Source organism: Coffea eugenioides, unplaced genomic scaffold (genome assembly GCF_003713205.1).
Source record: "Coffea eugenioides isolate CCC68of unplaced genomic scaffold, Ceug_1.0 ScVebR1_3493;HRSCAF=4715, whole genome shotgun sequence".
Classification (NCBI taxonomy): Eukaryota; Viridiplantae; Streptophyta; class Magnoliopsida; order Gentianales; family Rubiaceae; genus Coffea; species Coffea eugenioides.
The window spans coordinates 1-109,715 of NW_020864076.1; the positions used below are offsets into that span (position 1 = coordinate 1).

The window sequence follows — 109,715 nt, forward strand, 5'->3', positions numbered from 1 at the left end:
ACCACCTCGTGGCCGTCCAGATCATCAACAACAGCTTAATCCTAACCGTCCATTGTTTAACAAACACCTATAAATATCCCCAACTCCCCTCCAACTATTCCCGCCCTCGTCGGTTTCGTTCTTCATTAAGAATCATCGAACGCAGTTCTCTGCATCGGTTTTCTCGATTTTGAAGGTTGTGAAATTAGTTAAATTGAGTTGGAGATTAATATTGGAATTGTTGATTGACGTAGATTCTGTGATTTATTCATGATTGCTTTAGGTGGTAGCTCTGGTATTTTCCTTCCTGTGAATGTTTCGAAAATCACCTTGTTGTAGAATTGGCCGAATGGGGGAGAGAAAAGCTCTGTTGGATGGATTTGAATGCGGTCTGAAATTTGGGAGTTCTTCTCTAATCCCCTCTTGGTCTTGGGTTGTTCTCATCTTTGCTTGATAAAATCACCGCTTTTATTTTATGGAGTCACTGTTGATGTCTTGATCTTAGGGGATCTTGGATTCAAGGGTTTTGGTCATGATCGTTATCCTGTTCTTCTGGTTTACAAAATCTTGGGAGAGTTTTTCTTTCCCTACTTGCGGTTTTGTGCTGTTTTCCTGAGCAATGATTGGGATTTTTTTTTTTTGGATAATAATGATTCAAAAACCATAGGAGTTATCTAACGTACATGACTTTTGTTTGGCATTCCAGTTTATCGGACAACATCACATTATCGTATTGTTGTTGATGCTTAGAGATTGGCCTTGCTTTTAGAATCCGAGGAGAGAAAATATGTTTTGATTGAATGTGCTCTAAAATCGGGAAATTTGCCACCTTTTAGGGAGTTATTATTAACTGGCTCTACATGTTGTCTTGATTGTAGGGGAGCTTGGAGTTTTGGTCATTGTCGTTACCCTGCTATATTGGTTTATCAGATTTCGTAAAGTGTGCTCTTTCCCTGCCTTTTTTTTTATTAATTTTTTAGAGCTGTTTTTCCAGAGGACTGATTGGGGACATTCTGGATATGATGATTGATTTGCTCTGCATCTACCTCGTTAGGATTGAAGGATTGAACAACTCAAGTTGTATGTTTCAAAGGAACTATTTAATTTCCTTAACATGACTTTGGTTGCTGGAATCTGGGTCCAGATGACTCAGAGGTTTGATGACAACTTACGTCTCTTGTCCAAGATCAAAGGCTTTTTGCATTGTTAACGAAGGGAGTACGCACTATTTCTTCCTTTTTGCTTGAGCCAACTTAGTGGTTTTGACACCTGTAAATATCTTATGCCCCCGCCGGCCCACCCGCCTGGTCCTTTATGTTAGCATCTTGGAATTGAGACCTGTATCTTCTAATGCATCCAAAGGCTTTTCTTCTTCTTCTTTTTTTTGAGTAACTTTTTTGCTCATGCATTTCTTGTTTTTGGCTAACAATACTTTGTTTAAAGTTGTACTGATTATTGGTCTTGTTCCAGGGATTCCCCTTCATCCCAACCTCTTTAGTTCTGTTTGCTCTAAGAGGTAACAGGCATCATCAATTATATGCTCTGTGTTGTTCAAATAGGGAGTGTGGATTCGATTGTTTTCATCATTGTGCATTACATGATTTTGGAGATTTTCTCTTGTTATACACGTGATGGTTAGGGTATCTTTTGGCAGCTTCTAAATGGTTGTTTGGGTTATATTCCTCAGCTGTGTAGTGGGCCCTGTTTGGAAGGAGTTCTGTTTCTCTGCCTGTATACTTGAAGGTCGTCTCTTTAGGCAGGTGTGGAATTTCAAGTTTTGCAACATTGGGTTTGTCATCATTTTTTATGTTTTCCTCATATATGACACTTTATTATCGGAAGATTTTTGACATCAGCTAACTTTATTGTTATGTTATCTCTATAAAATGATAGAGTTGGAGGCACAACTATCAGCATTTAAACAGTATGCGAAGGAGAGCTGTCCAAGGGATGTGACAGTTTAAAGTGTTTGAAAGTAGTTCTGAACATTTCTATGCTGATTACTGTTTATAACTATCTATATTTGAAAGCCAACAGTTTCAGGATCATTTGACTCCGTATACTTGTGGATTTTTGGCAATTTTGAGCTGTTGTAGTGGTATCTCAGGGCTTCCTTCTTCCAATCAAAGCTTATCTACCTTGTCTTAGACGAGTCCTCTTCCACCTTGAGCTAATTGCACCTAATTGTTGCTGAACTTCGTGGTTTTGGGAATATTTTAAATGTCCATCTCTAATCTGTTCTGTAGTGGCCTGGATTCAAGATTGATCGTTAAGTACTGTAGCTGTGAATTATCTTCAACATGATTCTTGAGCCAAAAAATTGAGCTGTTCTTCTCTTTGAGTACTTGGTGTGGCAGGTTTTCTTGACCAACAGTGGACAGTTTTTGGTTAGTTATAAACCCTTTCTGTCCCCTACTTTGATGAAGAAGTTTGCGTGGCTAAAATGTCTGAAAAAAGTTCTCAACACCCTTATGCTTATTACTTCAATTTGAAAATTGACAGTTTTTGGATTATAGGTAATGAATATATATTTCTATTTTAGGGTCTTGGTTTTGGGTCATGCTGTTTCTTGTTGACATTTTAGGCTTCCTAAACTACATCCCTGCAGGAGATCCTTGAAGGAGTTTTTCTCTTTCCCTACTTCAAGTTAGGTTTTTTTCCAATTCTAATGATTAGTTTATGGTTAGCTAAGTCTGTTTATCCATCTTCATTTTAGGAAGGAGCTTGGAATTTTAGAACTTACTGGGTTAAAGTGATTGAAAGGTGTTCTCTGCTTCTTTGGAGCATTACATTTTTTTTGGAAATTAGCATGAATCAGATTATCTGTAAGGACTTTTTGTGTTTATTTTACGATCTTGGGTTTGTGTCTTCCTGTTTTCATTGAGATTCTTGCTTCCTTCTTCTGAGGCTAACACTATTTACATTGTTTTGAAGATACTCTTTTCTGCCTCAGACTAATTGATCCTCTGTGCATGATCAATTATCGGTTTTCTATTGATGTTTGATGTCTTCTCTCTATTGTTGGAACCGCAAGATGGGTGTTGTGCTTGAAGACCTCCTAGGCTTTTTTATCTGCTTCTTGATTATTTGGCGAATTCATTCTGCTGTTTGGTGTGGCATTAAAATTTACCTATCTGCTTGATGTTGCAAGAGAAAATGGGAATTCTGGTCTGTCCCTACTTTCCTTCTGAGCTTTTCTTGATGAGATAGTGGATAGTGTATCAGGATGACATGCCATCTTCATTTTGGAAGGAGCTTGGATTTGGTGAGCTCGGTGATGTCATTAAAATAATTGAAAGGAGGTCTCTGCTTCCCTATGTGTATTACTTTGTTTGAAGATTAACAGTTTTGGGATTTTCTGTAACAACTATATATCTACATCTTTTGATCTTGGGTTTCAGCCATGCTGTTGTCATTTAGATCTTGGGGCTTTCTTTTGTCAAAGGCTATTTACATCGTTGAAGGTCAAACTAATTGTTCGTTTGTTTTTAATCAGTTATTGGTTTTGGGGATGTGATTGACGCCTATGTTTCCTCTACTGTAGCAGCTTGCATTCAAGTGACATCCCAGGCTCTTTTACCTGCTTTTGATTTTTTTGTTGATTTCATTCTTTCATTGGAGCTGGTTTCTTGAATAATTATTTTTAATTATTTGGGGTGGCAGTGAATTCCACTGTGCTTTAATGTGGATAGAATTGCAAGTCCTCTGTTGTGGTCTACATGCTTTTGCAGGAGAACCGGAGTTTTTTTGCTTTCCATACTTTTCTTGCTAGGTTTCTCTGAACAATAATGGATAGTTTCTGGTTAAATTTTGAGAGGCTCCAGTCATCATCATTTTAGGCATTGAAGCAAGTCAGTGTGCAGTTATAAAGTGATTGAAAGGAGTACGTGTATTACTTTGTCTTGGGCTATCTGTATCGCATTTTCATATTTGTTGTAGGAGTTTCAATTGGTTTGAGCTGTTGTAGTGACATCCTCGGTCTCCTTCAGATTAAAGGCTATCCACATTGGTTTGAAAGGAATTCTATTCTGCCTAAACTAATTGCTTATTAGTGCTTGACAATTGACCATTTTTGGGCTGTGGTAGCATCTGTGTCTTGTTTGTATTCTAGGAGCTCAGGTTCAAGATTGGCCTCATGGTAAAATCTCTGGCTGTTTTATCTGCTTTTGAAGCTGGTACTGGTCGGATAGTTTCATGAATAATGTTCATTCCTGGTTATGTGGTGTGGTTATGAAATAATTGTTTGTTCTGATGCAATTACTAATTGTTTGTTTCCTGGTCTATGAATTGGAATTCATTGGTCGAGGACTAGCTATTTTAGTTTCTATGGTGTATTTATAGCAGCAGGTCCTGTTTTTGTTGCTGCAGAGAATACACTGACTGGACACTACTTGCTTTGCCAACACCTTTGATATACGCAGTCTTAATGTTCATAACATATGCTTCTGAATCTGTTGGACCCTGTAGATTGCCAGGTTGATTGATGAACTGTCAATTCTACTCTTTCAAGCACTTGTTACAATTCTTGTTCTGCAACTTTCATAGTAGTTTTCAAAATTTTCAAATGGTCTTCTGGAGGGGGTTTCCCTTGGGTTTGCAGGTATGGGAACTTGTTTTGGCTTTTTGCAAATCTTGCGAGCAGTACTATTGAGGTCCGTCTAATGCCCTGTTTCTCTTTCTTTGCACCACATATCTTCAGAATTGTGGGTTCAGCTATAAGAAAATGGTGGTCATCTATTATAATTGTGGAACTTCTAAGAGGTTGTTGTGTTAGTATTTGATAATCTACACTTCTGTTGGTGGTCTATCATGTCATGTTGCTTTGCACACGTTTGTGGTTCTTCTCCTGCTTGTTTGGCTGAATATGCATATTTAAAAGAGCTTTTAAAGTTGAAGAAGTGAAGGTTTCCTCTTACTGAGGTTATTTTTACTGTTCTCTTTTTCCACTTTCAAATTTTCTGCTTGCTCACTATTTGGAGACACTGATTCAAAGGCCATTTCATTTAATTTTTCCTTCCTTTTCTGGAAGCTATATGGGCTATATGTTGCTTAATATTTTCGTGAACTTTATCTTCAGATGTCTGAACCTGTTCTATACCATGTAGCTCTTTATGTTTGCATCCCCTTGTTCACTTCACGGTTAGTAAAGGTTTTTGAGAGTTTCATGCGGCAATGCTAAATTCATTTCTATGGTCATTCAGATGCTATTTGAGCGCTACAGTTTTCAATACATATGCATCTGGTTTTTCCATATGCATAGGTAGAGTGAGTGCTAGCTGCTTTGTCTCCGGGGACATCTGGACAAATGTCACAGAAAGGAAAATACATATAGCAGAAAGTGACTGTGTCAAATTTGTTCAAGAAAATAGAAAAGATTCATAAAGCTTTCAAATTTGTTCAAATAATGAGTGAAAGATTCATAAAGATTCATAAAGGGTGTTTGTGCTAAGGTAGCACTATTGGTCTGCTGGTTGATCTGCTTATTCTGTAACACTCTTAGCCAGAATTCTGTGCATCGACAGCCTTTGGTTTAGTTACTGGTTTCCAACACCTCAATACAGCTTTTGGTTTCGTTACAAAATTTTGGGGGAGTTTTTCTTTCTCTTCTTCTGGTTTTGTGCTGTTTTCCTGAAGAATGATTGGGTGTTCTTTTTTTTTTTTTGTTTGGATGATAATGATTGAAAAACCATAGATGTTATCTAACATACATGACTTTGTTTGGTATTCCAGTTTATCGGGCAATTTTGGCATCATATTACTGTATTGTTGTTGTTGCTTAGAGATTGGCCTTGTTTTTAGAATGGCGGAATTCTGGCCTCCCAAGGAGAGATGTTTCTTTGATGGATGTGCTCTAGAATTGGGAGTTTTTTTTTTCTCTCTCATACTCTCCACGTTGTTCTAATTTTTGCTTGAAAAATTTGCCGCCTTGTAGGGAGTCATTATTAACTGGCTCTGCATGTTGCCTTTGATTGTAGGGGAGCTTTGGAGTTTTGGTCATTGTCGTTACCCTGATTGGTTCATGAGATTTCATACAAGTTTGCTCTTTCCCTACTTTTTATTATTTTTTTAAATTGTTTTTCCTGAGGACTGGTTCAAACCTTCTGGATATGATGATTGATTTGCTCTGTGTCTACCTCGTTAGTATTGTAGGATTGAACAACTCGTGTGTTTCACAGGAACTATTTAACTTCCTTAACATGACTGTGGTTGCTGGAATGTTGGTCTAGATGATTCGGAAATTTGGTGACAACTTTACGTCTCCTGCCCAAGATCAAAGGCTTTTTGCATTGTTAATGAAGGGAGTTCACATTATCTCTTCCTTTGTGCTTGAGCCAACTTAGTGGGTTTGCACCTGTAAATGTCTCTGCGTCCTCTTTGTGCTATGAGCTTGGAATTGAGACGTGCATCTTCTAATGCATCTAAAGGCTTTTCTATCTCTCTCTCTTTTTTTTTTTTAAAGAAACCCTTTTTTCCCGTGTATTTCTTTCTTGTGTTCTGATAATACTCTGTTTAAAGTTGTACTGATTATTGGTCTCGTTCCAAGAGTTCCCCTTCATCCCAAACTCTTTAGTTCTGTTTGCTCTGAGGAGGTAACTGGCGTCATCAGGTCTTGTTCAAATAGAGTGTGTGAATTCGATTGTTTTCGTCCTGTTGTTACCTGTGCATTTACATTCTGGAGAGCTTCTTTTGTCATATGCATCATGATGGTTAGCGTGGCTTCTGAATGGTTATATGTCCTCCTCTTCATGTTAGGAGCTTAGGTTGAAGAACTCATCTGTGTAGTGGGCATTGTTTGGAAGAGGTTCTAATTCTCCATCTTTATTACTTGGAGGTTGTCTTTTTAGGCAGCTGTGGAATTTCAAGATTTGCAATGTTTGGTATGTAATCATTTTTTATGGTTTTCTCATAGATGACAATTTGTTATTCAAAGATTTGAGATCAGTTAACTCTATTTATATGTTGTTTCTATAGAATGATAGCGTTGGGGGTACAACTATCAGCATTTAAACAATATGTGAAGGAGAGCTATCCAAGGGATGTGACAGTTTAAAGTGTTTGAAAGTTGTTCTTTATGTCTCCACGCTGATCACTGTGCATAACTGTTTGAAAACCAACAGGTTCTGTGTCATTTGACTTTGTATATTTGTGGTTTTTTGACAATTTCAGGCTGTTGTAGTGATACCTAAGGAATTCCTTCTTCCAATCAAAGCTATCTACCTTGTTTTGAAGCAGCCTTCTTCCCCTGAGGTAATTGCTGCGTGTACACACACACACACACACCCACACCCACACACACACACCCACACCCACACCCACACACATATATATAATGAAAACTCTAAAAACTTGCAGTCTAACGGGAGCTAACCTTTCCATCAAGTGGACAATTAAATCTCCCTTTGTTTATGCACAAATCATTTGGGCCTTGGTTTCTATTATACAATAATGACTATGTACTACATGCTCGGGATCTTTTTCGCAAATAATAATATGTACTCTGGACCATTTTCCCAAATGAGTTTTGGCTCACTAATTCTCCAACTTGCCTGTTTTTTATTTGTTAGTATATTTTTTGGCTTAATCAATATAACATACAATGCGCCAAAGGAATTCAGTCAAAACTTTCGTCGTTGTCACGTGCCTCGCACATGTATTGTGGATAAATTTGTTCTCTCCAGATGCTCCGTTGGAATGGTTCGGGTCATTGGGTCGATCAGAGAGCCTTGAATTCCTTTCCTTTCTCAGCTCTTACAGCTGCATTGTTTTGAACCTACGAGGAGAACGCTCCCCAGAATGATGATTAGCTGGTTTATCATGGTTGTCTCTTCCAATGCAGGTTGAATTCCGAGACAAATTGGCGGTTTACACAGCCTCGGAGGTATTGTTCCATTTTTCCTCCTTTCCTAGGATTTTCTGATCTGCTTTCTTCTCTGCCTTCTTGCTTCATCTTTGTCTTGCAGGTTTTGTTTGCTTTCGGTGTTTTCTCTTTCTTTTCTTCTCCTCTGTCTGGCTTTCTTGCGAACTCATATCTGTGTAAATATATATTTCAATGGATTTCATTTGGTACCTCCGGATCGAAGCATACTATCTCAACTAAGATGTCTGGGCATTTTCTGGGCAAGCATAAAACTCACACTGCACATTGCGCGGTGTTCACCTCCTAGTTACCTTCTAAATGCGGTTTACCAACTACCAAGAGATAACACTGTCCATCTTCAAAACATTGTTTATTTTCTGGTTATGGTGTGATTATGAAACAATGGCCTAGAGGTGATCCTTGACAAATTAAGTTCTATTTTATTTAGAAATCCTTGACAGATTTACTTCTCAAAACCTTGTTTATCTTCTGGTTATGGTATGATTTTGAAACAATGGCTAGAGATGATCCTTGACAGATTTATTTAGAAATCCTTGACAGATTTACTTCTCAATGCGTACAACTTTTGGAAGCCTCTGTGAGCAATTTTTTTTTATTTAATTGGTTGGTATTATATGAGTGTTACTTTAGCTTGGTTGAATCTTTCAGAGAATCATAGATTTTATATCTTCTTATTACCTTCTAAATACGGTTTACCAACCACCAACTACGGTTGTTCATGGTTCACCCTGAACCCTATGTTGAACTTTGACCGTTGTTGGACTTCTGGAGCAGCTAAATATCACGAGAGATGTGGTACATAACCAGGTCTTGATTACCTTTAAAACTTCCTCCTTCCCAGACTTAAGTTTCCATTCCATACGCTGCTGCTTCATAACTTCGATTATTAAGCAAAACTTCGGAAAGTTCTCCTTTTATGGACCTACGGTTTTATAGGTATGTGAAAAGGATGGTAAAAACATGATAGTTGGAAATGTATGTTCATCATTAAGTGCAATTGTAGTCTTTCAAGGCATTTTTGAAGTTTTTAATTCAATATGAATGGTAATCTTTGGGACCCCCACCTCCGACGTGGTCTTGTATAGTTTGATTGCTCAATTTGTTGAATCAATGGATTGGTTGCATGCCTAATGGAATTGAACAAGTGGCAGAAGGTTTGGCATGGGGGTTTTCGTAGAAGTTGCAGAAGTTGGCCTATTGAATTTGAGGAGAGGGCTGTCTTTGTTGATATTTAAGGAAAGAATATTCTTCTTATCTTTAATTCATACTCAAATGATTCCCAAAATGTTTAGATTGCACTTTTTTTTTAAGAAGAGTCAAGCACCCGTTGGGTTGGGTTGTACCTCAACATTGTTTATAATTATATTTATATAAATATATTAATATTATATAATAATATATTTATATTATATATGTATATTTATAAATGTATATTATATGTGCATATAATTATAACATATATGTGTATATAATATTAATAAATTGTACCACTATAATTATATTTATTATTATAAATGTAATAATAAATAATAATTATTATATTTAATATATAATATACATTTTAATTATATAAAATATTAGTATAATTAATATTTATATATTATATAATTATATTACAAAATTTGTATAATTGTATTTAATTATATATATAATATTTAAATTAATTAGTTACAAACTTATAATAATGTTATTGTTAGTTATATGTATTATACAATGTATATATTAATCTATGTAATATAATTGATATTATTAATTATATTAATAATTATACATATTTGTTAATAGAAATTATTAATTAGTTATACTAAATTTACTAATACATTTATACTAATATATTTAATTAGTGAAAATTTCTTATATATCATTTACAAAGAGCCAACGAATCAAACATCAACTATAATAATGATATACATTCTTGGTACTGAACCAAACAAATGTATTGGAATGATTGACACCATTCCAAATCCAAGATAAATGATTCCAAATCCGAATCCGAGTTCAACATGTGAACCAAAGGCCACCTCAATTCCCGACTATATTGGGAGGTTTTGGTTAATTACCAAATTTGACTCCTAAATGAAATATAAAAGTCCAAAAATAGATAGGAATCTTCTTTCCTTCAAATCTCGTCTCCTCTTCCACTTTGCATCTTTACTGGACATTCTCCTCTCTCTTTCTCACCATTCCTGTGTAAAAACACACTTTCTTACTCCTCACTTTTTTTCTCCTCCCAAAACCAAATTTTGCTAATTTTTATGGTTTAATAAACGTACAAGGAAGTTCTTTAAAAACCTAAGTATTAGCAAAATTTCCATTTAGAAACAGCAGTTAGTGATGATGAGATTTATGGGTGGTTTTGGTAGCAAAAGATACCTAGAACCAAAGAAGATGATGAAGTTTGTAGTTTAAATTGAAATCTTGAGGCTAAATACAATAATTGTAAGAGCTCCAAGGTAGCAATTAATTCTGATTTTATCTTGTGTTCGCCAGCAGTGGTGGTTCAAGGAAATAGAAAGAAAATATTTTATCCTGATACCTAAACCTAAAAAGTTTTTACCAAGCAATATACATTGGAATGATGGCATATGGCCATACCCATACTAATTATTTATATATGATACCAATTCCAATTACAATTCCTGGTACTGAACCAAACAAATGTATTGGAATGGTGTCAATGATTCCAAATCCGAATCTGATTTCAACATGAGAACCAAAGGCCACCTCAATTCCTGACTATATTGGGAGGTTTTGGTTAATTACCAAATTTGACTCCTAAATGAAATATAAAAGTCCAAAAATAGATAGGAATCTTCTTTCCTTCAAATCTCGTCTCTTCTCGTACTTCTACCTCCACCACTTTGCATCTTTACTGGACATTCTCCTCTCTCTCTCCCTCACCATTCCTGTGTAAAAACACACCTTCTTACTCCTCACTTATCTTCTCCTCCCAAAACCAAATTTTGCTAATTTTTATGGTTTAATAAACGTACAATGAAGTTTCACTTATCTTCTCCTCCCAAAAGCAAATTTTGCTAATTTTTATGGTTTAATAAACGTACAAGGAAGTTCTTTAAAAACCCAAGTATTAGCAAAATTTCCATTTAGAAACAGCAGCTAGTGATGATGAGATTTATGGGTGGTTTTGGCAGCAAAAGATACCCGGAACCAAAGAAGATGATGAAGTTTGTAGTTTAAATTTAGATCTATCTTAGATTGGAAAGGTTTGGAAATCTTGAGGCTAAATACAATAATTGTAAGAGCTCCAAGGTAGCAATTAATTGTGATTTTATCTTGCGTTCGCCAGCAATGGTGGTTCAAGGAAGAGCTACTGTCAATTGACTGCCAAAGTTGGTGGTATGTGTAGCGATGAAGAAATAGAAAGAAAATATTTTATCCTGATACCTAAACCTAAAAAGTTTTTACCAAGCAATATACATTGGAATGATGGCATAGGGCCATACCCATACTAATTATTTATATATGATACCAATTCCAATTACAATTCCGGTTCACGAACCAAGCGCCCCCTTAGATTTTTTTTCAAAGATAAGGGTTTGTTTGGAAGGCAAGCTTTTTGCCTAATTTTTTTTTATTAGGTTTTTAACAACTTTAGCTGTAACAGTCTTAAAAAACTCTTCAAAATTTTTAAAATATATCTCAAAATATCCAAAAAACAAACAAAATTTTTTTCCCTACTTGCTTTCGATCTTCATCTTCCTTCCCCCCAATAGAACTCATCTCTACCTTCGTTACTGGCGCTGGCACCTCCTTTTTTTCCCCTCTCCTCCTCCTCCTTCCTCTTCTCCTACTTCAATTTGGTCGCGTGGCTAATCTCGCTACTAGAGGGAGGTAGGGGGAGGGAGAGAGGGGTCGGGAGAAGGAAAGAGGGAGGAATAGGAGAAAAGAGAGGTAGGAGGAGAAGGGAGGGAGGGAGGAGAAAGAGAAGGGAGAGGGAAGGTGAGAGGGAAAAAAAAGGGTGAGATGGTGGCGGCTGTCTGTGGTGGTGTGGCCGGCGACGGGCTGTAGCGAGGGAGGAAGAAGAAGAAAGGGAAAGAAAAAGAGAAAAAAGAAAAAGAAAAATTTTCTCCGAACTTCTAATTGACAAAAGTTTTTCTATAATTTTTCTAGTAAGTTATAGTAAATTTTATATAAACATCCAAAAAACGCATCATCCAACACTGGCCCCTTAATTAGAGAAAGTGTATAAATATAATGAAGGGTAATAATTGTTAATGTATGTATGTTTATATATATATATATGTATGTATGTATATGTATGGTAGATTAGACGAAATTTTGGTGTGTTAACAAATGTTCCATGGATATTCAATAGACAAACCCTTTTAAGAATATGAAGGCTAATTGATAATTTTAGACTCTCGCATTGGATGGGTATAGGTAAGAATCAAACACACTTTCCACGCTTGTAAGCAATTAACTAGCAGGGAATTTTTGCCATTTTTTTGGAAAACCATTCGTTTTGTTTTTGGAACTAACTGTTTTGTAATTAAAAGTTGTAGGTCAAACAAAAACAATAAATGAAAGAAAAAGAATTATAGGAAAACAAAATGAAGAAAGCCAAAATATGAAGGGCCAGGCCCAAAAAATCCAAGAAACACCACCAAAATTTAGTACCACCAACGCAACAATACAGGAATAAACTTCCCAAAAACCATTGTGGGCGATTCCCCGAGACCCCCATATTGAAATACCTTGACAAGATTTCACCAGCTTCGTACAACATACATCCAAAAAATGGTATTCCTATTAGATGCATGAGCTTGCATTTGATTATTTTCATCAATAAGTTGTCACCTCCTTTCTTGAGAAGAACAAGCCAGAAGGGCCACCGTCAGGCAATAATGCAAGCTTTACAGAACCTTCAGCACCTTCTGCAGCAGTAGAAAATCCTGTATTGCAGGTTATATCTGTTTTGCAGTAGCCTGGACAAACGCAATTGATGCAGATAGTTGGGTATTTCTTGGCCAGAATCCTTGTGTACGCATTAATTGCTGCTTTGGAGACTTTATATGCTGTGAAAGTTGCAGGCCAACATTTAGCTTCTGCAGTGCCATCCTTGAAGTCCTTGAGAAATTCAGTTACCACCTTATCCACTCTCTCTTCTGTCAGGCTTTCGCCGTCGCTTAGCACCTCTATAGCCCATTGGTGGGATAATAACTAAAAACAATGTGGAGAACAATCAAGTCATGACTCTTGCTCTGAAATGGGAAGTATGTTTCAAGCGTTGAGTTCATGAAGAGAAAAGGATATGCTGAACTACAGAAGTACTTGATTCGCACCAAACGCTAGCTTGAGTACAAGATTCAACAATTAGGTTGATCACTAATTAATTTCACCAATAATTAACTTAAGCCAGTATATATGGATACTTTCTGACTTAAACACTTGCATGGTCTTGTCTAGCTTGAATTCAGATGGACGAAACGGGCAGAAAAAATGAACTGGTACCTTGAAATGGATAACAATTCAACAAAATATGACCTTATCAGGATTTAATTTTGATTAAGTCCTTCTCTTTAACCTTTTTAGTGTAGATATTAAAGCCAAACAAACGAGATATTTCGGGTTGCAAAAGCTTTTCCTAGGAAAGTTACCTCCAGCCTTCCCATGAGAGAGGATACATTTACAATTCTAGGCGAAGAAGATAACTGCAAGAGCGGAATGAATGCTTCAATCATCTGTTTTACACCATAGTAGTTAGTTTGCAGACTCCCTTCAGCCAAATCATATGTCTGAATGAGTTTTGCATCTGCTTTTATCTCAGGTACTTCCTGCATCAGTAAGACTGAAATCTTAGGACCAAGCACACTATATGTTGGACAGCGACTAAAAGCAGAATTTATGCAATGCATCAGCAGCAACATAGTATTTCAAGTCATTCTAGGAGCAAAAAACAAATTTAGTCAGCAAGTGGATGTGGATATCCTCAAAAGTTTTTAATCAACAGAAGAAAACTTTACATATAGTCAGTTATAAGGTGGTTTTCATGGCCAAATTAACAACTTCAAATCAATATTTTCCCCAACCCTTTATACTAATCTTCCATGCAAGTAAGGCTGGAACAAAGCCTTATCTCTTAATGTACTTTTTTGGCCAAACTGGTTATAGCAGAAGACAAGAGACAAGGTTGACTGATGTCTAACCCATGCAAGTTAGACAAACTATAGAGAATGGAGATACAATTTTGATTTTGGACCAGCAGGTTTAGCATATGAAGCAACCATGCATATGTCAAGCTCTGGTGCAGATTACTCAGACGGGAAAATTTATTGAAATAACATCAGCAAAATGCCTTGATGACACTTAATATTTGCTTATGAACTTGCTCTCCACGGAAAGCTCATTGCTATTGATAGCCAATACAAGATAGCGAGTAGATCATTCTGTGTAGTATATATACAATTTAAAAATCGATCCTATCAGGATTGCAGCAAGCAGACAAATTGCTAGTTACAGAAAAGACTTACTTGACCTGCAACTTTTAGATCATCCGCCATAATTATCTCTTTAATAATGGAAACATCTCCTTCAACCATTAGTCCTGCAGCTCCTGCATTGTTAACCTGCATGAAGTTCCAAAATTTCTAGTTTCACTTCTACATGAACTCGAAAATGCTATTAAAATGAGGTTGAAGTTTCAATTTTGAATGCTGTGCAACTATCTGCAAGTTGAAGTACCACGGGAGTTTCCCTTGGCCAGTGCTAAACAGGTAATGCAGAACAGACCCCATTAGCAAAAACTTAAAACTGAGGTACTTATCCAAGTTGCGCCTAACAAGATTGCTAACAATTATGCATTTGGCAGATGGTTCAAATTATAGGATATCTACTCTGGTGTGGTCGACTCATTTCAACCCTTCAAATGTAGAATACTCGATTAAGGACTCCTTGAGTAGATCTTTCTTTGTTTAAGAAGAACCATTTGACGATTAAAAATATATAATGATCCCAATAAGGACAACTTCCTTGGGATGCAAAGAATTACAAGCATCTGAGATCTTGCTTATAAATGAAATAGCTACATACCAAACCAAGAAGGAACATGAATGCATTGCCAAAAGTTTTCAATTCTAGGATTGTATTATCCCTTACTATATGGTCTCGGCAATAGTTGGGCAATACGACGTTCGAAAAGGAATTCAGGATTTCCATCAACTTCCACAGAAACAAAAGAATTTTCTTTTCCTGCTAAATATACATGGAGTGTAAATGATAGGAATAACATCTGTCTGCGGTCAAATTTGAGATCAGATTATGATTAGTACTGGACTCCTAAGAGTGCAAGAAGCCCTTTTCTTGTCTTCATATTATTTCGCGCTAACAAACAAATAAACCGAAATGAAGATGACATAAAGGATAGTTAGAAAACCACGTAGAAGGGAAGAGAAATTCAGAAACGGGTCAGCAGATGTTACCAAGATATCTAGTTTTCCAAAGTGGGATTCGATGAAATCTACAAGGGAAGCAATACTAGCTGGTTCCACAACATCAAGCTGATGGAAGACAACATTTTCAGAGAGGCCAGAATCCTTGAGCTTCTCAAAAGCTTCATTGCCTTTCTTTACATCCCTGGCAGTTAACACAACTAGGATTCCTTGAGATGCCAACTGTTTGCATATTTCAAATCCTATTCCTTTGTTTCCCCCTGTAACCACGGCACACCTGCAACAGAGTACTATAACAGTCTAACAGGAGTACCAGAAATACGAGGAGAAACAATATTGTATATAACTGTTGCAGGTTTCAGAAACAATCCGTGCAGCAGTGTTTTGATCAGACAATTAAAAGTGAAAGAGTCAAGCGAAAACGATTCGACAACCTGTTTTGTGCATGGCTGGTGATTGCTTCTGCCATCCTTGATCCAAGGAGAGATGCACTAAATCTTAATTGGTATGCTTGGAGGACTAAAACAAGCTTGGGAGTCCTTTAATAGACGCACATAGTATTGGCCTGTATTTATAGTAGTACCAGGTCATATTCGTAGTTAGTCGAAGGAACGAGGAAGGGAGCATCCGCCGTCCCCGTGACTACAAAAGTCTATTTAAAAAAACAAAACTTGGTGATTAATATTCTACAATTCCAGAAATAGCATTTTGGACTTTAAAAGTTATTGCATGGATAATCATTTGTACTTCTACTATGACTTTTTATCGTGTTGGGGCAGCAAGGTTTTGGAATTCTACGATTGCCCATCTCAGATGCACCATACAATATAAATACTAAAACAAAAAATAAATCAATGTTAAGACAATAATATGCAAAAGTACAATAAATTTTAACACTTATTCAAAATTGTAGTCTACAAACAATCTTGTCCATCTAATTTCAAATAAAAATCTAAGACTTTCTTTAAATTGTGAATACATATTTTTTAATCATATTTTTATTTCACATTTACCACATCGTTTTATATATATATATAGACACATATATATTAATTAATAAAAACTCTAAAAACTTGCGATCTAAGCGGTAGCTAACCTTTCCATCAAGTTGACTTTACACTCCATACTGTTAATGTAGAGGGAGGACCCGTCTGCAATTACGGTCAAATTTGGTGTACGATAAAACAAATCAATATGGACTCTTCATTGGTTCTTTTGCAACAGCCATTTGAGCTGCCGTTTATTTCAGTATTGGCCCATATTTCCCATGCCTGATCTGCGACATTTTTAACAATTAATTGAGCCCTATTTCCCATGCACGTTCTGCCAGGTTTCTAGCAATTAATTGATTATCTTTTTCCCCTTTGTAAATAGCCTTTCTATTAATTGCAAAATTGATGCTGCATTTAATGCTCTTTGGACAACTAAATGAAATCTGCCTTTGCATTCAATGCTCAACTTTTTAGGTCGACTGCTACATAGCACGAGCGATAGCGAAAGCCAAGCCGTGTAAAGGCGAGCAGTGCTTGCTCGCAGCAATAGCAAACTTGCAGCCTACTGAAAGCTTTTTTCTGCTTCGTTCAGGGACTGCAATGGGTGTTACAAGTTCTGACAGAAGAAGAACGGAGAACGGATTGAACAGGACAGGACAACCGGGAAAACTAACCAAAGCATAGATATTGATTTGAACAAAGGAACTTAAGAGAGATCAATCATTAACCAAAAAAAGGAAAGAAAGGAAAAAAGAAAGAAAGAAAGAAAGAAAAGAGGGTTCTGCCCAGAAAGATTTACAGAAGTAAATTAAGATCTAATGGTGCCATAGAATGGTCTAACGGGTAGAAAAATGACAACACAAAGTCATTTAATGGCTATCAAAACAGTCAACAAAGGTAACAGGAAATAAATGACCTAGGGAATTGCACATACATCCCTCAACAGCAGCTCGGAACTACGCCTCACAGCTGTTTTCTTATCCAGTTGTTAGTACATTGTCTATACCAATCACTGAATGCCACTTGGCACTCATTGCTGAAAGAAATTTAGATTGTTTTTGGATTGCATTTTCATGATTTTTCATGAAAAAAATACTGTAGCGATTTGATATATGTGAGGAAAAAAGGTAATAGAGAAATGTGATTACGGAAAACGACGTAATTTTTCGACGAAAAATCGCAATCCAAACAAGGCCTTATATTTCTATGTAGTTGTTAAAAATGGCTTAATTAAATCCATGCCTATTCGTTGCAATTGAATAAATAGTTCAAGAACTAAAATAAAGTAACTTCAGAGATAGTTTCGTCTCAAAAAACTTGTTGCCTCTGAAGAGTAATCAATGGCAGAATCCCCCATGAATATCCAGAAAAGGTACTGAAATTGCTATTTACCATTTTGCACATCATGTCCTTTAGGAAGAACCTAGCTAGCCAGTACCCAACCATCTCACGGAGTGATATACTGAATATTTTCAGTTTTGACAGGTATGCAGTTGTGACAGGGGCAAACAAAGGAATAGGATTTGAGATATGCAGGCAGTTAGCTTCTCAAGGAATCACTGTGGTGTTGACTGCCAGAGATGAGAAGCGGGGACTTGATGCCTTTCACAAACTTAAAGCGACTGATGGTCTTTCTGGTGATCTTCTCTTTCAGCAGCTTGACGTTGCTGATCCATCTAGTGTTGCTGCCATTGCTGAATTCGTCAAGACTCAGCTTGGAAGGCTTGATATCTTGGTATGATCAGAAATTCCATTTCTTGACAGTATTATCAGTTCATTTTCAACAGAATTTCTCTACAATCATGTTGAGTAACTTCAGTATGGTTGAAGTTTATTCACAGTTTTGATAATTTCTTGCTCTTTTGATGATCATGGAATAGTTAGGCATATATTTAGCTACTGTCTGGAAACAGTTTCCTCTTCTTTTACATACTATGGAACTATTAGGACCCTGCAATAGTCTACAAAATACAAGTTTGTTTTTAGCTCATACATGTCTACATCTTTCTTGTTTCAGGTGAATAATGCTGGGGTTGGGGGATCCATTGTTGATAGTGAAGCTCTAAAGGCTAGTGTAAGTTTTCTGTGCACCTTGATTAATTTAGCTCAGATCCAGTTTGGAATTTGCTTCCAAGTAGCAATGGACAGAGAACAACCCTAGAGCTTTGGGAAAAAGCATAAAAATCTGTTATTGAGCTGGCTTTTAATAACCTTTTTTCCCCCAGATATTCCAACACATCAAATAGCTAAAATGGTTAAGCATCTCTAATATGTTGCGAGCTTGATATATTCAGTTTAGTTGGAGGGTTATGTGGATTGGGATATATTCATCCTCGTTTATGAACATTGATCAATGCAGACAGTGGGGCCTGACTTTGACTGGAAGAAGATAATCACGGAGACATATGAGTTATCAGCAGAATGCTTGCAAATAAACTACTATGGTGCAAAAAGAATGATTGAAGCCTTCCTTCCACTTCTCCAACTATCTCCATCACCAAGAATTGTAAATGTATCTTCATCCATGGGGAGGTTAATGGTACTTTACTATACAATACCTTAATTCTTTAAGTGCATGGTTTTCCATTATGGAGGTGAGTGTCATTCAGCTTGATAAAACTATATTGTCACCGATCACAATTATTGATAAGCTAAGCTGGAAATTTCTTGAACTGCTTGATTGACACAATTCAGCTCCAATATTTGAGTTATCTTTATGACCTTTTAGTAGTTGGATTTGGCTAGAGAGTCTCTAAATTTAGTGAACTTTGTTTTTCACTGGTTTGTCTTTTTCTGAAACCGAAGCAAATAGTTTACTAACAGAGTTTGATAAAGCTATTCCCGAGAGTTTCAGTTATACTAACAAATATATTGCTGGCAGTGTACTGTTGATTGCCATCATCAGGATTCAGCAATGATTCCCTGATATAACCTCTGAAAAACCATTAAGATTTGAATGTCCCAGCCTCTCCAACTAATGGTTTCAAGCCTCTCCATAGAATCTTTCCATTTGGTGAAGTGTCTATAAAAATTAATTGCCAAAACAGCTTGCCTTCAGCCTGTATAGTATCAAATATGACTATTGGTTTGGCTTTACTGGTAATTTGCAACTCATGTAAACAATTAACTCTCATTTGTAACCATGTTTCAGAACGTACCTAATGAATGGGCTAAAGGAATCTTCAGGGATGTTGATAACCTCACAGAAGAGAGGGTGGATGAGGTACTAAATGAATATCTCAAAGACTTCAAAGAGGGCTTGCTTGAAGCCAATGACTGGCCTATAGCGTACACCCTAGCTAAAGCGAGCATGAATGCTTACACAAGAATTGTTGCTGGAAAGTTTCCTAGGTTCAAGGTGAATTGTGTCTGTCCCGGCTATGTGAAAACAGATATAACCTTCAATTGTGGCATATTGACGGTAGAAGAAGGTGCTGAATCTCCAGTGATGCTAGCTTTACTGCCCGATGATGGTCCTTCTGGCGTGTTCTTTTTCCGCAAGGGATTGTCATCTTTTGAATGAAAATGATCATTCATGGATACTGAAACAGATAACTGCAGCATCTGAAGGCAATCTAATATAGTTTCTTATTAAATGGTTATCACGTAGTATATTGTAATACATTTTGTTGATTTCAAATTCAGTACTCCGCTTTCCTGTTTCTCCTATCTCGTAACCACTTTTTTAAAAGCAAAGGACTGAACGTGCTACAGCTAGGAAGCATTGCTTAAAATACTTAAATTGGTGCAAGCAAGAAATAGGACAATGCAGCAGTTTTTTTTTTTTTTTTTTTTCAACTTCTGCTGGAGTCAAGTTTTCATCACAACGAGCTTAAGGAAGAAAGGACCGAACCAAGAGATTCTCAAAAATTTTAAATTCAAGAGCCCAACATAAGTCATGGTTACAATGTCACTTCCTTTCCAGGGATGTCAGTTAGTCATTGTTTCCATTCCACATTCAGCTGTTCTTGTTTTCTTCCTAGTCTTGATAAGGTAAGCATATGCTGGCATATCAAATGGGGCATTTGGCAAGATTAGTTGACCAGGATATGTAAAAGGGTATACCAGCTGATCTAATCATTTTTCAAATGTTGCCTATTTTTTTTTTTTTTTAACATTTAAAACGTCACGTGATATATTTGTATACGAAGAGAACAGATTCACAAATGAACCGAGCCCAATGGACGGCAGATGAAAAGATGCTCTGAGTACACTGATAAGCTTACCGTTCCTGAACCCACTAAAATGCCGTATTTTCATGCATGCCGGGGGCAAGTCCAAATTCCGCACTTGCCATTCCTTGGAAATTCATCTCAGAAGCAACCAATTGTATCCGGAAAGGTACTCGAAAACAAAAACATAAAGTTGTGCCTATAAACAGCATTAATACTTTATGACCTAAAGTATTGCAGTTGTGACAGGAGCAAACAGAACAGAGGGATTGGATTGGAGACATGCAGCAGGCAGTTAGGTTCTCAGGGGATCACTGTGGTGTTGAGTTGACTGATGGAGACGAGAAGAGGGGCACTTGAGTTGATGCTCTTCACAGGCTCTGCGGTGGTTCAGGAAGTCTTTCTGGTGATCTGCTCTTTCCATCAGCTTGAGATTGAGATGTGGGGGATTCATCAACACTCAGCTTGGAAGGCTTGATTAATATCTTGGTATACTGTGATCAGAAATCTATATACTACCTGATGTCGAATTTTACTTTTGAATGTAAACAGGTAGGAAATTGCGGGAAATTTTTTAGTTCATTTTCTTATGTTTCTTGCAAGATTTTAAACTTTTAATTTGCTTCCTTTGAAGTGTGAAGTACTAGTATTAGATATTGGAACCTTTTTCCTATTCTTTGAGAGAGCGTGCGATAATTACTAAACATATAGTAACAAATAGCGTGCGAAGATGTTCGTTCAGAAGAGTTGTTTGTTGTTGTTGGTCAAAAATTAAATTGCAAAAGATGTTTGTTTTATCATACCTTCTGTTTGCGACTTCATGTATGATATGCAGGTCCGTTTGTATAATCAAAGTTCATTTCTCTGGATATATAAACATACTGCTAATTAAATGGCTTAATAAATAGGGCAAGTTGAGTGATTCCAACTCATCTTTAGCCTGAATTACTACTGGAGTATTTCAATTTGCCGGAAGAACAAGATGATATTATGCTGCATATTATCTGGATGGCCATCGAAACTTTTGAAGTCGAGTTTTGACTATTGAACTATTAACAGTCTGATTTTGGCCATTGAGTTATTTAACGTTTAGATTTCAGGCCATGCCGTTAGTTTTCATCATTGAACATGACAAATCTGAGTGCTCGTGCAATTCACGAGACAAAAGAAAAGAGGCATAATTAATGATTCAATCTGACAGAATGATCTGAAATCTAAACTTTAGAAAATTTAGTGGTCAAAATCAGATTTTTAATAGTTCAGTGATCAAAACTCGACGATTCCAAAAATTTAGTGGCCATCTGTATAATTTGCTCTATTATACTGCAGAGTCAAATCAATATACATTGAGGGTTTGGCCTTTTTTTAGCTCTGCACCACCAACTCACGAATCCCGCCGACCGATGAATTCTTGCAATTGTAGCCGGAGACAATGACGGCACTCACTATAAATATAAACATTACTATAACACAGCATTTTCTAGGTCTTGATCTGATTGAAAGCTGAAAAAGGGATTTGTAGAGGAAAAAAAAGTGAGGAAAACTGATGGTTTAGGAGGAGAGTGGACAAGATTTACGGTCAAATTAACTAAAGAATTGGTAAGCTTGTTTGTAAAAAATGTTTAGGTTTGGCACTGGAAAAGTAGACACTATAACACGGTAAAAACTTATGGTCAAATTCTTCATTCTTATTGCCAAACTTCACCACACCACCGTATGCTGCACTTATTTCTAGGTACTATTTGGGAGACCTGTGAGAACAGAAATACAAGTATACAACTGTAGCTAAAATGCACCAACCTATGCCGTTGAGACCACTATTAATCGCTAGCACCATTTATTTAATACCACATATTCACAAGGTATGGGAGCGGATGGTCCCTGTAGCATTTATCCTTTTTATAATAATGTTTCAAGGATTCAACTTGTCATTTTTGTAATGGATAATTGCAGAAACCTCTCTTGAAGTTTTTAATAGTTGCACTCACCTCCCTTGAGAAGAAGGAACGAACATACGTTCAGAAATTTGAAATTCTAAAACATATAAAGTATACAACTAACTCAAAAAACTTTCCTCCACTAATATGCATAGAAACTTTTCAAAAATCAATAACAATATTTGTTTTGCGATTAGTTTGCTAGTTAAAAGTGAAGTAGTGGTGCCAAAAGAATGGCTTCATCAAGCCACTGAGAAAAATCATGGAATTCACCAAAGTGGCAAAATCAGAACAACCAAATGCCATAGTCAACACGCTACTTATCATCAATCTAAGAATTACTTTGATGCCTATTGCTATTGTACCTTTGTTTCTACTTTTTTCCTCCTTCCGTTTCATGAATGATTAAAATGAAGTGAACTCAACAAAAGCCATTAGAATTTTTTCTCTTATGGAACCTTATTTGGAGGTTTCTTTCCCCTGCATTTTTCTTACTTCTGCTTCTCTTCTATGCAAATAATATATGATTTGGATTGTCTTCTCAAGTGCTGTCATTTACAAAATGGCGCTATGTTGGAGTATCGATTGTCACCATTTTGTGGCGAACACTTGTAGTGCATAATCAGAGACGAAAAAAATCATTAATTTTGTTTAATTAGTTGTCATGAACTTGTTTATTGTCCTAATATTTTTTGCCTCATATTGAGATACTAACAACCTTAAATTCTTAGAATATAGAAATAAATTCACCTCATTTTATGTTAGTTATAGGCTCCAAATTTATGTTAGGGGAAGTTAGTGCTTTTTTCAAAATCTTAAAGGAGATGAGTGCAATTATCAGAAACCTCAAGGGAGGTTTCTACAATTATCCCTCTTTGTAATGTTTTTTGAGAATCCAACTTATTAAGAATAGTATTTTAATTGTGACGTTTATATTTCTCTTTTCAATTTTACCTTCATAAATTCAAAATTTGGATTTGAACATTAATATGCATATGATTAAAGGGATGGATTATATTAGAAGACGAGACTATATTAAAAGAAGATATTAAAATGTATTTGGACTTTCTTGATAAATGTTTCAAAATGAAAAGTATGACACTTTCAATAGGATGAGATAATAATTATGGTTTTGCTTTACATATATGCCCTTATTCCTTTTATTTCAGGGGACAAGTAGCGAAATGTACCCGAAATTTTGTACGGATATTTTTTAAATAAATGCTAATTATTTGCTTTCCATGTCTGCCCTAGTTCAGTATTTTTTTTTTATTTTAGGGGCAAGTAGTGAAACGTACATGAAATTTTGAACGGACATTTTTGAAAAGCTATTCCCTTAGTGAAACGTACACGAAATTTTGATGCTATACCACCAAACCTCTCAATCATTTCCCATAAAGAAAAGGGAAAATCACGAAAACTCCCACTAAGATTTGTGATGTTTTTCACTTTACCTTCTAACATTATTATTTTTTTGGCACTTTATCTCCTTGACTGGTAGTCAAAGCATTAAAGTAGTAACGACTGACGATTAAAAGCTAAATGACAATTGTATTCTTGGTAAAATAATGAATGAACAAAATTGCCTATGAATTCGGGTCAAGTAATATTTTTTTCTCAAAAATACCCTTCCCAAAAGAAAAAGGCCGACTCTTGCTAGTGTGTTTGCAAAGAAAAAATAAGAAAATTTGTACAACATTTTCAATTTGTACAACTTCATATTGGTCACCCCTTGTTGCAGATCTTGTTTCTCAACTTGCAAAATAGCATTTTCAATTCGTACAACTTCATATTTTTGCTTCAATCCTTCATGTTTCGCTTCCAATTTTTCATATTCCCTTTAACTACTTTAGTTTCTCTTTTTTCTCCACAATTCTTGATTATAATATAGCACAAAATTCTCTTCCATTGTCACAAAATTTGGGATCTACCCATTTAAAATAATCATATGCTTGATGATTCTAAAACAAAATAAAAAATATTTTTTCTAGAAGTTAAAAAGGTATTAATTTATCGTAAAAATCATATCTTATAATTTGAGCATCCAAAAAATCTCGTTTTGAGATTTTTCAGTATCCATGATCATCTTAAAGGTGGTAATTTTTGACAGGTATGCAGTTGTGACCATGGTTCAAAGTCGTGGTCGCGGTCACGGTCGCGGCCTGGAACGTTCCACATCGGTTTCGGCATATCGGTCGCGGTCTCGGTGAGACGCAAAATTTAAAGTATTTAATATTCTAAAAATTATTAATAATATAAAAAAGTATGCTAAACAAAAATAATAAAAAATAGCAAAAGAAATGGCCAAGTCAATCCGTCACGGTGTAACTCGGCCGATTTCTAGTCTTGACTCGGGATAACTCGGAGTGACTCGGTGTGACTCGGCCGAGTCAATCCGTCGCGGTGACGTCTCGGCCGATTTCTCGGCGAGTCAAGTATCTTGGTATCGTTTCGTCACGGTATCGTATCGGTAGGGCCGAGTCGTCACCGTCTCGGCCGAGACTTCGAACCATGGTTGTGACAGAGGCAAACAAAGGAATAGGATTTGAGATATGCAGGCAGTTAGCTTCTCAAGGAATCACTGTGGTGTTGAATGCCAGAGATGAGAGGCGGGGACTTGATTCTTTTCACAAACTCAAAGGGACTGACGCTCTTTCTAGTGATCTTCTCTTTCATCAGCTTGACGTTGCAGAACCATCTAGCGTTGCTTCCATTGCTGAATTCGTCAAGGCTCGGTTTGGAAGGCTTGACATCTTGGTATCATCAGAAATCCCATTTCTATACAGTATCATCAGTTCATTTTCAACAGAGTTTCTCTGTAATTATGTTGAGTAACTTCAGTTTAACTGAAGTTTCCAGTTTGATAATTTCTTGCTCTTTTGATGACCATTGAATAGTTAGGCATATATTTAGCTACTGTGTGGAAACAGTTTCCTCTTCTTTTAAATGCTATGGAACTATTAGAATCCTGTAATAGTTTACAAAATACAAGTTTGTTTTAAGCTCATACATGTCTACATCTTTCTTGTTTCAGGTGAATAATGTTGGGGTTGGGGGATCCATTGTTGATAGTGAAGCTTTTAAAAAGGCTGTAGTAAGTTTTCTGTGTAAATTAAAATTAGCTAAGATCGAGTTTGCAATTGGCTTCAAAATAGCATTTTTTTTTAAAAAAATTATTAGAACTTTGGAAAAAAGCATAAAAGATCCTCACTGGGCTAGCTTTTGACAACTTTTTTGATATTCCCTCACATCAAGCTAGAATGGTTAAGCATCTCTATTTAAGTTTGTTGTGAGCTTTCGGTTACTGCTACTATCTCCTGCTACCTTCCTTGAGGGTTATGGAGAAATTTCTAAAATTATTATGATTTTTAAAAAAATTCTACAAAAGGGGTATTTTGTGTACTGGTTTCTGTTTTTGGGGTGATCGCATTTATCAAATGCGAGCTCCTTGAGCTCGCATTTGGTAAATGCGAATTGCCTTAAATTGTGTAACAGCAAAAGTAAAACAAAAAAAAAAAAAAAAATAGGTAACCTCGCATTTCAGAAATGCGAGGTACATGACCTCGCATTTCACAAATGCGAGGTACATATAACTCGCATTTGTGAAATGCGAGGTCATGTACCTCGCATTAAACGACAAAACCTCCTTGTCCAGTGGGCGCTGCAAGCTGCAATTTTACAGTTATGATTATTGCTAGTGATCAAGTATGCACTATGTACCTATGTTGTTTGCTTTCCAATAACAGGATTCTAGATTTTGCCTAAAAATTATTCTTTTTGCTTCAGTTGTAATGCCATTCTGTCTTGCTTTATGAATTCATTGAAAATTGTAAATGAATTCTTGATTTACAATTTGCAATGCAAATTTCTACAAATTTTACTGCTTAAGGCTCTAAATTCATCACAACAGGAAAAAAAAAATCCCATAATATTGACATCAATAGTTGATAATAATTTGGGGGAATAAATCAACACCAATCTAGCAAGCTTTTTGGTTGGACTTTATGTTGCATCCGATAAATACGAATTCCTAGAAAATTGCATAAAAATTGTAATAATTTTTAAATTACTTTTTAAATTTGTTTATTTGTTAAATTCATTCTTAATAATTTACCATAAACTCTTTGTTCTTAAAAAATATATGTAGCTGATGTTGTAAAGTGTAATAATCTAGTACGTCAACAATTTTTGCAAAGTGTATTAATCTAGTAATTCAATAATTTAAGTATCTATAAACTAATTGAGAATTCGTAGTTACTCAACAACTTATATTAAAAGTAACATATTATATACCGCATAAAAAAGAAAAGTTAGCAATTATTATTTATAGTGAAATAAAAAATAAGAATGAACAAGAATAGTATTTTATTATTTTGTTATTGATACTAGTAATAATTGATTAATCAATTTCTCTAATTTGCTATCATGTAGTGGAAAAGTTAAATTTCTTAAATGACATTTATAATACATTTATAAACTTGTACATAAATAAATGTATTTATGTATTGATAAAAAAACTGTAAATGTATAAATGTATTATATTATATATAATACGTAATATAAATTTATTTATAAATGTATAAATTATAAATGAATATTATAAAAATTTATAAATTATAATTTATAAATATATATTAATATTATGTATAAATGTATAATTAATATTATTTGTAATTTATAATTTTTATTGTTTAAATATTTATATACATTTATGCATTTATAGCAGCAAAACTTAACTAATGAGAGGGATTTATTCATATTCCATTTTATTTTAATAGTGAAAACGCCTTTTTACGCGAAAATCGACACTTTTATGTGAAGATTCTGGGTTATTCAACATTTCACTTATTAAAATTGCTAAGCATACTCTTAATTTCGATACCTTTTTACGCGAATGTATGGGTCTGTAGATGTCAACCCCCGGTTACTCGGTATGTGAATCATTGGAGTAGAAGATTAATATATATATTTTTTCTCTGTCTCTTTTTTTTTTTGAAATGATTTCTTTTCCCTCTAACATCATTAAAGGAAGAATTTGGCCTTGTTTTGACTATATCAATCACTTACTTATAAAATGAAGTGAAAATGAGAAATATCATTAACCTTGCAAATTTGTAAGCATAATTTTTCTTATTTAACCGAATATACTTTCTAAGCATAATAATTCTTGCCAAACAAAATAAGGACTAAACCTTCCAAAATACATATAGCATTCTATCCAATGGAACAGTTTGAGCACTTAAAATGTGAACATTTTGGCCATTAATATTGGAAAATATATTTAGGAAAATTTTGACAGAGTTCCCCATAAAAATGGACAAAACTCCCTGCCAACAACCTCAAGACAATATTTCCAAATAAAAGTTTAAGCCATAGACAATCAAATTCATGCATTTCAAGACACAATAACCACAAAATGTATGTAATCCCCCCCCCCACACTTAAAATCTACAATGTCCTCATTGTAGAGGAAGGTACAAGAAAACAAAACTTCCCACTTGGTAAGTGGTGATGCAGTTTCAACCCCTTAATCCTCACGACCATCCAAACATCAAGGGTACTAATTATCTTATAGGTAGAACAAGAAACTCCAATAAGAAAACAACAAAGGTTGAACCGAACACAATAAAAGAAAAATAAAGCAATAAAAGATGGAATCCTCGGAAGGTCTTCATGACTGCGCAGAACGAGGGTCTACTGCCTCCTCAGCTCCCTGAGATGTACCACTAGGCCCCTCCTCTTGATGAGGGGTAGGAGTAGGTGAGCGGTGAATCTGGAAATGATCCTCCATTGCTCGAAGGCGACGATCCTGCCTGTCTAGTCGCTCAGTCATCATCCGCTCGGTCTGGTCAATGCGCTCCATCACACGTGTCTCCATGCAGCAGATGGCATTGAGGATCTCTTGCAACTTGGATCGCGGCGGAGGCGGTGGTCGTGGAGTGGGAGGAGGAAGGGTCTGCTGTGCCTCCGTCTCTTGAGCTTGCTCTTGTTGTTCAGTGTGAGGTGGAGGCTGAGTGGAGGTCGAAGCTTCTCTTGTGTCCCGAACTAGAGCAGCTCCAAAATCCGTAGGAATGCCTAAAGCCTTGAGTATAGAGGCATTGACCTCTTCAGCAGACCGAGTCACCACTGCTCGTTCGGTTCCAAGAGGAACCTTGAGCTTCTCAAAAATGAGGGAGAGGAGCCGGGGGAACCCGAAACATGTATGACCGGCCCCCATGCGAGCTGTGGTCCTCATGTAACTGATAATGATGCTGGGCAGAGGAATTCCAGTCATATGATTACCTATACCATGCATCATTTTATCGAGGAAGTATAGGTCACTGTTGCGGAGCTCCCGTTTTCCACTCCGTTTTGGTACCACATTGAAGGCAAAAAGATAGAAAATCAGGTGGTACCTATGCTCGAAGGAATCGGCATATACGGTGAGCTTTTTCGAACTTCCTCGCTCACGGTATTGACCCTTAAGACGTGCCAAAGCTTCTCCCACTTGCCATGGGTCACGAGCCTTGAACTCCTTAGTCAATTTGATATCTTCTCCTGAGTCTTTGAGTTTGGCCCACGTGGCAACTTTGTCTCGAGTGAGAGCCACTCGTTTGCCTCGGACCCAGGATTGGATCAGATTGCCACTATGGCTATGTTTGTCTTCCACATTGGCATAAAACTCTCGGATCAGGTTAGGATAGTAATGCTTGGGCAACTTCAGTATGTCCTCCCAACCAAGTCGCTTGAAGGCCGTGGAGATCTTGTAATGGTCATCCACCTCCGGCGCCAAGTGCTTCTCAACTATTATTTCTTTGTCTAAACCGGCTTCGTACCACTGCTGATTCTCAATTGATGTGAAACGTGTGGTATCGTAGTTCGGAGGTGGTTCGTCACGACTGGTAGATGCCGTCTTACGCCTAGAACGAGGTGGGGACTGAGGAGAAGGAGATTCGTCTTCAGGCGACTCCTCTTGTAAAGAGGGTGTATGTTCCTCACTCGATGAAGGTGTAGGAGTGCGAATCACTGCCCTTCGTGTGCGAGCCATGATGCCTGGATTACAAACAAGATTCAACACAAATTAGAAGCAATACAAAACATAACAAACACAATTGTCTTAATGAGTTAAGAAAATTTCGGCAGAGTTTCCCCTTGAAAAAGGGCTAAACTTCCTGCCAGCTGCACCCAAAAACAAGCACAGAACCTGGTTAAATAATTTTAGATACAGTGGTGGGCATGTATAATATGAATTTCTATCCCCATTGTTAACACATGGTTTGAACAATCCACTTTTCGATTTTGTGAATCCCATCTTTCAATTAGAAGGTCATTTAAAAGTTCAATCTCATGTTGTCAATGTTAAGCTTTCAAGTAGTTGACATATAGAAGTAAAATGACCCAAATTAAGAGTTCATGTGCATAAAGCTAAAAATTAAGAAATGTCAGCTGCACAATAATACCAAATCCACGAAGCTTAATGATAATTTCAGGTGCCTTTGAGGCTCAAATAACTCATCTTCACCTAGTTTATTATTCTAAGCAACTGATAAAACTTTTAGAGACCAGTCGGTTCAACATTGCAAATTTAATATTGTCAATATCCAATAATTATGGTTGCAGAAAACCACGTATCTTCTGATATTGGGAGAAAACCTGAGTAACTAGTGCATCCTATACAAGTAAAATTCAGGAGCCAAATGAGGAATGCTCTTTGCGAGAAACAAAAGTTTGTGACACGCCACATTATATATACTGTTTACGACTCTTTGAATTATTGCAGCACCAAGCTTAATGAGTAGTTAAACGTGATTTCCTCCGGTGTATCAAAAAATTTGTCTAGATGAGTAGTTAAACAAGACATTTATACAATTAGTAGAAAAGCATAACTCGGATCCTTTTTGATAAAGATGCGAGTAAATAAAAATTGCATAATGTAGCACAATTCTAAATAAAAATTACAACAATTATACAATTACCAAAATATTGACAAAAATTGAAAAATAATGAAAACTGGTACGTGCCTTAAATTGCAAATAAAGTTGCAAATTGTTACCTCAACTGGTTGGAATGATGGAGGAAGATGATAAAAATGGAAAAATTGAAAAATCAGCGACCCAAATTAGTCCCCAAATTGAAGAAATGGATTTGGGCCCTAATTTTTCGTTGAAGATCAAAACACCACAAATTTCTGTTTTTGATTGTAGAAAACTCAGGGTTTAAGCGCAAAAGAGGTTGAAAGATGTTTTATGATGAAAAAACAGATGATAATTGGTCGAAATGGAAGATTGGTGAGGGTGGGGAAGGGTTTCGTTAGGAGGAATGCGAGAAAACTGGAAAAAATGACGAACCGAGGCCGCGGGTGACTGTATAATGCTAAGGATCCGAGCTCGGATCTAACTGTGTTTGTTAGATCCGAGGGCGGATTCACAATTTTCAGTATCATGATTTCGAGGGTCCGAGCACGGATCCGTGTTGATCGTCCCTCGGATCCGAGATGTCTCGGATCACCGCTCCCGGTAGTTCAGACGAGCCCTCGTATCCATCATAGTTTTTTGGATCCGAGGGCGGATTCACAATTTTTGGATTTTGAGTTCGAAGATCCGAGGTCGGATGTGTTTTATCACCCCGCGGATCCGAAAGGGCTCGGATCATCGCTCACGGTAGTTCAGACGAGCCCTCGGATCTATCATAGTTTTTTAGATCCGAGGTCGGATTCACAATGCAAGGGTTTTTTGTTCGACGATCCGAGGTCGGATGTGTTTTATCACCCGTCGGATCCTAAAGGGCTCGGATCATCGCTCACGGTAGTTCAGACGAGCCCTCGGATCTATCTGAGTTTTGTTGGATCCGAGGTCGGATTTGTAAAGTGAAAGCCATGGGTTCGAATGATCCGAGCGCGGATCCTTTCTGGGTTTTTTGGATCCGAGCTCGGATCGTTTCGACCCTGCATCATTTACAGAAACTGCAATTTCCACCAAACTTTTTCTCCAATTTTCACCAAATTCGGAAATACACATTTGACAACCTGTTCATCAAATCTAACCCCCCACGCAAGTGTAATATACCAAAAACACAATATCCAACCAATCAAAACACATCAAACATGTCCACATTTCAAATCAAGGCGTGAGGTTCTTTGATCTTTTTTACACATTTACACCAAAATGACACCTTTAGGTCTCGTATGCACATTGAATGAGTCCATGTGCAATTATAAACATGTTTTCACCGAAACTCACTGGAACATTCATGTGGTGGCCATTTTATATGCTCCATGAATATATATATATTCATATATATATATATATATATATATATGTATATATATGTTTATATATATACATCTACTATCTTTTGAAAAAAATTGGACAGAATCTCCCCTTAAAAGTGGACTAAACTCCCTGCCAGCAAATCCAAAGTCATGAACATTTAATCTAAGCAATATTTCCGACAACTTGTCCAAATACAAAACATAAAACTACTCCAAGTCCCACACATTTTTCTCCCCTACACTTAGAATAATATTCATAACAGGAGCAACCAATTACAGTTTTGAACATCAATGATGTCCAAGTTTTCCATGCGTGCCACATCCTCTGGGTTTGTGTGCTCTTTGTGTGCGACGTGGCTGGGCTGGCATCACTATATCGACTTGCGTAATTTGTGACTCAAGTCTTTGATCAAGTGCTTGGGTACTTTGGCCTGCATCTGTACCTCCCACATGTTGTTCACCACTGCCATGGAGCTCGTCTGTATTGGGCGTAAACGCCTCCATAAGTACTGGGGACCTAGAATGACCAAAAGGTCCGGTAGAGGTGCCCTGGTGCTCAGTAGCCTGTGACCTTCCATCAAGTCCGGTTTGGACGGTGGGTTCTGGTGATCGAAATCTACGACGGCGTCCACCGCCATGCTGACCTCCGTGAACATTCCTAGGAGCTCTTTCAACGCGATTGGGGTCGGTTGGCTGTGGAATTTGCTGTGGCACTCGTGAAGGGCGAAATGCAAGTCGGGATGACTCCCCTACAGTTTCCAATGTCATGGATGCAAAGTCCTTCATTGCATTAAAATAATTCGCGTGCTGTTCGTCACTCTGCGTTAGAGAGGTCTCTGCCATGTAATACACCTGAGTCATAGCATCCATCTGGAGTGCAAATATGTGGATGAATAAGGAATAATAGAGTTAAATCTATATCGACAACTCCCACATGTTGTATTTAACTAGTTGTAAGGAAAACTGACCAGATATTGTGTTCTGGCGCTATCACCCTGAAAGCCCTCCGGTAAAATGAGCTGCCTAGTAGGATTTGAAACATATACCACTGTTCGCTCGCGATACCACTGACGATACTCATCGGATGGATATGTGGGATCTTCAGCTACAACACCATCTTCCACATGTGAATGACGATCAGTCCACACCTCAACATATGCTCGATGTGCAGTTAACCAGTCTTGGTTCCCCTTGCCACGACGATCAAGAGAATGCAGTTCCTGTTGATTTTCGGTCAATCTTAGATCAGGCACGGGCTGATGATATCCGAACTGTCTCATAACTCGATTGGAAAGATGTGGCTCGACAACTTCCCAACATATGAGATACGTGACAGATGTCCAAATGCGGCGTCCTGCAGTACAATAGGGAGGCAGAGAAGCGAGAATATCGTCCGAGTATGGCTGCCATATGAACTGCAAGGCCAATAATTATTCAATGACATAACCTTCAACCAGCATATGACCCTAATTTTAATGGAAAAAAGTGCTGTGCCATATAACGGCAAAGGACCCAATCGTAAAAGCATCAAATGATGTTACTGTACCTCTCGGGCCCGTAAGCCCGTCAACTGATCTCGGAATATAGATACAACATGTCTTGCAACTCTATGCACATCAAATTGAACATTCCACCTGCAGGGAACAAATTAGAGTCGTTGTGTCTTAAAGGCGAAAATTTTGATTTTTATTAGTATTATATACATATATTTGATATACATACCGAGCTCCATATGGACCAGGATAGTGCTCTAACGGATGCACTCGATCAGGGCGAACTGTTGGTATACGTTCCCACGCCCATAGCTGTATTTAAATTGTATTTGAATATATTAATTGACCATGTAAACTCCTCTATAGTTAAATCTAGACACTTTGAACGAGACAAATGTACCTGAAGCAACATCAATGGTCCCGCAATGGACGATCTATAGGGAGATGTGGCGCTACACAATGATCGATACAAAGTTGCTAATATCGCACTACCCCAGCTATATTGCCCAACAGTTTCCAAATCTCGTAGTAATGGCATATACAACAACGGGACTTTATTATCAGATTTATCTGATAATAAATGACCGCCTAATAGCAGAAGCAGGTATATGCGGGCCCGCTGTCTACAGTGGACATCCGAAGCATCGGGTGGCAACCCTGCATCTAATACTCTAGATAAACACCCCAATTTCAGCCGTCGCCCATCAAAATCTGACATCAAGGGAGAAAAACCAAGCAACTCCTCACATAAATTCACCCACTCCTGAACACTATGAGTTGTATCTATCCCTATAACTGGAGGACCATCTATGGGTAGACCCCACAGAACCTCAACATCCTGTAAGGTAACTGTAGTCTCTCCAACGGGGAGATGAAAGGTATGAGTCTCGGGCCGCCATCGCTCCACTAAACTAGTGATCAAAGCATGATCGAGCATCATATATCCACAGTCAAGCACCCCTTCAAAGCCAGCCAATCGAATATAATGCCGAACAGTCTCTGGGATAGGTGTATGATCCCAAAAATGCCTATCACATCGTCTGACATCAAGCTGATCACCTAGAATGTGCCCGTCAAATATAGAACGTGCCCGGTGTGCAGTGCCAGCTGAGATGATATCATACACAAATGGGCCTGGATGCAGGACTGCCCCCGTAGAAATGTCGGCCATACCTCTGACAACAATAGTTGCAAATACATTATGTAACATATAAGCCTACACACATTTGAATAGAAGAATAAGAGTTTCTTCAACTAATGCAACACTTTAAATACAGAGCTGCTAAAAATAAGGTCAAAATTATGACCCGTTTGAAACATTGATCAACAACATGTATCTCATAAATCATATTAATTTCATAATCCCAAAAATTACAGATATCATAGTACACTGGTTCATATCCCTAAAACGGATGACATCAAGCTCTAAAATTTGGACAATTTCTTCTATTATGGCCCGATTGATGACAATTTGTACATCTTCTTGGCTCCTCTGGGTCTCTCTCATCCATCTCATTCCGAATTCTTCTAGCTCGTACCCTTCCAGCCCGACGTGCAACATATTTACTACTATCTGCCCGCAGCTCCCAATCTGGTTGGAACCAAGTATCCGGATGTGGCAAAGGGCTAAACTTTCCTGAATACTGCACCGCCCACCGCCTATTTGTAAATTGGGGATCTACAAGTGCACCAGGATTATCACCTCGGTGCCTGCACACGGCCATCACGTGCGAACAGGGAAGTCTGTAGCACTGCCACTTACCACAAGAGCATGTTTTATCAAAATACTTTACCGTTTGTGTATTACCCCCTTTACCATCCACACGTCTACCAGTCACAATTTTGTACACCCCCGATGAGCCATCGAACTCAACAACCCTGTGGGTTCCCGCTTTCAGGTCCGAATTCTTAAACCGCCGCCATATCTTTGGAGGAAATGGATAACGGCAATGTCTAGCATCCTCTCTTCTTGTTTTAAACAACTCTGACAAGGGTTTATTTTACGTATTTTTAGTGTGTTTTATTAGTTAATTTTGGTTTGATTATTTAGTTTTATAACTAAAATAACTAAGGTTTTGGTAAAAAACTACATTTTATGTTAAAGTGGCTAAATATTGCATTTTATGGATTTTTATGGGAAAAACTTCATATTTTGTAGGTTTAATGATTCAATCATCAAATGAAGTGCATTGAGAAGATATTTGGATGATTGAAGATGGATTAAAGTGAGGAAAATAAAATATGAAGTGTAAAAGGAAGAAATGCAATTTGAGGACAAAAATCAAGAAAAGTCAGCTTTGACAACTCAGACATATTTTCGTATTTTGACTATATCAGGAGCTACAATGATCGGATCAAGGTGATCTTGGTACCATTTTGAAGCTAAGAGATATATCTACATTTGGTATGAAGACATCAAAGTCCAATTCATCCGTTTTCATAGTCCAAAAGTTGAAATACCGAAATTCAACTCAGCTGTCCAAAGTGGAAAACAGAGTTCCGACCAGTGTTTAGTATTTTGATCATATCTCAGTCTACAAAGCTCCGATTTGGATGATTCTTGAAGCATTGGAAAGCTAACTCAAAGATCTACAACTTTGGTGTTTTGCACAAAAGCCAGTTCGGCCTGCATCATGGAGAAAATGGCAGTTGAAGTAAGGACAAAGTGAAAACGCGAGTGCACAAAACGCGAGTTGTAGACGCGTTTTGTAAAGGCGCGTTTTCTGGCCGAAATTCTGCAATTTGCTCAGTCAATTCTCTTGTGTTCATACCACTTTCCAGCTATAAGTTGCAAGAGAATTCGGTGCACATGCTTCAGAAGACAAAAGGGCAGACAAGGTGGCTTATTTTCAAGTCAAAAACATTTGTTATTGACTATCCTAACAAAGTTGAGATTTGGGAATCAAAATGTGGAATTTGACTTGGAAAAATGGAGCTCTTAAGCAGTTTATATGCAGAGACATTTTGGGTGGTCTGAGAAGGGGGAAATATACGGGAGAAGCTTGGAGTCTGCAGAAATGTAGTTTTTCCATTCTCTTATTGTTAGATTAGTGTAGTATAGTTTAGCTAGTAGTTCATCCTTCTTGTATATTGCTAGCTAGGCAGAAGATGAAGAAGGAGGAAGATGGAAAGAGCTCATGTGACAAGGGTTATTTTTCCTCCAACTCTTTATCTTTTGTATTTGATTCCAAATTTAGTTAATATCAAGTTCTGGATTTTATGTTAAATATGTGTATCTAAAGTTTAAGCCTTGGGTTTGGTTGAACTTTCTATAATTGTTAGTATTTATTATTTGGTTATTTGTTTGCTATGATTTGAGCAAGTTATTTAGCACTTTGGCTCTTTAAATCATGATTAATCTGGTACCATTAATTCTGATTATCTAAGGTGTTATTTCTGCAATGAAAATTGAGATTTAACATTAGTTCAAGAAGTGCTAAACATAGGGAGTACACTCACGAGAGTAGAGGTGCACCTATGTGGTTTTTAGTGATTCATTTCATGTAATTTCACTGAAGAAATGAACTTGTAGCTAATTTCATAACCATGAGAATAGATATGGATTAGTTATAAGTATAATTGATTCACTACGAAAGTAGGATTCAAATGCATAAGGAAATTACACCATAATTAGCCTAGATGTAGTATTCAATGATCCAAATATAACACTTGCATGAGTAGTTAGGGATACCACAACCTAAGGAGCTTTTATTTGTTAATTTCTTGTATAAGTGCAGTAGGTTAAATTTCTTATCATTAATTGATAGTCTAAATAATAAAGAAACTTTTAGTAATACCGGTAATTGTTCACTCTTCCCTGTGGGATCGACCCGATATATACCCTAAACTACTAGTTGATCTGTATACTTGCAGTGAACGGGTGTAATTCGGTATTTTTTAGCTTGCACGTATGTAAAATACCCGTCAAACTCAACAGTCCGATGAAATGTCATATCAATACAAGCCCGGATAGGCAAATGACGAGCTCCTCTAAGTACATTATTATAACTTTCGGAAATGTTGGTTGTAAGAATACCCCAACGGTTCTCACCGTCATGTGTTAGACACCACTTCTCAGCTCCAATGTTAGACAGATAACTCCATGCATCTGGAAACATGTTCCTCAATTCTCGTTTGAATGCCCGCCACTTGCGCAATTGTCTGGCTTTTCCCATTGCCCAACATAACCTTCTAAGGTGCAAGCCTTTGAAGTGACTCATTAGGTTACTCCTAACGTGTCGTAGACAAAATCTATGAAAGGCCAAAGGTTCTTGCCAATAGTCATAATGTGTCATGGCATGGATGATACCATTATGCCGATCCGAAATGACACAAATAGGATACCGATCACGGGCCACATTGTATCTTAGTTGTTCCATGAACCAAGACCAACTACAAATAGTTTCTTCGTCGACAATGGCATAGGCTAGCGGAATAATGTGGTTGTTGGCATCTTGCGTAACTGCAACAAGTAGTTTGCCTTTATATTCGCCCCGCAGATGAGTGCCATCAACACATATAACCGGTCGACACGTGTGAAATGCATCAATAGCCGGTCCAAAAGCCCAGAAGACATACTTAAATGTCTTCAGACGATCCGTACTATCAGAATGGTGCAACCACCTGATCACAGATCCCTGATTTGACTGCATAAGTGCATCAACATATTTCGGCAGTTCAGCAAAATTGGCATCCCAAGAACCAAATATAAGTTCAATAGCTTTGCGTCTGCCGTACCAAGCCTTTTTATAGGACACATCCACCTTCAAAACTTTCTTGACATGGCTTACTATATTCTTTACTTTAAACCCAGGATCATCTTCAATGCTACGAACTATGTGTCTAGCAATAACCGAAGATGTAAGACTAGCATTGCTATTACTCATCAAATCACCAACACAATTATGGTCGTTGACCCATTTGGTTATTTGCCACAGTCCATGAGTCTTTTTTTTCACTGCTCGGACACACCAGTCGCATGGAGGATACGATACGTTGGCCACAGTGGTGGTGCTCCTTTCAAATGCAGATTTACATTTGGCAACCCAAGTATTACTCTTACTCTCAACAACCCTAAACTCCCTATTATGATTGATAGACCACATTCTAATAGCCCTGCTCAGCTGTTGTTTGCTCTCAAATCTCATATGTAGACATATGTGATTATTATCCTCACTAAATGTCACAATACGTTCCAACCCACTTTCATCAGTGAATTGGTCGTCATCATTTATATTTCCAAGGTTAGAGAAGAATTCGAATCCTCGTGGAACATACGAAAGGTTGGCAAATGCAGCAAAGGGCTGTTGGTTCCCAAGATCCTGGTGGACTACACGTCTTTCATTTTCGCCATCTGAGTCACTGTCTGACACATCTACCGACTCAGATTCTTCCACATCTTCTACATCATTTTCCAAATCATCATCTATCAATGTGTTACAATGACTTGGACCAGCAGTCGAATCGAAGCCATAAGAAGGCACATGATTCGGCGATACGTGGTCTCTAAAACTTTGAATCGAGTCAAGGCCTTCAACATATTCAACATCCGTCCTTAAGCCTGACGTGAACCGTGGCTCTACCACGTCCCTAACACAATCCCCATGTGGTCGTTGTGATACCGATGCTGTCTCTGGTACCACTGTACTAGAGTAGGATCGATACCTAGTTGGATCCATGCATGCATGGACAAGCGACATCATCGGCCCAATATTGGTAGTTGGTGGAATGAATGTGCTACTGACGAGAGGATTTTGGACTATTTCCTCCTTCTCGATATAAAGTTCAGCGATGTATGGGACAAGTTCGTTCCAGACATCATACATTATCTCCAGAGTTTCATCATCCACCACTGGAGAGACATTATAAGAAGTACGGCCACAAGGTTGGCGGAGAAATAAATTCAACTTGAACAGCCCCCTATCGACCCCCATGTATTCATAAATTCTATCCACCAACTCATCATATCCAATTCTATGCCGTAATGAGAATGTACGGTTGGAAGTACGAGGCAAATAACAAATTGACCCATCTTCATAGTGTATTTTACCTCCCCAATAAAGAGATACTCGCAGAGGTCTTTCTATAGACATATCAAAGAAAACAATCCCTATGTTGGAAAAAATAAATTATAATTAGTAGTACAAAACTATGTAAAGTGTATTAATGTAGAAGGTCACCAATTTTTGTAAAGTTTATTAATCTAGTAATTCAATCATTTAAGTACCTATAAACTAATTAAGAATTCGTAGTTACTCAACTACTTATAATAAAAGCAACATATTATATACCACATAAGAAAGAAAGGTTAACAATTATTATTTGTAGTGAAATACAAAATAAGAATGAACAACAATAGTAGTTTATTTTTTTTTCCTATTGATACTACTAATAATTGATTAATCAATTTCTCTATTTTGTTATTATATATTTGAAAAGTTAAATTTCTTAAATGACATTGAATTCAACATTTGGGAAAAAATCTTTTACTCACATACATTTTTTTGTATAAAATAAAGCAATACGAAATTAAGAAATAAACAAATTTTGACTAATCTAGTCTACTTATTTAAACAATTGTTTAAAGAAAAAAAGGAAGAATTTAAAAAGAAAATTAACAAATATGATACATTAAAAGGGGTATATTTTTCCAAACATATCATTCAAGAGGGCAAAATGCCTATTATTATAGTTTAGGGGATAAATTGTAACTGGGTAAATAGTTTATAGGGATTTTTTGCATTTAACCCTTTATCAAACGAAAAAATTGTAATTTATTATTCCTAATAGATATATATATTTTGAAAAAATTACTTTTTATTATATATATTTTGCAATATATATATATTACACATTGTCATTACTTTTTTTAAAACAAAAATTTGATAGAATCTCCCCTTAAAAGTCTAATTACTTTATTTAATGCTCACAAGAGCTTAGCGAAGGCTTTTATTGTGAAAAATTGGAAGTTTTATGGATGAAATGGAAAATTAAGGTTTCGGTGAGAAGGGGGAAGAGTAAATCTGGAAACGGAGGAACCGAGCCCTCGGTTTCAGACATATTGCCAAAGGATCCGAGCACGGATCGGTTCTTGAAGCCCTCGGATCCCACAAGCCTCGGATCCGTCTCACCAGGAACACAGACGATCCCTCGGATCCGGCCGGGTTTACTTGGATCCGAGCTCGTATCTTATGGATCCGGGGTCGGATTTGTCTGGATTGACTTCGATCCGACCTCGGATCTTACTTCCTCTGCACTAACTGCAGAAAGTGCCATTTGCCAAACTTTTTCTCCCTTTTCCAAACTAATTGTCAGACTAACCATGGCAAGCTAATGCGACTCAAACCGAAAGAACAACAACGATTCATAAATTGCCAAAACATAACAGCCAGCTCAATTCAGCAAAACAAAAATCATGTTGTAACAACAAACAAACTGACAAACAAAAAAAAGAGATAAATTCATACCTCTTATGGCAAATTGGGAGGGAGGGGGGAGATGCACGGATTCCAGACAGCTTGGCAGGAATGGGACAGGTTGGTTTCAGCGGTTTTTTGAATTGGGTTTCAGACTGAGCTTTGTTGCCTTTTTTCTTTGTTGGTTTTTTTCTTTTCCGCAGAACAATAATGCGAGGTACATGACCTCGCATTTCTGAAATGCGAGGTACATACAACTCGCATTTGTGAAATGCGAGGTCATGTACCTCGCATTTCTGAAATGCGAGGTTACCTATTTTTTTTTTTATTTTTTTTTTTACTTTCGCTGTTACAAAATTTAAGGACAGTTCGCATTTACCAAATGCGAGCTCAAGGAGCTCGCATTTGATAAATGCGAACACCCCAAAAACAGAAACCAGTACACAAAATACCCCCTTTGTAGAATTTTTTTAAAAATCATAATAATTTTAGAAATTTCTCGAGGGTTATGTGGATTGTGATATATTCATCCTCATTAATGAACATTGACCAATGAAGACAGGGGGGGCTGACGTGACTGGAAGGAGATAATCACGGAGACATATGATTTATCAACAGAATGCTTGCAAATAAACTACTATGGTGCAAAAAGAATGGTTGAAGCCTTCCTCCCGCTTCTCCAACTATCTCCATCACCAAGAATTGTGAATGTATCCTCAAACCTGGGGATGTTAAGGGTATCGTACTTGTCAATATGTAATTCTTTGAATGTATGATTTTTCATCATGGAAGAGAGTGTTATTGAGCTTGATAAAAATATTGTTACTGATCCAATTAATGATAAGCTAGGCTGAAAATTACTGGAACCGCTTGATTGACACAATTCTGCGCCAATTGAGTTACCTTTATGAGTTTTGACCTTTCAGTAGTTGAATTTTGGCACAGAGACTCTAGATTTAGTGAACTTTGTTTTTCACTGGCTTGCCTTCTTCTGAAACTGAATGAAATATTCTCCTAACAGAGTTTGATAAAGCTATTCCAGAAAGTTTCAGTTGTACAAACAAAAATATAGTTGGCTGTTTACTACTGATTGTCATCATCGGGGTTCAGCAGTGATCCCCTGATAACCTGCAAAAACCATTGGGAGTTGAACGTCTAGGTCTCTTCAACTAACGATTCGAAGTCTCTCCTCAGAATCTTTGCATTTGGTGAAGATGAAAATTAATTGCCAAAACAGCTTGTCTTCAGCCTGGATAGTGTAAAATATGACAATTGGTTTGGCTTTACTGGTAATTTGCAACTCATGTAACAATTAACTCTCATTTGTAACCATGTTTCAGAACGTACCTAATGAATGGGCTAAAGGAATCTTCAGGGATGTTGATAACCTCACAGACGAGAGGGTGAACGAGGTACTAAATGAATATCTTTCAGACTTCAAAGAGGGCTTGCTTGAAGCCAATGACTGGCCTACAGCGTACACCCTAGCCAAAGCGAGTATGAATGCTTACACAAGGATTACTGCTGAGAAGTTCCCTAGTTTCAGGGTCAATTGTGTCTGTCCCAGCTATGCGAAAACAGATATAAACTTCAATACTGGCATATTGACGGTAGAAGAAGGTGCTGGAGCTCCATTGATGCTAGCTTTACTGCCCGATGATGGTCCTTCTGGGGCGTTCTTTATTCGCAGGGAATTGTCATCTTTTGAATGAAAATGATTATTTATAGAAACAGATACAGATAATTGCAGCATCTGAAGGCAATCTCATATATTTTCTTATTAAATGGGCAGGACCTGTACTGTAATACATTTTGTTCAAGTTCAGTTCATTATTCCCCTTTCCTGTTTGTCCTATTTCATAGCCAGTATTTAAAAGTGAAGGACTAATGTGCTACAATTAGAAAGCTTTTTTTTTTGGGTTCAGAATCTCTTAAGTGTCAAGTTTTCATCAGTATGAGCAAAAGGAAACAGGGACCAAACTAAAAGATTCTTCAAAAAATTCATATCAAGAGTCCAGCACCCTTTGCTGAAGTGTATTAAGAAAATAAAGGCATGGTTTGGTCTCACTTCCTTTTCCATGGACGTTAGTTACTCCTTGTTTCCACTTCAACTGTTCTTCTTGCTTTCCTCCTTGTCTTGTTAAGGTAAGAATATGCTGAAATATCAAATGGGCATCTGGCATGATTAGTTAAATATAATTACCAGCTGATCTGATTGTTTAGAATGTGAAATGATATATCTGTATATCAACAGATTCATAGATGTATCGAGCCCAATGGACGGCAGATGGATAGATGCCTTAAGTGCACGAATTAGCTTACCATTTCTGAACAAGTCAACGCCGTAATTTCATGCATACTGGTTGGCATTTGGCAATTGAATACCTAACCAAGGGCAAGTCCAAATTCCATGCTTGCCATTCCCTAGTGATTTGTTTATTTTTTTTCCTTTCCTTTTTCTTTGGGTGGGAGTGGTTTTCTTGAAGATATGCAGCTTTGACAAAAGCTAAAAAAGAGATTGGATTGTAGGTATGCAGGGAGTTTACTTCTTTTGATATCATTGCGGTGTTAACCGTCAGAGTAGAGGAGAAGGGACTTAATGCTCTTCACAAGCTCAAAGGTCTAATGGCTTTTCTGAATTCTGATAATATTGTGCTTTTTCATTAACATGAAGTAGGCAATTCTTGAAGTGTTGCCTCCCTTGCCGCATTCGCCTGGATATGTTGGTATGATCAGAAACCCCAATACTCTTGTGGCTTGTGTACGTGTATAAACCAGTAGGTAATTTACTTTGGAAGCAAATGGCAACCTCGTCACTATATTCTATGCATACATAAGATATAAAGTTAAAAGAAGATTCTTGATCAGATGCAATTTTAGTATTGTCTAATGTTCCTCATTGACTTGAGAAGGTGGTTGAAGCAGGATAGAAACGAATCAAGAAAACGAAAAAAAAAATGCTCAATAGTGGCTCCCATTTGACATTGTTAAAATTAGACAGAGCCAAATGATTCGGATTATTTAATAATTTGGCTCATCAGATCCTCAACAGTACAACCTGGCAACCATTTAAATAACTGTTAAAATGAAATGGCATTTCCAAATTTCCAAGCCTTTTGAAGGAGTAAAACACATTATCGAGATTCCTCTGAAACACATCTTAATTCACCACTAATGGCTGAAACAAGCATCGGTAACAGCCCGAAAAGGTATTTAACTCCTAATACCTGTGAGCTTAGTGCATATCGGGTTTGTCTTGAAAACTAATTACACAGTCATATTTAATAGTCATCCCACAGTTTTTAATTTTTTGACCCTTTTTTTCTGTTTACATTGAAGATGTGCAGTTGTAACAGGAGCAAACAGAGGGATTGGACTGGAGATATGCAGGCAGTTAGCTTCTCAGGGGATCACTGTGGTGTTGACTGCTAGAGATGAGAAGAGGGGACTTGACGCCCTTCACAGGCTCAGAGATTCAGGTGGTCTTTCTGGTGATCTGCTCTTCCATCAGCTTGATGTGGGGGATTCATCTAGTGTTGCTTCGCTTGCTGAGTTCATCAACACTCAACTTGGAAGGCTTGATATCTTGGTATGATCAGAAATTTACATACTTGACGTCAAATTTTACTTTTGAATGTAAATAGGTAGGAATTGTGGGAAATCTAGTTCATTTTCCAAAGTTTCTTGCAAGATTTTTAACTTAATTTGCTTCCTTTGAAGTGTGAAGTACTATTAGACATTGGAACCTTGTTCCTATTATTTGAGATAACCTGTGACAATTACTAAACATTTACAAATTGAAAAAGCGCACAGCTAAAAATTTCTCTATATGCCACAATCATATATCCTTGTTTCAATTGTAATTTTGTTGTTTCAGGTGAACAATGCAGGGATTGGTGGAGCTATCGTAGACGAGGCTGCTATAAGAGCTGCTGCTGTAAGTTTTTGTGTAACATAAGTTGGTGCTGAACCAGTACACAATTTGAGGGTAGAAATAAGAGAAATAAACTGAAAATATTATTCATGGCGTTCAGAATTAAAAAAAAAAAAAAAGATCAAACAAGTAGATGAGCAGACAGGAAACATTTACTAAGGCTATTGGTTATTTGGCTAGCTTCCCATTAATTTCTTGATAGCAGCAGGTAAGTCGCACTATTGGGAAGAATCAACTAAACCAGAAATTGAAGTGTTGAACTTCTGAAGACTTTGCCTCTCTGTTAACTTTTCACATCTCATGCTCTTTTCCTGCATTCCTGTTCTAAAGTGATACTTTTTTGAAGAGGATGCTTGCAGGTAATGAGGGCGGGTCTGTGGGTTTCATACACTAATTCCGTTTAGTAAGTGTCCAATTTGACGCTTCTATGTTTATGTAGGCTTCTATGTTTTCATCAATGTAGGCAGCAGGAACTGAAATTAACTTTGAAGAGATAGCAACCCAGACATATGAGTTGGCAGTTTAATGCTTGCAAACGAACTATTATGGTGCAAAAAGAATGGTTGAAGCCTGTGTTCCTCTTCTCCAATTATCTGAATCACCAAGGATTGTCAGTGTTTCCTCATCCATGGGAAAGTTAGAGGTACAGAACTTGGCAATATACTTGCTCATGTATATGGACATTTATTCCAAATAGGAGGGAGCATGTATTTTGAGAAAGTAAGATGAAAGTACTCCCCGTAGATTCATTTGCAAATAAGTAGCTGATATCATCAGTATAGCATTTATCATCTGTATGGATTTCAACAGTGACTGAATATAACTCTCAGAACGATCGTGAGTCAGAATATTTGAGTCTCCTCGGTCAAAGACTCAATGTTCTTTGAACTCTAAACTGAGTTTACAGTAAGAATTGGTTTAATTTTCTGAACGTAACACAGTATTATCATATAGAATCTTGTTGTAGTTCTAGTTTATCGGCATTCTAACTCCTATATGCATTTCATACCATGTTTCAGTGTATAAAAAATGGATAGGCTAAAAGAACATTAGGCGATGCTGAAAACCTTACAGAAGAGAGGGTTGATAAAGTGGTCAAGGAATTTCTGCAAGACTTCAATGAGGGTTACCAAGAAGCCAAAGGCTGGCCTTTAGCTTATGTCATCTCGAAAGCAGCCTTGAATGCATATACAAGAATTCTGGCCAAGAGATTCCCAAATTTCAAGGTGAATTGTGTGTGTCCTGGCTTTGTCAAAACAGATATAAATTATAATACTGGCACTTTGCCTGTAGAAGAAGGTGCTGAAAGTCCTGTGAAGCTAGCTCTGCTGTCCAATGATGGACCCTCTGGCTTGTTCTTTTCGAGTAACCAAGTCACATCTTTTGAATGAAAATGAATCCTTTAGAAACAGTTGTTGTGGTCAAAGATTAAATTGTAGACATGCACTTTCTAGGCATACTAGTTCCATGTTATTTTCGAAGATGAAGACTATGATTTGCTCTGTTAAATTTGAGACACTCCTTACCTAAGTATAAACAGTTATTTCCTGGTTTATGCAAAAGATGTTTAATACCTTCTGTTCGCGACTTCATGTATGATATGCAGGTTTGTATAATCAAGTTTATTTCTCTGGACATGAACATACTGCTAATGAATTGTAATAGGGCATGTCGAGTGATTTCCCCTATTATGACAACTCATCTTTAGGCCGAAGTGCTATATCAATTTGCCAGAAGAACAAGATGATATTATGCTAAACTCGCATGTGTAGATGCAGTTTAGCATGGCTAAAACTTGGCTGACTTTTAATGATGCCTAAATAATTAACCAAGAACAATCAAGGGCTTTCTTCTAAATGTCATGCACTACTTGATGGCAGCATCATTTACACTTCAATTGTTTCCGAGATGCGATTCTCATTGTCTAGTTATCTTGGTTTACTGGAGAAGGGTATCTAAAAAACGATAGATGGAGGTAGCACGGCAAATTTTATACGCATTTAAACTCTGGACTTGCAGTGTGAAGTTCTCTGTAAAAGGATTTTCAGAGGCAAAAATTTGATTTATGAAGAATCTTTTCAAAACTTTCCATTCTTCAAAGGGGAAATACTAACCACAACCCCTCTCCGAGTTCAGTCGTCCTGGTGAGTAGTGATTAGTGAACCAGTGAAATAACCAGCCAGCTTGCAACCAAGGGAATCAAAAGATTATCCTACATTTTGCATTTGAAGAAGAGACAAACATAAGCAACGGCAGATGCATCACAACTAAAAAGTAATTTAACGAAAGTTAGAAGATGGTCGGCTCGGCTGTCAACCATTTATGTGTAGAATTATAGTACATGCGTATAATATGCTGCAATACTTCCATGCCTGCCTGCAATAGCTAGCTTCTGGCAACCGAAGAATCAAAATAAATTAAGAACTCCGGCTTCCTGTAAAAGCTCATCACCTATTAATGCCATATATTTCCCATGCATACGTGCTAGTACTTGGCAATTCAACAGTCATAACACTGAACTCCTGACTCTCCCTACAAAACACCTTTGCCACCATTATCTAGCACACATTCATGGCATGCAGTAGCAACCAACGGCAATGCACAAAAGATGCCAACTGTCTGCATGTCTCATTTCCTATCCCTTTTGTTTGCTCCAGTCACAACTGCATATCTACCCAGAATAAGATCGGATAACAAAGACATGCATGATCTCCCTTGTTGACTGCTACAGATGAGAAGAGAAGCTCAAACAGTCTGATGGCTATTCTGATAATGATTTGCTCTTTCATCAGCTTGAAGTGGCAGATTCTTCTAGCGTTGCTTCCCTTGCAGATTTGTCAGGATTCAGTTTTAGGGGGCTTGATATCTTGGTAGTGTTGGAACATTCACAAATTCAGTTCATTTCCGATGGTTTTCTCCAATTCGATTGTTTCCCTTTATTTTTAATTGTTAATCTGGTACTTCTCCTAATTTCGTCTTTTAACGTACCAGAAATTTGGAACGTCACGTATTAAGGATCCGCTCATAAACAAAACAAGTGCATAAATATTGGACTGTAGCATCCAATAAAATTTTCATTGTTTGTTCCACTTTTTTTAACAGTTGTTTTTTTTTTTTCCAATTGTTACTTTAACATTCTCCTTGTTTATTTATAATCTTTTTTTCCTTTAATAATGATTTCAGGTGAATAGTAAAGGGATTCATGGATCCATTGTGGATGGTAAAACTTTAAATTTGTGCAGTTTCTTGAAGAATCTAGTTGCAATTAGCAAGGATTTTTAGGGCCACGATTAAAACAACTGTCAAGTTAGTTGACACAAAATCCTATTTTAGCACCATTAAATTCTCTTACAGCATTCCAAGATTGCCTAGTCAACAGATTGCTCAATTTTATAAGAATATGGGTTTATAATATAAGTACATTGTCATGCTAGCTTTTCACATACTCTTAAGACTTTTTTTTTTAAAAAAAAAAAAATTTGGTTTTTTTTTTGTGGGGTAGGGGAAGGTTTGGAGTGAGGCTGGTTTGGCCTTTGGATCATAATACACTTTTATTTTAGCTTCTTGACAATCTTTTCTTTTCCTCACTTCGGAGTCAGGTGGGATTTGTTTACCATTAAGCTACATAGAAAAGAGAGAGAATTCAAAAACCACATTGTCAAATTACATAATATTCCACCAATAAATCAAACTGAAATAATTATGCAACCTGCAAATAGTAGTGTTTAAGCATATCCTTCTGCCTGATTTTCTTGTTGCCTTCTTTGAGTTTGAGAGCGTAATTTGATAGGAAAAGTATTACACTTGAACCGAATAAAGATGGTCAAATAGTAAAAACATATGATTCCAAGTCTGTCTAGATCTTTAGCACAGGTATGACTAAATTAGTTGAGAAGAGAAGATCTTGACAAGATTAATTGTTGCATGACGAACAATGAAGCTCATATATGATTATTCATCAAAACAAAGGATTCAAAACATCATTCTTTGGTGATTTTGTAGTCTAAGTTGCATGAAAAATATCACAGTGTTGCATAGATTTATGGCCCGGTAGGGATGATCTGCACATGAATGCAAACAGATGAGAAGGATTATCTCTATCCAAGAGGTGATATTTCACTGCGAATGAAGAACAAGCCAGAAGGACCATCATCAGGCAGCAGAGCCAGCCTCACAATACTGTCAGCACCTTCTTCTGCAGTCAATGTGCCGGATTCGAAGTTTATATCCGTTTTGACAAAACCAGGACAGACACTATTGATCTTGATGTGGGGATGCTTCTTTGCGACAACAATTGTGTATGCATTCATGGCTGCTTTCGAGACTGTATAAGAAGACAGGAATGAAGGCCAGCCTTTGGCTTCTCTGGAACCTTCTTTTAAGTCTTTCAGGTACTGATTGAGCACCTCATCCACTCTCTCTTCTGTAAGGTTGTCGACATCAGTGAATATCCCTCTGGCCCATTCACTGGGTATATTCTGAAGCAAATCGAGCAAACTTTATGTAAGCTGCTTATGGGATTTACAGTTTTCCCTATGAAATGGATACAGAGTTAAAATTGGGAACCAGGGTGGCTTCAGAACAGAGTTAAAATTCTGAGGTCATCAGAGAACTCGATGCATGGAGCCAGAATTATGTCCAAGGCATCTGTATGCTGTTAAGCAGCATCGTCGGTTCTTTTAAATTTTTGTGCCAAGTTTACTACCCTGCACACAACAATGAAGAATCTACGTACTCGAAGAAATACAATTACAAGCAGATATCTACCTTTAGCTTTCCCGCGCCTGAGGAAACGTTGACAACTCTTGGTGATTGAGATAATTGGAGAAGAGGAACAAAGGCTTCAATCATTCTTTTGGCACCATAATAGTTTGTTTGGAAGCATTGTACTGCCAATTCATGAGTCTCTTTGATCGAACTGCTCCAGTCAACTTTATTAGCTCGTTCCTGCATTGGGCAAAACGAAGGAAAACGTTCATGTATTACAAGGACACCTATAAAAGGGCAGGTTTATTGACACATTGAAAGCTATAAAAATCATATTTTGCAACTAATTCCTGAGAATCTTAACTAGCAAGATGAGACAGGAAAAGAAAAGGACAAAGAACATGATCTCCAGAAGGAGGAAAAAGCAGGAGATTTTGGGAAATTGAAAGAGGACCAGAATCTTGATGATTTAAAGGTAAAATCCAAGTTTACCTCTTCAACAGCACCAGCTGCAATCGCAGCTTTAAAAGCATCAGAGTCTATATCAGCTCCAATAATTCCTGCATTATTCACCTGATCGATAAAACAAAAGAAAAGCCATGCATGAGCAGTTACAACTTACAAGATGCTGAATTTGGCATTGGGTGAAATTATCTACTTATGCCCATCTTGTCACCAAAGGGGAATCAGGTTTTACAGAAAATCAAAAAGTCAGATATTGGAATTGGAGTTAGTCTGTCATACCAAGATATCAAGCCTTCCAAACTGAGTCTTGATGAATTGAGCAAGGGAAGCAACGCTAGACGAATCTGCCACATCAAGCTGATGAAATAGCAAATGATCAGCAGAAAGACCAGCAGAGAATTTGAGCTTGTGAAGAGCATCGAGTCCCCTCTTCTCATCCCTGGCAGTCAGAACCACGGTGATTCCTTTAGAAGCTAAGTGCCTGCATACCTCAAATCCTATCCCTTTGTTTGCCCCGGTCACAATTGCATACCTGCCCCAAAAACAGAGCAAAAATGCCAAAAAATAGAGGCCTCATCAAAATACTTTGGCCAGGAAAATTAATTGAAAGCCAGACGTTAAATGTAAACACGTAGAAGTACCTCTTTGCTTCTGCCATGGCTTGTACGAGGAATCTAGATTTTTTTTTTTCCTTTTTTTTTTTTTTGGCTAACGAGTTCCTATAATTAAGCCTCTACTCCACAAGCATCTGTATATATAGTATATACCCTCAAGCGCGGGAGTAGGGTGAAATCCACACCTCAGTGTAAATTCACGCCCCTAGCTTTAAAATGACAATAAAGCCCATTTTAACTTTATAAAAACTTATTTCACTATAAAACTTGTCTTTCTCGTGTTTAAAAAAATCAATTACAAGTTTTAATTAATTGAAATTATTTGATACCATCATCCTTATTATACATTGATCCGTTAGTATTTTCTAAAATTATACTTCAATCAACTTTGAAGTGCAATGTGCCGAAAAGATAAAAACATTTTCTTAACACAATTCTAAAAAAATATCTCATCTCCTCTTGCATGATAAAAAGAGATAAGAAAAACCAATTAAAAGGAAAAAACAAATGCCATCAAAACGAATGTGAAAAGTCAAAAATTTTAAGATCATTCATAATGATGTAAATTTTAAATCCAAATTAACACCATTTGCTTTCACAAAAAAAGGCTGTTTTTTTATTTAAAGAGTTTCTACTAAGTTCGGTTAATGCTATGGCTCTTTGGTCAATTTGGTTATAAAGGTATGGATTTAGATTGTGAAGGTGTGGATTTAGCTCTATCCATTTTATTTTTTTTCACGAATACAACTAATGAAGACCTATACAAGGACTCAATGCTATTCAACTACAACTGAAGTTCAAGTTGAACTAAAAAGCTTAAAAGAGTGATTCAAGGGCTTGAACTTAAAGATACAACACTTTATACTACTCTTTATTCAAGTCATTGAGTCTAGTGATGGTGGTTGAAGTGCAATCGGGTTCATGTCTTGACATGTGATCCGAATGTATTTTGTGTTTTAAATTCTTTATGTCGTTTGTTTATTTTATTTCCAGCCATGATCAGTTGATTAATTAGAGTTAGTTAGGAGTTAATTAAGTCGTTAATTTAATGGAATAAAACGGCTAAGGTCATGTTGACCATAGTTGGAGCCGATTTAGGATTTTTAGAAACTAGTTACGTGAGTTCTAGTTTAATTAGGATTTTTGAATCTTATAAAGGCTATAAATAAGTCTTAAGCCATAAATGCTATTTCTTACGAGGTAATAAAGGAATTTTTCCAACAATACTCCAACTCTCTTGTCTAAGAAATCCAATTTGAATACTTGAGAGATTCTCAAGTGTTCATCGACTTATCAACCAAAAAATGCACTTGGCTGTGACGTTTTCTACCTTTAAACTCTAATTTACTAAATTATTAGGTTGTGGGCTAAGATTCATCTTGGTTCATAATCTTATGGTTTAGAATGGTCAAGGGTTATTCTGCAAGTTCAACTAAATTCTTCGTCTAGATCCGAGATTGTGTGGGATACGAGTTCAATCCATCTTGGTGGGTTCGTATCAACAACGATACAATCTATTTACTATTATAATGTAATTGTAACAAATAATATAGCAAATACAACAATCACATTAACATGACGAAATTACAATAGTCTTTCCCACACAGCATGAGGACATCATAGGGTAACACAAAGCAAAGTCTGGTAGTATTAATTATAAGTTTGACACATATTAGCTCAGTTGTTAAGTATAGTTGTTGATGTAAGAATTGCGTTTGATCGATAATATATAATTACCTTCATATTTTCATAATTTGCCTCTCGACACATATCTTGATCCGTGATGGTCATCTGTATCGATACAATGCAAACTTCTGGTTTAAAAAAATAACATACTTATTACAAGTTTTGTTTTGTTTTTTTTGTCGAACATGATAGATTTTATTCTATACTTATTTCTATTCTATATTAGGGGGAGGGGGTGATCCAAAGGGTTCAAAGGGAAAATTCGAAAGCGATTGAACCATTACCAGTTTAGATAAGTGCCTACGTACTCACTGACGAAATTTTTCTAAAAAATCCTGAATTTTTAGAATGCAAGTCAAGAAATTTGATTTCTTGACCCACACTCAAATAGAATTTTAAATCTCCCGTTGGTTTAAACCTCTGGAATTTGATTTCTTGATAGCTAACTATTAGGACTAGTTGGTTTATTGCAAGAAGCGTCATGGCTCGCGTCAGCACTGTATACGTTTGTAAAATCATTTTTACAGCGCCAAATTCCAAATTTCGCACAGACTAATGGCGATGGCGTCATGGCGCTAGTTAGCACTTTCCCGAGGATACGTTTGTAAAATCATTTTTACAGCGCCAAACTCCAAATTTCGCACGGACTCTACTGGTGGAAGGTCAATACCAGTGAACGATGGTATCCAGAATCCAACTTTTCAATGGTCCATCCAAAACCATCAAACGCTGGCGGCCACCGTCAAGACTGGGATGAAAGGTCAAGATTTCAAATCTTGTCTCTCATCAATTATTACAATAAGTGATTTTTTTTAAAAAATTCAGTGCATTCGTATGATTCGATGGTAGTTCAGTTTTCATCGATCCCCGTAGATTCAGTTGAGCCTCCTCCTATGTAGATTAAGATAGAGTAGTATATAGATAAAGCAACGATGATAAAAATAAATAAATAAATAAAGCAATAATGAACAACAAAAAAAAAATTGATCCATCTAATGATTTTTTCTTCCCTGTCTCGGACCCGTCTAAATATCCACCTCAACTTTTTGTTGTTTGTACTCCACAAAGTTTTGATCTGTACACTGGACACTTTGTTTGGTCCAGAAGCTCCCAAAACTCCAGCCAATAATGCAAACTGAGAGTGACATATAAATATCAGTCCGGAAATGTGCTGAAGCAAACTCAGAGCCCACCCCAGAGGAAATTGGATTGTTATTCTTGCATATCCTGAAGATTCTTGTCCAGTAAAAATCTTTGGCTTAAACTGCCCATTTCTGCACCACGCATTTTATCTGCGGAAGATACTTGTCTTTATCAGTAATTAGTGGCCATGTCTCATCATAAATCAGACAGAAAGGTTTACAAATTGGTCCCGTATCCTTCCTACAGGCAAAGTCAAGAGAAGTCTGCTAAAGCCATAATTATTACGTAAACAGTCTTTGAGTCGCTAGAAAGGTGAGACAATTTTCTGGGAGAAGAACAATCCCGATGGCTTTTCCCCGGGGGGCAACAGGGCCAGCCATACGGGACTTTCTGCACCTTCTTCTGAGGATAAGACGCCTCTATGGTAATTCATATCAGTTTTAACATAGCCTGGGCAGACACAGTTGATCATCCACTCAGGATACTTCTTAGCCACAATCCTCGTGTAGGCATTTAAGGCAGCTTTTGATAATGTATAAGCAGACAGAAAAGAAGGCCAGCCTTTGGCATTCAGAAAACCCTCTTTGAAATCTTTCAGAAACTCATTCAGTACTTCATCAATCCTGTCTTCAGTAAGGCAATCTGCATCGCTTAGTGTTGTTTGAGCCCAATTATTCGCTATGAACTGCACACCAACAAAACCAAAAAAAAGAAAGAGAACACAGTTACATTAATCTTGGACTGGAGCAAAATGTTTGCTTTTACAAGTTAGGTTGATTACCTTTAGCTTCCCAGATGAGGAGGAAACGTTAACAACTCTTCCTGAATCAGACAATTTGAGAAGGGGGGCAAATGCTTCAGTTGTGCTTTTTGGTCCGTAGTAGTTTGTTTTTAAGCATTCTTCCGCCAAATCATGAGCTTGAGTCGAAACCTCATTCCAATTAATGTATCCTCCTGGCTGCATATACGGGTCGGCAACAAAGTTGTAGTTACTTAATTGCTCTTTGAAAAATAGCCAACAAGTTCAGGCTTCCAAAGACATTGCATGGCATTTGATATTAGCATAAGACTAGAGAGGAATACACTAGCGTCTAAACTTTGTAGCAGAGAAATAACTATTCAAAGGTCGGCTCACCACGTGATCAGCCAAAGAATCAAGAGCATTGCTATCCACTTTAACACCAAGAACAGCTGCATTGTTTACCTGCACAATTTTTCTTTTTCACTTTGGTTATGTTCTATAGAATTAATTTCAATAATTTTAACGCTCAAATCCTTCTATAAGAACATAATGGGATCATTGAATACGTTAAATCCTCCTATAATGGCCCTCCAACATCCCTGCTATCCCCAAATCCTCCAAAATTGCCTGTGCTTCAAGGATTCAGAGCAGCTAAATTTGTCACCTTACACAATATTTCTAAGAAACATGAAATATCCATGCATGCAGCACAAATGATAATACGCAAAGCTCTATTAATCCCCTCTGATTAGGTTAGACCATGTTCGATCACACCTTAGACAAGTAACATGCAAATGTTGGTTTAGATTTTTTAAAAACAGTTTAAGATGATTGATTGTGCATAAGCGAAAGACAGAATTTCCCAGAATGCTTGAAAATTTTGAAGCATCTGTGCTACTGCGGACATTTTTGGTACAAGAAATAATGAAAATGCGTCAGAACAATGCCTGAATATTCCCTGAAGTCCTTTCACTTCTTTTATATTAGCCCTCATTCTACGTCTGACGATCATTCAGCCCATTGATCGACTTCCTTAAGTAGTTTCATCTCCTTTCCCCTGGAGTTGACTTAAGCCCATATGTATAAATCAAATTTCTAGTATTGTAGCTGCTGAACTCATGACCATAATCTGAAATACAATAGCTTTCAAAGATGCTCCATCCATCGGGTTGAGCTTTAGAATGGAGCAATTGAGTGCCGTATCATATTTATTTTGTCACATGAGAACAGGGGAATGATATCACATAAACAGATTCAAGTAAAACATGAAAAAAAAAATTGAAGAAAGAGATAAAACAAGCATGCTTAGCTTAACTCTTCAATTAAACACACTATTACACAAGCATCTAGGTATGTCTGGCGTATAACCAATTAACCATAAACGACTAGGCCAGAAAAAATGCGTGAGTTTAGTTTTAAAAAAAATCCCAGTTTTGAACCAGCAAATCTAATACTAAGGTGCTTGGAAGCTCAGAAAAGAGAGAAAATACTGCGAATATACCAATATGTCAAGCTTCCCAAATCGGGTCTTGATAAAGTCTGACAGGGAAGCTATACTTGATGGGTCCGCCACATCAAGCTGATGAAAAATGACATTATCACAAGGAGCCGTGGCCTTGAGACTTTGAACAGCTTCAATGCCCTTTTTTTGGTCTCTAGCAGTTAAAACCACTATCACCCCTTTGGAAGCTAATTGCCTACATATCTCTAATCCTATCCCCTTGTTCGCTCCTGTAACAACTGCAACCCTGATAGAAAACCAAAAAAGCCAGATTGGTCATAAACTTCCAGTAGCATACCTAAAAACATGTAAACAAACACGATATGAACTTTTCTGAAAGATATATAAATTCTTGAAAAAGGAGATACTGGTAACCAGGAAAGATATGCAAACTTGGCAGCGATCAACCTGTATTACAGTGTCACAAAGTACAGAGATTCGTGGTTCTTTTTCTGGACGAATGCATGGTTTTGGAGCTATAGGCTTTAGTGAGGAAGTGAGAACTGAAATGCTGGGCAAAGAAAAACATAAGGTGGTACCTCTTTGTTGAAAGAAAAAGGGCTGATTCTGCCATCCTGTATCTTGGGTGGTGCGTGCGTGTCTGGGACAGGTGTTTGAAGTCGATGACAATTGATTACTCATTCCCGCGACTCCACTCAGACTATATGTTTGGAATCTTTTCTGCGTTTGGAAATTTGTGAAGGGAAAAAGTTAACTATAAACAATTCTGTTTATGAGATACAGAGACAGAGTGAGTACTTGCTGGTCACCAAAATCGTTACTCGTATCGAAGTTCTTACTGAGTAAAACCCATCCTTCGACCTGCATCAACAGGTAAATGGAGAGCAAGATATCTTGATTTTCAGTTTTCATCAAATTGGGTCTCGTGGATTTTTGGGTTTGCAGATTTTTTTGCCTAGCCTGGTTAAGAACAGCCTCTTAAAGCAGGCAACTGGTGCACTCTATGAATTATAATCGAGAGAGCAAGTGAAACATCATTATAATTTCTCAATTAGAAAAGAAAAAAAAATGTTAACACCATGAAACTTATAAATCACCGGAGTACTGATCATTTCGTCGTTCAAGTTTTAACCATAAAATACATGCAGAAAACAACAAAAAGCATCTTAAATTTTCTTGAGGTATGTCAAGAGATAATTTATTCTATCGCATGTGATCATTAAAAAACTTGAAAAGTACAAAGTTATAAAAAAATGCTACTGTAATAAATAATTAGAGATATAATAATTTTTTCGATGACCTTGACAACTAGCAGATGCATCCTAGTCGCCACCATCTAATCATTGTACTTCTCTACCAACATATATTTGAGCTTTCAAAAAATTGAGTATGCAATTATATATAGACCTCTAGATTTACACCTGTTGCAAAATATTCAAGTTACTAAATTGTTGGATGCCTCATTCTGTTGGAGACAAAGCTTCGGCACAAGTTTTTTGAAGGGAACAGATTTTAGATTTAAGTAATTGGACCCTTATAGCATGTTACAAGTGTTTTAATACAGATAATGATTATTTTTTAAAAAAAAAGTCTTCTAGTCACATAAATTGATAAATTACTTGTTAAATCTTCTTGAATCCTTTCAAGAAATTTATTCATGTTTCAAACGCTACAATAAATCATTTCAGAAATTAATTCCAAATAAATTTATTCATCCTTCAATCATTATAATTTAAATCATTGAAAATTGAAAACACCCAATTCTGAATTCAGCCATTGCAAATTCTTCCCACAACTTAATTAACACCATGTTCAACCTAACTGTATGGTTGCAGCCACTGATCACCATCGATGAAAGAAATATTCAGAAAAGGTGTAGCTTGTGTGTCATCGAGCTTTTGGGCATAAGGCACCCTTAGTGTTGTATTAGCTCCATTGCCAGAACAATTGTACTCCCCATAGAAAACAGTCCTGCATGCATGTGTACATACGGCATATTAATTTCTTGGTTAATCATAGATCGATTCAACAGCAAAAATTACTTAAAAGAAGGTCGCAAAATGAATAATGGTAATGATCAAATCCCTCTCCTCCTCCTTCCTCGTTTCTTAAATCTCACCCCTTCCCTGCACCGAAAAAAAAAAAAGGGTAATGGCAGCAGCAGCTAGCCCCTTACGTACTGGTCTCTGGAAGGATCATTGAAGTCATTCCATCCCTCAGAAGCAATGATGTCAGACATAGAAGTGTAAGCAAACACAACAGTGGAGAAGGGCCTCCACGCTCGTCCCAGCCAGATTCTTCCTGTTCCTCCAATGCTGCAATTCACGAAAGCATAGCCACTGTTTTCGTCCTTGGAAGCTCGCCCATGCGCCGTCACTGCTCCGGTTATCGCCCTTGCTCCTACTGCCACTGGGTTCGCTATTGAGGTTAACCGGCAATTCTGGTGGATTATGCTCAGCAGTTAGCTAGGAAGGTGAACTTTTGTAAACGATTACTAGATCTCTTGATTGCAGATGTATTAAACGTTTTGCTTGCTCTGTCTGTCTCATTATGATATCCAGTTTTGTAGACAAAGAAAATGCCTGAGCCATAGAATGTTCCTGTTAAAATGCTTTACGTACACAAAATATAAAAAGTGGTACTAGATTTTCTAAATTTACAAATAAATATTAGTTTGATGTAATGTCAAGAACGTTTAACATAGGTGAAAAAGGTTTCAGACTGAATTTATGGTGACTTAGTTTATCTTGGAAAAAGAATTTTTCCCGAGCATGGTATGCTATTGACATTTAACATGGCAAATCACAAACTTTAATTTGCACACTTGGTAGTCATAAGCTAGAAAAAATTTTCAGTGAGGACACAATTAAAAATAAAGTTCTTTTAGTTCTATATATAATTAGTATTGAGTAATAACAATACATACAAAGTAAGTGAATATCAAGTAATGACCTATATAACTGCAAGATGAGACGAGGAAATAAGGAACCCACTACCCACTAATGTTTTATTATAACCCCTTTTTTTTGTTACTAATGTTTTATTATAACCCCTTTTTTTTGTTTTGTTGTAACTCATTACCTTTAAATTTTTCCTTGTATATAAAAAAAAAACTCACTAGTAAAGTAAACTAAGTGTTTTAGAGTATTGATTTAATTTGTATATGCAATCGTCGTTAAAGCGATCAATTATGTCCAATTATTTAATTCTTTTATTAAAAATTGTTACCCAACCCCTCGTGTGCACATCCTTAAGTTGAATTTCTACCAATATCAAGGTAAGAACAAGATTTTTTTTGACAAGCCAATATTTAAATATACTTTTTTCATTGATCATTGGTGCAAAACTCAAAATTTAGTAAGGAAAAAATAAAAATTTTTCAAAGGTTTATTTATGTACAAGTTCTAAACCAGATTCACCCCCATAATTTACCTTTTAATACAATTTGTTCAAGCCATTTTACAGAAGTTGACCACAAAAAAAAAGAGACAATTAAGCTAGTAATTTGTAGTAGTCCTTGCACATTGCAATATGCATCTACCATCGTGCATGAATGATAAAAAAACAATCAATTCGAGATGGTGGTCACAATTATTACCTCATAAAATGATTTCCCATTGCCAAAGACGAAATCAATGGAGCCTTGTATGTAACATTCTTTAAAATAGTGGCGGCCTCGGTCATCATGCAGGGTGTCCTGCGCTCCAAAGAACCCACAACCCCAGAAGGCCGCTTGGTCTCCCGCTATTCTCATCGCTACTGCTTGTGCTCCCACTGCTCCCGGACCAGGTATAGGGGCCACGTTCTATATCTCGTGTGATAATGCTATTAGGATTAGGAACCTTGCCTAAACTAGGTACTTTAAATACTCGTAGTAATTGTCACTGTACTTACATTTTATTTAGGGAAAATTACACTTTATCCCATGTAGTTTTGTATTTTTTAATAACCTTCCTATGATGTCAAAAGTTGTCCATAACTCTCTCATGGTTTAGATTAAAGTGACGAAAATAGTTATTCGTTACAGAACTTTTACAAATGTCGCAATTACCCTTATAAATACATGACACACTGATGATTTTTATATTTTACTATATAACCCCCTTATGATTTAATGCATTACCATATAACCTCCTTATGGTTTTTAAAATATACACATAACCCTTCTTGGTTAATAAATAATTTTCAGCTTTACATAAGGGTATTTTTGACATTTTAAGTGACTCCATTACGAATGATTATTTCCGTCACTTTGACAGTTTAATTCAAATTATGAGAGAATTATGTATAGTTTTTGAAGCCATATGAGAGTTATGTAAAAAAAATTACTAAACCACAGGAAGGTAAAGTGTAATTTGCCCTTTTATTTATGCAGAAGTATATATTAACTTTTTTGTATAAGAGGGCATTAGGTAAATAAGTGTTACATTATATAAATTAGAGGAGTGGGAACTATGCAATGAAATTATATATAGTGATTGAGGAAATTACTGACCATGAAACTTATATTCTTGGCTATGAAGTTGGCAGCAAAAACTTGAACGGAGCCGCTGTAAAATGTGCCATGCGAAGAATTGGCTGTATCATTCCACACAATTGCCGTGGACGTAAAGCCTTGTCCTTGAAAGGAGATGTTTGGTTTTGTTTTCGGAATGATAACTTTCTCGCTGGACTTGAGAATGGATCGTGCGATCAGTATTTGAGTTCCAGGAAAAAATAGTTTTGATTTTCTTTAGGGTAATTTACTAATAACCCAATTTTACTTTTGCATATTCCCACATGACCCTATAATGTTTCAAGATACCTACGTAACACCTTCTATGATCTTATGTAAATTGGAAAAATGGACGAAAAGTACATTTGATGATGGCAATTGACACAAATGAGCTCCAAAAATGTGAAACTATAATATCTACATAGCCCCTTATAATTTTACATAAATAGCCACTTAACTCCTGTATGATTTTACATATGCCCACATAATTAATTTCCCGATGAATTTATTCAAAGTAGTAAGTAAAATTAAGTAAGAGTAATATTGACATTTCAACTAACAACATTAGAAAAGTAGCTTTCCATCAAATTTCTGCTGTATATAAAACCAAGGGGTTTATGTGGATGGTTTAAAATGTTAGTGGCTCATAGAATAATAGGTGAAACTACAAAGGGGTTACTAGTAATTTATCCTTTCTTTTATTGGAGCCAAACCAGGGTTTGCTTATAGCTAGGCTTATCACTTATTTGAGCTCAATTAGATAATCGTCTAATTGAGTATTGTTTATAGGCCTTGGGGCTAACGTGTGCAATAATAGCAAATGTATACAAGTATTGAAACAAATACGTGAAGCTGTTTTGAAGGCAAATATTGAAACTAATAGGACCTTCAACATTCATTCGACTAAAAGCATCTTCATTCCTACAACTATAAGAATTTAAGTTTTAAAACACCTCTCTTGATCAATATATTTTAAAACACTTGTTAATTCAAGAAGTTATGTAATATGATGTGATAGGGAGATGTGCAACAGAAGACCCCCAAACGCATACAATAACCATGCTAACAACGCAAATTAAAGACGAAAAGAACCAAGCTAAAGCCTGATGGGGGGACGTTTTGAAAAGCCACTTACAAGTAAATGCCATTATTTATCCATATTATAGTCCTTTTCGAGCTGAGAACTTCAACAGCATCGACAGCAGCTTGTACGGTGGTGAAGTTGCAGCAACCATTATGATCAACACATATTGTGGATGTTGTGTTGGTATCTGGAGGGGGAAAATCAGGTGGAAAATCATCACAGATTGACACTATTTTCCTTTTCTTGTCATCGTGATGATGATGATGATGACCTCTATTATAACCAAGCATCAGAATCGGAATAACGGTAGATGACGAGGGCATTTCAAGGGTAATAAGATCGTTAACATACTCAAGGATCAATAAAGGTGCATTCCTGAATTGATTGGATGATAAAATAGCAATGAGGCCGATGAAAAGGATTAAGGATATGCCCTTAGGATTCATTGTTCATTCAATATTCTGTCTAGCCAATGTTAAAACACAAATTTGAAAGAGCTTTATATTTAACATGAATATTGGATTCAGATCGGACTTGTAACTTAAGGGTTGGTGGCATGTCTTGCAAATCACCCTGCTGGTCGATCTGGTCCCCTTTCTTGCTGAAATTCATGTGCCACATTCACCAAACTTTACACTAATGCCATCTTCATGCCTGCAATTATAAGCTGGTGGATGGAGTTTGAAACCCATCATCTGTAGGCTTAGTCTTGCCATATCATATAGGAGTATTAAGTTTAGACTAGTATTACTTTCATGTCCTCGAATAAGAAATAGTCTCCCTGTTTGGTTAACAAGTTTGCTAGGATAACTTTGTGTTTTTATTTGAGTTTGGGATTTTTCATCATCCTTGAACTTGAGTTAATCAACTTCAACTTCGACTGCGGCAAATAAATGACAGCAAATACTTATAATTTGTGAAAATTTTTCTATTAATTACATGCTTGAACATGTTTACAATTTTCTCTGTACTTAAAATGTTCTTGGAGAAAGCATGTCGTTTGAAAGTCATTTGATGACGGATCCAATCTAGTGCTGCACTTGTAAACATATGGTATATTTATTACATTATCATACATCACTCACCATTATTTTTTCTTGTATCATATCACATAATTATGATCATGTACTTAATTGAATATATCACATAAATCACTTCTTAGTTCATAACCAGATTATATATAAGCTTATTCAATTTTTTAAATACTATATTGTTGGCAACACTGAAATTAAGCTAACGTGCTATTACCAAGACGAAATTAGGCCAAAAAATACTTACACCTGAAGCTTAGTTCACTTTACCTGAAGCGTAAATTGTTGAGAAAGTTGCTTTGGCTGGATATGTATGTCGCAATGAGAAGCAAGAGCTTTTTTTTTTTCCTTCCCTGTGAGAGAAAGAAGGAAGAGATGCTTTTGAGTTTTGAGCAACATTACCAGCTTCCTAGAAATAGATCCTTTTTTTTTTCTTTTATGGAGACAATGCACAACTACACCCAATCTACAATCCGCAGTTTTCAAACTCGGGATAAAACTTGAATCAATAAGCTTTCTGTTCATGGTTGAACTGGGTCAATGATATAATATTTTTAAATTATTTTAATATTACATAATTAGGATGACATTGAAATATTTTTAAAAAAAATAGTGAAAAATGGTTCAAAAGTCTGGTTCAAAAATACGACTAGTTATGGATGGCACGAGTTCATGACTAGCTTAGTTCTGTTGAGCTGACAAATATTGGGTCAAAATTAAGCGTACTTGAAGGATCAGTGCACTCTTTTTAGCAGTTGTAGCAGAATGATAATGGAAGAACTCCTGTTAATTTAGATAGTTATTTATAACCCCATTAGCTCAATATATTAGATGCCAGGACAGACAGAAAGCCTTTTACATCAGCTTGGGGTATTTTTACAGTTCTCAGGATCAAATTGCAGCATTTGATTGGCTAAATCAAAAGAGACACGAGTCCCCTGCAGTTGCCAAGTCCCAATTAGTGTGAACTGGCGGAATATAGTTGGACTGAAGGCCAAGCAGTATTTCCCGTCGGCACCAATGGGCATCATTATTTGGTTGGCATCCAACCTAGCTAAGAACTTCATGACCTGTAACCCCAGAAAACTGGAATATGATCTCCGGAACTTCCAAGTACCATTCGGGTGAGGAGATGTTGTAACAGGTATCAAAAAATTGCTCCCCCGGCAAACGACTTAACCATTGGCTATGCCCAGTAAAAGTATCACGGAATTGGTTATAGAATTGGAGAGGAAACATAGATATACTTGTTCCCGAATCTACCACTGCTCCAACCCGGCCATCTGAGTTAGTAAGAGACTTAATCTCCAGAAATTCCCATCTCACATACACACCAGTAAGGTTCACAGCGTAATATATTGGTTGAATATTTTGGAGAAGAGGGGTTCTGAAGGTGAAGTCATCAGGTATAGGCAGGGAATTGAAGTATAAACTCGTGGCTACAGAAGCAGTATGACTTTTAGGACAGAAGCTAAAACTAGTAGCATTCATTTGATAGATGAAGGAGTAAGTGTTGGGTCCAAAACCCAGAATTCCAGTGAACTTCTTACCTATCATACTTGCTGGAGACTTTTCTGCACACCCAAACCGAAGATTTTCCACAAGGACTACGTCGCCACCCTCTTCACCATGGGTAGTTGTTACTTTCTCGTAGGCAAGAAAACCTTCAGCTTCTGTGGAATCACGATACACAACTTTAAACTCACACTTGTTGTTACCATCCATATCACAACCCCAGAAAAGGCCTTCATTGCCTGGACACTCATCCTCCATTCGACAATCCACTTGACGATATGATGATGAGCGGGAAGGATTATAGCTGAAAGTAGGGCAATTATTGCATGGCTGGCAATCCCACCATACGAATCTAGAGCCAGTGTCTACGAGTAGGTGAGCTCTCTGTGGTGGATTCCCTATGTCCATAATCCCCACATAAGACGCACTCTCGTAATAGTAAGGAATATCAACCACCGCAGAATCAGTTAATGATGTCGACAACCATTCAAACCTTTTGGCATTACGAGCCAGGCGAAACAGAATCAGAGAGCGATAATCTTCATAGCCTGATTTGAGAAAGATGTCAATGTCGTAGACAGGGATATAATTGCCCTGGAAAGGGGATGACGAGGAGGAGGTGGTGGTGGTGGTGGTGGCCGGTACCTGGATAGATTCTTGTAGTAACTGGCCAGCATCAAAAGCCATGAAATCTTCTATGGCTTGTATGGTGTCATGGTGGTTTAGGCGAACTGTTTGTGTATGTTGGGATTCTGGAGAAGAAATGCAGTTGGTTGGTGGTGAAAAGGGCAAAAGGCATAAGATGAGAAAGAAGGCAAAGAAAGCCATTTCTTGTCTATCGTAAGCTTTCGGTTCTTACTTCTTAACCAGACTGCCATACAGTACATATATATAGGTCCAAGAACTTCACCCACCGGTTAACTTAATTATTCTGGGAAATTAGTTTAATCGTAACTTTCATAACATGCATTTACCCTAGTGATATATTGATGTTCGACAAGGACTAAATTTTGGACGGGTCTTCTTGATTAATTTCAAAAGGTGAGTTCTAATTGATTTCTGTGATTTTACTTTCTGGTCTCATCCCCTTTTTTATAGTACTTCTCTTCAGCATGTAAGCATTTGCTCCTTTAAGTTCTTCAATGTCTGGCATACACTTTGTTGGATTAGGAGGTCCGAATTCATTATTCAAACATCTTTTTTTTTTTTTTTAACATTTTACCACTTACAAGATGCAAACAATGGTCTTAAAAGTCGTTTGTCAAACATCTACTGACATTTTTTCCATTTACCACTAACATTCAAACCCCAAAGGAAAAAGAAGACTTAACTAAAATGGCTAATAAATTGCAAAAGTGGATGTTCAATTGAAACACGAAAAATCAGAAGATATGGCCACCATAATATATCTGCAACAATAATGATGGATGTGATGGTGTGAAAGTTGCAATACTTGTGCTTAGCTTGATTGACAAGCAAAGGATGGCTGTTAAATGTAGATTCTCGAGCTCATAGTAGTATAAACACCTAACCTTGAGGAAATAAAGTACCACCTATAGCCAGTAATAGTTGGTTCTCTCACTGAAGGATAGTGGGATGTGCTCTTATCATCTTTAATAGTCAATTAAACATGTTATTCATGGTCCTGAATTTCTTAAAATTCCTCGGTTCTTATTTGGAAAACTCATATAGTTAAGATTGTTAATAACCTCAAAAAAAAATATATGGGGTTTTGGTGTTAATCTTCCAACAAAATGGTTTGGATTGAAGCATGTAAACTTGATCTTGTCTTGTGTACATTTTTAATCTAGGTCATGCAAACTACTTTCTATGACAATGTACTAATGTGCGTGCCTAGAATTACTTATAATACGAATTTTCGTTTGACGGATTGAAAACAATCAACGGTTTAGGGACGGAAGTAACAGTCTAAAAAATTTTGATCCGGAGATGGCTGATAGCAAATTATTAATGGGTACAAGTATGACACCGCCGCTTGAAATGTTTGTTTGCACAATGATCTTGAAGCTTCAAATTCTTGTAGCCCTCTTAATTTATTTGTAGTCCAACGCTTCCAGCAGCAACAAACTTATTTTTTTTTTCTTTTCCTTTTTATGCGGATTTGTTTATGTTATGTTTGTGACCATTTCCTTTACACTTTTTTTTTCGAGGGAAAATTTTGAATTTAAGATTTCCTACTTACAATCCTTTCCACCTTATCACCTAATCCAAATTTTTCTTACATGCTTAGTTGCTTCTCAGCAGTTTGATTTCGATGGCATTATTTAACTGAAATTGGAGCGAGATAAGCTTTAGTGTGCATTGAGGACCAGAATAGTCTTCGTACTTTGCATGAGTAGGATTATTTCCAGATAAGCACAATTTTGACAGGAAATCTTTAATTTTTTTGTGCGAGAAAGAAAAAAAGATACAGAGACTGCCTGCATATAATTAATTACCAGAAAACGAGTTTCTTTTCTTACTCATCTGTACATGTTCTTACTATTTATAGTTTTCATGTTTGATGCGTGCAAACCTGTTGAAAGTTTTTCCATGCGAAAAAGATAGAGAGTATAATTACCATAGAAGCAGCTTGACTCACAGACACTTTTCAACATAATTGGAAAACTGTAACAAGATTTGGAGAAAATATTTATGATTTTGGATTGTTGTGCATCTGCCACTCTTTCAGTGGAGAGTTAATTAATAGTAGATAAGTGATTTTTTTCTTTCTAGTTTCTTCCCCCTCCATAGTTTTTACCAAATACTAAAAAAGGAAACATGAAAAACGAAGTGGTAAATGCTTAGTCCAACGTGTACAGTGCGTATATATGCATAGCCAAATAATAGACTAAGGGTCTAGATCAACACGTAAGAAATTTGATATAGTACCGTCGACATAGACTTTAGCATGTAAAAATATGGATAAATGGTCCTCACTTAGTTAGCTTCTTCCATTAAACCATAAGATACAAACCCCCAAAAAGGAAACTTTAACTACAAAGGCGAGTGGAAGTTGATCGTCTGAAGCAGGAAGAGGCAAAAAGATATGGAGACTGCCCTGCAGACTGGAATATGTTTCATTTCCAATAGTAATAATGGATGTGATGGGATGCAAGCTGCATGTTTATAGCTTGAGATCCATCGACATAATTTGGATACAGTGGTCCTAAATCCTAACTTATTTGTCAAACATATTTATAGTACTAGCGTCTTCCATTTTAGCCATACGATGAAACCCCAGAAAGGAAGGCTTAATTAACTACAAAAACGACTAGAATATTGCAGAAGTGGAAGATGATCATTTGAACCGGCAAGAGTCAAAAAAATAGAGATATGGACACTGTAATACGTTTTCTTTTCCAATAATAATGATGGATGTGATGGGATGCGAGTTGCATATTTATCTTCAGCTTCATCGACAAGCAAAAGATCAGCTAACTGTTAGCTCAAATGCTGATTCTCGGCTTGCATTCATGGGTAAACATTTATTTTATTGTAACACGTATGTTCTGATCCTAATGATACATAACAGCCCTCTGGTCTTGAATTAGAAACCTAGAGATTATTTGTGAACAAAATATTTGTCCTTAAATTCGGATGGTATCCAAATTAACGATAAGAATAATATATGTAGTCTATCCCACTTATATGCTATAATTTGAACTATTTCTCATCTTTAATTACATGTGTTGTGTCAATTTTTTGAATAGTTTCTGAGCAGGATCAATGTTTTCAGAATCAGATCGGACCTGCCGGTTCGACCGATTGGAACACGAACTAGACATACCGCCAGTCCGGTCTAGTATCAAACCCAGAAGTTAATGAAAAATCGCTAGAAACCGGTCGAACCATATGAACCGTTAAAAATCGTACAAACCGTAACTCGGAGGTTTTTAAATTTTCAAACAAAATGTCAAGAATGAAGCTGCTCAAATTCAAACCTTGGTCTCCATGTTCACATAAGACAATCTTACCACTAGACCACAGTCATAGGACAAATTCAATCCTGAGAATTCTACTTAACTTGACTAAAAAATAGATTAAAAAAATGAAACCCTAACATTAAGAAAGAAACAGCAGACACACTTTTCTTTCAATCCATCACTTTCTCGGCTTTAGGCTTCAAGGCCAACGGCTCCTCCAGTTCTCCTCTTGAATTTTTTTTTCATTTTTTTCTTCTTAACCCTTTCAAACCCAAATATCCACAACAAGATTTTCTCAAGCCTTCACCATTATTATCGGGCTATCATCTTTAGCAGATTGTAGACAAGTTGGAAATTTCAACTTTCACAAAATATTTGATACTCAAGAGTTTTTCCTGTTTTCCATCATCTTAGTAAGTTTAATTTTTCCCTTTTCAAGGTTTTTGTTTTCTAATTATTATCTTTAGCCGATTTTTTTGCATTTTCTTCTTTTTTTCCCCCAATTTTCATCCGTTTCCCCTAATTTTTGTTTTATTTTTATTTGATTAATTAAGGATGAAATTATTAATCATTAAGTATTTTGCAATCATATTTGGAGAAGCTATTTTTTGGATGAAGTATCAATTTAATAAAATTAGACATGGATGAAGTATCAAATTAATAAATTTTGTATCAATGATTGTTTTGTTTTTTCTATGCTGTTTATTGTGTTTTTATTGCTTTTTCTACGCTGAAGTAATTAGTCTACCGAATGCTCATTCATCTTGAATTTTATAGGTTTCACTGAAGCAACAAAATTAAAGACATGTTAAAGTTGATTTGTGAAAGTTGTGAAACAAAAGCTTAAAAAAAAGTGCCAAATGATTTGTAATATAATATGTTAATTAGTGATGTTTAGTAGCAATTTATTTTTTATGTGTTTGGTTGTATCCTTGTTTTTCAAAATTTTTTGGTTTTTTTTTTTGAGTTTGAGCAATTAGATTTATATTTTTATAATAAAATTTTAACTTTTTCAGGTTAAGTTGATGAAATTGTGAAGGTGGTGTTGTTGCTTATCATGCCACTGATGGAAGTTTGTTATTCAAATGGTTTGTCTTGAATATGAGTTGGCCTCTTTTATGGACTTTTTTAAGGATTGTAAAAGAATTTCATATTTATTTTTGTATTTTTATTTGTGATAATTAGTGAACATTTGGATTGTATCTATTTATGTTTGTAATGAATTTATGAAAACTTGTGGTGAATTATGATATTTTAATTATGTTTATTATTCCAGGTTTTATGTATAAGTTTTAGGAAATTTGTTATTATCTCAACTTAAATTTAGTTATGTTGGTGAATGCATTTTAGAAACTTAAGTTATCAATAACCATATTAAATTGTACATTAGCCGTCAAGTTCAAGTGTAGAATGAAGACCTGTGAAGTACTTAACACTAAAGTTGAAAAAAAAAAGTAGAAAACCGGTGAACCGGCCGGATCAGTCGGACCGCCAACCGACCCCCTCTTCGATTCGCTTGCCGGTCCGAGTTTACAAACATTGGGCAGGATAGGGTATGGGTATATCAACAAGTATGTCTGCAGACAAGGAAAAGTTGGTTTTGAGCTTACTATATGATCAATGTGCTCTGGCATCAACAACGCAGCTTGAAGAATGAGGGCAGCATTGGAACTTGGAAGGGGTTAAAAGAAAGTCTAATGATATTAGCATGCTAAAATAAACATGATTTGTTATACAACAAGCACATTTTGTACAAAAAAAAAAACATAAACAAACACTTGATAAAAAAAAATGTTATTTGTAAAAGTACGGGTTGAAGAAAGAACACAGGGGGGCACATTTGCTCACAAGTCGAATTTCATTAGGGACACATTTGATCTATTTTTTTTCTCTAGATGTGATAATACATGATTTTGACAAAATCAATAACTTTTTAGGAGCATATTCGCCCATTTGGTAGCCTTTTTTGAGATTTTTCTGAAGCCTTTTGGTCCTAGTAATAAACACTCTGATTCTTCTTAGATAATATTTTGAATTCAAATCTTTATCCTGTTATAGAAATGATCCGATTTGACTTCAAATTAATCGAAACCCAAAATGACTATTTGACACTAGAAGATTATACATCAAAAAATTTATTTTGTAAAATGTACATCCCAAATTAGGGGGCCTCAAAGTGACTATTAAAGTTTATACACCAAACCCCCTTTTGTTGCTGCATGTACATCCCATATGACAAAATAATTATTTGATGTACCAATGATCAACGCCCTTGTGCCCTGGCGGGAAAATCACAAATGACAAATATATATATATATATACACACACACTAGGGGGGAGTGCCCGTGCATCGCGCGGGTGTTTGGTGCCAGTGGGAAAGGAGGTTTTTTTGTTGAACAAACAATAATACATTATGAGAAGAAATAAAATTTAGTATGAAAAGATAAACGACAGCATTACAATAAAACTGTGTCAAATTGAAGGTCGTTGATAATGCAGATAAGCAGAGCAACACAGAAAGCTAACCTTATTCCAAAATTCCCACCGAGAGCTCTTACTTGTTGTTGCTCCAAACCTATAAGATTATAACCAACCCAGACCAATTGGGGTTAGGCAACGCGATAAGAGTCACTAATTGTAGGTACTAAGAACACACTAACAAAATTAAGGGAGGAACTGAAAAATTGGGGAGGGGGGTGAAATCTAACCTCACGCTGAACCACCAGGAGTAGCTGGGACTGAAGAGCATTCTGAGCTGATTAGTATGAAGCCAGGTAGAATTATCCCAATCCTAGAATGCGAACTGGGAGAAACTGATAATCAACTGTTTAGGCATTAACATACCAACGGTTCAGCAATTGAATTGGGTGTAATTAATGACGAAATAATGGGTAATTTCAGAGTTGAGCTCGGATGGAAGACAAAATGATAAGGCAAATCATTGTAGATAAAGGCAAAAAAGGAAAACTTAACTCCTGAAGTTGAAACGGGATAAACTGACCAACGTTTGTGACTCATAAATGCAGATTATAAATGATAGAGAAATGGATTCCTACCATTGATAAAGAAATTGTTGGCTCATTTCCTAAATCCGATTGCCATTAAAATGTTTCAGATAAAACAACATCTCAAACGGTTATCTGTGGCTGAAAAAGGAATTATTGGTAGTTAAGAGATATTCCGATAATTACACCAACACACAAGCATATATGGGTTGTACAAAATGCAAAAACGGTGCACACTAATTACACATTCCATCAATACCCAGATGGCTCATCAATGACAACTTTAAATGTATTAAAATGGGGTCATTTCAGTAAACATACCCAAATACATGCTTCCTTAACTTGTACATAAAGTTTTTAAACTAATACACAACATTTCACATTCCTAGAAAGCCTCCACTTATGCGGTTGAAATTCAACATATTTTTTGACCAAAATTCAATCTTATATAGTATAAGGATATATAGACACACACTACTAGAGGAGCGCATAAGAGCTCTAGAACTATTTAAAGAGGAAAATCATCTAAACCAGCGATGCAATATGACACTCTTAAGATTTTTTCTTTTTTTTTTTTAAGGCAGGAAAGGGGGTTTTAAAACCCCCAGAGAGAGAGAGAGAGATATTCTTAATGAGGCCAATGGTTTAAGTCGATTGTATTAAATTTTGGTAAGCTTAATAGATACAGATCAAATCAATTGATTATTGTTGAGGAGGGCAAATTGAAATATTGACTTCTGACAGGTGCCGAACCTGTGCAATAATAATTACCTACTCAAGAAAAATCAGATTTTGTATATAGCGGCGAGCAGGGTCGAATCCACAGGGACTGGGGATAATTCGTTTCTTCTAGAGTCCAGAGTATGGGAGGTTCTTGGATTAAATGCTAACTAAATAAATCAAGTGCAGAAAATAATTGATTAAAAGAAATAATTAAGAGAAACTCTAGCCAAGGGTACACTTCAGAAATGGTTCAGGCACTGATCATTGATGCAGAAATAATTCCAACATTTAGCAATAGATTAGTTATAGTTGTCATGCACGCGATAAACAACCAACCCTTCCTTAATTTCTCGATAGCTAAGGTACGACCGTTAGCTATTTCTCTAACCCAAAAAATAACCCTAGGTACGACCGTAGGATTTAATTTCTAGATTGCATTAATAATTAGAAAGGCCCAATCCTAACCAACAAACACGCTACGAGGGTTTGTTTAAATTAGATCATATGCTCCCCTGACATAAACCCAATTACGCCAGTTGCTACTGAGGTAGAGATAACGAACAATTACGGATTCAATTACCCCTATTTAGCAAAAATAGCCGATATGAATAATTAATTATTGCGCACTAATCAATCATACACAAGGCCATAGCAATTAAAATCAAGGAACATATAAATACCAATAAATGAAGAAAAATAATTAAAACAGATTCGATCTCACAGTAATTGTCGAACCAAATCGTCAGTTGTCCCCTTGACTAGAAAAGCTTAACCACGCCTCATGAGAAAATCTCCCCGTTGGGGAATATTGTCGAATACCTGGCGTGTGTCAGAGGCCAGTCCAAGGAAAGAAAACTAGAACTAAACTAAAAAACTAAAACTAAAGCCCTAGATATCTTTTGCTTCTGTACGTTGTCCCCTTTTAAAACAACAAAAGAAAGATGACTAAAAGCTATCTAGGTGGTCCCCACACATGTGGACAAAGCCTCCCAAGTACTTCTTGTTCCAAGTCTCTCTACGTTGCTTTCTTTGAAGCCCAAATGACCAAATGCCTTTCACTAGCTTGTGGTCCCCCACCAATTCAAGGGCCCAAGGATTGAAACCCTTAGAAGTCTCCATATTTTTCACAAAGTCCCTCCTTTTTGGTAGTTTTCTGCTTCATTCCTGAAATTGATTCCAAATACCAAATATGAGTAAATATCAGCAATTAACACAATATTTGTCAGGGATAGAAGGGAAAATTAATAATAAAAATACTAACAAATTATACCCTATCAATTCCCCCCACACCTGAATCATGCTTGCCCTCAAGCATGAGAATAACAATTGAACACCGAAATTTAATAATGGCTATTGCTCTAAATACAGTATTGCCAAGATACCCAGAAAAACATATATCAAGCTTCACAAGTAAAGATCCAAGAAAAATCACCCCGGTTAGCTTCCCAACCACCAACTCCTCCAATTTAAAGCAAACTAATCTAAGAAAAAGGAATGGTTGCTCACATTTATCAGCAAATGGTCCAACTATTAACCAAAATCTCGACATTAAGATCACAAACTGGCAAGCTGACTTATTCACATACTAACACAATCTTTATTTTTTCTTTTTTGTTTTGTTTTTGTTTCTTTTTTTTTTTTTTTGAAGGAACAAAAGACTTAGTCTATAGCCCTTAGAGCCTTTTGACGCGAACTCCAACATTGGCCAGATGAAGGAGCCCGGTTACTCAGCTTCTATCGCCACGTGACCACGTACTCATAGGAATTACTACCTTTTGACGCGAGAATCAACACTTTTAGGTGCAGATCCCCGGTTACTCAGTAGTAACTAATAGCGGAGTACAGTCAAGTTTATTCATAGCTAAAAATCACAAAAACTCAATATAACACAAGAACCAAAAGAAAACTTGCATCAGCTAGCCTCATTTTCAAACATGGAGAACTAAAGTTAATAACCGGACCAATTCACATGAAAATGCCAATAATCATTCCCTATGCCTAGGAAAGTTAACCAAAAATTATAAGAGTAAAACAATCATCGATATTCACCAAAGAGATATTTTTGGACTCAATCACATTAACTTGATACCCTTTTATTAGTAAATCTTGGCAAAAGCAGAATTAGAGACAACAATCCAACATCAAACTTGGGTATTCATTAAAAAAAAGTAAACGAAGACTAGACAAATGACAAACTAGAAATAAAAGAAGGACATCTGAAAACTAAAAACTGGCATAGCTGTCCCTCCCCCCACACCTAGATCCTACATTGTCCTCAATGGAGGAAATAAAATAATTAAAGCGAAGAGGATAACGAAACTTCCCTCTGGAGTGGTTAAGGGGTATTTGGCAGCTACGGAGGGAAACCAACGTGGTGAAGGTACGAGGCCACGTTTTGAGACATCCTTGCCCCTTGGCGGGCGATGTTCATCATTCAGTCATCTACGTTGTGAACCTGTGCTTGTAAGTGGTGCCACTCACCATTTTCGCCAATTATCACCCCAAACAACAAAAGACAGAATATCCAACAAAGATAGCAATCACAAATGCACATTCATAGTCACTGGTGTTCCCCAACTCAACAATCAAAAGCAAACACGGGCCACTCAAGCCCAAATATGGTCAACAAAGCAACAGTTGCACTCCAAAACTAACAACCAGCAACTATTATCAACAACTAGAAACTAGCACGGTCACGTCAATAAGCACAGGGGCTACCCAAATCAGTCAGTCAACAAGCAAACTCGGGCCATCCATACTCTCAACAAAAGCATTCTAAAATTTCAACAAATGCCTCCACCAGTCAAACCATAACAACTGCCCCAATAATATGCTAAATTCAGCAATAGGAGTGTAGAAAATTAGCAATAGCAACACAGTCAAACAGTCTTGGCAATTGATCAAATATCCAACCAACTAGAGTTAACAAGTTCCAGATAAAATATTCCAATAATAGCACTTAAAGACTCAACAAATGCCCAGCAGTGGGCCTCAAGAAGTGAACAAGTCAAGCATAGTAGTGGAAAACTCTGACATTAACAACTGAATCTCAAACCCCCAGCTTCCAAGCAGTCAGCCAGTAGAGTAGAATTAATCTGGTGGAGTCAAAATACCCACTGAGTTGATGAAACAATTCCAACGGCTGGCCCAAAGTAATGAGAACTCCAACTCACAGTCAAAAGTAAACTCGGTCCAACTAAAATTGCAACAAATATCCCCAGAAATTTCAACAAATGCTATAGCAGATCAAAGCAGTAGTAAAGCAATAGCCCCAAGTATGTACTAATCCACCAGTTGGGAACCCCCGCCACTGAGGTCACAAACAATGGTCCCAAAATAGCAATATTAACCAATCACCAGGATGTCTTCCATAATTAATAAATGCTACCAATCTCACAAGTAAAACAAGCGGCCAGATATTCCAATTCAACATGCAAAAGCAGAATCAAATCGCCCAAATGTCACTAGACAGTTGCAGTATTTCAGCTCACCCAAAATCCCAACAAATGGCTCCAGTTGGCCAATTAATTGCACAATTTCACCCAACCCAAAAGAAATAGCAATTCCAAGCGAAAATAGTCCGACCAGTACCACTGGTGGAATTCACCAATCGAGAAAATAAACTTCAATCGTCAACAACATTAACTATTGAGCAACCCAGGCAGCACCAATTAGTTATTAAGAGAATGGGGGACAAGTTCCAATTACCTCCACCTTGGACGACAACCAAATGAAAGGGGACAGTAGCGGGTGGCGTGCGGCGACTGTGGAGACCGAGCTGAAGCCGAAGGTGGAGCGCTGGTGGACTGGGCAGCGGTGGAAGAAAATAGCCGCGGCGGGCGACAAGAGCAGAGGGGCGGCGCGCGGCCGTCAGCGTGGGCGGCATTTGCGACCGAGGGGGAAGATGGAAGAAGGTGGTTGCGGAGCTTAATGGAGCTGGAGTCGCGCAGCCATGGTCGCCCGTGGGCTGGACGAGAAGCGGCGGCGAGGAGGCTGCGGGCTTCTGGCCCGCGGCGTGTGGCTGGAGATGGGAGAGAGAGAGAGAGCTGCGCTAGGTGGAGCTGGGGCTGCTGCAGAGGTGGAAGTGAGCTGGAGGGGGGCGTGGCGTGCTGGTTGGCTCGCGTGGCAGCTGCGGGTGGCTGCGCGCAGTGGGATCTTCAGCAGCAGCGGCGGCGGCGTGCTAGCAAGATGCGAGCGGCGTGCGACGCAGAGAAAAACAGAGGAGAAGAAAGAAAGAAAGAAAGAAAAAGAAACAAAAGAAACAAAAGAAAAAGAAGGAAAAAGAAATTTTTTATTTTATTTTATTTTATTTTTGGGAAAACTGAGCTACGGTGAAAAAGGGGAAAAAAAAAATCTTTTTTTTTTTTTTTGCTTTTTCATTTTTTTTTTCAGGGAAGACTCTCCCTCTCTTTTTTTTTTTTTTTTTTTTGTGGAAAATTTTTTCATATATCATCTCTTTTTTATTATTATTATTATTGACAAAATTTATTTTTGAAATTCAAAAGTAGTGATTAACAGGAAATCAATAATCGTTCTTGAGTTTCTTTGAATACTTACCTTTCCCGCGAACGTGACGCGGGCACGTCAAGAGAGCAAGAGAGCTCCCAGAAGTTTCTGGTCGTGAGCTTCCTGCACATCACCACGCGGGCGCGTCATGAGGGCAAGAGAGCTCCCAGAAGTTTCTGATCGTGAGCTTCATGCACGTCACCACGCGGGCGCGTCATGACTGAAGGGCACCTATAAATCAGCAAAAACGAAAACTGAAACCCAAAATCAGTCGAATTCAAGGAGAGCACATCTAAACTACCACACGAAAATGAACAAACAATTAAAAGGAACAATTGGGTTGCCTCCCAAGGAGCGCCTTTCTTTAATGTCTTTGGCTAGACATTATCATGTTTTGCTCATGGAGGATAAAATCTTGTGGCTCGTCTTACTGCTTCATCCTCTATATAGTCCTGATAACCCTCGTAAATAGAATAATCCTTGAGCATACGAGCTACGGGCTTCCATGGACTAGTGAATGGCGCCAAACGAGTCGATGATAATTTGCATTCTCCATTCACTCCTCCCCCACTTGCATTTATTGGTTCAAGATATCTCGCCATCGCCACTCTTAATTTATTCCTGTCATGAAATTCAAAATTGTCTGGTATAATAAAGTCAATTTCGTTAACAGGAATTGAAGAGTAAGAGTCAGGAGAATATTGATGAAGGAGTGGAGGAGATGTCACCGCATTTGGAGATTGTTCACTGGATTCTTTCACTTGAATGGGTTGCGGTTGGGGTTCCATTTCTTCTTTTGCAGCTTCTTTTTCAACTGCATCTGTAGATCCTCATTTTGACACTCTTGCATCTCCTCATCACTAGTCAAGCAAATTGCACTCTCATTTTCTTCTAGATCAACAATGGTTTTCGAGGGCAATTCTTCCATTTGAGAAGCCAATCGATTCATTCTGGATGTCAATAGACATAGTTGATCTGCCAGATAACTCATTGCATCTTTCGTCATCTCATTCCTCATTTGTGTCTCCTGTTGGAATTTGTATGTATTAATAAATAATTCACCCAATTCCTGAAAAGACATACCTGACATGGACGATGGTTGTTTAGACTCTTGATGTTGAAAATCCATTGGCCCTGTTGTATAATCATAACTGGAGTTATCCCACCATCCTTGATCATACCCGTTTGGATTAGGGTTATACCACGTTTGAGACCAGGGTGAAAAATCTTCATAATTTTTGAGTGGGACACTCAGATTATCCTGATATTCGGGGCACATACCGGTTGAATGATCCCTGGCATAACAAATTTTACAGGTTGCAGCAGCCATTCTTTTTCTAATAGATTTTAGTGCCTCTGCATATGCAAACTCAGGAAAGAAACAAATCTCATCGCCTTGCCCGGAAATAAAATCCAATACATCACCAAAATACGGAGTGTTAGAAGCCATAAACTATATCAAAAAAAATAAGAGAAAAAATAAATAAAAAAATGAAAACAAAATGAACTCAAAAGAAAACAAATTAATCTGACACCAGTCCCCGGCAACGGCGCCAAAAATTGACAGGTGCCGAACCTGTGCAATAATAAGTACCTACTCGAGAAAAATACAGATTTTGTATATAGCGGTGAGTAGGGTCGAATCCACAGGGATTGGGGATAATTCGTTTCTTCTAGAGTCCAAGGTATGGGGGGTTTTGGATTAAATGCTAACTAAATAAATTAAATGCAGAAAATAAATAAAAGAAATAATTATTGGAGAAACTCTAGCCAAGGGTACACTTCAGACATGGTTCAGGCACTGATCATTGATGCAGAAATAATTCCAACATTTAGCAATAGATTAGTTATAGTTGTCATGCACGCGATAAACAACCAACCCTTCCTTAATTTCTCGATAGCTAAGGTACGACCGTTAGCTATTTCTCTAACCCAAAAATAACCCTAGGTACGACCGTAGGATTTAATTTCTAGATTGCATTAATAATTAGAAAGGCCCAATCCTAACCAACAAACACGCTACGAGGGTTTGTTTAAATTAGATCATATGCTCCCCTGACATAAACCCAATTACGCCAGTTGCTACTGAGGTAGAGATAACGAACAATTACGGATTCAATTACCCCTATTTAGCAAAAATAGCCTATATGAATAATTAATTATTGCGCACTAATCAATCATACACAAGGCCATAGCAATTAAAATCAAGGAACATATAAATACCAATAAATGAAGAAAATAATTAAAACAGATTCGATCTCACAGTAATTGTCGAACCAAATCGTCAGTTGTCCCCTTGACTAGAAAAGCTTAACCACGCCTCATGAGAAAATCTCCCCGTTGGGGAATATTGTCGAATACCTGGCGTGTGTCAGAGGCCAGTCCAAGGAAAGAAAACTAGAACTAAACTAAAAAACTAAAACTAAAGCCCTAGATATCTTTTGCTTCTGTACGTTGTCCCCTTTTAAAGCAACAAAAGAAAGATGACTAAAAGCTATATAGGTGGTCCCCACACATGTGGGCAAAGCCTCCCAAGTACTTCTTGTTCCAAGTCTCTCTACGTTGCTTTCTTTGAAGCCCAAATGACCAAATGCCTTTCACTAGCTTGTGGTCCCCCACCAATTCAAGGGCCCAAGGATTGAAGCCCTTAGAAGTCTCCATATTTTTCACAAAGTCCCTCCTTTTTGGTAGTTTTCTGCTTCATTCCTAAAATTGATTCCAAATACCAAATATGAGTAAATATCAGCAATTAACACAATATTTGTCAGGGATAGAAGGGAAAATTAATAATAAAAATACTAACAAATTATACCCTTCATGTGGGGGCATTTTGTAATTTACCCTTCCTTAAGTAAGGCTGTAAGGGTAAGGAATTTCGTACCACCGCCTTGCCCTTACCTTCCTTTTCCCGGTTCAAATCAAAGATAGGTCACTGTTTCTTTTTCTTTTGTTTCCTTTCTTTTTTACTTGCCGTAGCTAAAGAGGGCTCTGTGTATAATATGGAAGATAGGAAGGCTACATGCAGTTCGAGCCAGTGCAAGAGATTAAGAACTTGAAACCCTTCAAACGCTTTTTCATTCAAATTCCTCGAAATTCAGACGTTGTCTTTCTTTCTTTCTTTCTTGTTTGAACATATGGTGCTTTACGCGCGGAGCTGGAAGAACTTTAGCCGCGATTTTGCGGCCAGGAGAATGATGTCAAAAGTCGTTCTTTTTCTTGCTTTTGTTGTGGCAGGAATCGTTTGGGCGTCCATGATTCGCATCGCCTTGTACTCTGACACTTGGGCTTGTCAATCACCATTATCTTGCTTCTCTGGTATGGGGATACACTACTGACAGTTTGATTTTTTTACTTTTGCCATTTTTATTTGCCTTTTTATACTTTCATGCTGTTGAACTTCTATGTTCGTTTTGTGACTGTTTATCCAACTTCCAGTCACTTCAATTTGTTACAAGAAAGATAGATGGGAAATATGCCATGATCGAGTTGCTTGGGAATTGGGACAAGATTTAGTTTGGAGTGATAATTTGACGAGAATGAGAACATTAATTATGCCCTTCTTTTGCCCATATGTATTGTGACATATTAGATGTGGCTTCAATTATTTTGGGTTCTCGTGATGCAGTTATTTGGTCGTCTAGGTGTAGCAAGACATCGAATTTCCCAGATATGACGAAGGGATATGCACCTAAGCCACGAAAACGTTAGGATTCTAAGCTGTCTTTCCTTTTGTTTTTGTCCTCCTTTTTTTGATTTGTGGGTATTACTTATTCATAGCTAATATGATTTTGCTATTTTTAATAGGCTGTCCAATTCCTTTTGCAAAAGACCCACAGGGTTTAGACCATTCAAAGGTGAGGAGAACTCCTGACCAACTTGTCAAAGGTTTGTCCTACATTATGGAGGATGAGCCTGATGTGAACAGCGGATGGCAATCTCTCCCTCCATTTGGTGGAGGAGGGCAGAAGAGATGGTTCGAAAGGGGGGAAAGTCTCAAGCTTAACACTACCATGAAGGTAAAAGTAATGATACAATTCCAAATTAACTGCTTGATCTCTACCATTTCTTTGTGTTAAAGCAATAACAAGATTTGGATTTTCTTTTGCTTGCTTGATGGTTAGTGGTTTTGTTAAACTGTCTGGCAAGTGACTATATATATATATATATATATATATATATATATATTTGTTTTGTGTCTGTGTGTCTGTGTGTTGTGGTCGGGTTCATAGAGATGTTATGAATTATAAAAGAGAACTATACTAAGGCTTCTTGGAAGGAGAAAAAGTGCAATTATCTTGTAAGTGGTAGAGCATGTATACAACAGCAGCAAAGAGTATCATTCTAAGCGACATTGGCAATTTATCCTCCTTCCTCTTATGGCACAAAGATGGATTGCTCAAGTAAGCAAATGAACTGGACTGTCGAAATAAATATCAGAAGATGTCACTATCAGAGTTGGTGTTCAGATGATTAATTAGTTATCCTCAACTGTATAAACTAGAAAAGGATTAGCTTCACGCACAGCTTGGGATGAGTCCTACATATGTTCTGGTTCTATAGATCTAAATTCATTTCATTATTCCCCAAAAGCTCATAGTTGCAGCTAATTTTCTCACTGGAATCTAGTCTAAAATTCGCATATTGCTGTTTGTATACAGTCTATCTTCCTATCCGTTTTGAGCTTGGGAATAAATTAAAAAGGTAAAAGTTATTACCAGATATTTGACCATTTTGTTGCTTGTTTCAGCGTATTTAACACCTTTAAAGCAAGGCTACTGGTGCATAAAATGTCAACTAACTAGTGATTTTGTGATTTCAAGCGTGCATACATTTCTATCATCCTTGTCATGTTGGATGGACCAACTTATGGTGCTATATTGTAATCAGGTTGAATAATTATCTTGACTATATATCATTGGCCCTTTAGGTACATTGTGGATTCACTCGAAGCAGTGATGCAGGAATGACTGTAGCAGATATGCGATATGTTAAAGGATGCAAGTATGTTGTCGCATCTGGCATTTTCAATCCGTATAGCATAATTCACCAGCCTACCAATGTTAGCGTCCATTCCAGGAAGCTATTCTGTTTTGTCATGCTGGTGGATGAGAAAATTCTCAGTTTGCTGAAATATAGAGAGACTGTAGAAGAAGATATTCATGGGGGATTATGGGCAGGTATATGGCGCTTAATTCCATTGAAGCATTTACCTTATAATGAAACTAGAAGGAACGAAGAGATTTCCAAGCTCTTAATTCACAGGCTGGTCCCCCAAGCTCAGTATAGCATCTGGGTCAGTAGCAAAATGGTGCTAGTGGCAGATCCCTTACTTATTCTTGAGAGGTAGTGTGTTCTCACATTCTTCCCAAAACGGTCCTCTTTCCTTCCCTAAGCTGTTCCTAGCCACCATAACTGTATATGTTTGTATATTTCTCTTCCAAATAGGCTATTAATTTGTTAAAATATTTTATGGAATTCGTAGATATTTATGGCGTGAAGGGCACTCCTTTGCTATTTCTCAGCATGGCTATCATCATAGCATTTATGAGGAGGCTAACGCAAGCAAGCGCAGAAAGAAATATTCTCGTCCCCGCATTGATGCCCAGATGAAGGTATATCAGAGCGAAGGATTAGAACCATGGAGCACGAAGAAAAGGGTCATCAGTGGTAAGCTGCAAATCATCCATTAACGTTTCAGTTATTATTAGTGATTAAATGTTGTTCTAACATATGAGTAAACAGCAAGAGGTTGTCGAAATGCATTCATTACAGAGATTGTTTGGTTGGGAAAAAAAATTATGCTTTTTAAGACCTTGACCATGCAACAATTTCTTTTGCTGTGCAGCTGCAAGAATGAGTAATATCCAGTATTTGCTTAATACAATAGAAAGGTCTTAGTTTGTCACCTGAGTTAGTTCGCTATTCGCTTTATAGAATCTTTGACCATTGCTATACAGTCGCCGGTGATTAGTTATCCTCATAGAGAAGAACCAAATTACAGTTGCTTTTGATTTGCAAAAATCCTTGTCTCAACTTTCTGTGAGATTGATTTGATTAGAAGAAACTCATGAAAGATGCCTTCTTCGCCTGTATAACTTTCCATTTCCAAAATGTGATAGATTTTTTCTTTGTTGACATTGCCAAGATGCTGATGGATATCTTTTGATCTGCAGATGTTCCAGAGACATCAATTATTATACGGGAGCATACCATGATGAATAACTTATTTAGTTGCTTGTGGTTCAATGAGGTGCACCTATTTACACCTTTGGACCAACTGAGTTTTGGTTATGTTGCGCACAGGTTGGGGGAATCATTCAAGTACTTCATGTTTCCATTTTGTGAATTCAATTCATTGTTTGAGTTGCATTCCCACTCCTCTGATCGATTCGAAATGCGATTCGGAGGGGAAATCAATGTTGCTTGAAAGATTTCATGCAAAGGGGACGATTATGAGCTTTTCTCAATGTCTGACTTTGGTTATCTTTAGAAATGAATGGTTCACCTTCACAATGAATGCTGGCCGAGAGTTAACCATATTGAACAGACCATCTTTTGCTTGTCAACCAAGCCAATTGTAGTCATTTTTTGTAGTTTTCAAGTTTTCCTGTCAATCGTTGCCAAATCAAGTAACCTAGTAACATTTTACATTGGCTCACAACACAAACACAATAATTTCTTCAATCAATCCACGATCGTGGAGCTAATAGGGTGATGAAACGAAAGGAAACGGAAGCAGATGAAATAGAGGGGAGAGCTATGTAGCATTTACTTTTGTGTGGAGGTTCAAAGTTTCAACTCGCTAAAGTATTGTGTGTTTACTTTCTCCCTGTGTAAAATAAAGTTGGAAGAACATATTTTAAGCCAGGATTGAATGGATTGTTCTATATCTTCACCTTGCGCGAAGAAAATAGCCCAAACCGGATACAAGGGATGATCCCGAAAGGACCACCTGTCCCGGCACTAAAAATTTCTTTGATGCGAGGAATTCCATTATCATTCTATTATCAACTGCAGAAAACAGCCCCTTTTTTTTTTAAATTATTTTTGGATAGCTAGAATATCTGCCTTGTGCGGGAATAGAGACTTTTTTCCACTTTTGATCCTTACATAAAACTAGTGTACATCATCTATTACAGTAATAAAAGAAATTTTTTTTTTTGTTTGTAACAAACGCTTACTAAAAGAATCAAAATTTGAAGGCATGTGTCTCTCAGCCATCTTTCAATATTTCGCCTATTAGTCCCTTGAGTTTGAATTCTGACTGATACATTTCGCTGCCGAACTTTACATGATGGGCTGCCAAATATCCCCTCCAAAGTCCAAACAATGTATAAAGGAGACGTTCATTTCTCATGAACAAGAGGACTGTAAACAGGATCCCACATATTTCTTTTAACATATTCGACAGTCTCCTCCTGTATCCGATCATATAAAAGCAAGAGTCAGATAAATACAACGGAAAGAAATAGGGGCAAGAATTAGATAAATAGAGGGTATCTTCCAGCGGAGGTATGGGTCAAATGGTTAGCATATGGATAGTTTGTAGAGTACTATCTGTTTAGGTCCCATCCATTTGCACCCACCTCATAAATGGGTGGAAGTGCATTGCATCAATTTCATCCACAAACCATTTAAGAAAAAGCATTTATAATCCAATTATCAACTTTGACACCTCTCACAAGACTGATCCAACAAAGCGATGGCGATGATTTAGTATCAATTTGGTCAATGGTCCCTGTTGTCATATTTTGTGAATGAGAAATTACCAGAGAGTACATTTTACCTATACAAGTTGCTTACAAACTGAATTATGCGGAAATCTGTTAAGAGCTACATGAACTGGCACAAACTTCCTCCAGCAAAATTTGATTAGTGTAAAATCCATTCAAATATGTATAAAACTTCTGAAATAATATTGATGTACGCTTAGATTGACAGATCTCTGAAACCTATTTTGTCGTCTTTTAACCTGATTGTCAAAAAGGTCAAGAAAGCTGCTTACCTTTGACATGCTTACTAGCTCTTTTGTTCCCACATCATGATATCCTTCTGCTAGCTCTTCAGCAACAGCTGCTCGCAAAACTGCTGCTCCAACCTCTGCTGTAATATCCCGAATGCTGCAAGCAGCCCATGAAATCATGAACTCAAAGTATTCAACTACATCGATGAACAGATTAATAGTTTCCAATGCAAACTCCACTTTGTCGTAGCCTATTTTGCCAGGGATAAACAGATTAGTAGTTTCCAGTACTACTTCACTTTTATTGTAGCCTATTTTGCCAGGGCTAAATTTCAAGCGATCTGTAGATACACACTACAACTGTAAATACTGGTAAGCTTAATTAGAAAAATTTATTAGCAATGACGACTAAACTGTACATATGCAATTAGATCAATTATGAGAGCCACTTGGTCATCATGGAAGCAAAAAGCCAGTCATTCAGTCATCATATCCCAACATCTGTGAATACAGTAGAAGTTCCATTCACAGCTTAGTATGAGGTCAAAAAACAAAGCTTTGCCGAAAACAGAACCTTTTGAATGATTGACAAACTTGCATTCTGGGGGACCTCACTTGCCAATTATATCTTTTCTTTTTTCTTTCATATTAGTTACTTTATAAGAGAGACAGACAAAATATGTGCAGCTTTGATTGCCCACGAAACAGATGAAAATAATTTCCAGGAACCTTTGCAAAATACCTGTCAATAGATGGATACAAGATTCCTCTCTGAATTTCTTCATCAGTCATATAAGAAGCAAGGCTGCAGAAGCAAAGGTGTAATAGTTACATGCCCAAAATAACAGGTTTTCTGAGAACAAATTTTCAATTGCAATGTAAAGTAAGGACATGGGTAAATGATAATCTAGAGAAAAAAAGATCATATTAAACGTCTGATATTCAAATATCAAAGTGAACTCAAATCTTATATGAACTGGAAAAAGATTCCCTCCCTCTTTCCAATCACCAAAATAAAAAAAGAGCTTAGTTTGCCTAAAAAGAGTTGAATGCCCTTGATTTTCATTCTTTAAACAAAAAATATATAAAAACAAGTCTGATTTTAGAATTTGGCAACAATATAGATAAGGATTTCGACCAAACAGGTTGCAGAAGCTTCTCCACCCAAACAGGATTTCGACCACCCTAACACCCCCCCCCCCGGCTCCCCCGGTGAATTAAGCTCATATATAAAAAGCTTCTCCACATATGAGATTTACACGAGTAATTTGGTTGAATGCACGAACTGTCTTGCAGCATTATAGATAAAATGCTTGTAGGACTCTCCCAAAGTCCTGGTAACAATTCAAGCATCAAAACTGAAAAGTTGCAATGACTAAATCCCAAAGAACTAAAAGAAGTGCAGGAGTCTGGATGTTTATAGTGTCAAGTATTAGGAAGCAAACAAGAGCTTTAGATGACAATCATGCAAAGAAAATGAACTAAAACTGCAAAGAGGTTCTCAAACTAAATGAACTACCTATTGATTCAAAGTACAAAAACTTCACTAAGCTGCAATTTGAACAAAAGGATAGGCCCGGCTTTCCTCCTTTTCACTTTTATCAACAGAGTTGGTTTTGGCCCCTTGAATTTCTATTTTTGTTAAACAACTAAATGTTTCCAATTGAAGCAAGAAGATGACAATAATGCAAAGAACACTTCATACAAACTTTATCCAGCTTTTACCTTACAATAGGAGCACTGCAGTAAAATACGCTCATCCAGAGCATACGATAAAATGAAACATCAGAAAAAAGAGAAGTTAATTTAAGTATCAATTAATACCATTCTGCAGCTGCTTGCAGCATCCCATCAGTAATAAAGCGAGCACCAGATACAAGAGCTCCCAACCCGATCCTAAATCAGCCCAACACAGAACTTGTAAGAATTTGGCACCCATATGCAAGTATATTTATCATACACAAGTGTAGACATTAGCACATACCCAGGAAACAGGTACATGTTATTTGCTTGATTCACATGGCCAATTTTTCCATTACCTGACAACATAAGCTCATGGTCAGTAAAAAGTTACCATGAAAACACAATCAGCAAGGATATAAGAATTTAACAGTATTATCAGCTTCAACATTCAGTTTAATGGCTTTGATCATGTAAAAGATGGAATTAATATTTCTCCCACCCTTTAGATATGATGCCTTTCACTTTATTGCTTGAAATGCATTTGCCAAAAAAACTGGAAGCAAATAGGATGCATAACAAGCACTTTGTTCCAAATTAGAATCAAAAGAGTAATACCAAGATCAACATGTTCAAAAGGGCTGCCACTTCCAAAGACTATCTGTTCACCAGCATGCTTGAAAGCATCCCTAGCAGTGCATTCAGCTGCTCCAAAAATGGAAACAACAATTTCTTCAGAATCGCACAGGAAAGTATAACAAGAGGCACCCAGAAGGTCGAGAGACAAACCATTATTGGTAGGATTGGACATTGCAAAAATAGCAGGTTTAATGGAATCAGATTCTCGCATTGCCTTAAGCACCTGATAATTAGGCCAGGAATAAGCTGGTTATATCACAGATATGAATGCACTAATTACATCTCAATACTTTCTTCTGTTATCGCAATACAATGGCATTCTACAGAGTTATACCTTCAGCCGTTTAGTGTTAAATAACCACACATATAATCTGACACCCAAAAGGGTGAGGATTCCATTACAAGGACAACCAGCATCCAGAGATAGGGGAGATTAAATGATAATTGTGAGCAAAAGATGGAAAAATGGAACGGGATATAAGACCTATAAAGAGAAACTAATTCAAGTGTGCTAACAGTTCTGAGAACAGAATTGACATCCAACTGCATCTGCCCCCAAGAAAGAACAATACAAGGAAATGATGACCACAATCCAGGTGATAATAAAACTCAGCGGAGAGCTACGCACCTCTTCATTGAAAAGACCTCCAACACCAGACAAACCGAGAAGCACGTGAGGCTTGACCTTTTTGACCTGAACAGAATGAAGTTACATGGAATCTGAATTCATGAAAGAAAGGATGCTGCCCATATTTCTAAGAGAGAGACAGAGAGAGAGAGGGTATTACTGATCCGTATTTACCACCACTATCACAATCAAAATCTTGCCAAGAGTAAAAGGAAGGATATCTCCTTTTAAAGAGTGTCTCCACTAGAACAGACATTGCATTACAAGTTTAACATTTACCACTTCAATCAGACTTGCTCCCTCTTGAAGTCCAAAGCTCTTGATCTCTTCATGCGTTTTAGCAAATGGAGCAGCTGCTGGATCAATATCATTCCTCTCATTTGTAATTAGACCCTGCATCCATGCAAAGTATTTATTAGACAAGTTTGTACAATTTTTTAATGAAAAAGGGATAGTACAAGCTTGTCCCTCTTCCTTTTTTAATCAATTTTTGTAGCCATTTACATTTCAAAGAAGATTTTAGGAGTTTTTTCACTTATTCATTTTTCCTTTTTTTTCTTTTTCTTCTTCTATCTCTCTCTCTCTCTCTCTCCCGCTGTGGGGAGGGGGGTACACTAAGCAAAGCAAAACCTCTAAGTGAAGCCATTAGGCAAATTAATAGAGCGTTTCATGAAGTAACAAATTACTCAGTGGTAGTCATGTTAGCAGAACCACACATTTTTATCGAGCAGGAAAAAGTGAGGATTTGCCACTGGCCCTGCCATTCTTGAAACAGCCTGCAATGCCATGTTAAGTACACCAAGCCCAGCACTGAAATCCAGGCAAAAGTAAGAGTTTGTAATGCTAAGTTGTCCCAAGCAAACACCCTGCTGTATAACAAACGATTTTACTAAGCAAAAGCAAATTGCCAAGTTGAATTTTGCCATTACCTTCCAGCTCCAACAACAACTATCTTTTGATTTGCAAAATCAGTTAATGGACGACCTTGTGCCCTAACAGTTCCAAGTAGACCAGCCAGTGCAACACCTGCTGTACCCTGCTTAATATGAAAATATGCTGAATTATTCCAGTTTCAGAGAGGACCAGACTAAAAGCATAACATCTCCAATCCAATAATAAGATCTATGCTCAGTATAAATGCCAACTCAGTCACCTGTATGTCATCATTAAACATACAAAACCTTTTCCGGTAGCGTTGCAGTGTTTCAAACGCCCACTTCATTTGAAAATCCTCAAACTGATAGATAGTTCAATCACTGGAAATCAGTATGGCATCAATAACTGTGTTATAACAAGTCATTCTAAATGAAAAATTTTGGACCTGCACAATAGCCTTTGGCCAACGTGCATGGACAGCTTCCATGAATTCATCAACTACAGATAAATACTCTTCTCCTTCCAACCTTGGTTCTCGCAATCCTAAATCTGCCAAGCTAAAAGAAATTGATTAGCTATTCTGATGATATGCTTTAAAAACCAGATGTAACAGTACTGGCATGGTGAGCTGCTTTAGGAAAGTAAAACTTATGAGTTCTATATAAGCCTTCAAGGAAGCAAGGCAGTTAATGGTTTGGCCAACAAATAGGAAGCATGAACTACGAACTAAAGTTTTCCGAAATGACGAAAATGGGTTAGAAACAAAGTAGTGAATAAGGATTAATCACAAAATAAGAAGATAACAGTAAACAAATCAACTCACAGAGTCGATCCTTAAGGAGCTTCTGATTGTTAGTACCCACATCCAGCATAACTGGCAATATCTGTCAGAAATTGCATCAGTATATTTATGTAACCCAAAATGGATTCAAAACATCCAAGGCAAAGCACATAATTAAACAGTAAAACACAAGGACTATAAATATCTGTACATACGATATCAGCTCCTTCATAATCACACTAACACTTATGCCAAGATAATTTTCGTCAGGCATTCTAAGATGATAACCAGATCTGTATAACAGATATCTATGTTTTGTATGTGGAGTCAGGGTTTGATATATGTAAGCAACGTAAGAAAACTAGTGAATTCTGTCATGTTTGTATAACCACAAGGCAGGTCATCATGCTAATGCAAAGAAGAAAAATTGAGTAGCACATACTCGTTGTGGATTGATTCCCGCAGCAGCAACATACATATCAAGTTTTCCAATGGGTATACCAATTCCCTGAACTCCAAGGTCACCCAGCCCAAGTATACGACTGCCATCTGTCAGCACAATCATGTCAACCTGGCATGACAGAATAGATTTTGTTGGGTTTTTCTGCCAAAGATATTAGTAGCTTAACCTGGAGCTACAATAAGTGCAATCATGTCAACTTGCTTTAACTGTTCTCATCATTTTCCAAATAAAACCTGAATTACATCTATACCAATCATAATTCAAAGTAAAAGAAGAGCTTTTAATAAAGAGAAACATATTAATATATGACTGAGTATAAAAGAAGTCAATTAACATTTCTTATTGCCAGAAAGAATTCTCAGCAATTATATGAAGCATGTATCTGTTTATCTGATTATTCAGGTTTCAACTTTCAACCAGAAAATCAAGACACTATTGTCCGAGCAGAGTGAAAGAACATATGGCAACAGTATACATGCAACAACCTGTGCCATAATCATATAGACTGAATAGTGATTTGAATAAATAATTGACAGGGGAAGACTCTTGTTGCCATTAGTGGTAACCAGCTTCGCTTGTAACCACTAATAGTGCAACAAGGGAATTTCCAACTCTTTTTTAATAACTGAAGTATCAGATAGGATCCCACATGCTGAAATTACAAAAAATTCATGAAAGCAGGTCCTTAGTCCAAAATCTACTCAATATGTCCTCCGCATAGTATTAGCAATGAACAGCCAAACATTACTTAATCTCAAGCATAAAGAGTAAGATTAAAAATATATATATAGAGCAAATGCTTTTCCCCATGGTTTACACAATACCTCATGAGCAGGCCAGTTATATATCATGGACATCATCTCTCCCTTGTCCTTGGCACTGAAGTACATTCCACGTGGGCGCCTAAACAACCCAGAATAATTTTGACAAACTAGTCCTACTGTTGGAGTGTATATTACTGGAGCAAAATCTTTAATGTTATTAATGAGAACCTGGAAAGGAATGCAATGGAATTGCTTTAGATGGTTCAATATTCAAAATATTTCATTATTGTACTCTCGCTATCTGCCATCTACTTACACGATAGTACAATGTCTCATTTCTGTCGTGTAACCTATTCAGGATCCGCCATTTTGATAGAGCTATGAAATCATCTTTCTGTCCCTGAGTATTCTTCTCCAAGGATCGATATGATTCCACTGACAATTAAATCATCAGAATCAAGCTGTTAAACTCTTTTTTTTTCCTACAAAGTTTGATCTATCATAGAAGGTAGCTTTAAGATAAGAGAATATATGAACTATACTATCCATATAAACAACAAATATCAGATTTTACACACTAAGAGAGCTATGAGGAATACAAGTATGAAGTCAACAGATTGGTGAAACTTGTCATTTGAGAAAATTATCAGTAAACCTAATACACTACACTTGTAAAACCAAAACTTTAAATACCTTAAGTGCAATTGCACATAGTTGTGCTTATCCCCACCCAGAACTTTTAAGTAACTCTTTTTCTCTTTGCTGTCTTATTTTTAAATGAAAATTATGTAATTAAAGTGCATACAAAAAATAATGTTTAACAAAATTTTGTTTATGTAAATGCACGATTGTATCCTTTTCAGATCACTCTGTAAAGTGTTTGTACAAGAGCCAAAGGTGGGCTATCGGCAGTCACGAAGATATCCTGTATGCTTAAAGTCTCAGAATTATGCCAAGAGCAGTTAATTCCACTACCCACACAGAAAGGCAAAGGTGGGGGGGGGGGAATTTTTTTTATTTTTCATATGTTATCATAGATGAAATTGAGTCCTTGAATTTTGTACATTTAAGAAGATTCTTTTAAGTCATTGGCAACCAGGTTCTGGGAGAAAGCGCTCAATAAGAGAGCAAAGCAGGAAAGAAACTTACTGAAACGAGCATACTGCTGTTCAAATGATATGACACGAGGAGGGAGAAGACCGCGGAGACCTAGTCGATCTCTTTCTGTTGCAGGGAAACCTGTATCCTGTTTTATATGATTTTATTAGAGCAGAGCCATACTTTCAAAAATAATGCTATAGGTTATGAAGTCATCATTGAGAAATTCAATATGATGAACATTAAGGACTTTAGAAAACTCTGAGCTGAAGTAGAATGGATTGATCTGGAAAACATATAGGCAATTTGTATGCTTAAGCATCAAAACACATAGGCCTCCTTAAATTCTGTCTCTCACTAAAGCAGTCAGAGGTTAGACCCGGACCTTAACTGCTTATTGATGACTGTCAAAAATTCACAAATAGTGAAAATTAACCCCAAAAAGAAAAAAGGCCTATCAAATTGTGAATAGTTCCACCCGGTCCTTACAACTGCAATTTACTTCTTTATTGTGCCTCCCAAGTCTATGCCTTTGCTCCTTTTTTCAGAATTTTTTTATCCAAAAAAAAGGGTCTTTGCCAATTGTATTCTTAGGAACACATTAACACAGAAATTCAGGTCTTGCTAAAACAGTAAAATCTTAACTATGAAAAAAAATTAAAGAAAAAAAGAATCAAAGCTTCAGCTCGATAACAACCCCAAAACTCTCAACTCACAAGAAGGAAAAGATGCTTCAACTCTCATGCATAGCACATATATGTATATAAAAAGGAGATGCTTAAATGAAATAAAGCTGTGAACTTTAAAATCACATTTCTCAACAACATTAAGAAAAAAAAATCCTACAACAGTTATGCGTCAAAAAAATATATTATAACAACTAAATTGACCTTATTAAACCAGGGATCATGAAGAATATCAGCACCACGCTTGTGCACGATACAAGGTCCTGGTATCGATGTCGCAGCTGCCATCGAGAACCTCCGCAAATCGCGGACACTCGACGCCGCGGCAGCAGATCGAGCCACCACTCTCCTCCACATCATTATTCACCAAGATATCTAAATTCAAAAATAAAATTAAATAAGAAGGAAAACAAATTCTCAATTATTGAACATAAGTAAGTAACTGATAAAATCTTTCTCACTCCTTAGCTTCAATGCGTCTCTTTCACCAACTAATCGATCGAATATTTATAGTCTCATTAGTTCCCAAAGAAGAATACACGGACTCACACAGTAGGCAGAGAGCGTGCATCTGTATTTATAGATTTGATTAATTGAGATATTTTTATATATATATTTGTCGGGTTTTCACTTTTCACAGTCTTGAAGGGAGCTGAAGCCGTTGACTGCTGAGTACAGATGACGACAAAATGGAAAAAGAGAGACGCGGCGTTGGACCCATGCCTGACCGCTACAATTGCGGGCAAGAAGGGGCTTCAGTGGAACGTCGAATAAAGATGGAGAGCGTGAGAGTAATTAATTAAGAAGCTAGGGGGTGGGGTCCAAATTAGGATGCCTAGATTGGTAGGCGGAAGAATGGTTCACTTCACCTTACGCCCTTCAACTAACTTACGGAGTTAGGGTGGCCCCAATTCAGGTTTGAACCAGAATCAAATCGGAATACATTCGATAGTTTGTTGAATCAGAACAAAAACCGAAAGCATAATCGTGACTTAAAGTTCATGTCCAAGTTCAAGTTCACCAAATTTTAAAAGCTAAACCGGGATCAACGATTTATGATCCATTCAAATCGTCTAAAAAATATTTACTATTTAAATTTATTTGATCAATTTAGATTTTAATATCAATAATCAACATCTAATAGCAATTGCTAAATTCAACGACCCATTGTTCCATTCCATTAGTAAGTGTGTACTCTATGACTAATCTAAATGCATGGCTATTCTAATCTAATCAATAATACGACTTTTTTTTCATAAAATTTGCATCATTTTTCTTTTTCCTTACACATGATAATACATAATTTTTTTTAACATCCATTGTTATATTTTCTTAGAATCAATTTTATAACAACAAGTACTTAAATATAGCTAAAAGAATTGAACTGCAATCAGAAGAAGTTGGAACAGTAACCAGAATTGGAGGTTCAAGAGCGGCTTGTTTATGTTTCACCTTTTAAAAGAATCAGAACGATCAATTTTTTAATCGAAATTGACAGTTCTGAAACTGTGGCCATGTTTCGTTCAACTATTCCCGATTTCACCCTTTGAGTTCTAAACTTCAAATCGAGACATTTTAGTTTTTGAAGTATAAATTTGTGCTATTTAAATAAAATACATTCTTCTTTAAACCCTAAAATACTTTTTAAAAAAATTCACTTTGATCCCAATTTCTTTGCAACATTTTAATTGGGGAAGGTGAAATTTCGAAATGTTGGATGATTTTTGGTAATTTCTTAATTTAATCTTTTAGGTCTGGGGCCACTTGTGATTTTGACTTTTTGTTGGAAAAGAATGGCATGATGGAAGGCACATTTGGTTTTGTGGCACCTGATTCTTGTTCTACTAATAAACTAGAGTGGATATTGATCTCGTGAAGTAAATTGTGGAACTCCTTTTCTGTTCCACGAGATATTTATCTCGTGAATTAAGAATGGAATTGTTGACTAGTAATATGGGAAAGGATCAATCTTATTCCACCATTAATCTTATTTATATGATAATAAACCCATATGAATTGCTATTTTTAAGAGTTTTATAAATATATATATATATATATATATATATATATATACTGTAGTAATTTGATATATGTGAGATAAAATGTGATTGAAGGATGTGTTCACGAAAAATGTAAAAATTTTTCTAAATTATATGTCCCACTGTGGAAGTGTTCTCTTTGTCATCTTGTTTTTTGGATGGATTTGAGGATCAGAGAATACAATTTCCATGATGAGATTGCGATTTGTATCCAGAAAAAAAAAAGGTTTGTCATCATCATTCATTCGAGTATATCTCCCCACGATCTTTTGTTGATATTAGTGAAAGTAACAATCAGCTTGCTATCAAATTAATTTTTAGAAGCTAAAATCAATAATTTAAAAACAAATGTCTTGAAGCTTCTGATATTTGATTTATTTTAGCTTTTTAAAAAAAAAAACAAAAGTTGAAAGAAAAAATAAAAACAGGTCGAAAAATCAGTTGAAACAAGCTTATGAGTTATCACTATTTACTTCCATTGCCGCAACATTAATCATGCTTATACAAACTTATACAAAATGGAAATATAATTAATCATGCTCTTCCTTTTCTAGTTGAAATTCATCAATAACCTATAATGATTGGTTCCTTTTTGTTTTCACTTTGTCAAATTTCTCTTCTCGGATGGAAGAAGGTCATAAAACTCATGATTCATGACTGACTTCTAAATATGGAAAAGAGATGATGACATTATTCAAACAAATTTTGAAAAAAAAAAAAAAGAGCATAAATTACCGACATTCCTGTCGGTAGAAAAATTGGCATTTTGTGGACTGTAAAGTGCTGTCTAAATTGAATATTGAAAGAATCAGCATATGTTTTATTCCCCAACACAATTCTCCACCATATATATACATGGAGAATTATGCTTTGAATCAAATAAAGTGACTAATACTCTGTAACGTTTTGCTATAAATAGATTTTGATGTTTGGCAGTCTCAAATTTCATCCTATTTCGGCAGTCAAAATAACCTTTTTGTGCCATTAGAAATTGAGTGGCTACCTGAAGTGGGGGCCGTGTTAGCAAATCTTGTGGAGAATATACACTGTGGGCGGATTAGTGGTAATCAATCAAAGCATATATGCATTATATAAAGGTGTCCAACGAGGACTCGTTAAAATATATAAAATGTACATAATTGATTATTTGAATATACATGTCGCATTCATTTTTTTACCCCTTTGCTCTAGATAGTTTTCCGATTTAACTTTGCTTTTCTGAAGAATTAAGACCTAAATGGTGTGTTTCAAATGTTTGGATAGGAAATTATTTAAAATAATACTGTGGTATTTTTTTATATATAATTTGATATATATAAGATAAAAACGTAATTGAGAATAAAAAAAAAGTTGTTTAGAGCGTATTTTTGACGCAAGCAAAATATTTTCAAAAAAAACAAACACATACCATGATGCACAGAAATTCCAACCAATTGAGTTCTTGCCACAAACATGCTTGCAAGCTAAAACATTATTGAGTCTTGAAGGCAGGATGATTCTTGGGACTAAAAGGGAACCATTCACTTACGGTTGTGCGGATTTATTATGAGACAAGTTGCGGAATAAATCTCTACTTTGCTGCAATAGAGTGCCATTCCAGAAAGAATAAAAAATTAAATGAATGTGATGAACTAATTCTGAACCGGTCAAAGGTGGAATTTGTTCTGGAAGTTCATCAATATTCTCCGCGTAAAAGAGCATATGGTGGAGAAAACAGTCCAAGAATTTTGAATGCATCCAAAAGGGAGCAAAATCTCTAATCTGCATTGTTTATAGTCGTTTTACTTTCCATCTCAATGTCAACCTCACTGCAGCAAATAATATCTATACTGACATGAAATGGAATTGAACCGATGTAAATATCCCATAATGCCATTGGCACCGCAAGCTGGAAGAATCCAAATCTCACTTACTGATATCAGGAATATGTCCTTAAAGCTTAGCCACCAGTCCTGCTGTTCAGAAAGCAAGCTTGTTGCAGAGGTGTTCCCTAAGGGCAACTTCAAGTACATTCCTAGCGACCTCTATCAATATGCACTGCTAGCCTTTTGATGGTTCCTTTTATCTACTCTGTGACATATAATTTGCCATCAATGTATAATCTCTCTATCCGCCCTAATTTATCAGTGAATGAGCATGTATACCTGGAGTATGCATAGGAGCAAAATCAGAGCCTCTGAATATTGTTGCTCTTTTACTCGGTGCAAACAATACGTGTGTGTGAAAGGTTCGTATGCATGAAGAATCTTCAGTGTAGAGGGAACAAAATTACAAGTTAAGGTCATTCCCCAAAATCAAATAAAAAGGATTTGTTCACAGTAATGATCGTGCAGGCAGTCACACTCTCTAAGACCAATTACTCTAGCCACCGCTCATCATTCCAACAAGCACCATCCTTACCAGATCAGTGACCCAAGGGGAGCGTTACAAATAACATGACTGAGGGAGGAAGTAACCCACAAAGCATGGAATGGACTTTAGCATTCAAGAGTCAATCTGACACCATCTGTAAACGTAATAGGAGAGATACCAACTGTCTGAATCAGTTTAGTGATATCCATGGATATGTCAGAAGGGGAATTGACACCACGATCAACCTGAAAACAATAATTTGTTGCATTATCCAACAGTTCTCAGGCATGGAAAAAGCAACAATCTTGTTAATAGTCAAGTTTTCATTACATTCCAAAGACATTGATTGAAGATATGAACTATGAGTTGAGTGCAAATTCCACTCAAAAAGACGATTAGATAAATTCCACCTAGAAAGGCTGTTGGATCAATTCCTGTCTTGGGGCCAATATAGCTTTTGCCAGAATGAAGCTTATACCTACCGACAATGCAGAGACCGGATTGATTAATGAGGTCTTGTGGCCTCCAACATGAGCAACAGCCTCAGCCATTTGAACCCTGGACACCCTAGCTGGCCCACCAATATTTACCACCAATTGCATTGGCTTGCCCTCTGCAAAGAACAGCCCATTGGTTCATGAACCAGTGAAATATCAAGTCTTTTTTGGTCCAGAATCATTTTCTTCCAACATGAACAAATAGCTGAACAATATGATTACATAAGAAAGTGGCATCTCCCTGGTGTGTAATTAACTTGTTGGTCAGAATCGAAAGAGCAAGCAGTATAACGTATTAATCCCCTTGTGTCTCTTCCTTCTCTTTCCTTCCAACCATTTCTGGTTGGATTTCCTCCAAAATAACCCAAGACCTCTTACTTACAACCCTTCCCGCCTTACCACCCAACCCAACACTCCCCCCAATGAATTTCATAATTTTACCTGCTAAGTTACAAAATTCCGTTCTTAATCTTACTGTTTGAGTAGATGATCCAAGTTAACCTAGATGCCTAGAAGCTCATTCTTATCTCAAGTGGAGGGAGATACTTCCACTTATCAAGGGGTGGGGTGAATCTAATCACTTTCTAGGATCACGTCATCCGGAGCTCACTACATATCTCAGAACAAAAAGAATACATTGCTTTGAGCTTGCAACAAGTCTAAAACAAATAACACACACACAAACACACACATATATATAAGCATTACTTATCGTGAAAAAGTATGACAGGTATATAAAGCTCATCAAACCTGAGATCCATCTGATGCTCAAAGCTTGTATAATATGCACAAGGTCCTTGACATAAACAGGGCAACGGTACTCATCATAGAAAAATTGAATCGTTTCACCCTTGGCAAGGACACTATCTATCCACTGCATCATTCATGCATTTGTTATCAATTAAAAACCCACAATTTAAACAAACCAATATTAATCTATATCCTGGTGAATGATAAGATCACCTAGAGACGCAATTTACTCATGACACCATTGAGGGAAAATTATTACTAGTAGTTCAAAGGAACCATTTTTAAAAGCCATCCAGCCACCATGGAAACATACTTTTAAGGGAATCACGACCTGCTGAATTGTTTTGACAATGCATAACCACAGTTTATGACCAGGCAACTAAACAATGATGCTCCTAAAGTAAGGCATCTGGTCTCATGGAAAGGAAAAAATGAGACGAAAGAAATCCATTCACAAAGAGGGTAACAAAGAGAAGCACAAAGGGCGAGGGTCAGGGAGAAGAAGAAACACTTAGAAGGTACTTTATACAAACAAAAAAATGACAAAGCTCGAGAAGATAGCTAAAACAATTGAGCATCTCTTCTAGCATAATCTCTTTATCTTAAGAATGGTAAATTGATTATCAACCGTAAATCCATGGGCATTTCAGGTCCAAAAGCAGTGCACAAAAGCCACTGAAATCCAACAGGATACAACCATAAAAAAGTGTTCTTTATCACAGACTTATATGATATATCCACCAAAGTCCATGGAAACAAGTATATGGAAACAAAAGTCTGACTGACAAAAACCACCAAAGTCCACTAACAAAAGTCTGACTGAATCAATGGAAACAAGTATATGCAACCCAGATCAACGTGTCAAAACTCAATGGTTGTCTTTTTGCCAAGTCTCAAAGCTCTTAAGTGAAACTACAAATTGGCCTTTCTCTCAGTCACTTAGCAATCTTGTAAACTTGCATGCACAGATAGATTGATGGAAAAAGAAATAAGGCTCATTTAGCTAATATTTGTATGGGGAAAATATGTTGAGTGGCAGAGCATAGAAACAAATCATGAAATCACAGGAATAAGAAAATTTCAAGTATATAAAATGTTAAAAATTTGAAGAGATAATTTTGCTTCAGGTGCAACCTGAATTGGAAGCGACTTTGGAACAGGTGAGACTGTTTGTGGCCCATATATGATACTGCTCCTCAAAATGGTAAAGTTTGAGCAGCTTGTTCGTATAAATTGCTCAGCTGCCACTTTGGATTTCCCATAAACATTCACAGGAAGAGTTTCATCTTCTTCCTTGTAGAAGGATTTGGTTCCTTCATAAACTGAAAAAATAAAAATTTAGATCACCTTCAAAATAAAAAAAAAATGGAGTTTTTTTGGAGGGGGGGGGGGGGCAGTTTCATTCTTAATTTGCCCCCATTAAACATTCAACAACAAAATATTAACTAAACATTTAAAAGTTCTTTTGAATAGCATCTCATTATATATTCATCCTGATTTGCCAATATCGCCATGTCATGAAGGTCTATAGTTCTATTCTCAGTAATTGTTTTAGTAATAACATGAAATGAGTTTTACTTCCAATTAGTTAAACTGTGATGTTTCAAATATTCTAATCCACAAGGCGGCATCATGTGACAATAATGGGGCAGTAAGATCATGCCAGAAACTAGTAGGTTTCTTTATTGACTAACTTTCAAGTTTCAGGCCCATTACTGATTGAACATTTTAGTACCGCCCCTTCCAACAAATGAGGTCAAAACCTTCTTGCCAGGGAAAATCTTAGGACCAAATGATGTAACTTTCTCAGTTCCAATCTGAATTACTTCTTTCAATCTCGAGACAGTATCGCAAGACATCATACACATCCTAGTCCCGTTAAATTACCTATAATAGAATCAATACTACCATTCAACAGTATAATGCATTAGATTCAAAATGTGGAGGGCACTTCATTTGGCACTATTTGTAACCTTAGGGAAAAAATTAAACATAATAAAGCCAAAGGGGGAGTATTTTCTGAAGCGCATAGTAAAATATGCGTATATGATGGATTCTAGGTAGGTTACCTTGATCAGTTGACAAATGAATGAGAAGAGCATTGCTATTATTGAAGCTCGACATCCATTCAACAAGAGCAGAAGGCACATTTATAGACATGGCACCAGCAGGATCCATCTCACAAGCACGAGGAACAGAAAGGGCAGCACAATTAACCACTATATCAGGCTGAAAATTCATGAATTTTGCAAGCAAATCAGCAATTCGTAGTGCAACTTACATTATTAAAATTTTTGACACTGGACAGGTGAACTACTTTGGAAATATTAATTTGATAATTTTCCAACAAACACATTATCAACTTGTTGAAATTTTCACAAAACCCAAGATGTCCATATACAAAATAAACTAACTAAATCAAGAGTTCTAGTCTCCAACAAACACTCATGAAGCAACTATTCTAAGCCATATCTGTTGAAAACCCACTACCCAAAAATCATTCATACTAGCATAATCCTAATTAAATTGCTCAAAGAAGCTAACCCAAGAATATATTTGAAAAAATATGAAGAAAATGCATAAAGTTAAGATTTTTTTTATCACTTAAACGTGAAAAGTTAAGAATTTACATGCCCGAATTTCTGGGAGATGGCATCAAACCCATCACCAGTACGTAAATCGACATGAAAGGGGAGAGCTTGAGGAATGGCATCCAGCAATGGCTGCGGTGGAGGGCTTGTGTAATGCGTGAATGCTAAGGCATATTGTGATGTTTCTTGATTTTCAGAGAAGCCTTGTAATAGGTGCTGGCCTAAGTAGCCAGTGCCTCCTACTATTAACACTTTGTTCTTATTGCTGCTCATCTCTTGCTCTCTCAAATTCTCGATTTGGCTTTCGAAGTTCTTAATCCAAACAATCCCAATTCTTGCTGAAAATTAATATTGTTAGGGGAAGCTGGAGAAGTGGGATTCTGAAACTGGAGCCTTGAAAGAATAAAAGTTGCTTCTTTGGAATAAAAATTGGTAAACGGAACAAGAAAATGTAGCACCTAAGTTATTTTTACGCAAAATAATGCAAAAAAATGCTGTGTATATGCGCACAAATTAAAGAAAGGACGAAGACGGTGGAGGAATAGCTTCTGCTTCTATTGAATTTCTTTTTTGGGTTAATCTCAAAAACTCCCTTAAAGTTTAGTCAAAGTCGTAGTTTAACCAGAAAGTTTATTTTGTTTAAGAAGATAGACCCTAAAATTTGAGAAAAATGAAGGAAAATATGTATTGTATTGCAACTAAGAATTGTGATTAAAAAAAATGTAAACTTTATGGTTTACAGTTCTGTGAAGATACCTAACGAGAAGGCCTATTTTGGAGTTGTACGAACTTTGAATCATTACTCATTAGCCCATATCCACTCTGAAGGTCTCATTGGAATCAAATATGATGCAGGTCTCATTGGATTGACTTCTCTTTTGCTTATCTGCTCATATACTTGAACTCGTTTGAATTGCTATTTGTAAGAGATTTTATAATATATATATATATATACTGTAACAATTTATTGCATATAAAATAAAAAATGATTGAAAAATATGTTCACGAAATACGTAAAATTTTTTTGTAAAAATCGTAGCTAGCATAGGCATTTTTTTTTATTAGTAATATTCCTACTTGGGGGAAGAGTTTTGTTTTTGGCAATATTTTTGGGCTTAGTAATCAGGTAGGCAATTTGAAAGTGTGCTGATGGAAAAAGCCATATACAGGCTCCATAAGGTTCTAGTCAAAAAATACAACATGATTTACATCAACGAAGGAAAGAGAAAAGATCTGCATTCAACCGTTGGCGTCGAGCCAATAGAAGAACTGTCCAGAGGTAGGAATATTACAGGAGTATCCTATGGCTTTCCACCTTTGTTTTCTACATTAAAGAGGTCCCCCGCATTGCAAAATGTGTGGAGCTATTTACATTTCCCCTGTGATCTCCTTTTGCTAAACCAGAACAAGTTTTGTTGGCTGCTCCTTTATGAGGCTTGGGACTTTTCCACGAGGAACTCGATATTCTGTTAATGCAATGAAATAACAACTAAGTAATATGTTGACTAATCCAAAAACCAAGTTTAGAAATCATGGCAGGATCAAACCAAGGTGGTGACCGCCTTATAGAAGAAAGATATCAGTAGTTGTTATAATTATTGCGGAGAGCAGAAAGGAATGCACTTACCTTTACAGATTTAGAGACTTCTTCAAGCTTATTCAGCAGCATATCTGCAGGTACCACACCTCTGTGCTCCATTATCGTATGGTGAGGGGAACCAACCATCTGCAAGATAATGGGCATAAACTAACTGGTTCCAGCAGGCACCACATGAAATAATAAAATGACAGAACCTCCAACCATGGCCAACCAAAGAAAGAGGACAGTGCAGTGATATAGAAAACCAAGATAGATACAACTATTCACAAAGGTTTGACCAATTAATGGAGCACAGAGGTGTTTCAAGAGAAACAAACACCATGATAAAGTTTCAAATATGATTCCCCAAGAGATGAGAGAGAGAGAGTTCATCTCTGGATATGGCCGGGATAAAAAATATATGTATATTAATCATTGCCATACATGCCAAGGCACACAACTCCAACAAGGACTTTTCAACCACACAACAGATTTTGCATTTGTCATGTTAGTAGAATTACTTGACATATGAAAGCAAAGGCCTGATATCTCAACTCCGTGATCCCATCATGGACTCAGTGATTTGGAATAAAAAACATGTTGTATAATTGCTACTTGCACCAGGAGGAAAACCAGAGCTTCAGTTTGCTTCTGCAAATTGAAGGCTCTAAGAAAACAGAGAAGGAATAGTCATACGTCTTTGAGTGCTTTGTGAGAAATGGTTTTTTGGAAAAACAACCACACGAATGGTGTTCACATAATGATTTTTCTTTAAAAAAAATGACAAAAAGTCAGAAATATGAAATGCCACATGTTGGTACAACAAGAAAAAGACTAAAATTGCATGCAGATCTAGTAGACAGTTGATGGGCACACTAAGTCTATCTTAACACCAAATACTTCAACATCACCAATCCCTACATTGCGAATACAGAGTGGTTCAGCTTAAATCTTGACCATTGCTCATTTACTATGGTTTAAAGGTTTACTGGCATCTAAATGCCCAGACACCCAGTTGTGTTCTTAAAATACCATTCTTATTTTCCAGAACTATTTGATCAATTAGTTAACCAAACTCATTTCGTAGCTAGAAAATGCAGTGCCAAATTGTTTTTGTTGTTAGTCATGCTGCAAAAAAAAAAAAGAGTATAAGGATTTCAAAATCTCCTTGTCACAAATTAGAAAGAGAAATACATAAATTATCTATTGTACCATAGATACTCCTGCTAATAACAATTGCTGTATAATCCATGATGCATAGATTAATTTATTCCACCATAACAATAACAAGAAGTTATGTACTCTTCTTTAACGTCCCTTCTAAATTAAAAAAAAAAAAGGACAGATAGAATGCCTGAGGCATTTTCCACCACTTCAATGTCATATGTTTTTTTAATGGCAACAGAGGATCCCAACTGGTCAATAATTGTTGACTTACCTTTGAACTTCTAGATGGCGATTTCATCACTGCAAGACTGTCAATCGACGATTCCATGCGAAACATATTTTCACCTTCAACATTGTTAATAGTGGCCTTCCAACTTCTGCCAACTTCTTGTATAGTTTTTGAAGCTTGTGTTACAATGACCTTGTGAAAAATGTAAAAAGTCAAAACTTTTGCAAAATTCAAAACCATAAAGCATACTCATGGAAACACCTTTTTTCAGCATTCAACGGAAAATGGCAGAAATCCATACAAGAGCAACTTTTACCTTCCTTAATTGTCCAGGGTTATAAACCCCTTGCACCTGCAGTTCATCTACAGGAGCTGCTCTTCCACGTGCTACACTTTCAACTCTAAAGGTATGGATCCCATACCTAGATTGCAAGCAACCTATACACCTCAAGAGATAAAAAGACAACAACAGTTATCAAAACTGATAGGCCAAGAGCATACTATCGGTCATAACAAGCAAAAACATAGATATCCATGTCAAATTCAGTAAAACAAATAAGATTTTGTGTGATATCCTGCCCACAGATACAGATGTTCCAACTTTGTAACAACATAAGTCTGTTGTGTGGATGTTGTTTTGACACGAGGAAAGCTCTAATCATGGACGTATATGGACATTGCCGGCAAGTAACATAACGGCTCCTGTTACCTATTGATTTATCTTCTCATCTAGAGCATTAACTAATTGGTGACTCACTAGATCATTTCTCCATTTCTATGTAGTCGAATCTCCTAGAGTTCATAAGTCTTGTCTCCCCTTTTCTGCACATATTTTCTCATTGCAATACTTCAACAAACTGAAAAAAAAAAAATGATTGTCTATTTTGTTTAAGCTACTAAGTGCAATACTGCCAACCAAAAATATCATCTTCAGAGACAGTAAGTCTACGACGAGCAAAAGAGTAACTACAACGCAAGTGGCTAGAGCTAGTCATTTTTGAAATATCATTTCTCATGTGAAATTTCTGCAAAATATCTCATGCATTTTGCCTTCAAGGCTTCTTGGAAGGTCAGCAGATGTAAGTCTAGGCAATTGGCATGACCTTTATTGAGTAACAGTCAGACAGAACAATGAAGTTGCCAAGGCAATTTGCATCATATTCGATCATTAGCAAGCAACAAAAACGAGTTATTTATATCAACACCCAACCCCAAATTTGCAAGTTTCATAGCATAAATTATCTCATTCTAGAAAGAAGTTAGTAAGCAGGCAATCTGAATGCCTACATGTTCTGAAAATTGGATAATTGGAAAGTGAAAAGAGCAAAAAGAATAAGTTGATATTCAAAGTTCAAAAATGAAAACACAAAGAACCAAAAAAACCAGTAAGAATTTCAAAGAGATACCTTGTTCAATGATAATATCGATCACTAAATGCAGAGGCACACGCTTTTCAATACTTATCTCTCCCCAAAAAGGAATAAATGAAGGTCTTGATACCTTTATATTCAGCAAAGCACAATAAAAACCCATACTTAGTATTATCAGGAAAGTGTAGTCAACTTAAAGACAACCAAAGATGTGATCTAGCAATACCTTATAAACGATTTCATTAGGTGTAACATAAAGTTTGCGAGATGCTATATCCTTCTTAAGCACATATCTTTTATATGGGAGGTAGATCAACATAAGAATTCCAACACCCCAAGCTAAAACCAGCAACGCAGATATCAATACCCATATAATCACTTCATACTGAACAATCTTCGTAGCAAGTTCTTCAAAAGAGGCTACGCACAGTATATTCGTAGGTGTTTCTGGTATCTCAGCTGCTTCTTCATCCCCATCAAATTCAGATACAGGGTCAGCAAGCAGCAAATCTTTTGATGAACCCAAGTTTGGCAACCTCTCAGCGTGACCCATCAGCATTTTTCAGTGCCAAAGCTAAAATTTTCAGTACACAACAGAAGAATGTAGCTAATATTTCTTCAAGAACCTATAGAAAAAAAAAATTGTGACTAAATAGCCATGAAGTAATAATCAGTGTTAAAAATCCAATATATCCAGTGGTTAAGAAGTATTTTTCACTGGCTTAGCACGATTGTTCGATCCTCAACATCTCCGTACCCGTTCTCTATTAAAAAAAAAAAAAAAAAAACACGCACAAATATACGTGTATTCTGGGAAATTCTATCACTACAATGATCAAAATCTCAGCTTTTTTCTTTATCTGCTATTAAAAGTAAACAAATGGCAGAAAACTATTATTTGATCAATGAAAATTACAATTCTGACATTTTCCAACCGTCAAACAAGAAAGGAAACGAAATTCTAAAGAAAACTAACAGAATTCTGAAGATTACCTGGTAATTTTCAGTCATGCAAGATTTTATTGAATTTGGAGAAGAGAGAAAGGTTAAATTGTTGGAGGGTTGGAACGACAACGGCCTCCAACTAATCAGTGAGCAGATTTATGCCCCTCTGCATTGCAAAGCCGCTGAACGAGAACGTTGGATTCTACCAGACATTCAAAAAACCCGTATTACGTCTTGCGGGTGCATCACCAACCCGATTCGGTAAATTAAATCTGGGCCCGTGTTTATGACTGGAAGCGGGTTGATCTATATTTGGGCCAGAACTTTGTGGGCTTGTTAATGTTTTGGACTTAATATATTTTTGGGCTTTTTGTCCTTTTTTTTTCATAAAGGATTTTAAAAAATTAAAAATTTATATGTTAAAAAAAATGTGTTGTTGTTGTGGTGTAGAAAATTCTTACTAATATTTAACTATTCAAAGCTGTCTCAATTGAGCAGGTGAGACTCTTGATTTGACCCTCAAAATTTTACCTTTCATCATCCTAAAAGACTATTTTTGACAACAAAAAAAAAATCATCCTAAAAGAGTATTCAAAGAGACATTGGCCAATACCGAATTTAGTTGGGTGTTAAAAAAAAAAGAGTATAAACTGTAGTCTTTGGTTGGATTCTTGAACCTCTCATTTCTCATTTCTCATTGTCAAAATTAGAATCTCCCTTAAAAGAATACCAGTTATAAAATTTGGAATATTACTAATAGTAACAATAGTAATTGGTTCGATTCTCCAATCCTCTCTTTTCTCTTTCTCCTTTTGTTAAGAATTGAAATCTCCCGTAGTACCGTACAATTTCAAATTTTAAAATATTACTCCATTCTTGAAGTATAATAAGTCTAAAGTTTATATCCTACCTCTACGGTTAGCTGAATTAGTATGAATATCTTTAAAATATACAAATTACAATGTGTGTGTATATATATAAAAGTAAAAGTTTACATACATACGTGTTTTATATAAATTTTTTGAAAGTTTAATTAACACAAATTCATGGTAGATCCAAGTCATTGATTGAAATCTATACTATGTATAATGGGGTTAGGATAAAAATTAAAATTATTTGTTGTCATTTTATAAACTTCCATTTTGACTCTTATGAAAATTATTTTTTCTTTGACTACCTATACACATGTTATCAAGATAATTACCCCATAAACATTAGGGTAAACATATGCTGTCATTTTATGAACTTTCATTTTAACTCTTTTGAAAATTATTTTTTTAACCTACCTATCCACATGTCGTTAAGACAATTACCCATGAGTTTTTTTTTAACTTTAACTATTTAGGCATATATTTTCGACATAACCATTTCTAAGTATTATAATTACCAATACAAAATTATTTTGTTAAAGAAATTCAAACAATCTAATAAAAACTTTTAATACTTGCTCATTATTTTTTCTTCTCTCTCTATATATATATATATATATATATTAATTTGCAGACGCGTGGGGTGTGCAATGTAAGATTGAGGTGAGCTCAGCTTATACCTGGGATTGACGGAAGCAATGGTCCCCTGGACTTGCAGGCCTTTTTGACTCTGTTACGTGATAGTGTAACCAATCAAAACAGTGCGTGGACCCCAATCTCCAGCGCCGCAAGTACGTCCAACCAATTCAGCCGACATATCAAAGAACAAACGATTCCAACCAGAGAGTCAATTGTGCATTCGCTTCGAGGAGGAAACTACCGTTCTCCTCTTAGCGCGTGCTTCCTCGTCTCCGGCCACCAGGTACTAAGATCACATTCTGGTATTCAACGATAAATGTACCTAATTACAAAATTATTAAAATAAAATCCGAATCGAATATTTATAATGGGAAATACCAATTGATGCCTGGAATCTTCCATTACGGTTACAGGCTTGCAGCTCATTTTAGCTCCATAACAGTACAGAAACGAATTTCACCTTTATTTTCAATCACTAAACCAACAAATTTCGTTGTTTTTCATTTTTATTGTTTTTATTTTATATTTCTTGCAAGAAACTGCATAACTTCTGATTTCGTCAACCCCGGTTGGCTTGCTGGGGGAGGAAATAGGTAAGGAATCCCAAAAAATGTGTATTTTATTTTGTCCCTTTTAATTTTTTTGTTTGCTTTTACTTATGCTTCTTTGCTTACGTTTTTATTTGACTATATTTTCTTGAGGTTGATTCTAAGTGAATCCCACATAGACTTCTGAGCCATGTTTGGATTTATTTAGCTTCTTGCAAATTGGCAGGATGGAAAGTTATTGTCATTTGGGTAATTTTAACGGATAATATTAGGGATCATGTTGGCAAAATCAAGGGATTTTTTTCCTTATATGCGGGGTTTATAATCTTGGCGTGTGGAGTAGTTTGTATATGCTTAAAGCAATGAATTTCAAGGTTGGTCTTTGGGGGTTTCTTTGCTTTATAGAATTCTGTTTACCTCTTTTGTCAACCTGGGAAAAGGTATATTATCGGAAATAATCTGAAAGTTGATTTTCTGTGATCGTTATATACATTTTCTTCTCTGTTTAGCGTGTATGTGGTCAAAATTGATGTGTTCTATTTCTTCCGTAGGGAGTTGATTCTTGATTTTCATGATTAATGCAGTTTCTTGATTCTTTCTTGATTTGTATTTGTATTTGCTTTAGGTTAGATTAATTATTGCAAACTAGCAAAACATATGTATTTGACAGTGTTTGTTGATATTTTGACTGTAACGTGTACATGCAGTTCAGAATTTGAGTTCAAGATCCTTCTCAACCTTTTGAGTCGGTACAAGGTCAATTCATTGTGGTATTTCTATCTGATGAGAAGATGGAAAAGAAGCAGCAGCATATCGCAATATTTACTACTGCAAGTCTTCCTTGGTTAACTGGAACTTCCGTCAACCCTCTTTTCAGAGCTGCATATCTGGCAAAAGATGAGGGGAGAAAGGTCACCTTGGTGATTCCTTGGCTGTCTCTCAAGGATCAAAAACATGTGTATCCTGACAATATTACATATGATTCGCCTGCAGAACAAGAGAAATATGTTCGCCAGTGGCTTGAAGGCAGGACTGGATTCACATCACTTCTTAATATACGTTTTTATCCAGGCAAGGTAGTCACAGTTTCTTAACTTAAAACTTCGGCGAGAATGTTTGCATGTTAATTTATCAAAAGCACTCAGCAAGCAGCCGTGGCATGTTTTTTGGATGAAACATCTGGTTGTCTATATGCTAATATTCAGTATGAGTGTTTTTGAATATCTTCATTTCTGATGATACTAGGTACTGATATACTCATCTGTACTGGGACTTTGTGCATATGCGACTACAATTTCAGTGCAATGGCAAAAGATTGCATCTTTGCTTAGCAGTTCGGAGAATTCTAGACTATTTTCTCCTTGTTGGCTTTGCTATGAATCTTGGAAGGAAAATTTTTTTTGTCTGGTCATTTGGCATAAAAGGAAGAGTTCTAGAAAAGATAACATACAAACAGACAAATCAATTTGAGAAACCAACTGATGATTTTCTTCTCTATTTTTGGTATTTAATTACGTAGCATTCTTCTTTTTTTTCTTTTTCTGTTTCTCTTATAAGTAATATGACGTCTGGCTTGGACTTGAAGCCCAAATTAAAGAGTTTTGTATAAATACTTAATTCTGTCATGTCTCAGTTTCTTTATATACTTTTTGAAGTCTTATGATGTAATTCAATGATACCTAAAATGCTAAACTTGGATCAAAAGTTTTCATCTCAACTGCTATCTTCAGTGTACTTATCCTTTTCCTGCTAATGGATTTTTCCTCCTGTGAATATGTTGAGCATGAACAACGAATAATAATGGCAGCATTGTGGAGTTTCTCACTTGAAGTTCCACAATGGTGGAAAAGTGTTTGTTTCTTGTTTTGCTTTTTTGGGATTTAAAAAAAATTTTATGATCATCGCAAAGAATGGCATGGTGGTTGGATACTGAATTCCCCTGATTAACAACTTGGGTTATGTCCTTCAACTAGAATGGATTTGATAGAGGGTTTGTTTTTGGTCTTGCCATTTGTACTTTGACTTGTGTCCCTGGGAAAGCTCAAAGCGGATGGATAGAATGTTACCCTCTTCTTCCAATGGGAAGCCAAAATGCACCTCTCTAATCAGGCTTTGTTGTGAGGAAAATTTCAAGTTTACGTAGAACTCCATGTTGAGCAAATGCTTAGTAAATGTTAATTTGTGCAGTCTGATACATAAAGTGTCCATTCAGTGTATGATGAAATGTACAAAGGAGGCTACTGTAGTGTTTAGTCAACTCATGGCCTCTAGGTTGTAGACCCTCTTCCTCTTCAGATACACCTTCATAACTTATCCAGAGTGCATACAATGTATTGGCATCTGTTGAATTCAATTATAGTTCTAGCAATGGTGAGATTTTTTGAGATATACAACAAGGTTGTCAAAAAAGAGATTCTGATGTTTTACCTGTTTACTCGCTGAAGATATGTTCCGAAGATTTGTAGGTTTCACTCCTATCCTTGGTTAATTCTATTGGGTCTCTGGTGTCCTACCTGGATAACACTGAAAATGTGAAGTACTTCCCGTGACATTAGGAAGTATTTAATGTTGATACACTTATTTCTTGAAACCGAATAGAAGCATTTCCATTTGATCAACTTGGGAACTACTTATGGCTTTCATATCCATCCTAGACTGCTCTGTCTTTATCTTTGAACCATTCACATGACTATTTAAAGATTCTGTCTGAGGTAAGTTTATGCTTAGTCATCTTCACTACATGCTTGTGTAACATCAGTAGCCTAAGAAATTTGCTCTTGCTTTGCAGTTCTCTCTAGAAAAAAGGAGCATTCTTGCGTTAGGGGATATTACAGAAGTCATTCCAGATGAAGAGGCTGATATAGCAGTTCTTGAGGAGCCTGAGCATCTTACATGGTATCATCATGGGAAGAGATGGAAAAAAAAATTCCGCCTAGTTATTGGAGTTGTTCATACCAATTACTTGGAATATGTGAAGAGAGAGAAGAATTCCTTTGAA

At 36.6% G+C, this 109,715-nt stretch overlaps 12 protein-coding genes, 2 long non-coding RNA genes and 1 pseudogene across 21 annotated transcripts; 7 read left to right on the top strand and 8 right to left on the bottom strand.

The window, feature by feature from the left end:
- The first annotated feature begins 712 nt into the window (after positions 1 to 712).
- Positions 713 to 1,770, top strand: LOC113757963. Its single transcript, XR_003466526.1, has 3 exons — positions 713 to 1,197; positions 1,450 to 1,495; positions 1,667 to 1,770. It is a non-coding gene; the product is annotated as an uncharacterized LOC113757963 (long non-coding RNA).
- Positions 1,771 to 4,250: 2,480 nt separating this feature from the next.
- On the top strand, positions 4,251 to 8,432 carry LOC113757964. Its single transcript, XR_003466527.1, has 3 exons — positions 4,251 to 4,454; positions 4,580 to 7,227; positions 7,659 to 8,432. It is a non-coding gene; the product is annotated as an uncharacterized LOC113757964 (long non-coding RNA).
- Positions 8,433 to 12,426: 3,994 nt separating this feature from the next.
- On the bottom strand, positions 12,427 to 15,786 carry LOC113757966 ((+)-neomenthol dehydrogenase-like). Its single transcript, XM_027301023.1, has 5 exons — positions 15,702 to 15,786; positions 15,298 to 15,544; positions 14,350 to 14,445; positions 13,477 to 13,653; positions 12,427 to 13,039 (listed from the first exon to the last, which is right to left on the bottom strand). Exons 1-5 carry the CDS (start codon positions 15,734 to 15,736, stop codon positions 12,662 to 12,664), a joined length of 933 nt encoding a protein of 310 aa, XP_027156824.1. The 5' UTR covers positions 15,737 to 15,786; the 3' UTR covers positions 12,427 to 12,661.
- A 1,739-nt stretch (positions 15,787 to 17,525) lies between these two features.
- On the top strand, positions 17,526 to 19,855 carry LOC113757968 ((+)-neomenthol dehydrogenase-like). 2 transcript variants are annotated; one of them, XM_027301026.1, is made up of 5 exons: positions 17,526 to 17,631; positions 17,745 to 17,994; positions 18,277 to 18,333; positions 18,619 to 18,798; positions 19,411 to 19,855. In XM_027301026.1, exons 1-5 carry the CDS (start codon positions 17,600 to 17,602, stop codon positions 19,780 to 19,782), a joined length of 891 nt encoding a protein of 296 aa, XP_027156827.1. In that variant the 5' UTR covers positions 17,526 to 17,599; the 3' UTR covers positions 19,783 to 19,855. The 2 variants fall into 2 exon arrangements, with proteins under 2 accessions (XP_027156827.1, XP_027156826.1); XM_027301025.1 differs by having other exon boundaries at positions 17,527 to 17,631; positions 17,736 to 17,994.
- Positions 19,856 to 24,879: 5,024 nt separating this feature from the next.
- Positions 24,880 to 42,407, top strand: LOC113757977 (annotated as a pseudogene).
- Positions 42,408 to 43,658: 1,251 nt separating this feature from the next.
- On the top strand, positions 43,659 to 45,898 carry LOC113757971 ((+)-neomenthol dehydrogenase-like). 2 transcript variants are annotated; one of them, XM_027301030.1, is made up of 4 exons: positions 43,659 to 43,735; positions 43,866 to 44,115; positions 44,404 to 44,463; positions 45,480 to 45,898. In XM_027301030.1, exons 1-4 carry the CDS (start codon positions 43,701 to 43,703, stop codon positions 45,495 to 45,497), a joined length of 363 nt encoding a protein of 120 aa, XP_027156831.1. In that variant the 5' UTR covers positions 43,659 to 43,700; the 3' UTR covers positions 45,498 to 45,898. The 2 variants fall into 2 exon arrangements, with proteins under 2 accessions (XP_027156831.1, XP_027156829.1); XM_027301028.1 differs by lacking the exon at positions 45,480 to 45,898 and having other exon boundaries at positions 44,404 to 44,579.
- Positions 45,899 to 48,431: 2,533 nt separating this feature from the next.
- On the bottom strand, positions 48,432 to 50,342 carry LOC113757967 ((+)-neomenthol dehydrogenase-like). Its single transcript, XM_027301024.1, has 5 exons — positions 50,274 to 50,342; positions 49,912 to 50,164; positions 49,660 to 49,740; positions 49,228 to 49,407; positions 48,432 to 48,938 (listed from the first exon to the last, which is right to left on the bottom strand). The coding sequence occupies exons 1-5, from the start codon at positions 50,288 to 50,290 to the stop codon at positions 48,558 to 48,560; spliced, it is 912 nt and encodes a 303-aa protein (XP_027156825.1). The 5' UTR covers positions 50,291 to 50,342; the 3' UTR covers positions 48,432 to 48,557.
- A 2,717-nt stretch (positions 50,343 to 53,059) lies between these two features.
- On the bottom strand, positions 53,060 to 55,904 carry LOC113757970 ((+)-neomenthol dehydrogenase-like). The gene is made up of 5 exons (XM_027301027.1): positions 55,858 to 55,904; positions 55,319 to 55,565; positions 54,214 to 54,279; positions 53,857 to 54,033; positions 53,060 to 53,760 (listed from the first exon to the last, which is right to left on the bottom strand). Exons 1-5 carry the CDS (start codon positions 55,890 to 55,892, stop codon positions 53,380 to 53,382), a joined length of 906 nt encoding a protein of 301 aa, XP_027156828.1. The 5' UTR covers positions 55,893 to 55,904; the 3' UTR covers positions 53,060 to 53,379.
- A 1,047-nt stretch (positions 55,905 to 56,951) lies between these two features.
- LOC113757975 (probable pectinesterase 8) lies at positions 56,952 to 61,311 on the bottom strand. The gene is made up of 5 exons (XM_027301038.1): positions 60,910 to 61,311; positions 59,775 to 59,946; positions 58,878 to 59,084; positions 57,460 to 57,719; positions 56,952 to 57,250 (listed from the first exon to the last, which is right to left on the bottom strand). Exons 1-5 carry the CDS (start codon positions 61,302 to 61,304, stop codon positions 57,097 to 57,099), a joined length of 1,188 nt encoding a protein of 395 aa, XP_027156839.1. The 5' UTR covers positions 61,305 to 61,311; the 3' UTR covers positions 56,952 to 57,096.
- Positions 61,312 to 62,939: 1,628 nt separating this feature from the next.
- Positions 62,940 to 64,232, bottom strand: LOC113757978 (protein ASPARTIC PROTEASE IN GUARD CELL 1-like). Its single transcript, XM_027301039.1, has one exon. The coding sequence runs from the start codon at positions 64,230 to 64,232 to the stop codon at positions 62,940 to 62,942; it is 1,293 nt and encodes a 430-aa protein (XP_027156840.1).
- Positions 64,233 to 78,570: 14,338 nt separating this feature from the next.
- LOC113757973 lies at positions 78,571 to 82,103 on the top strand. 3 transcript variants are annotated; one of them, XM_027301034.1, is made up of 6 exons: positions 78,571 to 78,879; positions 79,190 to 79,267; positions 79,369 to 79,586; positions 80,492 to 80,907; positions 81,047 to 81,231; positions 81,738 to 82,103. In XM_027301034.1, the coding sequence occupies exons 1-6, from the start codon at positions 78,699 to 78,701 to the stop codon at positions 81,989 to 81,991; spliced, it is 1,332 nt and encodes a 443-aa protein (XP_027156835.1). In that variant the 5' UTR covers positions 78,571 to 78,698; the 3' UTR covers positions 81,992 to 82,103. The 3 variants fall into 3 exon arrangements, with proteins under 3 accessions (XP_027156835.1, XP_027156836.1, XP_027156837.1); XM_027301035.1 differs by having other exon boundaries at positions 79,369 to 79,580; XM_027301036.1 differs by lacking the exon at positions 79,190 to 79,267.
- Positions 82,104 to 82,602: 499 nt separating this feature from the next.
- Positions 82,603 to 91,704, bottom strand: LOC113757974 (NAD-dependent malic enzyme 59 kDa isoform, mitochondrial). Its single transcript, XM_027301037.1, has 20 exons — positions 91,604 to 91,704; positions 91,347 to 91,517; positions 90,508 to 90,604; positions 89,675 to 89,793; positions 89,419 to 89,586; positions 88,574 to 88,702; positions 88,174 to 88,234; positions 87,796 to 87,899; positions 87,628 to 87,711; positions 87,404 to 87,510; positions 87,191 to 87,284; positions 86,754 to 86,867; positions 86,475 to 86,540; positions 85,997 to 86,069; positions 85,826 to 85,912; positions 85,512 to 85,566; positions 85,352 to 85,423; positions 84,270 to 84,332; positions 83,570 to 83,684; positions 82,603 to 82,982 (listed from the first exon to the last, which is right to left on the bottom strand). Exons 2-20 carry the CDS (start codon positions 91,500 to 91,502, stop codon positions 82,911 to 82,913), a joined length of 1,836 nt encoding a protein of 611 aa, XP_027156838.1. The 5' UTR covers positions 91,503 to 91,517; positions 91,604 to 91,704; the 3' UTR covers positions 82,603 to 82,910.
- Positions 91,705 to 95,339: 3,635 nt separating this feature from the next.
- On the bottom strand, positions 95,340 to 99,872 carry LOC113757972 (spore coat polysaccharide biosynthesis protein SpsK-like). 3 transcript variants are annotated; one of them, XM_027301031.1, is made up of 6 exons: positions 99,411 to 99,872; positions 98,850 to 99,009; positions 97,915 to 98,102; positions 96,781 to 96,904; positions 96,016 to 96,146; positions 95,340 to 95,778 (listed from the first exon to the last, which is right to left on the bottom strand). In XM_027301031.1, the coding sequence occupies exons 1-6, from the start codon at positions 99,642 to 99,644 to the stop codon at positions 95,659 to 95,661; spliced, it is 957 nt and encodes a 318-aa protein (XP_027156832.1). In that variant the 5' UTR covers positions 99,645 to 99,872; the 3' UTR covers positions 95,340 to 95,658. The 3 variants fall into 3 exon arrangements, with proteins under 3 accessions (XP_027156832.1, XP_027156833.1, XP_027156834.1); XM_027301032.1 differs by having other exon boundaries at positions 95,689 to 95,778; positions 96,012 to 96,146; XM_027301033.1 differs by lacking the exons at positions 95,340 to 95,778; positions 96,781 to 96,904 and having other exon boundaries at positions 96,037 to 96,146.
- A 626-nt stretch (positions 99,873 to 100,498) lies between these two features.
- On the bottom strand, positions 100,499 to 104,862 carry LOC113757965. Of its 2 annotated transcripts, none has more exons than XM_027301022.1 (7): positions 104,710 to 104,862; positions 103,943 to 104,290; positions 103,753 to 103,846; positions 102,663 to 102,784; positions 102,389 to 102,538; positions 100,999 to 101,097; positions 100,499 to 100,837 (listed from the first exon to the last, which is right to left on the bottom strand). In XM_027301022.1, exons 2-7 carry the CDS (start codon positions 104,273 to 104,275, stop codon positions 100,799 to 100,801), a joined length of 837 nt encoding a protein of 278 aa, XP_027156823.1. In that variant the 5' UTR covers positions 104,276 to 104,290; positions 104,710 to 104,862; the 3' UTR covers positions 100,499 to 100,798. The 2 variants fall into 2 exon arrangements, with proteins under 2 accessions (XP_027156823.1, XP_027156822.1); XM_027301021.1 differs by having other exon boundaries at positions 103,943 to 104,342.
- A 1,441-nt stretch (positions 104,863 to 106,303) lies between these two features.
- LOC113757979 (digalactosyldiacylglycerol synthase 2, chloroplastic-like) lies at positions 106,304 to 109,709 on the top strand (the record flags this gene model as incomplete). Its single annotated transcript, XM_027301040.1, has 3 exons — positions 106,304 to 106,452; positions 107,425 to 107,793; positions 109,506 to 109,709. Coding segments are annotated over exons 2-3 (489 nt in total), but the record flags the coding sequence as incomplete, so codon positions are not given.
- Between the last annotated feature and the right edge of the window lie 6 nt (positions 109,710 to 109,715).

What these genes read in the sequence shown, in the direction of transcription:
- LOC113757970 (XM_027301027.1), bottom strand. Translation starts at nt 55,892, where the DNA reads ATGGCAGAATCAGCCCTTTTTCTTTCAACAAAGAG. An exon ending in CTTTTTCTTTCAACAAAGAG is followed by an intron (nt 55,566 to 55,857) that starts GTACCACCTTAT and finishes GTTTTCTATCAG; the next exon opens with GGTTGCAGTTGTTACAGGAG. An exon ending in CCTCATCTGGGAAGCTAAAG is followed by an intron (nt 53,761 to 53,856) that starts GTAATCAACCTA and finishes GTTGGTGTGCAG; the next exon opens with TTCATAGCGAATAATTGGGC.
- LOC113757966 (XM_027301023.1), bottom strand. Translation starts at nt 15,736, where the DNA reads ATGGCAGAAGCAATCACCAGCCATGCACAAAACAG. An exon ending in ACCAGCCATGCACAAAACAG is followed by an intron (nt 15,545 to 15,701) that starts GTTGTCGAATCG and finishes ACTCTGTTGCAG; the next exon opens with GTGTGCCGTGGTTACAGGGG. An exon ending in TTGGAAAACTAGATATCTTG is followed by an intron (nt 14,446 to 15,297) that starts GTAACATCTGCT and finishes AACTTCATGCAG; the next exon opens with GTTAACAATGCAGGAGCTGC.
- LOC113757967 (XM_027301024.1), bottom strand. An exon ending in CAGCTGGTGCTGTTGAAGAG is followed by an intron (nt 49,408 to 49,659) that starts GTAAACTTGGAT and finishes TGCCCAATGCAG; the next exon opens with GAACGAGCTAATAAAGTTGA. An exon ending in CAGGCGCGGGAAAGCTAAAG is followed by an intron (nt 48,939 to 49,227) that starts GTAGATATCTGC and finishes GATTTGCTTCAG; the next exon opens with AATATACCCAGTGAATGGGC.
- LOC113757972 (XM_027301031.1), bottom strand. Translation starts at nt 99,644, where the DNA reads ATGAGCAGCAATAAGAACAAAGTGTTAATAGTAGGAGGCACTGGCTAC. An exon ending in TCTCCCAGAAATTCGGGCAT is followed by an intron (nt 99,010 to 99,410) that starts GTAAATTCTTAA and finishes ATGAATTTTCAG; the next exon opens with CCTGATATAGTGGTTAATTG. An exon ending in GAGCATCAGATGGATCTCAG is followed by an intron (nt 96,147 to 96,780) that starts GTTTGATGAGCT and finishes TGTTCTTTGCAG; the next exon opens with AGGGCAAGCCAATGCAATTG.
- LOC113757973 (XM_027301034.1), top strand. Translation starts at nt 78,699, where the DNA reads ATGGTGCTTTACGCGCGGAGCTGGAAGAACTTTAGCCGCGATTTTGCG. An exon ending in ACACTACCATGAAGGTAAAA is followed by an intron (nt 79,587 to 80,491) that starts GTAATGATACAA and finishes TTGGCCCTTTAG; the next exon opens with GTACATTGTGGATTCACTCG. An exon ending in CCCTTACTTATTCTTGAGAG is followed by an intron (nt 80,908 to 81,046) that starts GTAGTGTGTTCT and finishes TGGAATTCGTAG; the next exon opens with ATATTTATGGCGTGAAGGGC.
- LOC113757974 (XM_027301037.1), bottom strand. Translation starts at nt 91,502, where the DNA reads ATGATGTGGAGGAGAGTGGTGGCTCGATCTGCTGCCGCGGCGTCGAGT. An exon ending in GCTCCTTAAGGATCGACTCT is followed by an intron (nt 87,900 to 88,173) that starts GTGAGTTGATTT and finishes TTAGCTTGGCAG; the next exon opens with ATTTAGGATTGCGAGAACCA. An exon ending in GTTGTTGTTGGAGCTGGAAG is followed by an intron (nt 87,285 to 87,403) that starts GTAATGGCAAAA and finishes CCTGGATTTCAG; the next exon opens with TGCTGGGCTTGGTGTACTTA.
- LOC113757965 (XM_027301022.1), bottom strand. Translation starts at nt 104,275, where the DNA reads ATGCTGATGGGTCACGCTGAGAGGTTGCCAAACTTGGGTTCATCAAAA. An exon ending in CGATATTATCATTGAACAAG is followed by an intron (nt 102,785 to 103,752) that starts GTATCTCTTTGA and finishes TGAGGTGTATAG; the next exon opens with GTTGCTTGCAATCTAGGTAT. An exon ending in ACCCTGGACAATTAAGGAAG is followed by an intron (nt 102,539 to 102,662) that starts GTAAAAGTTGCT and finishes ATTTTTCACAAG; the next exon opens with GTCATTGTAACACAAGCTTC.
- LOC113757971 (XM_027301028.1), top strand. Translation starts at nt 43,701, where the DNA reads ATGGCTGAAACAAGCATCGGTAACAGCCCGAAAAG. An exon ending in ATCGGTAACAGCCCGAAAAG is followed by an intron (nt 43,736 to 43,865) that starts GTATTTAACTCC and finishes TTTACATTGAAG; the next exon opens with ATGTGCAGTTGTAACAGGAG. An exon ending in TTGGAAGGCTTGATATCTTG is followed by an intron (nt 44,116 to 44,403) that starts GTATGATCAGAA and finishes TTGTTGTTTCAG; the next exon opens with GTGAACAATGCAGGGATTGG.
- LOC113757968 (XM_027301025.1), top strand. Translation starts at nt 17,600, where the DNA reads ATGGCAGAATCCCCCATGAATATCCAGAAAAG. An exon ending in CCCATGAATATCCAGAAAAG is followed by an intron (nt 17,632 to 17,735) that starts GTACTGAAATTG and finishes GAATATTTTCAG; the next exon opens with TTTTGACAGGTATGCAGTTG. An exon ending in CATCCATGGGGAGGTTAATG is followed by an intron (nt 18,799 to 19,410) that starts GTACTTTACTAT and finishes ACCATGTTTCAG; the next exon opens with AACGTACCTAATGAATGGGC.
- LOC113757978 (XM_027301039.1), bottom strand. Translation starts at nt 64,232, where the DNA reads ATGGCTTTCTTTGCCTTCTTTCTCATCTTATGCCTTTTGCCCTTTTCA.
- LOC113757975 (XM_027301038.1), bottom strand. Translation starts at nt 61,304, where the DNA reads ATGAATCCTAAGGGCATATCCTTAATCCTTTTCATCGGCCTCATTGCT. An exon ending in ATAAATAATGGCATTTACTT is followed by an intron (nt 59,947 to 60,909) that starts GTAAGTGGCTTT and finishes TCTCAAGTCCAG; the next exon opens with CGAGAAAGTTATCATTCCGA. An exon ending in ATGGGAAATCATTTTATGAG is followed by an intron (nt 57,720 to 58,877) that starts GTAATAATTGTG and finishes ATAATCCACCAG; the next exon opens with AATTGCCGGTTAACCTCAAT.